Source organism: Dermochelys coriacea, chromosome 4, assembly GCF_009764565.3.
Source record: "Dermochelys coriacea isolate rDerCor1 chromosome 4, rDerCor1.pri.v4, whole genome shotgun sequence".
Taxonomy (NCBI): Eukaryota; Metazoa; Chordata; order Testudines; family Dermochelyidae; genus Dermochelys; species Dermochelys coriacea.
Window position 1 is genome coordinate 142,237,560 of NC_050071.1, and position 144,179 is coordinate 142,381,738.

The following is a 144,179-nucleotide window of genomic DNA, read 5'->3' on the forward strand; positions in this document are numbered from 1 at the left end:
TCTATAGCAGACTCCCACCATGACATCACTCTTGTTGCACACACTTCTAAACTTAATCCAGAGACACTCAGGTTTTTCCACAGTTTTGTACCGGAGCTCTGAGCAGTCATACTGCTCCCTTACATACAGTGCTACTCCCCCACCTTTTCTGCCCTGCCTGTCCTTCCTGAACAGTTTATAACCATCCATGACTGTACTCCAGTCATGTGAGTTATCCCACCAAGTCTCTGTTATTCCAATCACGTCATAATTCCTTGACATCACCAGGACCTCCAGTTCTCCCTGCTTGTTTCCAAGGCTTTGTGCATTTGTATATAAGCACTTGAGATAACCTGTTGATCGCCCCTCATTCCCAGTATGAGGCAGGAGCCCTCCCCTCACAGACCTTCCTGCCTGTGCTTCCTCCCGGTATCCCGCTTTCCCACTTACCTCAGGGCTTTGGTCTCCTTCCCCCGGTGAACCTAGTTTAAAGCCCTCCTCACTAGGTTAGCCAGCCTGCTGGCAAAGATGTTCTTCCCTCTCTTCGTAAGATGGAGCCCGTCTCTGCCCAGCACTCCTCCTTCATGGAACACCATCCCATGGTCAAAGAATCCAAAGCCTTCTCTCTGACACCACCTGCGTAGCCATTCGTTGACCTCCACGATTCGACGGTCCCTACCCAGGCCTTTTCCTTCCACGGGGAGGATGGACGAGAACACCACTTGCGCCTCCAACTCCTTTATCCTTCTTCCCAGAGCCACATAGTCCGCAGTGATCCGCTCAAGGTCATTCTTGGCAGTATCATTGGTGCCCACGTGGAGAAGCAGGAAGGGGTAGCGATCCGAGGGCTTGATGAGTCTCGGCAGTCTCTCCGTCACATCACGAATCTTAGCCCCTGGCAAGCAGCAGACTTCTCGGTTTTCCCGGTCAGGGCGGCAGATAGATGACTCAGTCCCCCGGAGGAGAGAGTCCCCGACCACCACCACCCGCCTTCTCCTCTTGGGAGTGGTGGTCGTGGAACCCCCAACCTCAGGACATCGCATCTCATGCCTCCCAACCAGCGGAGTCTCCTTCTGCTTTCTCCCCCCAGACATATCATCTGGTCCACTCTCCGCATTGGTACCTGTGGAGAGAACATGAAAGCGGTTAGTTACCTGTGTCTGTGTTACTGGAACCCGGACATTCCGCTTACCTCTTCTGGAGGTCACATGTTGCCAAGCTTCTTCACTGGCCTCTTGGCTCCTCTGTGCAACCTGCTCTATATCTTTAGAGCTTTGTGCCCCTAGAAACCTATCCTGAGTTTGGTCCAGAAAATCCTCAGTCTCTCGTATACAACGCAGGGTCGTTACCTGTTGCTCCAGACCTTCAATCTTCTCTTCCAATATGGAGACCAGCTTGCACTTTGTACAGACAAAGTCGCTTCTGTCCTGTGGAAGAAAGACAAACATGGCACATCCAGTGCAGGTCACAACAGCTGAATCCCCCCCATGGTCCTGAACCCCATGGGAACCCTCAGGTGAGAGGTCTCATGGCAGAGAAGTTGCCCATAGGTTATATCTCTTTGTGTTCCCACTTCAGGCCATGAGTTGTGGTTTTGCCCTCTTCGCTGGAGTCTGAGAACCACCAGTCCACAGTTCTCTCTTCCTCTAGGAGTGTAGGCAGTGACTCTGGGACAGGCTCCAGGGCTGACCTCCTGTGAGCTGCCAAAGTGCCACCCTTGAACTTGGCATCAACCTGTTGAAACTATGCCCACTTTAATCCCTCTTTCAGGGAAGTCTTCTAGGGCTGCAGGTCACCTCGGTGTAGATCTGACACTATTATCACTTGTACTGTAGGAATGCTCCAAGATGCAAAATGAGATCAGGGTCCCGCTGTGCTAGGCACTGTACGAACACAGTGAGAGACCATCTCTGCCCAGAAGAGTTTAGAATCAAAACGGTCATGAACAAGGGTGGGAGAGGAAACAGGTGAAGTGATGTGACAACGGCCTCACAGCAGGTCAGTGGCAGACCAAAGCTCCTGACTGCCTAGTCCAACACTCTACTACACCATGCCACCCACTGACAATAGGCTCTTAAATACCATGCAATGGCCTATACTGGGACCAAATATTTCCCAACCAAGCCCCTCCCTTCCTCAGTGTTTCTCTTCTGTTCCTGCACGCTGCTCATAATGAAGTCCAGATACAGTAACTGGGGGGTGGCAACACAGATACGATTGGCTCGCAGGCTGCAACTCGGCATGCCACGGAATACAAACAAGGGAAAGGTCACCTCTGTCTCTTCATCAAACAAGGCCAGAGAATATTTCCATGAATGGTAAAACAGCCTCCCACTCTGAGCTGATCAGCGGCTGCAGTGGTACCTCAACTCGACTGCCTCCGAATATAAACCCCTCCGCTTCTTTGTATGCCTGGCGTACAATAAACTTTGTTTGTGGAGGACATTCCTACACAGCTGGAAACAGTGCGGTCACCCGGCCTGGAGCTCTGCTGAATAAGAGACTCGCATTGTTTTCTTTCACAGTTATAGGTCTTTTGGGCTTGTCTTCTCTAACCCAGGACCAGCCCTGCCAATGGGACAGATCCAGCCCAGGTGTAAGTCAGTGGAGTTGCACCTCCTTACACCAGGGCTGGATTTGACTCAAGTAATGATTGCCAGCAATGCTACTCCACATTAGACCACACAGACCGAGGTTATTCTCATGGAAGACAAGGACAAAGCTGTCCTTGAATTCAAGGTCCCAGGTGAGGCCAAAGCTTCCAGTAGCGGGGGCTGAACTCACTGCTTGCTGGGAGCTCCCAGGGTGCACCAGGACTTGCATAAGGCATTATATAGCCCCCCTCAAACTATAACATTTGCTTGGGCTTGCATCTTCTCGTAAAAGAAGAGAAACCATTTGTGGCTGGAGCTCAGCCTCAAATGATCAGCTCTGTGATCACCTGTACATTCAATGAGGGAAAACACATTCAGTTCTGGATAAAAACTGAAGCCTGCAAGATTAGAGACTGATGGGAGAGGCGGGTGGAGTTCCGTAAGTGCAGGACTGGGCACCAGGGACTGAATTTTAAGCCTGACTTCAACAATGGCTTCCTCTGTCCTTGGCAAGTGGCTTTCCTGTCTTGTACCTCAGTTTCCCCATCTGTAAAATAGGGGATAATACTAATACCTGTCTCACAGGGGTGTCATATGAGGCTTAGTCAAAATTTTGCAAGCTGCTGTGAAGAGCAAAAGGGTTATTATTGTTAGAATGGCCAAGATGCGTGCCAAGCTCTGTTGGAATAAATTCTATTCCACCTTGCCCAGCATTCAAGACCAACATACACTGGGCAGCATCAGGAAAGCACAAGGCAGGCCTACCCTTCCCTTGCCAATCCCACAAACATGTATTCTAAAGATGAGTTAAAGGCACAGAATTAAGATCCAGATCTGAACTTTAAAATTTCTCCTTGTTTGGAGCCATTCAGATTCAGGTTACTGGGATAGATAGCAGCAGAGACGGGGGACTGGGTGTGAAACCATAATATATAGGATGGTCCAGAAAAAACAAACAAACCCTAAAGAAGAATTGTCATTTTCTATTAACTTCTACAGACCTTTTCCATAAGTTGAATGTAGTGTTGTTGTAGCTATGCCAGTCCCAGGATACTACAGAGACAAGGTGGGTGAGGGAATATCTTTTACTGGACCAACTTCTGTTGGTGAGAAAGACAAGCTTTCAAAAGATATTACCTCACCCTCTTTGTCTCTTTTCCATAAGTGACCATCTGGATCACCTGACTTTCAGCCCAGATTTGGATTGTTATCTTTAGTACTAGGACTAGGTGAACAATACATATCAAGAAACTTGTGGGCTCTGAACATAAAGCAAACTCATTTCTCTGCTTCAGGTCAGAGTGGATTACCAAGCAGTTGGTATTTTGCAGCCCCTTCTCACTGCCTGCATTGAGCTGGTAAAAGGGAGACCCAACCCAAAAAGAGGCTGTTCTTGGCATGTTAATGACATGGCTGAAACTAAGAAGTATTAACAAATCTCTTTCTGAAGCCCGTCCTTGCAATTTGTCCAGCCCAAATTCTCAAGCAAAGGGGTTTGGAATTCGGAGGCTGAAGTGAGCTGGTTGGGAATTTTTCGACTCAAAATTTTTTCTGGAGGAATTGGCTGAAACAGAACCTTTTCACAGAAATGTATCCGTTTCTGCAAAAGTTTTTCTCAGGTCTGACCCAGAGAGCGAAGTGTGGTGATTAGGGCATTCATGTAGGCAGTGAGGCAGTCAGGGTCAAGTGCCGGGTTTGCCCAGTTCAGAGCAAGGAGTGTGAACGGGGATCATCCATACATCAGGTGAGTGCTCTAATTACCAGGCTACAGAGGTGGTGCTCTCTGGTCTAATGAGTATTTCATACAAAGAAAATGAACTCTAAGAGTAGAGCGAGCAGAAATAACTGGGCCCAGTGGTTAGAACACTCACCTCACACGCAGGAAAACAGTCTGGGGATTTGAACCTGGATAGAATGAAAAACAATTGTAAAATGGAATTCTTGCTTTCCATCCATCCCTAAAGCTGAGCCAATTTTTGGTTATCATTTCATGTCCTTTGAAATAAGCCACGGCCCTGAGCTGCAAATTTTGGATCAGTTTTCCCCTCACTGCCCCCGGGTTGAAGGGAGTTTGTGACGGCTTGATCCAAATTCCATATCCAGAGATAGGGGCCCAGGTATGAAGTTTGGCTCTGCATGCAGGTATGAAGGTCCCCAGGGGTTTGGATGGGACCCATCTCTATAGGAAATGCGAGTGCTTTGACAAGGGGATTTGAACAGCTGCCTAGTTTCACTGATTCTGTCAATTACCTCTTTGCGTCCTGTGATGAAATGCTCTTTTGTAACTTCTTACAGTTCCACTCCTCAGTGAATCACAGCAGATACCTCTGGGAAAAGATGGAAAGAACAACTCTGTGTCTCTCTAGCCACTGGGGGAAGACGAGTGGAAAGATCCTGTGTTCCAGCAGGACCAACGTGCTTGCTGATCCCCACTGCAAACAAAGAGCAGATCTGGCAAGGCTCTGTTTTGGGTTCTGCCTCTGGAGATAGCACTACCATCATGCAATTCAATGCACTATCCTTGGTGTTGAGCCGGGAGCCAGGCAGATTAAAAGTCCAGGGCATAAACATAGGCATCATTTGTTCATCACCATGTACTGTAAACTTCAGTAACTTGGCGGCTGTCAATCAGCCTCTCAATGCTAGGATTGTTAGCGCAGCAAGACACCAAAAATACACCCTGCTTGAGTCACCGGGAATTAGTTACACAACTTTTTTTTTAAATGTCATTTTGATCTGCAAACAAAGAATGTGTAAACAAGCTCTTTGAATCCTGCCTGTCCCGATGATCTGAACTGATTCCATTTTAATGAGCACATTAATAGCTAGGTGAGGTTCCCCGCACAGATGTGAAGGTAGCAAGATTAATGAACCCGCAGCTGGTTTCTGCTGTTCCAGGATCCTGATTCACACTCATCGCTCATACACCAGGTGTGCCTGCCAACGCTGGGTGAAACAAACAAACCGAACAGAAAAGGGGTCATTTCCCACAATCCCCTAGCGCTGGTGAGGAAAAAAAATCATATGGTGCTAGTAACTATATACCTTAACTGAGATCCGGGCCACATTGTGCCAGGTGCTGGTCAAACACAAATAGCAAGAGATGGTCCCTGTCTCAAAGAGCTTACAGTGGAAACAGACGAGACAGACAAAGGGAGTATTAGTGGTTTACAGAAGGGGACCTGTGGCACAGAGAGATTGAGTTGATTTGCCTGAAATAACACAGGGTGCCAGTGACAATGCTGGGAATTGAGCTCAGATCACCTGGGTCCCACTCTTGGGCCTTGGCCATAAGATCAATCGTTGGTGTGAATTTTACGAGAGCTTCCTGGAGCAGCTCAGCTAAAAGCTGTAATAACGGACAGGCTTTGCTGCCCTAAATCTTTCTCTACAGCCCCTATTCCCCTCCCGTTCCCCCACAGCCTCTCTCAGGCTTTTGTCTCTCTCCCACACCAGTGAATTCTCTTCACGCTACACCCCTCTCTTTTCTCTGCCTCCGCCCAGCCCCTCCAATCCTCTTGCAACATCTCTCCCCAGGGCAGGCTCAGAACCCCGTGCCCCCCTATCCCAATGTGAACCGCTAGCATGACCAGAATGGTGCTAATGTCCTCCCCAGCTGGTCTGGGGCTCAGCATCTTTACCTCCACCTTTAAGCCTAGCCCTGCTCTGCTCCCCACCCCAGGAAGTGCTCCAGGCCCTAACAGAACCAAGAACAGCTTAGACAAGACACCAGGGAAATGATGCTGAGGGAGGTGGAGTTATAACACTGGAGAGGGACTCTGGGAAACCAAGCTTCCAGTTCCGCCTGGCCTGCTTTTTATGACCTTGGGCATGTCATATTGCTGCTCCGTGCCTCAGTTTCCCCATCTGTAGAGTGGGGATAATGATATTGTGACCCTTTTTGTACAGATGTTTGGGATCTACTGATGAAGAATGCTAGATAAGAGCTAGGGGTTACTATTAAATAGCCCTCCGTCCCCACTCTCTAGGGTTACATGCTGAACCCCCTCACTCAGGCAAAACTCCCACTGAAGGGAGTAACCAGGCCTGAATAGGGGCTTTAGCCCTTTGGTTTTGTGGTGGTCTTTGGTGTACCACAGCTTCGTGACGTGTCTTTTCTGGACCACCTGTTCTCCTGCGCCCAAGTGGTTTATTCATTGGCAGATTGATCGTACTAAACCTTTCCCTTTCAACATTACCATTACTTTGGTTGTAAAGGTCTTGCCTCTGTTTTGATAAATACCTCCAAGAAACTCACTCTGGGTAATCCCCAAGGTGATTCTGTGCTGGAGAGCTCACTCAACCAGCCTGTATCTCACGATGGCTGCATCTGATAACTTCAGAGCTTGCCTGCCTGGTCTCAGCACTCAGGGTTGGTGTTCTCCCTCTGGGTTGGTGCCAAACAACCCCTGAGAAGCTGCCAAGGAGGTGGAATACATCTCCAGGCACCGCTCTTTGCTTCTTCCCTGGGAATACAACTCCCCAGCCTGCTTCAACACCCAATCAGGACACTCCTTAGCTGCAGCTACTCTGATAACTTCTTCCCTACTCTCAAGCAAAGCCACATATAGCCTGGAGAAACTGCGATCCGCTCCCACCCTTACTAAAGCCATCCCCACCCAGCAGAAATGCCCTGAGCCACTCCTACCATCTTTCGCTCTGGGAGAGTTCGTCTAGGGAGCTGGGTGAATCTCACACGCTCTGGTGTGCAGGACCCTAATTATGCGCAGGCACTCAATTCACCTTCCTGTTCTGGGCATTCAGTGATAATTACACAAAAGAAGAAATGTAATTACACTGTAACTATGATGCTGCCATCTTGGTGGCTGCACCGGGAATTGAACCGGGGGCCTCCAAAGCTAAAAGCACAGCTTGAACTTATAGCTTGCTGGAGCGGGGGGCAACCAACTCTTACCCTGTGTGGACGGGCACAGAGAGGAACCTGTAACACACACTCATCAGTAAGTAATGATTTAGTCTTTGCATTGTGAAGTATAACCTTTAGTCCTTTCTCCTGTTAACCTGTCAGGAAGGCTTTGCTTCCTTTCCTGTCCTATTCCTATTGGTCCTTGTTCGAGGACTTCTCATGAATGAAATTCAGTGGACAGGCTTGACTGTGAACAGTCCATTGTGACTCAAAGACTCTTCTGGGTTAGCTCAGTCACACGGGTCGCTGGGAGCATTGTGGGGATGTCTACACAGCGAAGAAACAAACAAACCCATGGCAGCGAGTTTCAGAGCCTGGTTCTATAGAGCTGGGCTTGTGCTATGACACCAAAAATAGCTATGCAGCCATTCTGTCTCAGGCTGAAATCTGACTGTGAATCCCACTCCTGTCCCTGAGCATCAGAGCCCGAGCCAGAATGTCCACACGGCTAGCCCAAGGTTGAGTCTGTCCACACAGGCTCTGAGACGCGCTGCCACGGGGGTTCCTTTGCTGTGTACCCTTTGGGAGCATGACTTGTCTCCCTGGGAGTACGAGGACAGTGCCTGGCACATTGTGGCTGCTACAGAAACACAAATCAAATAGCTGCAATAGCAGCTCATCTCTATTCATTACTTCTGGTGTGCAAATGGCCCCATGTGACTGTGTCTGGATGACTGACACTGTTTAACTCGCAGGCCTTCCTGCTCCTGAACTTGTTCTTATGTGACAGATGGGTTTGTACATGAGAGGAAAGAAAAAAAGCCAACCACCACACAGCCATTTCCCAAACATGCATGAAAACAGAAACCCGTTTCCGGTATGAACAAACGTGCGTTCCAATCCTGCCGTTGGATCCATGGCATTGGGCATGGTCAAATCAAACAATCATTTAAATTGGCTGTTGACTATTCAGCCGGTTCTGCTGCCCAGTCTGGAGATCTGAATTAGGAGGAAGACTTTAACCAGATTGATTGCTATGGGCACAGTAAATTTACTCCTGCTTGGATCTTTTACAAGTGTCATAAATTGAGGCCAGTATCTTTTTTAAAATTGTTTTTGTGTATTTACCATAACAAGGACTTTATAAATGTTAATCACAACACCCTTTCCACCCCCCGGCCTCCTTTGCCTTGAATAACGAGTAGTCGAATTTACCCAATGTATATAAATATATAGCCTTGTTACATTAACAGAAGCTGATTTATTACCCAAACAAGAAATTTCATCAGTTTCAGCTGGACCTTTTTTTCAATGGGCCATAAATTCACTTTTGCCACCGGTTGTTGTTTTTTAAAATGGATTTATCAGAACGGGGACTTTGCTAATTTATTTTACAGCTTTCTGGGTATGTGGAATAGTTACAGTTATGAGTGTATCCCCCTCCTCTTTTCCACCATCCGCATTCCCTAGGGCTAATTTTCCTCTGAAAATACAGCAGATATTCTGTTCAGTTAGGTGATCCTTCATGGCCAAGATTTTCAGAGCAACTGGTGGCTTTGAGTGCCGAAATCAAGACACCTAAAAGGAGCCTGATTTTCAAACTGGAGGGGATGGTTTCTCAGCACCTTCTGGAAATCAGACTCCGACCCCTTTACGATGTCTCCAACTGGGCACCCCACGTTTGCAGCCCCCAGAATCACTCATCCTTTAAGAACATAAGAACGGCTATAGTGAGTCAGATCAAAGGTCCATCTAGCCCAGTATCCTGTCTCCTGACAGTGGCCAATGCCAGGTGCCCCAGAGGGAATGAATAGAACAGGGAATCATCAAGTGATCCATCCCCTGTCGCCCATTCCCAGCTTCTGGCAAACAGAGGCTAGGGACACCATCCCTGCCCATCTTGGCCATTGGTCAGTGAGCATTTGTTTGTCCCGTGTTGTACAGTGCCTAGCACAACGGGATTCTAGACCAAGATGAGGTCTCCTAGGTGGCACAGTAATATAAATAATAGTAAGCTGCTTAGCCCCTAAGGAGTGGAGAGGGAACCCTTAACTCATTGTCCTGACCCACCCCGGCCTCCTCACTCATAACAAGACAGCACTTTACAATATGGATGACCAAACCATGGCAGAGAATTCTTACCCACACAGTGGTTTTGGAGCCTCCGGAGAGCTTGTTGTTATTGCTGGTTTAGCCTGAAGGTTGAGCAAGCTCCGGTGAAAGAGAAGCCTGGGCTCCCAGGAATGCTCTCTGCACACAGCTTTAGATGATTTACGTAATAGGTCAGAAAGTGCAGCCAATTAGTTTACAAAGTAAAGGGCGTATCCGCAGGGCAAGCAGAGTTCATTTCAATTAAGGGCAAGGCATAGTAGACCTTGCATCAAAGTGTCAAGGGAAGAAGAATAGGCTTTGCCCTCTCAGAGCACCTTCCACGAGGGGATTTCTGAACACTTGGTGAACATTAACTAAGCCCCATAACACCCCTGGGAGGTAAAGATTGTCATCTCCATGGTACAGATGGGAAACTGAGGCAGATCCTCAAAGAGGCCTTACCCCATGGATTTCTATGGGAATCCGGCGCCTAAATATCTTTGAGGATTGGGTCAGAGAGGTCTGTTCTATTCTATATGGGTGTTTATACCACTCTCATCGCTGTCGTATCTGAGCACCTTCCACTTGTGCATGAAGCAATGTGGCTGCCCACATTGGCGAAGGCAAAGTCATTTGCCTAAGCGCATAGCAAAGGGGTGGAGCGAGGAATGCCACCCCGAGTCCTGCTTTGATCACGAAAACACACTGCTGCCCGGAGCCAGGAGCTGCTTCCCCATGTGGTCTGATGGCCAGACCCCTGCTCTGACCTCTGCACCATGCCCCCCTCAGCCACAGAGCATGCCCCGGCCTAGCACTACACAACGAATGGCCTAGCTTTGGCCTTGTGCCTTTGTTTGACACAGGGTAATAATTTTCAGAGTAGCAGGGTGATAATGTATCTTGGGCTGCCCCCAGGCCATCGTGCCTGGGGACAGAGCATGTACACCCACTGCAGCCATGCAAAGCTAATTGACTAAGAGCCGCTAAAGGTAAAGAGCTTCCTCCCCAGAATCAACAGACATAAACTCAGGCAGGCAGCCGTGGGAGTAAACACACTCAGTTGACTTTTGTCCCAATCACTGGCTAAGTGAGCTAATCTGCTAATTGTCAGCCCGGATTCAGGGGAAGAGCACCACCTGGTGAAGCATCAGAGATAACAGCACCTGCATTGTGCTCTACACTTTGGAAGCCTGTCACTTTCCATGTTCAAAGCATGGTATAAACACAATATATGGTGATTTCTATTTAACCAATGTCACATGTTGCCGGGCACCATGCTTCCAGAGGTGGCGTGTCTCAGATGCAATATAAAAACCAGGCTCTTGACCACACATTGCCCTGAAAGAACTGTTGAGCTGGCTTTTCATAAGAATAGGGGTATTTGCTCAGCTGGGTGTTCTTACCCAGTTCCACCCAGGTGTTTATACAGAGCCCATCACCATATTATCTGAACCCCTTGCCCCTGCCTAGGTCACTGGCTTCAATCCAGCACATGTCTGTGACAAACTAGTGCCATCTTACACCCCAGAGGTGGCTGCATTTCAGTAACAACTGAGGGATTTCCTACGCATATAGAGGGCTCACCTGAAGAGACCCTTACACAAACAGTTCTAGTTCATAGATTGCGGGACTGTGCTCAGACTTTGTACAAAGGGTCCTTCTGGATGGAAAGTATTACAGACAGGGGAGATCTGTAATGTGACTACCATTGTGTGGCTTGGCGAATAGTCACTTTCCCTCCGTTTCTTCAGCTGTAAACTGGGGATCATGATCCTGCCCTTCTTTGTGCAGTGTTGTGAGATCCACTGATGGAAAGCACCGAAGAGGAGCTAGGACTGTTATCACTTCTACAACATGGGTTCAGTAATGCCCACTCCAAACAGTCTCAGGACGATTAAGCCAAATCTCGCGATTTTTGGAGGCCAGAGACTAGCTTAATCATCATGAGCGTGGCTCTAATCATAATAAAAGTTGGGTCCTTCCATTTGCCTTCCAGCTTTTGAGTCTTTATGGGGCTTTTGCTTCATGTTTTCAAGCTTTTCTCTGCAACCATTAGGGCTAGAAAAGTCCATGTAAAAAAGCGAGTGACAGATCGTGATAGGAGCAGCTGGGACTTTAAGAAAAAAACCCAACACTCTTGGGACTCCTGATAAAATCCTGAGTGTTGGCACCATGGTGGGGCTTCTTCCTGAGTTCTTGCTGGGCCTCGTCACAAGTTAGTTTGTTTGCTACAGCTGCTGGCTAGGGGACTTTGGCTCAGCTCGTCAAAGGTACTTAGAATGGGAATTTGATGCCTAAATACCTTCAAGGAGCTGGCGTTTAGCTCAAGCACTAGTGGCTGATGATTTTAATGTAAGATCCCTGCTTCAATCCCTGCTAGGCCGTGTTCACAATTGCCATCAAGATATGGAGATCGGGGTCCACTTCTTCTGCCATTTTCATGATTTCTCTATAACACCATCCAATACAGGCAGACCCCGAGGTTTGATTTGACATATCCTGGCTCATGACCTCAGAGGATTATGTGAGGGAGAAAGACCCAGCGGTGCTGGGGCTCATCACTGACAAACAGCATTGTCTGGCAGGAATGTTTTCAATATGGGATCCTTGTTTATTTCAGGTTTCAAAGTAGCAGTCGTGTTAGTCTGTATTCGCAAAAAGAAAAGGAGGACTTGTGGCACCTTAGAGACTAACAAATTTATTTGAGCATAAGCTTTCGTGATGAAGTGAGCTGTAGCTCATGAAAGCTTATGCTCAAATAAATTTGTTTATTTCAGAGCATCCAGAAAGATGTTTATAGTAACAGTCTTGCACAAAATGACCTCCAAATGCTGTCTTTTGAGCAGGATGTTCTGGGAACCTTATTACCAGGGCTGATGAGGCAAGAGAATGATCTCTCTCTCTCAGGGAAATATGAAAGTAATCAGGAGTTGTTTGGATATGGAGCTGCTGCTGCTATAAACAGATGTTGCTATAAAGCGCCATGGGGCAAACCTTTCCGAATGGTGGGTTGGACGCGGGAGAAGTCAGAACAAGATGGACTCAGCCCAAGCTGAACTGATTGGAAGGTCTGTGTTGGGGATTGGGTTCCAGTAAAACACTCTGTGCTCCGTGTCAGATTCCAGCCTCGCCCCACCGATTTGTTTTTTCTGAGCAAGAAACGGAGCTTATGTGTCAAGGGGAAAAGTTTGGGTTCCACACTTTTTTGGGGAAGAGGACAGATGCAGCCATTCACTTGGCCTGTAGGAGAGCGAAAGCACCATTGGTCATCTGGACAATTGGAAAACCCTCAGTAAAGCTGCCTTCCCAATACCGACACTTGCTGACTAGGGGTTGCCCATGAGGACTATTAGTTTGTTTTATATGACAGACAGGACGGCTGGTCAAAATCCATGAATCAGGCCCTACAAAATCATGAAGCTGGCTTAAAAAAAGCCCATAAGATTTATATAAAATTAAGACATTTTGGGGTTCTTTTTCTTTGCCTTCAAGATTTTGAGCCTTCCGGGTGCACTCAGGTCACATTGTCAAGCTTTTATCAAAGCCCTTTTATCAAGGACTAGAAATGTACTTCACATACACACACACACACACACACACACACACACAGATGAAAGCTGAGATTCTCACTTAATCACAAGACTCCAGGAGCTTGGGCTTTCAGAAAAAACACCCCAAAATCATGAGAGTTGGCAATGCAGCCCTACGCAGGAATGCAGCAGCCCTGGACACACTCCTTTGTCTGGTTAGACTGCAAACTCTTTGGGACAGAGACCGTCTTTCACCAAGGATTTGTGCAGTGCCTGGCGAGACAGGGCCTGATCTCAGGCAGGGCCGCTAGGTTTTACTATCATATAAATAAAACTGCCAGCAGGAAGGAAGTGGGATTGGAACCATTTTGCTCCCCCCTCACTGACAGATCTAACCAAAAAGAAACAGCCAAATGCCGTTCAGTGGACCGAAGAGTGTCAAAAGGCCTTTAACCATCTTAAAGCGACACTCATGTCTGACCCTGCGCTAAGGGCCCCAGACTTTGACAAACTGTTCCTAGTCACCACAGATGCGTCCGAGCGTGGTGTGGGAGCCGTCTTAATGCAGGAAGGACCGGATCAAGAGTTCCATCCTGTCGTGTTTCTCAGCAAGAAGCTGTCTGAGAGGGAAAGCCACTGGTCAGTCAGTGAAAAAGAATGTTACGCCATTGTCTACGCTCTGGAAAAGCTATGCCCATATGTTTGGGGATGGCGTTTCCACCTGCAAACCGACCATGCTGCGCTACAGTGGCTTCATACCGCCATGGGAAATAACAAAAAACTTCTTCGGTGGAATTTAGCTCTCCAAGATTTTGATTTTGACATCCAACACATCTCAGGAGCTTCTAACAAAGTGGCCGATGCACTCTCCCATGAAACTTTCCCAGAATCAACTGGTCCAAATTGTCCTTAAGATGTGGGAGATATTGTTAGTCTTTATACAGTTAGTAGTATATTTAGAGGTGCATGTGTCTTATTAACTCTGTTTTATCCTAGAGGTCCAGGAAGAAATCACAGCCAGTGTTTCACCCTATCTGTGATCTGGAGGGCGTGTCATAAATATAAAGGGAAGGGTAACCACCCTTCTGTATACAGTGCTATAAAATCCCTCCTGGCCAGAGGCAACATCCTGTTACTTGTAAAGGGTTAAGAAGCTCAGCTAACCTGGCTGGCACCTGACCCAAAGGACGAATAAGGGAACAAGATACTTTCAAATCTTGGGGCAGGAAAGGCTTTTGTTGTACTCTTTGTTTACGGGTTGTTCTCTCTTGGGACTGAGATAGGCCAGACAGAAATCCATCTTCTCCAGCCCAAGTCTCCAATATTGCAACCACTATAGGTAAGGCAGGCAAGGTGGATTAGTTTATCTTTTGTTTCATGTGAATTTTCCCTGTGTTAAGAGGGAAGTTAATTCCTGTTTTCTGTATCTTTAAGGTTTTGCCCGGAAGGGGATCCTCTGTGTTTTGAAACTGAATACCCTGTGAAGTATTTTCCATCCTGATTTTACAGAGGTGATTTTTACCTTTCTTTTTTTTTTTTTTTTTAAATAAAACCCTTCTTTTAAGAACCTGACTGATTTTTTCATTGTTCCAAGATCCAGGGGTTTGGGTCTTTGATGATTTTGTAACAAATTGGTTAGGATATTATTCTCAAGCCTCTCCGGGAAAGGGGGTGCGTCAGGCTTGGGGGGATATTTTGGGGGAAGAAGTCTCAAAGTGAGCTCTTTCCATGTTCTTTGTTTAACACGCTTCATAGTGGCAGCATAGGGTTCAAGGACAAGGCAAAGTTTGTACCTTGGGGAAGTTTTTAACCTAAGCTGGTAAGAATAAGCTTAGGGGATCTTTCATGTGGGTCCCCACATCTGTACCTTAGAGTTCAGAGTGGGGAAGGAACTTTGACAGAACCATTTTGCCCTTCCCTAAATTCTAAGAAAAGGACACAACTGTGATACCACAGCAAACGAGCAAACCAGAATAGAGGGTTCCTCAGGAGAGCCAATGGGGGGAGGTCTCACAACTGCTGTAACGTCTGGGTAGCTCCATCCAGCGTCTCAGTTATGAGGTAAAGACTGTTGCCCTCTGGAAAATGCCTGGGCACTCTGCCTCACCCTCACCCTTTGCTAAGTGACTTTAGGGACACACTCTTTGTGTACAAACTCCCTGCATGTCCTCGCACCCTCCAGCATCTCTGGGTTTCTTCCTCCAATAGCCAGAATAATGCACGCTTACAATGCTGCCATTGTGACAGCCAGTCCCCAAACGCAGCTGCTTTAGCTCTGCCATGAAATCTCTTCCTCGCCTTTTACCAGAGAGGATTTTATTGCATTTGGGGGGCCACACCTTGGGGGGGGGTAGGGTGTGAGATTGCGGGGGAGGTGCTGGCTACCAAAATGAGATGGACAGTCCGCTCAGGAGAGGAACCCCAGACCTGTAAGAGCAGGCGGGGGCTGCAGGTTGGGGCTGAGGGGCATTGTTTGAGCTCTGTGTGAGTGGAGAGCCCAGGGCTGGGAGAGAATTGAGAAGGATTGGCAGACTCACGCTGGCGATAGAGTTACACACCCCAGACCACGTCAGCTGCCCCATGAATTGAAACCCCTGAGCCGCCCCCCCTCCCTTTCAAACTGCTGAAGGAAATTAAGAGAGGTCTCAAGAGGAGATGGCCTTCTACCCAGGCATGACTCCGGCTACTTTGAGTCCATCTACACTGCAGAGTAGACACTCCAGCTTGGAGTGGAGCTCAGGTCCTGATGGTGGGTCTCAGAGCCTGAGTGGGAATCTCTATACTGCTGGTTTCAGTGCCAGAGCACAAGCCCTGCGAGCCTGAGTTTGAAGACCAGGGCTCTGAGCCTCACTGCTGCAGGGTTGGTTTTTTTGCAGTGTAGACATACCCTTTGTGATCCTCAGTGCCATGATACTAGAGAAAGGCCACTCTGACAAAGGCCTCCTGGGGACATCGGGTTAAACCAGGGATGACAAATGGGATGGAATCACACCAAACCTCAGTGTCAAGCATTCTCTGTAGGCAGCCCCCAGCAAAGGAGAAAAGGATCACAGAGCGTTTAGGAATCATAGTGGGCCTGATTCAGATCTCATTTATGCTAGCGGGAATGAGCGCTAAGGGCCTGATCCAAACCCTTTGAAGTTGATGCATTGACTTCAAAGAACTTCGGATTAGGCCCCAACGCCATCATAGACACCAACAATCTAGTGTTAGTATAAGAGAGAGCACAGTCAGGCCCAGTGAAGGAAATAAAAGCAGGTGAGTTAGGGAGGGCATCTTTGCATGACTGATGTGCGTGTGATTGTTGAACTGCACCAGAAATAGCTTGAACTACCAAGATCCTGTTTCTGCTAGTGAGTTCTTCTTGCATTTGACAAATAGCTCAGGGTTTTTGGGTTGAAATGCTGTTGTTGCACCTTTTGCACGTTTTGATATTTGCAAATTTTGATTCCAGAAGATAGAGTAGTCCCGGAGGAATATTTTCAGGGAGATTATTTAACAAGCACTTTTGTACCAGGAAATCAGTGAGTTTAACCTAACAAGCAACTAACATGCCAGGGGGATGAATAAATCTAGTTCCCACCTATTAATTTTACAGCGTACATAAAGCAGTGTTGAAGTCAAAAGTATATGTGACCCAAAAAGACATTGCTCATTCTGACACATATATGGTTTACCCTTGCTTGAACCCTGGCCCTTAGCCTAAATACAGGAAGCAGACTCCCGGGATGCAGTGGATCATGGGTCTGTGTGTCAGACACGTGTTCTACCTTAAAACAAGTATGTGATTGTTTGTTAGAAAGTGGGGAGGCTGGTGGAGAACTTTGCTCCAAACAGGGACAGATTTAATATTTTGCACAGGTATGCGTATCTCTTTATTGCACTACAATGCAACTCAGTCCAATCAAGTCCATTGATGTCATCACAATATTTCCAGAGTTACAACCAGGTAAATGCTTCCTTTTTGGGGACAGTTTTAATGTTCACTGAGCAACTACATGACAAACGAAACACTTACTTCAGAAGACAGAAACTGTGAACAGGAATGATCAGTTACCTAGACTAAATTTTACTTGTCAAAAGAAAAGAGTGGGAAAAAACAAAAAGCCCAGAGTTTCCATTACACATGGAGTCTAGAAATTTAGGCAAAAAGCCCACGTTGTTAACAATGAGGGTGATCAACCATGGGGAGAAGTGGTGGATTCCCTAATGCCTGATGTCTTCAAATCAAGACTGGATGCTTTTCTGGAAAGCAGGTTTTAACCAAACGTAAGTTACTAGGCTCAGCACAGAGATAACTGGGTGAAATTTAATGGCTTGTGCTATATAGGAGATCAGACTAGATGATCTAATGGTCCCTTCGGGCCTTAAACTTTATGAAACGTAAAGCCAAGTTCTTCTTTTAGTTACAGTGAGGTAAATCTGAAGCAAGTCTACTGAACTCTTTGGAGGTTTCAGAGTAGCAGCCGTGTTAGTCTGTATTCGCAAAAAGAAAAGGAGTATCCATCTCTAAGGTGCCACGGGTACTCCTTTTCTTTTTGTGAACTCTTTGGAGGTACCCTGGATTTACTCCAGCGTGGGACTGTGGTATCCTGTCGATGATGATAGGGAAGGAAGGGGAGCAGGTGGTGCTAAACATTTGCTGCCAAATTCTAATTAAACCATTTCGGCCAGAACACATAAGCAGTAAAAAGGAAGAACTTAAAGCGTAAGATCAATCGACTCCATAATCCCAACGAAACAAGTCTTTGGCTAGAGTCTTTGGGACCCAAGAACTTTCCCTTGACTTTGGTGGGCTTTGGTTCAGGCCTCTTTGAAGACAGTCCAAACCTCCCAACATTCAGGAAGAGGTTCATTCAGCCTAGGAGAGATTCCTCAAAAGAAGCAATTCCACTCACTCAGGCAAAACTAGCCCTGCAGAGTTGGTGGTCCCATCTACCGAGAAGAATGTCCTTAGCACTCCCTGTGGCAAAAACATAATTTGCTTCGGAGCCTTGGAAATATTTTGTGTTTCACTAAGCTCAGGCACATCTCACAGAGACAGGCAGCTCATGTTGACTTTGGAACATGAAAGATTGGTCTCTATGGATATCAGTCCCTCAAGCATGACCATAGCAGGAGGATCAAAGTTACAATGGATTCTTTCAGATGTTGGGTTCCCACTATTGTCTTTCAAAGTGGATTTAGCTTTGGCTGGTAACCAACAGTAAAAATACTGGCTTAGTTTACACCAGCCAAGAATCTGGACCTTTGTATGTGTCATTCCACTCTTTCCATCATGACTTATTGTCTGAAAGTGTTCACTTATCGATCTCAGGAACTTATCTGACCCACATTGCCATAGGATCTGAGCACTTCATGATAGCTAGGGCATTTACCCTCCTAAAACCCCAGGGAAGCAGGGCAGTGCCAATACCCAAGATAGAAAATGGATAACTGAGGCCCAGGGAGCCAAATGACTGGTCTGAGGTCACACAAGGAGTCTATGCAAGAGTATGGAATCGTCCTAGACCCTCGGACTAGTACCCTTGTCAATGGACCAGTCTTCCACTGTCCACTTCCACTCATCCTCTGCTTTGACTCGCCTTAACCCGGAGGTCATGTGACCTTCTGACCAACAGCTGAGCCCCAGCAAGGACAACCACAGCAGCCATCCTGGGATTCAGGAAAGATTGCTGGACTTGTCCCCTCCTGCCGGCCTCTGGAAATTTTAAGAAATATTTTTATTTGCTTCATTTTTTCCCCATACTTTTTTTTTTTTTTTTAATTTCCTCCGGGGTGACCGAGGTGCTGCCAGAGAAGCAGAGGAGCCGGGACCTGTGGCCCAAACACTGCATGAAGAGTGGAATAACTTTAAGTGACTCAGGTTTCCCAAAATCTTTTGCCCTAAATGTGCTGAGGGCGGTGGCTTCGGCTCTTTCCACTCTGGGACACAGGATCACCACATGGATTTACAAGCTGCCTTTGCCACTAAAGAAATACATTGTAATACTTGTGGACATGGTGCTGAGCCTCCCTGGTCTTTCTAGTCTATTTAGGTGTTGACGAAGCACTATGTCACCCCGTAGATTTGCTTCTTCTGGTCCCCCCCATTCCTCAAATTCCTCTGTCAAAACTCTTCGCCCCCACCGTGGTTATCCTTCCTATTGATTAGAATGAACTCTCCCCTCAGTTACTGCAGCCTTCCTGTTCAATCAGTCCAAAATGATGCAGCTAAAGTCATCTTCCGCGCCTGGCCCTCTACTGGCTTCCTGTTTCTTATTGCATCAGAATCCCAGGTCCGCACTAGAATCCGCATCCTACTCTAGTTCTTACAATGTGCCCATTACGTCGGCGCTCGGGTTCCAGCAGTTAGAGCTGGTTGAAAAACGGCCAAGCTTTTGTGCGGGAAAGTTTGAATTTTAAGTTTCCTTTCAAAATGTTTCAGCTTTTCAAGAAAATCCTAACAACTTTTCAGTGGAGAAAAAAACCCATTTTGGGCAAAAGCATTCTATTTTTCAGGAACAGCAGCAACACGATGTTTAAAAAATGTCAACCAAGCCAAAAGCCTAACAGGGTTTCGAAAATTTTTCTGATTGGAAAAACTGGGAAATGCCAAAAGGTGGCAAAGCTTTAAAAAAAAAAATTGTTCAGGGAAAAAATTCAAATCAGCTGTATACCTAATCTTGCAGCTTTGATCTCCCTTCCCATCAGTCCCTACCATACAGTACCTCAACACCTCCTTTTCTCTGTTCATGATTTTGGCTTGTCATGTTGCCCCGTTAAACCCCCCTCTCCACTTCTCTGCACACAATTAATCCTCCTCCCCCCCAACAATTATCCAGGGTTTTGCCTTCATTGGGCTGTACGTTCTCCGGGGCCTGTTTGTATAAATCAGCAGCAAAATCTAAATATTTTGTAATAATTGGCTAGCAGATGATGCTAATCCAATTTACTGGGCCAGACTTCACTTAGTCATACTGGTGTAAACCTGGAGTAAATCCACCAGCTTCTACAGAGAGACACCAAGTCCACCCCTGTTTGGGGGAGACCAGAATGTGGCGCAGAGCATATAGATCCCCATTCTCCGATGAGCTAAACACACGAACGTTTGTGTCACTTGCTCCCATTGCAACTTGTTGCATACTAAGTGGGCTGCCACGTTCCGAGTGGCAGGATGGGTGGAGAGTATGCAAGAGGCACAAAAAAGGCGAGCAAATTCATTCCAGACCCAGAAAGACAGACAAGGAGATCCGACTCTCAAGGGCCCTCTGCTCTAACCAATGAGCCAGCTCCTTTCAGCAGATAAAAGCTGACGTCCCCATAGCCCAGATAGGTTCAGAAACATGAGGGAGCCTGCAGTACAACCGAGAAGCAAAGCATTCTGGGATTTCTGCTCTTCTCTTTCCAGCCCCTGAAGGAAATTAAAGCTATTGAATGTTTTCCTGCACCGCTCACCTCTGGGCTGGCGTGGAGCCAGCAACAACAACGAGAAAGCGTTGGAGGGGACTCCTTGGCTCATGATCCATCTCCGGACGGGGTCCTCCCCCCGCCCACATGCTTTGGATTTTTAAAAAAAATTAAGTATGTTTGCTTAAATTCAGCACACACGGAATCAAGGAACTAATAGCACCAAGTACCTTCCCCCCCATCCCATGATACCACAGAAGCATCTGTAGCCCTGACAAGCCACATCCTCCCCTGCCAGCTGCACACCTCTCCCGAGCAGGTACTGCCAACTGAGCTCATCTGAGACCAGCAAACTCTTTGTACTGATGCTCAGCATCAGAAGGGCCTGGTTTGCTGTTACCCCATGTCCCCTGGTGTCGTTGATGCTGGCGCAAAGCAGGCATGCAATGTGACATTCGGAGTCAGTAGCGCTCTGACAGCTGCGCTTTGCAAGTGACAACACCAAGCCTGGAGCAGCAGTGAATCGGGCCCCAAGTGTGATCTTTTCCAGGGAATGCACAGTGAGACTGGTTTTAAACTAGCAGCTGTGTTAGTCTGTATCCGCAAAAAGAAAAGGAGGACTTGTGGCACCTTAGAGACTAACAAATTTATTTGAGCATAAGCTTTCGTGAGCTACAGCTCACTTCATTAGATGCATTCAGTGGAAAATACAGTGTGGAGATTTATATACACAGAGAACATGAAACAATGGGTGTTACCATACACACTGTAACAAGAGTGATCAGGTAAGGTGAGCTATTACTAGAGCAGGAGAGCGGGGGGGGGGGGACCTTTTGTAGTGATAAACAAGGTGGGCCATTTCCAGCAGTTGACAAGAACGTCTGAGGAACAGTGGGGGGGAGGGGAAGGAATAAACATGGGGATATAGTTTTACTTTGTGTAATGACTCATCCACTCCCAGTCTCTATTCAAGCCTAAATCAATTGTATGCAGTTTGCAAATTAATTCCAATTCAGCAGTTTCTCGTTGGAGTCTGTTTTTGAAGTTTTTTTGTTGAAGAATTGCCACTTTTAGGTCTGTAATCGAGTGACCAAAGAGATTGAAGTGTTCTCTGACTGGTTTTTGAATGTTTTAATTCTTGATGTCTGATTTGTATCCATTTATTCTTTTACATAGAGACTGTCCAGTTTGACCACTGTACATGGCAGAGGGGCATTGCTGGCACATGATGGCCTATATCACATTGGTAGATGCGCAGGTGAACGAGCCTCTGATAGTGTGGCTGATGTGATTAGGCCCTATGATGGTATCCCCTGAATAGATATGTGGACAGAGTTGGCAACGGGCTTTGTTGCAAGGATAGGTTCCTGGGTTAGTGGTTCTGTTGTGTGGTGTGTGGTTGCTGGTGAGTATTTGCTTCAGGTTGGGGGGCTGTCTGTAAGCAAGGACTGGCCTGTCTCCCAAGATCTGTGAGAGTGATGGGTCGTTCTTCAGGATAGGTTGTAGATCCTTGATGATGCGTTGGAGAGGTTTTAGTTGGGGGCTGAAGGTGATGGCTAGTGGCGTTCTGTTATTTTCTTTGTTGGGCCTGTCCAGTAGTAGGTGACTTCTGGGTACTCTCCTGGCTCTGTCAATCTGTTTCTTCACTTCAGCAGGTGGGTATTGTAGTTGTAGGAATGCATGATAGAGATCTTGTAGGTGTTTGTCTCTGTCTGAGGGGTTGGAGCACATGCGGTTGTATCCAGTGAGACACCTTGAGCTTAATGCTGTGCCCCCCCCCCCACCCTTAGGGACTAGCAGGTCCATTTATTCTCAAGTGCATGAAGGAATAAATATCGCCTCCCTCTAAATGCTAGTTTGCAGAGTCGTGATGATGGTGGGGGTGATAATTATTATTTTTGTTGGTTCAAATGAAGCAACTAGTCAGTGACAGTTGCATTCTTCAGGCTGGAGCCTAACCCACCTTTTCTCCGATAAGATCCTATCAAGAGAGGACACAGCCGGTATTTTATCCAAATTAATGTGCGTCCTGGCTCGGGCACAGTTTATGGCTTGTAATGAGCTCAATCTTCATATGAGAACAGTGCCGAAACAATAAACAGCATTTCACATCCAACTGGGTGTCTGGATTGCCATGCACGAAAACAGTGTGGCTGCAAACGGCCAGTCTGAGGGCTGGATTATCTTTACAAAGGTCGGGTGAAATTTCACACACCAACGCGAATGGCAGTGGGACCCAGTGAGGGGGGAGGTACTCATCCCGCTGCCCTCTACAGGCTGGAAGCAGAACTACGCAACTGCACACATGGTGCTGTTCAGCGATCACTGGAGTGATCTGGCTCCAACTGATTGCGAATAAAAACCTCAGCTTCCCAGAGTGGGAAGCTCAGCCCTTAAAGGTGCAGTCCCCAAATATCACTAATGTAACCCACAGTTACAAATACTTAGCACCAAGTGTCAGAGGGGTGTAGCCCTGCTCTGCAGTGCCCCCTTGTGATAAATGAAAGGTGGGGGGGAGGTAGCTCCCTTTTATGGACACCCAGCCAGCCAGTTAGCTATAAAATCTCTCTTAGTAGTTGTTCTCTACTTGCTCTACCAGTCTCCTTGCATAGGTAAAAGGAAGGGAGTGGGCACCTGACCAAAAGAGCCAATAGGATGCCTAAAACTTTTTAAAATTGCGAAGAAAACTTCTCCTTTGTCTGTCTGTGTTGTTCTCCCAGAGAGCAGAGACAGGGCTGGAATGATGCTGTAAAAAGCTTTGGGCCAATTATGAAAAATCATCAGATCATACCTAGAAACTACTTATTTGAAACCACAGATATGTAAGTAGATCAGGAAATGTCTAGGAAGACGTGATTAGGTTTATCTCTTTTATTTCTTTATGGCTTGTGAACTCCTCTGTGCTAACCCCAAATGCTTTTGTTTTGCTTGTAGCAATTAAGCTGGACCTCAAGAAAACCATTCTTGATGCTTAATGATTGTATTTGGTCTTTTTAAATCTAGCAATAGCCAAGTTTCCAGATGTATTTTCTTTCTTTTTGTTTTTAATAAAATTTACTTTTTTAAGAACAGGATTGAATGTTTGTCTCCTATGAGGTTGTTTAATTAGCTGGTGGCAACAGCTGATTTCCTTTGTTTTCTTTCTCAGCTCTTCCCCGGAGCAGGGGGTGAAAGGTTCTTGAGGGTACCCCACAGGAAGGAATTCCCAAATACGCCTTCCTGGGTTCTCAAAGGGGTTTTTGCACTTGTGTGGTGGCAGCATCTACACATCCAAGGTCAGAGAGAAGCTGCAACCTTGGGAGTTTAATACCAGCCTGGAGTGGCCAGTATTAATTTTTAGAATCCTTAAAGTGCCAGAGTGGGGCATCAGCCTCGACACCCCTACTGTTCACCAGTGGCTCCGTGGCAACGTCACTTGGTTGCCCGCTCCCAGTGGTGCTTCAACACACCAGCAAGGCCAGGATCAGGCAACAAAACTCTCTTCTCAGGGCTGATTTATTGACACAACACAGGGCCTTTTCCCCACCTCTCAGCAGGACAAACTCAGCCTCTCCACATGGGCAGACGCTGTTCTTCTTCCCCCAAGGTCATTCAGCACTGCACGTGCTCCAGCCTCCTCAGCTATTTCCTCAGCCCTCTTCCCTCTAGAGGGGTGGGGGATTCCCAGTCTCCCCAAAGCCTTGCGAGCCTGCCCCCATTCAGAGCTCAGCCTCCCTTAACCCACCAAACCCAAAACGCCAGCCGCATTTGCCACTTCCCAGCCCTTTCCATGCTAGGAGCTTCTCAAGATCCTTCTCCTGGGCTACACTCTCACCCAGTTCCAGGCCGCTCCTCTGAGTCCTTCTTCAGGACAAACTATATATGGGAACTTCACCCACCACTGAAATGCAGCCACCTCTGAGGTGAAACATAGTAACTGTTTAAAAAAGTGCATAGGTCAGAAAGCGAGGAAGAGTACTAATATTTCAGGGAAAATTTAGGATAGCAGAATGAAATTACCCAAGCAGCAAGTTAGCAGAGACGTGAACAATAACACCCCTATTTGAGCAAGAAATGCTATATGAACTTTAGTGACTTGTCTAATGATATGTACTTGCAGTCATATTATTTTGACATCAGATGTCTCTGTGCTGTCTTGGAGAATTCCCAAAAGCTTACGGCCTCTGGTAAACAACTGTGACAAGGCTGGAACTGGAGAGTCCTGGAAAGTCTGTGTGTAACTGGTTACCATTTTGTTAGTAGTGCCCTTGTTTTTCTATGGACATCTCCCACCCAAGCCCTGCTTGGTGTGTGAGAGGATCCCAGCACAAGGTGATATCGCTGTCTGCTGTACAGTTTAGTGCAAAGACACAGCCCCCCCCCCTTCGGTGAGTGTAATATTGATGAAGTCCATAATAGTAACCATATCAGGCACTTATATCAGGCTGCATGGGGTAGATTCTCAACAATTGAATGGAGCTACACAAGTGTACAGCAGCTGGTTTGTACTTTCATAGCACTGTATAGATAGTAATTAGTTAAACTCCACAAGTGATCAGATTTTATAGATGGGGAAACTGAGGTAGAGGGATGAAGGCACTTTGCCTAAGGCTAGAGGTAGAACTAGAATCCAGGGGCATCTGACCCCAGGCCTATATTCAGTCCACTAGCCCATGATGCCTATCAGGATGAACTATATGACTAGAGACCACTCCTCTCCCCTGTGCCTACCCTCCCCACCCCCTGCAGTCCTGCAAGAAGGTAGGAACTCAGTTATTCCATAGAATCCGTCCTGCCGGGCATGTGGGGTTTTTAAACCAAAAGGACCATTTCGTGCTCCTCACATGTCCAGTCAAACTAGCAGAAATTCTGAATACTCACAGCAAAGTGCTTGTGACCAAGAATCATTCACGGTAATGACCAGGGTCCGTATGCAGTCAAACATCTCTGTTAGGTGTGATACACCCAGCTGTGAATGAGACACAGGGTGATTCTTAGGTGATTTAGGGTACGTCTACACTACAAGTGTGTAAGTGACGCAGCTACGGCGCTACAGCTGTACTGCTCACTATTCATTCCAGCCCTGTGCTCCATCCTCCCGTCAGTGTGAAATATTACAGCAAGGTCCACTTTTAATACAACAACCTTTGTTCAGTAAGGAGGTGCCCTGTGTTTAAGGCTTTGCCTTTCTAGCCTTCCAGCAGAGAATCCCGTATAGCAAGTAAACGGTAATATTATTATGGGGAAACTGAGGCATAGAGCGAGCATGTGACTTGCCCAAGGGCACTGGGCAAGTCAGTGGCAGAGCCAGGAACAAACCCCTAGGACATTCACGCATGCAGGCTGTGCGGCTGGCCCATTTATAGCCCCACTCTTTAGAGCTCCGCCCACCCTCTGATGTCACAGCCTCATTGCTGACCTTTACGCCACATAAGGGCAAGAAGGCCACTCTTGTCTAGTAGGGATTTTCTTCTAAATGCCTGTAGTGCTCCAAAATGCTGCCTCCTTGTGGTAGTGCAGAGATGTGATGTTCCCCTTCAGTCATTTCAGCGGGATTAATACTAGAAGCCACTCGGTGTCAATACAGAACCCTGCTAGTGTTTCCTGCTGGCAAGTGCAGAATGATAAAGAGAGAGCAGCCCTGCTAAATGGTTAGACGGTGGCTAATGGTAAGGTGGGTGGGAGTTCAGAGAATCATTGTCAACCCCGACTGCCCTGCTCCAGTGCTTTTCAACCATAGCTAGAATCATGGAAGTGGAGGGCTGGAAGGGGCCTCAAGACGTTACCTAGTCCATCTCCTGCAAAGAGGGAGGACTAAGCAAACCTACTATCCCTGGCAGGTGTTTCCACACCCTCCCTTGGAAGCCTGCTCCAGAACATATCTACCCTTAGATTTAGAAAGTTTTCCTAGTATCTGACCTCAATCCCCCATGCTGCAGATTAACCCCCTTACTTCTTGTCCTACCTTCAGTGGACATGGAGACCAATTGATCACCGTCCTCTTTATACCAGCCCTTCATGTTATCCGGGATGTTATCATGTCCCACCTCAGTCTTCTTCTCTCAAGACTAAACACGCCCAATATTTTTAAACCTTTCCTCCCAGGTCAGGTTTTTCTAAAACTTTCCTCATTTTTCTTGCTCTCCTCTGTACTCTCTCCAGTTTGTCCACATCTTTCTTAAAGTGAGGCACTCAGAATTGGACCTTGTGCACCAGCTGAGGCCTCACCAGTGCTGAGTAGAACAGGACAATCACCTCCCATATCTTACATATGACACTCCTGTTAATACCCCAGAATGATATTAGCCTTTTTCATAACTGCATCACATTGTTGCCTCATATTCAATTTGTGAGCCACAAATATGTATGTGGGGATTGGACTAGATGACCTCCTGAAGTCCCTTCCAACCCGGATATTCTATGATTCTATGAACCCCCAGCTTCTTTCAAGCAGCACTACAGCATAGCCAGTTATTCCCCATTTTCTAGTTGTGTGTTAGGTTTTTCCTTCCTAAGAGAAGGATGTTGCATTTGTCCTTATTGAATTTCATCTTCTTGTTTTCAATTCTCCAGGTTGTCATGGTCGTTTTGAATTTGAATCCTCTCCTCCAAAGTGCTTGCAACCCTTCCCAGCTTGGGATCATCCACAAATTTTATATGTGTACTCTCCACTCCATGATCCAAGTCACTAATGAAAATACCAAATAGCATTCAATGATCTCAAAGCACCCCGTGACAAAGGGCAGGAATCATTGTGGATGAGGCTTTCTTCTGGCAACTAACAGAAGTTACTAGATTGCAGGCCTTGATTCTCATGGGAGACTTCAATCACCCTGATATCTGCTGGGAGAGCAATACAGTGGTGAACAGACAATCCAGGAAGTTTTTGGAAAGTGTAGGGGACAATTTCCTGGTGCAAGTGCTGGAGGAACCAACTAGGGGCAGAGCTCTTCTTGACCCACTGCTCACAAACCGGGAAGAAATAGTAGGGGAAGCAAAAGTGGATGGGAACCTGGGAGGCAGTGACCATGAGATGGTCAAGTTCAGGATCCTGACACAAGGAAGAAAGGAGAGCAGCAGAATACGGACCCTGGACTTCAGAAAAGCAGACTGATTCCCTCAGGGAACCAATGGGCAGCATCCCCTGGGAGAACAACATGAGGGGGAAAGGTTTCAGAGTAGCAGCTGTGTTAGTCTGTATCCGCAAAAAGAAAAGGAGTACGTGTGACACCTTAGAGACTAACAAATTTATTTGAGCATAAGCTTTTGTGAGCTACAGCTCACTTCATCAGATGCATTCAGTGGAAAAACTGTAACGACAGTGATCAGGTAAAGGTGAGCTATTACCAGCAGGAGAGTGGGGCGGGGCGGGGGGAACCTTTCGGAGAACCATAAATTCACTGAACATTAAATCTCACCAAATGAGGGTAAATCCATCATCATCGTATCCAGTCATTATACTCCACACCTGAACATAGCCATTATATGAACAACATACCCCCATATCACAATGTCTGTACTTTGACCTATTAACCTTTTACCCCCAATCAGGGAGATTGCAGATTATGTATTCCTTACGCCACCCATTCCTAAACCGAATTTTACACCCCTTGATAATCTGTACCTTATTCCCTGATAACCAGAAATGTCTATGCTTAAACTCTGTACCATTTTCTTTTTACTTCAACATCATCTTAATAATCAAGGTGGGCTATTTCCAGCAGTTGACAAGAATGTCTGAGGAACAGTGGGGGGAGCAGGGGAGGAATAAACATGGGGAAATAGATTCACTTTTTGTAATGACCCATCCCCTCCCAGTCTTTATTCAAGCCTAAGTTAATTGTATTCAGTTTGCAAATTCATTCCAATTCAGCTGTCTCTCGTTGGAGTCTGTTTTTGAAGTTTTTTTTGTTGAAGAATTGCCACTTTTAGGTCTGTAATTGAGTGACCAAAGAGATGGAAGTGTTTGCCAACTGGTTTTTGAATGTTATAATTCTTGATGTCTGATTTGTGACCATTTATTCTTTTATGTAGAGACTGTCCAGTTTGACCAATGTACATGGCATGGGGCATTGCTGGCACATGATGGCATATATCACATTGGTAGATGTGCAGGTGAATGAGCCTCTGATGGTGTGGCTGATGTGATTAGGCCCTATGATGGTGTCCCCTGAATAGATATGTGGACAGAGTTGGCAACAGGCTTTGTTTGCAAGGATAAGTTCCTGGGTTAGTGGTTCAGTGTAACTTTGTCCTCACCCATAACTATTTCACATTTGGGGACAATGTATATCTTCAAATCAGCGGCACTGAATGGCCCCATAGTATGCCAACATTTTTATGGCTGACTTAGAACAACGCTTCCTCAGCTCTCGTCCCCTAATGCCCCTACCCTACTTGCGCTACATTGATGACATCTTCATCATTTGGACCCATGGAAAAGCAGCCCTTGAGGAATTCCACCATGATTTCAACAATTTCCATCCCACCATCAACCTCAGCCTGGACCAGTCCACACAAGAGATCCACTTCCAGGACACGACGGTGCTAATAAGTGATGGTCACATAAACACCACCCTATACCAGAAACCTACTGACCACTATGCCTACCTACATGCTTCCAGCTTTCATCCAGACCACACTACACGATCCATTGTCTACAGCCAAGCTCTACGATATAACCGCATTTGCTCCAGCCCCTCAGACAGAGACAAACACCTACAAGATCTCTATATAGCGTTCTTATAACTACAGTACCCACCTGCTGAAGTGAAGAAACAGATTGACAGAGCCAGAAGAGTACCCAGAAGTTACCTACTACAGGACAGGCCCAACAAAGAAAATAACAGAATGCCACTAGCCATCACCTTCAGCCCCCAACTAAAACCTCTCCAATGCATCATCAAGGATCTACAACCTATCCTGAAGGATGACCCATCACTCTCACAGATCTTGGGATTCAGGCCAGTACTTGCTTACAGATAGCCCCCCAACCTGAAGCAAATACTCACCAGCAACCACACACCACACAACAGAACTACTAACCCAGGAACCTATCCTTGCAACAAAGCCCGTTGCCAACTCTGTCCACATATCTATTCAGGGGACACCTTCATAGGGCCTAATCATCAATGGCTCCATGTCTAGTTGGTTTCCAGTATCAAGTGGAGTGCCCCACGGGTCCGTCCTGGGGCCGGGTTTGTTCAATATCTTCATTAATTATCTGGAGGATGGCGTGGATTGCACCCTCAGCAAGTTTGCAGATGACACTAAACTGGGAGGAGAGGTAGATATACTGGAGAGTAGGTATAGGATACAGAGGGACCTAGACAAGTTAGCAGATTGGGCCAAAAGAAATCTGATGAGGTTCAACAAGGACAAGTGCAGAGTCCTGCACTTAGGACGGAAGAATCTCATGCACCACTACAGACTAGAGACCGAATGGCTCGGCAGCAGTTCTGCAGAAAAGGACCTAGGGATGAGAATCTGGATCTGAGTCAACAGTGTGCCCTTGTTGCCAACAAGGCCAATCGCATTTTGGGCTGTATAAGTAGGGGCATTGCCAGCAGATCGAGGGAATGATCGTTCCCCTCTATTCGACATTGGTGAGGCCTCATCTGGAGAACTGTGTCCAGTTTTGGGCCCCACACTACAAGAAGAATGTGAAAAAATTGGAAAGCATCCAGCGGAGGGCACCAAAAATGATTAGGGGACTGGAACATATGACTTATGAGGAGAGGCTGAGGAAACTGGGATTGTTTAATCTGCGGAAGAGAAGAATGAGGGGGGATTTGATAGCTGCTTTCAACTTCCTGAAAGGGGGTTCCAAAGAGGATGGATCTAGACTGTTCTCAGAGGTAGCAGATGACAGAACAAGGATTAATGGTCTCAAGTTTGCCATGGGGGAGGTTTAGTTTGGATATTAGGAAAAACGTTTTCACTAGGAGGGTGGTGAAGCACTGGAATGGGTTACCTAGGGAGGTGGTGGAATCTCCTTCCTTTCAAGTTTTTAAGGTCAGGCTTGACAAAGCCCTGGCTGGGATGATTTAGTTGGGGATTGGTCCTGCTTTGAGCATGGGGTGGGACTAGATGACCTCCTGAGGTCCCTTCCAACCCTGATATTCTATGATTGTCTCTGTTGTACAGATGCTAATACTGAGGCAGAGAGGCACAGGGTTAAGGGACCTGCCCAAGAAGAGCTGGGAACAGAATCAGTTCTTAGATAGTGCTGTGCCCGGGGCTACAGAAAACCTAAGAAAGATAGAACAAAACCAGGTCCCATGATTCACTGTACTGTTGTGGACATTAGAGATGGAGAATTTTCATTAGATCATAGGTATTTAATCATCTTCTCCTGGCCAGTACAAGACAATTCTCTATGGTATAACCTCCAATGCTTTGCAATAACAGGCAAGGGGGGCATGAGGACCTTATGATTCAAGCACAAGTTAGGGAAGCAGAAAAGACTTGGGGTCCATTCCTGCCTCTACTACCTGCAACTTGTGTAGCCTTGGGCATATCACTTACCCTGTAAAAGAGGGAAAATCCCAACTTGCAAGTGGGTTCTGGGAGGTTGAGTTAACTCATGAATGCTTCAGAAGTGCTTTGCTGTCCTTTGACAGGAGATGCCATCGACATGTGAGATGTTTTCCCTTTCTAGTGTGAAATGACTTTGCATGAGGAAGTGGGGGACTTTAACACAGAGACCTCATGGCTTTGGAGCATGAGCTCCGTTACGTGGGAGCTATCCTTTTCTATGTTTGTATAGCACCAAGCACAAGGGGGCCCTGGTGCTACCCCAATCATAAAAAGAATGGACTGGAGGGGAATGGATAAGAGGCCAAGGAATGGGATTGGAGGGAAAATGGTCATGCGGAATGTATGTATATGTGGGGGTAACTGATGGATCTGGGGACGATCTGATAGATTTGGAGATGGGGGTGGGCCCACTTTGAGACTTTAAGAAGATGCATTAAAACATCAAATATAAATAATATATAAATCTACCCAGGCTTTTTGTTCCTGCTGTGTCGGCAGATCATGCAAATCCTGAGCTGATCTCCTCCTTCCCAGCCTAGCGTTGGCAGTAAGCAGGGGAGCAGGGCTGGCCGTGGGAGATGGCGCGGCGATGCCTGCTTCGAGCAGATGGCCACAATCAAATCCAGTATGGTCCTGGAGACCCCGGGGTTTGTCAGGGCCAAGGACTCAGCAAGAGCTCTTTATTTTTGACCTGGGTCGAGTAAACAGCTGGGAGCTGGGTACCTTCTTATTTTGGTTACGTGGTCGGCCGTGTCTCCCTTGCTATAGAGCTATTTCTAAAACACCACCACAGAAGAATGCGGCATTGACAAGCAGGAATTCTTTTTGGCCTGTGTCTCTTATTCCTTGGCTCCCATGTGTCGCCTCAGGTGAAATTGCACAATGTCAGGGTGCCTTGCAACAGGGACTGGCAAAGGGTGCTGGCAATCATTCAGCTGGGGGCCCGGCATGGTGCAATCTCACCTCAGGCGTCGCACGGAAGCCAGCCACAGGCCCCGGATGGAGGTGTGGGAAGAGGGGACGCTGTTAATATGCCCCTGGGCTTCAGGCAGCGTCTCCATGCCTGGCACTGTTACACCCCTTGCTAACTTGACTCCTGTGGGCCTGCGGGGATAGAAACGCCACAAAGACTAGTCGTGACCTTCGGCTCCTCAGAGGACAGGGCACTAGCACGTGACTTAAAAGACCAGGGCCCGGGGCAGAGTCAATAGAGGGCAATGGGGCAAAGACACTCGTGGGAGCCAGGGAAACATCATCTAGCAGGAAGCAGTGGGACAATGATGCACACACAGGCACATGTCTGATCCCATCCAGCAGTGGGTAGTAGGACACACACACACACACACACACACACACACACAAGCAATGTTCCCTCTAATTTTTGACAGGCTGCGTGCACAAAAAATTCCTTCTGTGCAAATTTTTGACAGGCTGTGTGTGCAAAAAATTTCTTGTCTGCAAATTGTTGTGCTTCTATGCAAATTTTTGTGCGCGCGGTGTTTCGCCGTGTGCACGGGATTTAGGATCTGTGTGCGTGCGCACACGCGCACAGCTTAAAGGGAATAGTGCACACAAGTCTGATCCCATCCAGCAGGGGACAGCAGGACACACACACACACATGTCTGATCCCATCCAGCAGGGGACAGCAGGACGGGGAGACACACACACACACACACACACACACACACACGACCGATTCCCTCCTGCCTCCAAGGAACCCTTGGAATTCAGCATGTTGTCCCAGCTAAGCCCTGCCCTGTTGCACCGTGGCAGACCCTGCAATGAACATAAGCAGTTGGAAGAATGCACTAACAGTTACCACTGGGGTCCTCACCCTGTGCTAGCTGCTGCTAAGCATAGCTGACGTTATGGCCTCCTGCCAGCATGGCAAAAGTAGCCTTCAGACTGGCAATGGGGCACTGTTCCTAAAGCCTCGTTAGCACCCCACAAAATGCTAATGTTGCCTCCAGACAGGTACCTTTGGGGCAGCCCATTCTGAGTGCTTGGAGGAGAGAAGGCCTCATGCCACTGGCCTAAAAAGGAAACAGAGATATTTTCTCCACCTAGTCCCTCTTGGTATACAATACTGAGAGAGGTTTACGTGATGCCAGCAGTGCCTCTGGTTTTAATATGTATCTTTGCCTGGATCCCTTTAAGGAGTCCCTAGCTTTTTCTGAGAACAGCCTCCTTTACCTCCAGAATTTCTGGCAAGGACACAGCATCATGCTTAATTCAGCTTCTACGCATTACCTTGGCACCAGTGTCCCCAGCAAGATGGAATCAGATCAGTTCCTCTGTAGGTCTCTGTGCCCCACACTCATCCACTGACTCAGCTGCTGAAAATGTCTGTCCATGATAATTGCTCTTCCCTTTAACTGAGTTTCACCGAGTAGTAATTTAACCAGGCCCCAAACCTCCACAGGGCCCCCAATGGAGATGAGGAATATGGTATTGAATGGTCCCACCTTTATGTCTCCAGGGTTCAGTAGCTTTTCTTTCCCATGCACTTCTAGAGTCCAGTTCAGAATGGGAGTCACCTCCATTTCATGACAGTGTAGCCGCCATGGGGAAATCTTCTCCATCGTAAAAAATAAGAATGATTCAGGCAGGAGGTTCCATCTGTATCTTGGTGGTCTGGTTACCATCTCTGCTTTTGAAGATGGTTTCCATTTACTAGGCTGGTACATTTTCTTCAACTTTCCCTGCAGTGATGATAAGGTATCTTGATTCTACTTTGGGGGACAGATTGGCAACACCACCACCAACAGCTGGGACCGAGCTCCCCTCTAGACATCAAATAAAAGGGTGGGTTTTCAGGCTCAGCCCCCAGAATCCTCCCTTGTGACATTTATGGTTAGGTTCTCTAGGAACTCAGCACAAGGACTGGTGGAACATTTCCCACAGAACCCTTTTCTTGTTCTTTTTAATGTATTTATTTTGATGGCAAATGAACAGTTTGTTGCCATGGAAATTTCTGTGCAATCTATCCGTCATCAACCCGCTTTTTTCATGTTTTTGTTTTTAAAAAAGGAAACATGATTTTTCAGCCAGAATTATTTGGTTTTGGTTGCTAGGGGGCAACCCAGCTGGAGAGCAAATTTTCATTTTTTTGAATGAATAGTCAAAAAGATACATGCAGAAAAATGTCAATGAAAATGAAAACATTTTGTTTTCACCCAAATTTTGCTTAGGGTAAAAAACAATCGTGACCAGCTCTGTGCAGAGCCCAGCACGTGGAGTATCGATTTTGGAAATGCTTCCCAATATCTTCCATGCGCTCCAACACATGTAGAATCCCTGAAGGACTTTCTCATTGGTTTTGGGTCTTGTCTGCTACCTGATGAGGCCTCTCTTCTCATCCTCTCCTGGTTGACAGGGTTCTCCTTTCACAACCTCTGGCAGTTTTGCCAGCTGCCTTCATGGCAAAGGCATAGAGGCAATGTGTGGTGGAGGCATAAGAACATGAGGACACAAGAACAGCCATACTGAGTTAGACCAAAGGTCCATCTAGCCCAGTATCCTGTCTTCTGACAGTGGCCAATGCCAGGTACCCCAGAGGGAATGAACAAAACAGGTCATTATCATGTCATCTATCCTCTGTCACTCATTCCCAGCTTCTGGCAAACAGAACCTGGGGACACCATCCCTGCCCATCCTGGCTAATAGCCACTGATGGACCTATCCTCCATTAATTTATCTAGTTCTTTATTGAACCCTGTTATAGTCTTGGCCTTCGCAACATCCTCTGGCAAGGAGTTCCACAGGTTAACTCTACAGGGTCACCTGCCCCCTCCCCCGATTTGCTGCTTGGCTTGTACTGAGCATGCTCAGTAACACAGCTAAAGCTGGCTACCTTCACTCTGCCCCCACCTCCACTACTGGCAGGCACAGGTCGTCTCTGCAAAAGCAGCATGAAGAGCCGACATTTAACTTGAATCTTTTCCTTCCAATAATCTGCCTTCAGTTCTGAAGTTCCTGCCCCCACACCCCAACCAGCCTCTCGACATTTTAGGGAAGGGAAAAATCACAGTGACTGGACAATCCCTGGAGAGCTGAGTGCATGTATTTGTCAGTCTGTTCCCTGCCCTGCTGATGAGAGGGGCTGGATTTGAGCTGCTTCCTTTTCTCACAAGGTGCAGTGTCCAAATGTTCCTCGAGGAGTGGGGTTTAAAGTGCGGGAACAGCACGTCCCTCGCTGAATCACAGGTCCTAGGTCTCCACATGGCTGGGTCAAATAGCTTCTCCCACCTGCCCTCTACCCCTCTGTCTTCCTGCATCCCCAGCTGGTGTAAATCAACAAAGTGCACTGCAATCAATGGGCCAGATCCCTAACTGGGGCAAATCAACCTCGTCCCATTGACTTCAATAGAGCTGTGTCATTTTCACCGCTCAGGATCCGATCTCCTGCAAAGTCCTGGAGGGAAAGGTAATTTTTAATGTTACAGAACCCCACCCCAACAGGTTTGGTAGCTATTCTCTCTCCATAATCTGTTGTTTAAATGCGGGGGAAGGACAAGCTAAAACAAAACGTGTTACATCTCCTGCATCAAGGAAGCCTGGGAGTCAATCCTCAGCCTTTGTGCTGGAATAGACAGGATCCAGCAATTCCATACTTCACAGTACACTCCTAGGCTTAAACGAGGACAACGAACAAGAGCGGAGATTTCCCTGCACCTCTTATGGGAACTCGTTTGGAAGTTCCTGTAAGAGCCAGGGGGAAATTTCAACTTGCAATACACACAAAAGTCAGGGAGCTTGTCCTCTTGTTAGCCTCATCATCCTGCACAGAACTTTATTTATTATTTGTATGACAATAGCACCAGGAGAGCCCAGCCAAGATCAGGGCACCATTGTGCTGGGCCCTTTACACACACACACACACACACACACGCACGCACACGCACGCACGCACACACACACACACACAGAGTCTATGTCCCAAAGAATCTAGAGAGACAAACTGTGAGGCAGCCAGGGTGCAGTCTACTTTGGTGCAAGGAACCCATCCACAATTGGTTAATTCAGTCTGTAGTCTAGGAGAGCTCTGGTTATCCAGGAAACTCCTTTCCATCCTTGTGGACACTCACCTGACCTCAGTTATCCATAGCTTCTTGTCTCCTGTCCGGCAAATAAAAACAGCAACACAGTGTAGCTGGGCATGAAGCCTGCGGCACTCCAACTTATGCAAAATGGTGCAGTGCTTCTCCTCAGCAACACAGGGTACTGCAAGCACGTCAGACCTGCCCTCCGCTCTCCACACTGGCTTACCACAGAATATCATATCCAGTTCAAGGTCTCAGTCCTTATCTTCAAAGAGCTCTGTGGTCTAGGCTAAGGTATGCAAAGAGCCTAAAGCTTTAGGATGAAGACCATGGTCAACAACTCTGCTCCTCTGGCACAATGGAACTCTACACCATAAGATGTAATGGAACTGGTCCTGGACTGCGGAATGAACTCCCCCAGGAAGTAACGGCCATCATAAACTTCCCTACCTCTTTCTCCAAGTGCCAGGCATGTTTTTTTGACCTGCCTTCCCTAACATCACCTTTATTACAACAGGTGTATTTAAAAACAAAAACCCTATGAAAACAAGACCCAGACCTGTGCCACTTCTGCCCCCGCAAGACAATGAAAATTCATGGAGATCTGGAGGAGGTCCTGGACGATTGGAAAGGGCAAATATTGGTACGTATATTTAAAAAAGGAAGAAAGAGAACCCTGGGACTAGAGACCGGTCAGCCTCACTTCAGTCCCTGGCAAAATCATGAAGCAGGTCCTCAAGGAATTCATTCTGAAGCACTTGGAGGAGAGGAACTTGATCAGGAACAGTCAACATGGATTCACCAAGGGCAAGTCATGCCTGACCAACCTGATTGCCTTCTGTGATGAGATAACTGGCTCTGTGGATATCAGGAAAGAGGTGGATGTGATGTATCTTGACTTTAGCAAAACTTTTGATACGGTCTCCCACAGTATTCTTGCAGCAGTTAAAAAAGTATGGATTGGTGAATGGATGTTAAGGTGGATAGAAAGCTGGCTAGATTGTCGAGCTCAATGGGTAGTGATCAATGGCTTAATGTCTAGCTGGCAGCCGGTATCAAGTGGAGTGCCCCAGGGGTCGGACCTACAGCAGTTTTGTTCAACATCTTTATGTTAATTCAGCACCAATGTGGACATCAGCACCAATGGGACACAAGAACAAATGGGTAATAAACTGGTCCACCAGGAAGTTTAGACTTGAAATCAGACGAAGGTTTTTAACCATCAGAGGAGTGAAGTTTTGGAATAGCCTTCCAAGGAAAGCAGTGGGGGCAAAAGATCTATCTGGCTTTTAAGATTCTCTCATAAGTTTATGGAGGAGATGTATGATGGGATAATGTGATTTTGGTAAGTAATTGATCTTTAAATATTCAGGGTAAATAGGCCAAATCCCCTGAGATTGGATATTAGATGGATGGGATCTGAGTTCTATAGAAAATTCTTTCCTGGGTATCTGGCTGGTGAATCTTGCCCTATGCTCAGGTGTTTAGTGATTGCCATATTTGGGGTCCGGGAAGGAATTTCCTCCAGGCAGATTGGAGAGGCCCTGGAGGTTTTTCGCCTTCCTCTGTAGCATGGGGCATGGTTGACTTGAGGGAGGCTTCTCTGCTCCTTGAGTCTTTGAACCATGATTTAAGGACTTCAATAGCTTCAGACATGGGGTGAGGTTTTTCATAGGAGTGGGTGGGTGAGATTCTGTGGCCTGCGCTGTGCAGGAGGTCGGACTAGATGATCAGAATGGTCCCTTCTGACCTTAGTATCTATGAATCTATGAATTAATGTTCATTAATGATCTGAAGGATGGCATGGATTACACCCTCAAATTCGCATATGACACTAAACTGGAGGGAGAGGTAGATATGCTGGAGGGTTGGGATAAGGTCTGGAGTGACCTACACAATTCGGAGGATTGGGCCAAAAGAAATCTGATGAGGTTCATCAAGGACAAGTGCAGACTCCTGCACTTATGAAGGAAGAATCCCAGAAACTGCTACAGACTGGGGACTGACTGGCTAAGTGGCAGTTCTGAAGAAAGGTCCTGGGGATTACAGTGGATAAGAAGCTGGATACGAGTCAGCAGTGTATGCCGTTGGCCTTCTTGGCAACAAGGACATTGGCTGTATTGGTAGGAGAACTGTCAGCAGATCAAGGGAAGTGATTATTCCCCTCTGTTCGGCATTGGTGAGGCCACACCTGGAGTATTGCGTCCAGTTTTGGTCCCCCCACTACAGAAGGGATGTGGACAAATTGGAGGAGTGTCCAGCGGAGGGCAATGAAAATGATTGGGGAGCTGGGACACATGACATTACAAGGAGAGACTGAGGCAATGGGATTATTTAGCCTGCAGAAGAGAAAAGAGTGAGGGGGGATTTGATAGCAGCCTTCAACTACCTGAAGGGGGGTTCCAAAGAGGATGAGCTCGCTGTCTCAGTGGTGGCAGATGACAGAACAAGGAGCAATGGTCTCAAGTTGCAGTGGGGGAGGTCTAGGTTGGATATTAGGAAAAAACTTTTCCACTAGGAGGGTGGTGAAGCACTGGAATGGGTTACCTAGGGAGGTGGTGGAATCTCCATCCTTAGAGGTTTTTAAGGCCCGGCTTGACAAAGCCCTGGCTGGCATGATTTAGTTGGTGTTGTTTCTGCTTTGAGTAGTGGATTGGACTAGATGACCTCCTGAGGTTTCTTCCAACCCTAATATTCTATGATTCTAATGAACAACACACAACAGGTTTCAATCACCTTGCTAAATGAACCACTGGAAGGTGCTCAGATACTATGGTAATGAGCATGGGATGAGAACCTATGGAGAATAGAATAGAGAAGAAAAGAAATTATGATCCCATTTTACAGATAGGGAACTTAGGCTAAGGACAAGATAAAGGGCAAAATTTTCAAAAGCATCTATGTGATTTAGGAGCTGAGGTGCCATTTTAGTTAGGAACCTAAATCCTATTGACTTTCAATGAGATTTAGGGTCCTGAGTGACTAAGTCCCAGTTGAAAATTTTACCCTAAGGGACTTGTGCAGGTTCACCCAGGGCTAGGGGAGCCTGAAATTGAACCCAGGGCTGTGCCTTAATCCCAAGGCCATACTTCCTCCCTGCTTTGGAGGGTGGTTGCAACTGGTGATGAAAAGATCCTGGAGATGCTGTGCACCTGCTCCGTGGAAAGCGCTGGGGCATTCATGGCAAACGCTTCTTGGGCAAGCTGCTGCACATGCTGGTCCCCATTTCTCCCCACACAAGCCCTGAAGTTACACCAAAGAGGAACATGTCCCTCCCCATCCAAAGCCATCCCCTAATTACATAGTATATAATCAGTTGCTCTGATACTTCTATGGTAATGAATGCAATAGCTCCTATGGTGACAAGGGTACCCAAACTATCTAGACAGCGGTCTCTCCCCTTAGCTGATTTATATCATGCTAGCATGCAGAGGCCCCAGTCAGGATCTGGGCCCCATCTATGGGTGCACATACCCGTCCCACCCCAGAAATATAGTCCCTGCCCTGAAGTGCTCAAATTCTGCGGAGATTTGGCAGGTCCACTGCAAATGTCTCATGCCGGGTGCTTCCCTGGGGAGACTGTTCCACAGGGTAGTAGGTTCAGCATGACATTTCCAGGGACGGTGCCACCTTTGTTTGCCCTAGTAGACAGATTCAAACAGCACCGTGTCAGAACGTGACCCTGAAGTCGTGAGTAACCCATTAGATCTTTCAGTCCATCTCCCTGTCAATTCCCATCAGACATTTTCGGGGTAAGGTTCAGGTTTAAGAGTGTCCTGTGAGACTGTCATGTGGCAACAACAATACGCCACACCCCATATCGGGCATTGGCTTTGAACACTCTCTTGGGGTCCCCCTGCATCTGCTAGGGATGCTCAACACACGCATCAGAATCAGGCCAGTCCCAGAAATATCAGACTAATCTCCACTGTTCTACCATTGCGTTGTGGCTACCCTGACAGCTGGGAATGAATGGGGTGAGCCGTGTATTTCATTTCCAGCAACGGCTTGGACAACAGATTTTCATACAAGTGTGCATCAAAATGTCTCCTTTTTGGGTCAAACTTCAACATTTCTAAGTCAGTCAAAATGTCTTTTATTTTTCCTTCATTTTAGTTGAGGTAAAACAACAATGTTTAGTTTGTGTTCAATTTTGGGCGGTTTTGTTAAAAACAACAAATAATAAAATTCAGTTTCAAAAACCAAAAACTGTTTTTGAAAGATGTTCAGATTTTTCTTAGGAAAACTGAAAACTTTAGGCAAAAATGGAAAATTCTCATGACGGTTTCCAGTTAATAATAATAATAATATAATAAAAACGGATTCTTTTGGCCAAAAAACCCCCAAAACCAAAAACCAGTATTGACATCTCAATAAAAAACTATCAAAATTTGGAAAAAACGTTGACACGTTCTATCAAATGTAATCTCATTGCCTCATGTGTCTTGGGCCTCTTGTGGCTGTCCTCATGCAAAATGGGTGGACTTGCCATAAATCCTTAACATAGGATAGGTTGATCATTAACATTGAATGGGGGGGCTGCAGGAAGCAAGCTGTGAGAGGGACTCAGGCAACTGAGGCTGGGGCATTGTTTCTCTAGCACAAGGAGACAATAACAGGGTTAATTCTCAGAAAAGAGAGACATGAATCCCATCATGTCTAAGAGCAGATACCCACCTCCTGGAAAGCTTTGAAAAGCACCAGGCCTACTTCTCTTCATCTGTCCCTAGCTGGAGGAACGGGCAACACAATAGTTGTTTAAATTCAGTGTTGACAAAAGCAAAGTAACATCAATTGGATGGAATATTTTTTAATTCCCTGCACACCTTACAGGGTTCTAAATCAACATGATCGGCCCAGGAAAGGGATCGGAGTGTCACTGTAGACAGCGCAATGGTGGTCTGTGCTCATTGTGCAGTTGTGGTCAAAAGAACAAACAAGATGTTAGGATGCAAAGGCTATTGCAGAACTAGATGGAGTTCAGGACAGGTATGAAAGATGATGTGATGCTAGAGGCGGGAGGACTAGCAAGAACCCTTAGGAGATGATCCCAAGTTGCATTAGGTCTTGACTCATTGGGATTAGCCCCAGTTCAGCCAATCAAGGGCCAGCGACTGGTGCCAGTCCTGGCCGTAGGCAAAGAAAAGTGGCGATTTAGACTCGTTGAGCTCAAACCCAGTGTTGAACAAGGTGTGAAACATCCCTTCCTCATTTACACTCAGGGGGCAGCTACACCCGTTGTGATCAGCCATCGCTGTCCAAAGCGAGTCCAATCTACGTCAAGTGATTTAGGAGCCTAAGTTCCATTTTCAAAATTGACTCAGGCACTTAGGAGTCTGATCCCAACTGACTTTCTGGGAGACTGAGGTCCCTTTGGGGTGAGTAAGTCCCTTTTGGAAGTTTTACCCTCAGTGACGCATCCAAGATGTCAAAAGGAATCCATGTCAGAGCTGGAAATGGAACCCAGGGCTCCAGCAGCCACGTCCACAGCCTTCACCAAAAGACCACGTTCTGCCTGCTCTGGACGGGGGTCGCCCTGGTGCTGAAGGGACCTGGGAGGTGCTGTGTTTCTGTTCTGGGGAAAGCAATGGGGCTGGGGAGTTCTTCCAAATGCTTCCTGAATGACCCTCTGCATATCCTGGTCCCCCATCTCTCCTCAGACAAGCCCCGATGTTACACCAAAGAGGAATGTGTCTCTCTGCATCCAAAGCCACCCTCTAATTACACAGGATATTGATCAGTTACTCTGATACCACTGTGGTCATGAAGACCATATCTCCTATGGCAATGAGGGAACTCAAGTATCTAGGCAGCTGGTCTCTCCATGTAGCTGATGCAGCTCTGCTCCCTATAGGTTTATATCCTGGGGGGGGCAGGATGAGATGAGAGGCAGGAGCTCAGCACCAGGAAAATGGCCCCGCACCTTCTCCCTTTCTCTTGATTTGTTTCACCCCTTCCTTCTAACCACTGCAAGACACACCTTCTCTTTCCCCCAATGCTCCCTGATTCAGCCTCTTTGAATGTGTCATTGGAAGAGCAGAGAGAGTCCCCTGGATAAACCTCAGCGAGTGTATTTATAGCCATGGCACTGCGCTACCGGATGGCCTCCATGGCTTGAGTGTTATGGTTCTGATTACACTGCGGGGACTTTTGTTTTCAAAAACACAGAGCAAATATCTGTGGCCCACATGGCAGCCCTCGCTCCGCTCAGAGCCACTCCAAACCAGGCCAAAAGCTACGTTTTTTTTGCTGTTTCCTGAACAAAAAGTTCACTTTTTTTTCTCCCACTCTCTCTCTCCAATTTTGATTGCTTCCTTTACACATTCATTTCATGACAAGCCTGTTTGTTGCTTTTGGCTACTGGGTCAGTGTCGGTGTGTAGAGGGGTTTACAATGGAGTCTCTGTTCCCACACTGGTTGTAACGTTGCCTTAAACAAGTGCCAGGTACAATCCAAATCTGTTCATCTCGCTTGTATTTCTATACACAAATGCATTAAAAAGCTGACGGGCTGATAATTGTTCTTGAGGTTCATTTGACATTCAAGGTTTCCTCAAACAGAACAAGCCTGGAGCCTTCCAGTTGAAAGATTTTAATATATATGTGTTTGGTTGGTTGGCAAAACCATTGCCAGACAACATTCCAACTAGAGTCCACAGTGTGGTCCCTCAGACTCGAGCTCTGCAAGGCTGGAAGGGTCTCTCTCTTCCTATCAAATTAAGTTGGTTTCGCTACCTGGGATAACCCAGTTTGGTTTTAACATGCCTGTCTGGCCCACCCAAACACTGGCACATCTCTCTGCTGGAAAACCGCTCTCACTGGGATCTGCGGAAGATGATGTTCTCAGAGACGGTGGATAAGAATCAGACCTGACAGCAGGCTGACCCCAAACTCAAGATCAGACTCCCCTCACAGCTGGGCTGGGATCAGTATCTGGACCAAGTCTGGGAGCTGGCCCCTTCCATCTCTAGAATGGGCCAAACCAAATCCCCAGACTGAACGCCTCCACACTTTTGTGGTGTCCAAAATTTCAAGCTGGATCTCAGTTTTGTGGCTGGGCCTCCGTCTCTGTTTCTCTCCTTTCTTCCCAATCCCTGGTTTCACAGCCTTGGGGAGGCTGATCCAAGAGTTGTCCCAGCCTTGCACACTCCATCTGGTAGGACTTAGCAGCATTGGTGGGTTCCACCTATAGAATTTCTCAGCCCCAGTGACAGCTCCGCCACAGGGATCTTGCCCTATGGAATTCATCAGAGTTGTGAGAGCCTGGCCCATAGAACTCATTGCCCTCTGAGACCCCATGGTGTAGTGCTCTCAGCCATGAAGGTACTCAGTGTAGAGCCTTTCAGTCTTGGTAGAGTACCCCTGTGGGCCTCTTTAGTCTTATTATCTGTATTACAGAAGCACCCAGATGTCCTAACTGAGATCACAGCCTCTTTGTGCTAGGTGCAGGACAGACCCAGAGTAAGAGATGGGGCCTGCCCTAAGGAGCTAACAGGCTAGAACAACTGGTGGGAGAAAGGGAGAAGTATTATGGCCATATTGTAAAAACAAAGAACGATGAAGCGACTTGCCTGAGGTCGGGCAGGGAGTCCAGAGGGCCGAGCCAGAAATTGAACCCGGATCTCCCCATGTCCCAAACTGGTGCTTTAGCCATAAGACTTTCTATTCCCAACCTTGAAAGATTCCCTCCTCCATTTGTGATGTCCACTATTTTGGCCAGTGCACTGGGGATTGAACTGGTGACTCCACAGTTAAGAAGCAAAAGCCACTACAAGCAAAGCCACCTGGCTGATGCCACAATAGACTCACATCCTGTGTGGCCCTGGCACAATGTGGGACACAACACACACTGGCCCCCACTTTTCTGTACAGAATTACCCTACAGTATGCTGGCATTTTCCTGCCAACTCGGCGGCGAGAGGCAGGGGTATGTCACCATACAATGACTGTAGCTGGTCTGAAAGTTTCCTCAGCAGAGGTGGAGTGTCAGCATATCCCAATGGGTAGCCTCAGAACTCCTGAGTCAAGTTCACACAGCTCTATCTCTACCTCCCATGTCTGTCCATGTGGGTTCAGGGCCCCTGAGTTCTGGAGCCAAAGGAAACCGAAAGCAAAGGTAATTCCCACTGGAAAAACCCACTTTCCCTTCAGCCAGGTTCCAAGAGTGAGGGTGGGCTTTCCCCAGCCAAAAGCAAAGCGAGATAAGCCGGAGTCCTTCAACCAAGGCCAAAGTCAACAGAGGTTTTCCCTGGCTAAGTCCCTACACATGATGAAGCAAGTCCCTGACTCACATCCTGAGTGGTGCAGCACTTCTGGCCAGGTTGCAGTTTCCAGGAATGCTCCTCTGAAAATGCTCTCTGCCTGGGGAAAAGAGGTTTTGTTTGTCGCCACTACTAAAACTGCCAACCCAGAGCTCCCTTCTCCCTCTCGGCTTGTTCTACTGCCTTTGAAGTCAGCGAAAAAACTCCCTTTGACTTCAATGGACTTTGGACCAGGCCCCACTATTTCTTCCCCTTAATAAGCCCCACCTGGAGGACTCCCATTCCAGTTCAATAGCAGTGGTAACTTCTCCTCTCCTTCATGCCCTCTGGGAGCCATTGTCCCTTTCTTGGCCAGGCTGGGCGTGTACACCCAATCCACTGCTACCCTGTTGTTTCTTTCATCCAGCCGCTGTGTCTTGTCTGACATGTACATGGCAAGCTCTCTGGAGCATAGTCTGTCTTCTTTGTTATTCATCTGTGCAGTGCCTGGCACCTTTGGGCCCTGATCAATTTGATTGGGATTCTCACAATAAACAAATAAGAGAGATCATCATAAGACTAAACACGCTCTCCAGCTAAACGGAAAGAGAAAAAAAGGATGTTTTCAAATGAAAGCCTTAATACTTTACTTGCAAATGCTTTGATTGTTTTCTCTGCTTTTCTTTATCTTTAATAGAAGGTTAAAAGGATTTTTAATGGTGTGTTTGCCATGGTACTAAGCAGGCTGCCATGTCCCCCGAACTTTGTTTAACCCTGCTTAAGGCTGCACACTGCCTGGGTTACATTAACACCTTTGGCACATATAGTCCATCTAAATGAATACAACAGGGTACCCTGGCCGGGCAAGAAAGGAACACTTGCACAGCTTTTTCGCGCATGGCTCTTGGCTCAGGCCGGCGCCAATAGGAACATTATGCTTGCCCACAAATGAAAGAAACGAAGACAAACGATGGGAAAGAAGAAAACTAGTGCCAGTTCTGCCAAGTGCCCCGAGCCAACGGGATTGTTTTATGGACTAAGCAGGGTATGACTGATTGGATTTCCCATCGCTATTTTTCAGTGCCGAAGTGTGAGAGCCCCCGGGAAAGATAACTTTCCTGCAACCTAACCCTTGAATGATGAAACCTGGGGATTAACAGCAATTAGTCTCCATGCCGCTAACGGTGACTGCACCTCCCAGTTCCGTTCAGTCGGTTGTGTCCCCATTGACCCAGCAACCACGGAAATAATCCTTTGTTTCCAAAGCCAGTGTAAATCTGTCCATGCGGCGTGAATTATATGAAGCGGATCCGTGATGAGAACTCTTGGGCGCTGGGAGGCCCCTCCACCTGCAGTATGTTACTTAGATTCACGGCGACTGGCTGCACTGGGAAAAGCAGGTACTTTATGGACTTCTGTGTTCAGTCATTATTGAGGTTTTACGATCTGAGAGGTTAACTGAGGACCAGACACACGCACTTAATCTAGATACCAACTGAGAATGCAATTATCAAATGGAGAATAAAAAAATAAAAATCCTGTCCACTTAGGGCTCAGGAACATGCGGTGTCTGGGGAAACTTCCCCTGCTTAAAAAGTCAGAACAGTGCGGATCAGAGCGGCAGGTTAAGGGATATCTGAACATTAATATACAGATTCCAGAAACTATTAGAGAATCCAGGGGAGATTGGTCCTTGGCCATACACAGCATCCCTGGCCCAAAGAGTTTGGAGACAAAGGAAGCACCTGTATCCCACAGTGCAGGGCCTTAACAACAGGACTAGAGCTGGGCAAAAGTTTTCCACTGGAAATACATTTTTTTCCACTGGAAAATGCAGAGGTGAGTTGACGGAAACATTTCATGAATCCGTTGCAGTTTCAATACATTGTTTCAGTCGAAATCAAATCAAGAAAATCCTCCCAAATGCCAATGCTTCAAGTTTGCAACTTGAAACAAATTTTCATTTAGAATTTTACTTCAGTTTTATTTTTTAAAATATGTAACCCCCCCCAAAAAAACAACAAAAAACCAAAACTAAACATGTGGTTTGAGCCAAAACAATTTTCCTTTCTTTCAATTTTTGGGTTTAGCCAGCAAACCGAAAAACTTCACAGATCTTCATAGGCTTTAGCTTCCATTCTAAGGCTGTCCCCTACTGTAACATTATTTAATACTGGTCCACCCAATGTTGGTGCACAGATGTTCGTACATTTCAGTTATTCTTAACATTTAAAAGTTTCTATAAGCTTAGAGGAAACAATTTTTTTTATTTGCTTGTGTATGGTGTGAATAAATACAGATTTACAGATCCTAGCGTAACACTACTGCTGCGAAGTTCTGAGTGGTGCCCCTGGCGTGTAGCAGAGTTATAACCATGAAGATCTTAGGTGGCTGCAGATTTGCTTCAATAACTTTTAGAAGGTAAATCAAAAGCTCCCCATGGCGCATGGAGACACAAAGCCTGAGGAGGCTGGCAAACCTGGGTGTGATTTGCCCATGCTGATGGGGGCGGATGAATTCCTCCTCTCTCAGCGAGGGGAAGAGAGAGTTAACTGCCTCTCTGCCAAGAGAAGGAAAAGCCCTGCCTCACCCAGAGGGCTGTGTGGAAGCTGTTGGGCATGGAGGAAAGAAGGAAAAGGAGGAGTATGGCTGTGCCCAGGGAGAATCTCACTTGGTTGGAGACAAGATGTTTTCAGGGCCCAGTCAGCTAGAGCAATGTGGCAATGCCCGACAATACATTTCTTTCTCAGCCCCATGGGTGGAGTGGGTTAAACTCACATTGATGTTACTGGGTTTACATATTAGCACCTATGTTATAATCTTACCAAGCTCGTGGAAGAGAAAGTGCCAGACTCTGCTACCCCTGCCCACATGGAGTTGCCATCAGTCTGGTGATACCTCTCCATTCTCTGATGCGCATAACTTTGCCAAGGAGTACTAATGGAGGAAGGTGCTAAGGGTGGCAAACTCTGCCCCTAAGCTTTTTACATCAAGCAAGTCAAGTGACTTGCTTCCATTTCCAGATTATGAGTTGGAGACTGTGGCATCTCCTTTGTTGTACAGAAGAGATGGCACTCCTTGTTAATAAATATAAAGGGGATTCCTTATTGAGGCTGCTGGACACAGCCAGACCCTGTGGTTCTTTCTGGCTCTTCGGCTGTCCCACTGACTGCACACAGCTTGTGCTGTTTAGTGTTATCGCCCTAAATTTTGGTATGGATTAGAGTGTCACAGAATGGACGGGTTTCAGAGTAGCAGCCGTGTTAGTCTGTATTCGCAAAAAGAAAAGGAGTACTTGTGGCACCTTAGAGACTAACAATTTTATTAGAGCATAAGCTTTCGTGAGCTACAGCTCACTTCATCGGATGCATTTGGTGGAAAAAACAGAGGGGAGATTTATATACACACACACACAGAGAACATGAAACAATGGGTTTATCATACACACTGTAAGGAGAGTGATCACTTAAGATGAGACATCACCAGCAGCAGGGGGGGGGAAAGGAGGAAAACCAGCAGTTAACAAGAATATCAGAGGAACAGTGGGGGGTGGGGTGGGGGGGGAGAAATACCATGGGGAAATAGTTTTACTTTGTGTAATGACTCATCCATTCCCAGTCTCTATTCAAGCCTAAGTTAATTGTATCCAGTTTGCAAATTAATTCCAATTCAGCAGTCTCTCGTTGAAGTCTGTTTTTGAAGTTTTTTTGTTAAAGGATAGCCACCCTCAGGTCTGTAAGCGAGTGACCGGAGAGATTGAAGTGTTCTCCAACTGGTTTTTGAATGTTATAATTCTTGACGTCTGATTTGTGTCCATTCATTCTTTTACGTAGAGACTGTCCAGTTTGGCCAATGTACATGGCAGAGGGGCATTGCTGGCACATGATGGCCTATATCATAGAATCATAGAATCATAGAATATCAGGGTTGGAAGGGACCCCAGAAGGTCATCTAGTCCAACCCCCTGCTCAAAGCAGGACCAAGTCCCAGTTAAATCATCCCAGCCAGGGCTTTGTCAAGCCTGACCTTAAAAACTTCTAAGGAAGGAGATTCTACCACCTCCCTAGGTAACGCATTCCAGTGTTTCACCACCCTCTTAGTGAAAAAGTTTTTCCTAATATCCAATCTAAACCTCCCCCATTGCAACTTGAGACCATTACTCCTCGTTCTGTCATCTGCTACCATTGAGAACAGTCTAGAGCCATCCTCTTTGAAACCCCCTTTCAGGTAGTTGAAAGCAGCTATCAAATCCCCCCTCATTCTTCTCTTCTGCAGACTAAACAATCCCAGCTCCCTCAGCCTCTCCTCATAAGTCATGTGCTCTAGACCCCTAATCATTTTCGTTGCCCTTCGTTGTACTCTTTCCAATTTATCCACATCCTTCCTGTAGTGTGGGGCCCAAAACTGGACACAGTACTCCAGATGAGGCCTCACCAGTGTCGAATAGAGGGGAACGATCACGTCCCTCGATCTGCTCGCTATGCCCCTACTTATACATCCCAAAATGCCATTGGCCTTCTTGGCAACAAGGGCACACTGCTGACTCATATCCAGCTTCTCGTCCACTGTCACCCCTAGGTCCTTTTCCGCAGAACTGCTGCCGAGCCATTCGGTCCCTAGTCTGTAGCGGTGCATTGGATTCTTCCATCCTAAGTGCAGGACCCTGCACTTATCCTTATTGAACCTCATTAGATTTCTTTTGGCCCAATCCTCCAATTTGTCTAGGTCCTTCTGTATCCTATCCCTCCCCTCCAGCGTATCTACCACTCCTCCCAGTTTAGTATCATCCGCAAATTTGCTGAGAGTGCAATCCACACCATCCTCCAGATCATTTATGAAGATATTGAACAAAACGGGCCCCAGGACCGACCCCTGGGGCACTCCACTTGACACCGGCTGCCAACTAGACATGGAGCCATTGATCACTACCCGTTGAGCCCAACAATCTAGCCAGCTTTCTACCCACCTTATAGTGCATTCATCCAGCCCATACTTCCTTAACTTGCTGACAAGAATGCTGTGGGAGACCGTGTCAAAAGCTTTGCTAAAGTCAAGAAACAATACATCCACTGCTTTCCCTTCATCCACAGAACCAGTAATCTCATCATAAAAGGCGATTAGATTAGTCAGGCATGACCTTCCCTTGGTGAATCCATGCTGACTGTTCCTGATCACTTTCCTCTCCTCTAAGTGCTTCAGGATTGATTCTTTGAGGTATCAATAAGGTACCAATATCACATTGGTAGATGCGCAGGTGAACGAGCCTCTGATAGTGTGGCTGATGTGATTAGGCCCTATGATCGTGTCCCCTGAATAGATGTGTGGACAGAGTTGGCAACGGGCTTTGTTGCAAGGATAGGTTCCTGGGTTAGTGGTTCTGTTGTGTGGTGTGTGGTTGCTGGTGAGTATTTGCTTCAGGTTGGGGGGCTGTCTGTAAGCAAGGACTGGCCTGTCTCCCAAGATCTGTGAGAGTGATGGGTCGTCCTTCAGGATAGGTTGTAGATCCTTGATGATGCGTTGGCGAGGTTTTAGTTGGGGGCTGAAGGTGATGGCTAGTGGCGTTCTGTTATTTTCTTTGTTGGGCCTGTCCTGTAGTAGGTGACTTCTGGGTACTCTTCTGGCTCTGTCAATCTGTTTCTTCACTTCAGCAGGTGGGTATTGTAGTTGTAGGAATGCATGATAGAGATCTTGTAGGTGTTTGTCTCTGTCTGAGGGGTTGGAGCAAATGCGGTTATATCGTAGAGCTTGGCTGTAGACAATGGATCGTGTGGTGTGATCTGGATGAAAGCTAGAGGCATGTAGGTAGGAATAGCAGTCAGTAGGTTTCCGATATAGGGTGGTGTTTATGTGACCATCGCTTATTAGCACCGTAGTGTCCAGGAAGTGGATCTGTTGTGTGGACTGGTCTAGGCTGAGGTTGATGGTGGGATGGAAATTGTTGAAATCACATAAACACCACCCTATATCGGAAACCTACTGACCGCTATTCCTACCTACATGGCTCTAGCTTTCATCCAGATCATACTTGCTTACAGACAGCCCCCCAACCTGAAGCAAATACTCACCAGCAACCACACACCACACAACAGAACCACTAACCCAGGAACCTATCCTTGCAACAAAGCCCGTTGCCAACTCTGTCCACATATCTATTCAGGGGATACCATCATAGGGCCTAATCACATCAGCCACACTATCAGAGGCTCGTTCACCTGCGCATCTACCAATGTGATATAGGCCATCATGTGCCAGCAATGCCCCTCTGCCATGTACATTGGCCAAACTGGACAGTCTCTACGTAAAAGAATGAATGGACACAAATCAGACGTCAAGAATTATAACGTTCAAAAACCAGTTGGAGAACACTTCAATCTCTCTGGTCACTCGATCACAGACCTAAGAGTGGCTATCCTTCAACAAAAAAGCTTCAAAAACAGACTCCAACGAGAGACTGCTGAATTGGAATTAATTTGCAAACTGGATACAATTAACTTAGGCTTGAATAGAGACTGGGAATGGATGAGTCATTACACAAAGTAAAACTATTTCCCCATGGTATTTCTCCCCCCCACCCCACCCCCCACTGTTCCTCTGATATTCTTGTTAACTGCTGGAATTAGCCTACCTTGCTTGTCACCATGAAAGGTTTTCCTCCCTCCCCCCCCCCCGCTGCTGGTGATGGCTTATCTTAAGTGATCACTCTCCTTACAGTGTGTATGATAAACCCATTGTTTCATGTTCTCTGTGTGCGTATATAAATCTCTCCTCTGTTTTTTCCACCAAATGCATCCGATGAAGTGAGCTGTAGCTCACGAAAGCTTATGCTCTAATAAATTTGTTAGTCTCTAAGGTGCCACAAGTACTCCTTTTCTTTTTACAGAATGGACGGTTGCCCATACTACAGATGCTTCCGTTTACACACACACACACACACACACACACACACACACACACAATGGGAAGTGAATCTGTGGTGCAGTGAGAATTGTGGTTGTGATCAGAGAGTCAGTCAATGGAGATACCCTAAAGTATAATGGAGATCAGGACTTGGTTTTGGCTCTGTAGCAGGGAATGTCGCGTGTTTTCATAGCTTCATGGAGTTTGAAGGCCAGAATGGACCATAATGATCATCTAGCCCGACCTCCTGCGTAACACAGGCCAGTTGTTTTGAATGGTCTCTTGTTTATCTGCGACCGTTAAAAAACCCAAGAATATTTTGTCAGTTCCCTTTTTCCTTCCCATTCAGGCCTTCATGGCAGAGCACATTTGCAAATTGGGTGCTGTGATTAATGAGGATTATAAAGACCTCTCCTTTTTTCTTTCTGCTTTCTCTCCTGAGAAAGAAGATGATTAACTGGTAGAGAGATAGAGGGCCTCATTGGATTTGATTAATATGTGCATTTCCTCAGATGGCGTTCAGCTGCCCCTAAAGCACGTACACCAGCATCTAGGTCATTATGAGTTCCAATAAATGCTGAAGGGGTATCTACCCCAGGCTCATAAGTGACTATAGAGCAATTTTATGGTGTGAAACAATCTGCTTTCAAAGGGTGGATTAGCTGACTCTGCATTAAAGCCAAATCCCCAAAGCCTGGGGGTTGGAGAATGGGAGCTCTTCTTGCACATTGCATCTATTGTTAGGATTCAAACACGCCCATATCCGTTTGCAAAACACTTCTGCAGGGACTGCATGGCTCAAGGAACAGGTAGTGGGATACGGAGCCTCTGGCTTGAATCCAGCCACGGGGCCCAATTCCAGTTTCAGGGGCAGCAGTATGACTCTGAAGGTACCCCACTGAAAATGGCAGCAACCTAAGGTATCCCTAACAGCTTGGCTGTTTTGTGACTTCCCTGTGAAATGAATTGCTTGTCTCAGTCCACAGTGGGCTCATCATAAAATCCAGTATATTAAGTTGACATTGACTGTCACCCCCGCAGAGTGGTCAGGGCTGGTGGGTATGGACAGGTCCTGATCACTCGTGGCTGTTAAAGCTCCTGCAACTTTTTTGTCGGTGTTGTTGTTGCTGCAAGCAAAGATGTCTTAAATTGAGCATCTTTTCATTTCAGTTTGAATACTTACCCCCTGCCTGGCTGCAAGTTCTATGGGACTAAGCATGGTATAAATAGCTAAACAGATGGATTGATTCATTTCGATATAGTAGCTTTTGTCCCAAGTGATTGGGACAAAAAAATCAAGGTACCAAGCCATGATTGTGAGGTGTATAAACCATGAGCTCTGTTGATCGCGTCTTCCTGCATGAGGATTCACCCACCACTGACTAAACTCCTGTTCCAGCATGCATTGGGGTCAGTGTAAAAATTGGTAATGCATCTCCTGAGCACCAGTCTTTTCTTTGGTCATTCCCACATCCTGTCCAGGAATCTGGAAGAGATTTGTCAGCCCAATTATTACTGTACCCTTCCTCTCGTTGAGCCCCATTGCTGAGGGAAACAGTTTTTGCAGAGAGCAAAAGCACTAGTGAAGCTTGTATAATGGTTTCATTGTAAGGCCCAAATGAATCATTGGGATCATCTAGTCTGATCTCCCGCATAGCACAGGCCAGAGAATCTTGCTCAGCGATTCCTGCATGAAGCCCCAAACTTGTAGTTGCATTAGAGCCCTTGCTCCTTGATACCTCTCCTTTTTCTGAAGCTTGGAACTTTCTGAAAACTTTGCTTTTGGGGTAAACTTTCCTTGCTTTGTCTCAGCCACAAGGCACTTTCTTTGCATTTGTGCATGCGGAAAATTTGAGGAAATTCCATTCCACTGAAATTTGAGGAAATTCCATTCCATTCCATTTCGAGTTTAGCCAATTTAGAAAAATTCTAAGCTCCCTTTCTGAGAATAAGGCTTCAGCAGAAATACCTTAACTCTGAAATGTTTCATTCTCCCGCCTCCCCACCTCGTCGGATGGCACAAATAGGGGGGAGCTTCACATATGATGCTCACTGAGCAGGCTCAGAACCATCACACAGCTGTTTGGAGTTTTAATTCCTTTCCCATCAAATCTCGGATGAAGTTTCCCTGTTAAGGATCATTTTACGTGCAAAGTTTCATATTCTCTGTGCTCAGCTCTATGAGCCTACGGGGATGCAGCAGGGACAATATGCAGTGAGACCATGTGTGTCTTGGGATTCCAAACGCTCCTGGCCATAGAAGAAGAAGAGAGGCACTTTCCACTTTCCCCCTCTCATTACAAGAAATCTGACCCAGGAGTTGTTCCACTGAAATCAGTGAGTCTACTTGTAAGACTAAGGCAAGAAGGATTTGGTCCAATAGCAGCAGAACTTGCCTTATTTGCCTTCATGAGCTGTGAACTTGAAAGCTTAATTGTGCCTATTTCAAAGCTAACGTTATTAAACCCAAACAATTTCCCTTATAAAAAAGGACAATTAAATGCAGCCCCCATGTTAGTGCTTAGCATCAGCCTAATGGAGCTTTCCACAGGGGCTAAGCACTGACCTTTGCTGCAGTGATCCTACGAGGTACCAGTGACATTTGGGAACAGCAGCCACTAAGAACTCCACAGTAATAGGAGATGAACTAATGTTGATCGCTTCTGAAGGTCCAATGATCTGCCTTAAGGTCACTGCTGAAATCTGGGGCTCCTTCATCCATTTGCGTTGCAATTATTTTGTCAGTTGCTCCTAACGATCTGCTGCAAATGGGGAAACTTGAAAAACATGCAATTTTAAGGGAAAAAAAATCTTGCTTACACATCATTTAAGTTATTTCTTCATTCTTCCCCGTTTCTTTTATGATCAAGCCTGGAGTCCTCAGTCATTTGCTTCTTGAGCAAAAGTCCCATAGATCAGAGTGAGCAAAACTTCCAGATGTGACTCACGGAACTTGAGATTCTGCAACAATGTTTGCAAAACCATCAGCAGATCTGCAGCTGGGCCCAGCAAGGTTCTGGAGCTCATGCTTAACTTTAAGCACCTGAAGAGTTCCATTGACTTCACTGGCACCCCTCCCATGCTTAGAGGCATGGGCCCTGTATTCAAAGTCACAACCCCTCACCTTAGTGAGAGAAGTATGTTTTCCCCCACTGTCAGCTCTGCAGAGTTAGCCCAGCACTGGAAGAGTGAAGTGGATCCATCTCTGGCCTGTCATCAGTAGGACGATTATATCTGGAACCCCATCTGGCCAATTTTGTTGTCATCCACCGCTACGTGTGCTTACACCCTGCCCGACTGAAGGTGCTGAGGGCCAGACTTTTAAAAGTGTGTAGGCATCTAACTCTCATTGAAATCAGTGGGCGTTAGGTGCCTAAATATCTTTCCAATCTGCCCTAGGGCCCTGATCCTGCTGTCATGTGGGGACTTAGGTAACCAAGGGCACCAGGATGGCACAGATGCTCCATGAGGCCTGCAGGGGTCAATCGGCCTCTTTATTAATGGGAATGATGCTGGAGGTGGAAAGAAAACAGACTGGCTCTCAGGTCCCAGGTTGAGTTTTCAGGGCCAGCGAAGAATCACAAAGCCCCCTTTCCTCTCACTAATCCGACCTGGACTCAGTGAGCGGGGAGGGACCCCATCCTGCACTTTGTACGAGTTTGCTTTCCTGGTTGATCCCCGAGAGCAAAGGATGTGACTCTGCATGAACAATACCAACCTCCTGTAGAATGCTCTGGATCTGTAGATCTCAAAATGCCTCAAAAAGGTAGCTGAATATTGTCACCTCGATTTCGTCGAGGGGGAAACTAAGGCACAGAGAGGGTCAGGCTTGGACTCCGAGGCCAGTGCCCTACTCCATTGCTCACCCTGCCTTTCTTGTGATTTGCCTCGTTCTCCCCTTCTGCTTTGTTATTTCAGAGTATTTGTATTTGTTCTTCCCTTTGCCCTTTCTTTGTTCTATTTTCCCCTTGATTTTATTCATTTTTTCCTTCGATGGCCTTTGCTCCTTTTTTTCGCACTCCTTCCTAAACCCCAATAAGGTGAAAGTTACAGGCTAACTTTTGAATGCACAGAGAGGAAGCATAACTCAGTGTTTAGGGCACTGGTCTGGAGCTCTTGAAAACCATACCACAGTTCCCTGCTTTGCCATGGAGACAGTGTGTGGCCTTGTGAGTCTCTCTGTGTCCCGGTTCCTCATCTGTAACAGTAATAGTACTGCCCTCCCTCACAGGGGTATGGTGAGCATAAATACATAACAGAGTGTGAGGTGAGCAGATACTGTGGTAATGGGGCCAGGTAAGTATCTCAGGTAAACAGCAACGGGTTTCATCTTCATCACTTGTCATACTTGGAAACAAGATCTTTGTTAAGAGTTAATCTAAGGTGAGACCACACCCAGAATAACGGGTGTAGTAGAGAGAGAGAGAGTGTGTGTGTGTGTGTGTGTGTGTGTGTGTGTGTGTGTGTGTGTCAGAGAAGAACCAATGCAGGTGGTTAAAGGGCTGATGGGATTGCTTTATGAGGAAAGACTAAAATGACCAAATAGTCACATGGCTGAGATTTTCAAAGCAGCCATTAAAATGGATGGGAACTCTGTGTCTAGCCTCCATGTCTGAATGTTAACCGGTGTGTAGAGAAGGATTGTCATGTCTGTGCCAAACCAGCACCAGAAACCTCCTAGATCTGCCGAATCCCATCTCAGACCCCGGCTTGTCTATTTTAGCGGCCCATGCTGGTTTCTTTCAGACCAGGCCTGAGACTCCAAACCCAGGGCATGATAGCTCATTTGTACAACTGTTTTCTGGGACATGCACTGCCAATGCCAGGGGTAACGCATGACATATCAACAGCCACTTTCTTGTAGAAGCGGAATCATATATAGAAGCTACTGGGGGATGTATCTCACAGGCACTCCTCACAGTCTAGGCAGTATTTGCTACAGAGTTGAGATTTCAACTAGACAGAACACTCCAAATTCTACTCTCAGTGACGCTGGAGTATCTCCAAGGATCGTAGACCGCATGGCCCAATGGCCTGCACCAGCACCATAGCCAAGACAGGAGATTCCCCCACCACTTTCCTGACAGCGCACGCACCATGCTGGCTTTAAAGTCTGATACTGCCCTCCTATGATCTTTGTCAGCCCTGCTCTGAGCAGCCTGCCTCTCCAGTCAGATTTGCTGTCTAGCCTCACCTACTGCTGCAAGCCACACCTACACCATTAACACACATTATTGTTATCATTATTTGGATCAGAGTAGCCCCTAGAGGCTCCAGCTGAGATCAGTGCCCCATAGCACTAGATGCTGTACATATACCTAGTGAGAGACAGTCCCCGCCCTGCAGAGCTTACAATCTAAATAGACAAAGGGTGGGAGGGGAAACAGAGGCACAGAGCACTGAATGGCTTGCTCAGAGTCACACAGCTGGTTAGTGGCAGAGATAGGAACATAATGCAGATCTTCTAACTCACAGCCCAGAGTCCTGTCCACTGGAGCACACGGTCTTTCTAATATCCTACTCTAGGATACCACTTCCAGCTGATGGGCCTGAGACCCCCTGCAGTGTAACCCATACCAATTTTGCATATGATTTTCAGAAGGTGAGGGCCCGAATCTCCTCTCACACCAGCGCAAACCAAGAGCCATTGATATCTATGGAGCTGCACCGGGCATATATCTGTTGCCTCTCCTGGCATTTTAAGTGAGAATCAGTGGCTCCCCAAATGATTGTTCTGCTGTGCTCTGAAAACTCCTTCTACAAATAGGCACTCAGCTGGGATGTGATAAGACACCTATCGCATATTCAGAAATGATTATTAAAAGCAGATTTATTAAGGATTAACCTGGGCAGCGTGGGAAGCAATAAAGCACTTGCAAATGCCTGGGTCGGTCTGTTTGTGATACTCATCTGGTATTTTAAATAACGCAAAGAGAATTCCCTGTCTTATAAATCTGATTCTAGCTTTAATGCGACAGTTATCATATGTTTAGATCAGGGATGATTATTAGAAACATACTCACGGAAAATTAACCGTGTAATAGATCGGTATCTGCGACACTGCAAGTTGAAATAAAGACACATGGTTTCACAACCAGTTCATAGTCCACTTGAAACGATACCACGTTTTGTTTTGTTAAATCATTCTAGGATATATTTATTTGCTTCCCATTCCTGAAATAGCCCACATAGTTTTCGTTCCTAGGCAGTGTATTCTTAGGCAGCATACGATCATAATAATAATACATCTTATTTTTATGGCACCCACCGGCCATAGCTGTCTGGCTGCTTTGCAAACAACAGTACGAATGCCCAGAGAGCACGAAAAGAAACATGCGGCAAATAAAAACAAGACTCAAAATAAAAATCCGCCTGTGTGATTAAAACAAAACAACGATGAGCGAGTGAGATTAAAAGGTCTCCAGGGCTCTTTTAAAAAAAGGGAATTGGGTAGGGTCGTCTGGCGGGGACAGACAGGGATAATGGAGTGAAATTCAGCAGAGCGACAGTTAGGCTGAATATCTGGAAACATTTGCCTACTATACACAGGTGGTTCTCTGTATCTGGAAGCCTTACAGACATTAACGTATCACGGCTCGCATCCCCTCTGTGAGGTAGAGCAGTGCTATTATTCTTGCGGTACAAAGAGGGAAATGAGACAGAGGGCAATGAAATAACTTGCCCAAAGTCACACAGGGAGTTTGTGGAAGAGCAGGGAATTGAACTCCTGGATCCTAGCCCAGCGTTTTAACCACAAACCAGTCTTCCTCCGCATGGCCTAGGAGCAAGACCTGCTAGGTTGATAGGGCCCTCCCAAAGGAAAAAGTGGCTATCCCATTGCTTAAGCTATTTAAAACAGTATTGAAGGCTAGATGGTGTGGCCTGCAGGATTGCTCGGGAAAGCACAGGACTGGACTCAGTGACCCAGGAGGTCCCTGCCAGTCTTATGTCCCTGGGCGCTAATGTGCGTTAGCTGGCATCAGTCCCCAAGGGACCACATGCCAGCTGGGGATAACCGGAGCACAGCAGGCTCCAGCCACACCATCTCCCTATCCCTACAGGCTTCCAACCTGCCCCTTCTCCACCCTGTGCCGGAGACTGAAGAAAGGGAGGTGCAGGAACCAGTGACCCTGCCTGCATTTGCTGGGGAATCCCCAGCAGGGGAACTGCAGGCGGTTTCTGCTTCCTTTGCACTACCCAAGTGGCCCGAAGGGGTGCGGAAGAGGGCCAAAAATCTAAAGAACCCGAGTCACCGCGTTATCTAGAGCGGCCAGCTAGCGTCTCGCCTTCCTCCTACTGGTGCTATGAGGCTTAACTAATGTTTGCAAAGCACCTGCCCTGGTGCTACAGAAGGTATTATTCTCAGCCAGTCAGTAATCCTTTGGGACACCCCCTTTTTGCTTTCAGTGACCAGAGGAAGTGATACCCAGCAGATGTGGCCATGAAAACCTTTCCTCTCTCTTCCTTGGCTGCTCACTGGGAAGCCAGATCTCTGCTGTCGGCACCGCCCACATCTGTGGTTCGTCCTACTTTTGAGGCAGGGCTGGATTTGACCCAAGGGATCGAGGTGGCACAGCTGAAGGGAACCACACCAACTAGCTCCTTCAGGACACCTAAGTAGTCTGACGATGGGCACCCTGAGAGGAGCTAAGGTTGCAGAGGAAGACGAAGGAGGGGCTTGTAGAGAAGCCCCTGCACTAGGACTCAGGAGACTGGGATTCTAATTATTGCTCTACACAGGATCCTTATGTGACGCTGGGCAAGTCCTTAATCTCCCCGGTGCCATAGTTCCCCATCTGGGATATTAATAGTCTGTCTACTCACATTGTAACCTCTTGGGGCAGGGACTGTCGTCCATAGGAGCGCAGAGATTGCCAGACAGGATCAGATCCGAGGCCCATCTAGCCCAGTATCCACTCTCTGGCAGCGGCCAGTACCAGATGCTTCAGAGGAAGTTGCACGAACCCCATAGTAGCGGATGTGGGATAATCTGCCTCCCATGAAGCCCCTTTAACAGTTGTCCTAACTGGTTTAGGCTGTGCAGCATGAGTTTCTTATCCCTTTCAAAGCACTGTTTTTGCATTACCTCTGGATATTCTTGTTCTCCACATTAATGTCCTGTGTGTCTTGCAATCCCACTCAACAACACCCCGTGGCAGTGAGCTCTGCCGTTTAACTCTACACTGAGCGAAAAAGTGTTTCCTTTCGTCAGTTGTGCATTTCCCACCTTTCAACTTCATTGACCATCCCCCGTTCTTGCACGGTGAGATGAGAAAACCTCCCACTCTCCCTTCTCTGAATCACTCCTTATTTTAGTTACCTTAAATCACAACCCTTTTTGTCTCCTCTCTCAGGTAACAATCCCAGTCTTTTCAATCTCTCTCCCTGGGAGAGTTTTTCTAGGTCCTTGATCATTCCCCTGGTCCTTCTTGGAACCCCCTCTAGTTCTGCACTGTCCTTTAGGAGATGGGATGCCCATCCTGCATACAGGATCCAGATGAGGCCACACCGGTGACTTGGCATTGTCACATATTCTGTATTACATCCCCATCCATCCCTTACACATCTGAACATCTGACTTGCTTTTTGACCACAGCAGCAAATTGAGCAGAGGTCTCCACTGAGCTGCCCACAAAGATGCCCAGGTCCATTTCCTGAGTGGACACAGTTAATCTAGAACCCAATACCATGTACAAGCAGTTCCAATTTTACCTGCCAATGTGCATTAGTTTGCATTTATCAAACACAGAATTTCATTCACCGGTACATCGCCCATTCACCGGGCTGGGTTAGGTCTCTCTGAAGTGTCTCATAGTCCTCTCTGGATCTGACTAACTTGAATAACTTTGTGTCATCTGGAAATTTTGCTATCTCACTGCTCACCTGTGGCCCCCCACCTTTCCAGTTCATTGATAAATGTATTAAAAACACTGGGCCTAGAACAGCACCCTGCGTTCCTGTTGTTAACCTTTTGCCATGATGAAAACTCAGCATTTATTCCTACTGTTGATTTGCTGTCTCAAACACTTTTTCATCCATGACAATATTTTGCATCTCAGCCCATGAGTTAAGAGTTTCTCACTGCGTGTAACCCATGCCTGCTGGGTATGGTGCTCTGTCCCCTTCTATTGACACCTAGATCACTTAGAGATTAATGAGTCTGCTACATCCTTAGGTAACAACAAGGTGGCTTTTAGCTCATGCAGTAGAGGCTCATACACTAAGCTTCAGAGATCCCAGGTCTGTTGGCAGTACATATGGACAACGCCTACCGCAACGGGCCTCTGATCTCAGCTGGGGCTTCAAGGCATAAGTGTACATGTAATAATAATAATTTCTCCCTGATGTGTATTTGCCAGATGCATCTCATAGCTTAATCCTCAGGAACGGTCAACTCAGCTTCAGTCTGGCTGGTGGCAGTGACCAGCACAACATCCCCAGGGCAAACCAAAACACAGTGTGAGCTTCCACCAGTATAATTCAACCTTAACTGGAGGGACCTCTCTTAAGGGTTTACTCTCCATTCCCCAGCCAATACTTAGGCTCTCTGCCGAGGTTGGCAACAATAGTCATTATAAAGATAAAAATAATAAATGAGGATTCCCTTGGACTGAAAGTGGCTGCATTGCAGCAACTAAACCAGTTATTCATATCTATCTATCTATCCATCCATCCGTAATGATGTGGCCTTTGGCGGGACACAACTGAGAGTATCAATTCAGGGCAAATTGCTTAGAGCAGGGCAGTCACAGCCCATGGCTGGCGGTTCTTCAATACTAAGACACACCAAACCAGCCAAACAAAGAGGACTTTGGTCTCACCCTACTGGCTAACCAGAAGTCACACAAGCAATTCTCTCAGACACTCCAGTTCCCCAGTATCACCACCAGCACTGCTCCTTATGGAGACGAATGGTTATGAAAACCAGTACCCCCGTAAAAGAAAAAGGTTCTCCCGATCCCAAAGGACCAAGCCCCAGACCCAGGTCAATACACCAGTCAGATCTTACCCACAAATCACGCTGTTGCCAATCCTTTAGAATCTAAAATCGAAAGGTTTATTCATAAAAAGAAAGAAATATAGATGAGAGCTAAAACTGGTTAAAAGAATCAATTACATACAGTAATGGCAAAGTTCTTGGTTCAGGCTTGTAGCAGTGATGGAATTAACTGCAGACTCAAACCAAGTCTCTGGAGTACATCCACAGCTGGGATGGGTCATTCAGTCCTTTGTTCAAAGCTTTAGTGTAGCAAAGTTCCTCCAGAGGTAAGAAGCAGGATTGAAGACAAAATGGAGGGGTTTTCAGGGCCTTTTATATCCTCTGCCATGTGCAAGGACACCCCTTTGTTCTTATTGTGGAAAATTACAGCAGCAAGATGGATTTGGAGTCACTTGGGCAAGTCACATGTCCATGCATGACTCAGTTCTTTTACAGGTAGAGCAGCCATTACTCACATGCTACCTTGAACGTTCCCAGGAAGACTTCTCATGTGGATTGAAGTCTCCCAAGGTCCCTTGTCAGTTATGTGTTTCTTGATTGGGCACTTAAACTGCAAATTCCTTTCTCAAGGAGCTGACCAAACACTTCACTAATGCTACTTAGAATCAAACACACTGAGATACAAGTACATAGCCAATATTCATAAGTTCAACTACAAAATTGATACACACATACAGATAGCATAATCATAACGAGCAAATCATAATCTCTTCATAGACACCTCACGCAACAACCTTTGGACAATGTTTGATGCAAATATATAACAGTGGTTGCAACAATGATCTATATGGTCACAGTTCACGTCAATAACATCACACCATCCTTCCTTCAATCCATAGTATCTTTAGACTGTAGCCTTTTATAAAATTTAAATTGAATTCAGTGATTTTGTATTAAACCAGGCATATATAACTCCTTCAAAAACCCACACAATGACTAAGACTGTAGTCAGACTCTCATCCCCAAAGATATTCTAGGGTCTGATGGATCTCTCAAAAGATAATTGTTGATAAAGGTGCCTGCTGGGGTTTCCCATGAGTCATCCCTTGGGGTCTTCCTACTTTTACCCAACCAGGGAACCTCTTTTATATTGTTATTCTGACCACGCCTAACACCTTATGCACATGCTTAAGGGTTTCAATCCTCTTCTCCTTATCTGAACTTCCATGCCCCATGAATATAGGGGTGCCCTGTTTTCATAGGTTATTGTCTTAATTCCCATTATTCTCATTAGCATCTCAGGACAACATGTGTCCATGGTAACCTGTGCTCAGAACAGAACCTTCTGTTATGTTACAAACAGGTGTTTTGTGGGCTATCGCAGTCTGTAACATCACCTATTGGCACATTATTTCCAGTAATCTTGTAACCTCACTGGTGTAGGGTTATTCCTAGATCACCCAGTCATATCAAAAAGAAAAGGAGTACTTGTGGCACCTTAGAGACTAATAAATTTATGATGTCCATCTGTTTGCATTTGGAGAGGAAGATGATGTCTGTCTGTATCTGTACGAGTTTTTTCATGAAGTTGATGGATTTACTCTCCATACGGCTAAATTCAGTGTCTTGCATAATGACAGGTTTCAGAGTAGCAGCTGTGTTAGTCTGTATTCGCAAAAAGAAAAGGAGTACTTGTGGGTACAAATGTGTTAGTCTCTACGGTGCCACAAGTACTCCTTTTCTTTTTGCGAATACAGACTAACATGGCTGCTACTCTGAAACCAGTTATGTCAAGCATTCTTAAGCCTATGGCCTACTATGGCAAAGCTAAAATCTTACAGATCTCCTGTAGGCCTTGCATTCCAGCCATGCTTTACTTTACTTAATACACACTCATTATTCCTAAATACTTGCCAGTCTTATACTTCTATAATCCTACAATTTAAATCTATGTAGCATAGTGATTATATGTAAAATAGCTTATGAATTGACCATAACTCTAAATAACGCAATGATAAAATGGATGACAGAATGAACTAATTGGCTATAATTACCACAGAATCGTAGAAAGGTAGGGCTGGAAGGGACCTAGAGAAGTCATCAAGTCCAGCCCCCTGCACTGAGGCAGGACCAAGTAAATCTAGATCATCCCTGATGGGTGTTTGTCCAACCTGTTCTTAAAATCCTTCCATGTTGGGGATTCCACAGCCTCCTGTGGAAGCCTGTTCCAGAGCTTATTTACTCAGAGTTAGAAAGCTTTTCCTAATATCCAACCCTGAATCTCCCTTGCTGCAGATTAAGCCCATGACTTCTTGTACTACCTTCAGTGGACGTGGAGGACAGTTGATCTCCATCCTCTTTATAACAGCCCTTAGGACATATGAAGACTTTTGTCAGATCCCCCTCAGTCTTCTTTTGTCAAGACTAAACAAGATCAGGGTTTTTTTTAGCCTTTCCTCATAGGTCAGGTTTCTAATAATCTTTATATTGGAGAGAGTCCAGAGGAGAGTAAAAAAAAAAAAAAAAAAAAGATCCACCTCTTTCCTAAAGCGTGGTGCCCAGAACTGAACACAGGACCCCAGCTGAAGCTTCACCAGCGTCAGATAGCGCAAGGACAATGACCTTTCATGTCTTACATACGACATAACCCCCAGAATGCTATCAGTTTATTTCACAACTGCATCACATTGTTGCCTCAGATTCAATTTATGATCCACTATAACCCCCAGCTTCTTTTCAGCAGCACTTCCTCTTAGCCACTTATTCCCCAGTCTGCAGTTGTGCATTTGATTTTTCTTTCCTAAGTGTAGTACTTCTCGATCTAACCATCCATCTACCCATCCTTCCTTCCACCCATTGTATCATCCATCCATCCCACGGCACCATAATATCTAAAATTTGCCACTGTTCTCTCTGTATCTCCTTTCCCTGGCATCTAGAAGCAGGATCCCCTGTTTATCTGCCCATCCTGACCGAGGAAGAGGATGATAAGTACACCACTACTCACTTCCCAAAACCTTTGTGCAAGGATGCTGACCCCTGCACAGGAGCTGGGACAGTTGAGGTATTTACACTGTGCATGGTAGGGCACATACCTGCTCAACGGTGGAGACTGGATCTCATTCCAAACTCATTTACGGGCACAAAAAGCAAATGAAAAAAGTCTCTGGCAAGCTGTTGAGTGACAGCCTAGGAGGAGGAGAACTCAGACAATTAGCAGATTAGCAATAAACCCAGACCAATCAGCTGGCATCAGGTCAGCATTCTCTGCCCTTGTCACACACATTATTCCCTTCCCCAGAGGTGTCAGGAGGGAGAGAACTCATAGCAATTAATAACTCATCCGGTGCATTTCACAATGAGAAGCCCAGATTGCAGGGCAGTGCAGGGAGGGACAGGGAAAGGGGAGGGGGAGGGGATTTACATGGCTCCAGATTGAGCAGCACCTGCTCACAGACCCACAACAGGGATCCTGAGTTGGGAGGGGTTGATTTATGCAGGGGAACAAAGAGAGTTAGTTATGTCCAGATTAGCTGGGTTAGGACTCCGATGTAAGAACCTACGTATATCTGAAGGATATAAAGTACCCAGGACAGGGAGCCCAGAGGGGGCGATAAGAATGCCGAAGAAAATGGTTTGTCAACATGAACATTCGGCACAGATACCTGCTATTCTCAGGCTAGAGGAATACTGCTGTGATCTCAGACACCAGGGCAGAGTGACTGGAAGCAAATCTATCTACTTATACAGCCCCCATTGCTATGGTATGTAAGCATCTCCCCTACATTAGTGAATGTATGCTCCCAACAGCCCTGGGAATGCTGGTATCCCTGTTTTTCATGTGGGGAACCGCCGCCCAGAGGCCCAGATCCTCAAAAGGGTTTAAGCTCCTGACTTCCTTTGAAATCAAAGGGAATTAGGAGCCTGAGTACCTTTGTGGACTTGCTCAAGATCACCCAAGGATAATTTTATTAATAGGATAATAATTCCTAATTCCTTTCATCAGTCAATTCCACAGCACTTTGCCAAGTAGGTCAATATCATTATCCCCATTTTACAGAAAGGGAAACTAAGGCACAGAGTTGTGAATTGAGTGGCCAGGCAGTGGCAGGGCCAGGAATAGAAATCAGCTCTCCTGGGCCCCAGGCAGCTGCTTTAACCCCTAGCTCATCCTTCCTCTCAAAAGCTGACTTTCCAATGTCAAACATGGTAGAGTGAAAGCTGCTGGAATGCATTTGGTTTAGCGAGGTGCGTGGCATTAGAACGAGGAGCTATAGGTTGGAATTAAAGAAAGGGAAAATGTAGAGGGAACAGCAGGAAAATGGCCATGCTGGGGAGATGTGTGAGGGGGTGGAATAGTCTCTGTAAGGGAGCTGCCTCCCTTGGAACTTTTAAACTGGGAGTGGACAAAATATGAAGCACTGTCCTGTAGGGAACAATGCAGCCCTGGCCAGAAAATGGCCTCGCTAGTGTGCTAGGCCTTTCCTAGCTGTCAGTGGGTGACCAGAGAGTTTCCATCTGCAGAACTGTTAATTTGGAACCACTCACCACCACTGGAAGTCAAATCGCTTTGCAGAGGAAATACTGGTCCCACGGAAGCCAGTAGCAATGGCTTCACTGAGCATTCAGTGAGAAAGAATTTGGTTCAGATTCTGGAAGGTCAAGTTCATTCACACAAGCCAGCCCATAACGTGCAGCAGCGAGGCACTGTCCAGAAAATAGCTTCCGGCAAAAGGATTCACGTTCACCGTTGCTGCTCACAAGTTCATGTGGGGGATTACCCGGCTGGACGCTGGGTTTTTGGCTGTAGACACAACAGCACTGACTGCCCAGGGTCAGATTGCCTGGAAAGCGCTATGGAAATCAGTGGAGCTGCACTGATTGACACCACCGGAGGGGTGAGAGGTTGAGCTTGCCTTGCCGGGGGAGCCTGTTGCTGTACTTACAAGGTCGTGCAAGGAGTCAGCATGGATTTGGCGAGGGTGGATCTCGGGTTTCCTTCCCTATTAAGTTAAATTCTCTGATAGAGGTGGGAATAGGGTAATAATTCCCAGTTAATTCCATCAATCAATCTCAATGCGCTTTACCAAGTAGGTCAGTATCATAATCTCTATTTTACAGATGGGGAAACTGAGGCACAGAGACATGAACTGACCAGCCAGGCAGTGGCAGAGCCAGGAATAGAAATCTGCCCTCCTTTGCCCCAGGCCGCTGCTTTAACCCCAGTCTCCAAGGAAGGAGACTGGTGCATTCTTGCCCACCTGCTGGAAGACTTTCAGGCTAGTGGCAGGTGTGCCAGACAGGAATGTGTAATGCAGGTCAGACAGAAGTTAGGGATCCACCCTTGCACCACAGAAGAGGAAAGTCTTAGAATCACAAGAGTATTTAAGTACTGCTGCAGCGTGTGGAGGCCCCAGCTAAGGTGATCGTGCTGGGTAATGTACAGTTATAGAGTAACAGACAGCCCCCACCCCAAAGGGTTTACAATGGGACTAGAGAAAGGTGGGGAGAAAGGAACATTATAGAGAATCGAGGCACAGAGCGATTAAGTGATATGCCCAAGGTCACACAGAATCTGTGGCAGATCAAGAACTGAACTCCAAGTCCAGCAACTTAGCTACAGGGCCATCCTTCCTCCCTCTCTGCAGACTGCTTTCTATCAGCCATTCTCAGCCTCCTGACACTGCTCATGCAGCTCTCTCTTTCCCTCTGAGCCGACACCTGAGAATAATGTGTTATGATAAATGTCCCGAGTGTCGTCACTGCATGAAGCATAAGAGCGTGCTTGAATGGATGGTGTCAAGCAGAAAGTGCTATTGTAAGCAAGGAAAGTTCACACCCTGCTCAGAAGAGCACACACATACACTGTGTTTCAGAGTAGCAGCCGTGTTAGTCTGTATTCGCAAAAAGAAAAGGAGTACTTGTGGCACCTTAGAGACTAACAAATTTATTAGTACAATCCAAGTGTACTCCCTTCCTGGGACTGGCTGCATTGGCAATACAATCACAACAGCCACCAGACACAGACCAAGATTTTAAACAGTGGTGTGGAGACCCAATTTTCAGATCACCCACCCTCTAAAAAACCAGGCCCTTTTGCAGTGTCTCAAGTTCAAATTCTTAGCTATAAACCTTACCCTAATTTTCCGCACCCTGCTTGATTGTGCCTAGGGATTTCCCTGCAGGCTCTCTCTTCCAAGATCCTAGTTTCCTCTGTGACTAGAGCTACCTCAAGCCCTCTTATATCCTGGCTGGAGGTAAGATTCACCTGCTATTAGGTCTCAGCAGCGAAGCCGTGCAGGGTTCCACTACCACCGATTAATCAGAGCGGGCCCTGGAGTCACTCAACAATTCTATCGAATTTTACCCGGCCAGCGCTGCATGGATTGCCAGGAAGTGCTGAGACTGGTGTGAGAGGAGAGGTGGTCTAGTAGACAGGGACTCAGGAGACTGGGGTTTTCATCCTGGCTGTGACTTTGGATAAGCCTCTGTGCCTGCGTTCCCCTTCCCACCCTTTGTCTCTTTCTGTGGGGGGCTCTGTGGCACAGGGTGCTGTCTCACGCTATGTATCTTTACAGTGACTAGCTCAATAAGACCCTGATCTCAGCCTGGTGTTGCTGTGATGAAAATAATGCACTTGGTTCCAGAACTCTTCCTCCATTAGGTCTGGCACCATCCCTCCTTTCAATGGGGATCGGGGGGATGGGGGAGCCTTCAGTCCTGAGTCCCTAAAGCCAGCTCTGCTATCAATTCATGGGTGAAACTCAGACATCAGACCCATCCAGGCAGAAAGATACTGAAACAACCCAGCTCGCATTAAACAAGTGCCTGGCTGTTTGGCACAATGTGTCACTCTCATACAGAGGGAGCATTTGTGCTGCCCTAATACAAACCAAATGCTAAATTCTCAAGAAGCGGAAGCACACTGCTGTTTCCAAATCTGATTCAGAGCCCCTTGTGGTGAAAGAGCTTGTGGTGAAAGAGCAAGTTCTGGGCTCCTATTGCAGGGCGCAGAGCACTTGACTTTGCCACTGACTCAGTTTTTGGTCACGGGCAAGTCACTTCCCCTCCCTGTGCTTCCCAGGCTATAAAATTAAGACAAGAATGCTTTCTCAAGCCATTTATCTGTGTGTCATAGGTCTAATCCTGCTAACCACTGATGGACAATAGCCCAGGTAGGGTCTGGGGTTTTGGAGCATGGAGATTTCGGTCCCAACCCTACTGCTGCCATGAATTTCCAAGTGACCGTGCAGTGCAGCAGGGTCACGACTACGAAGGCCTAACTGGCCACAGGTACGTTGTGGTGGCATTGCGAGGCTTAAATAAATAATGCCTGTGATGTACATGGAGATCTGTAAATGGACGGTGCGATGGCTGAGGGGGAGTCACTGGAAAGGAAAGGTCCTACAGGGGAATGAAGTATCATTGTATCCCAAGAAGCGAAGTCCCCCTGGATCATCCCTATTGTGCACAGTGAATGAGCAGCGTGTGCTAGGGAAGGGCGCAGGCTGTCACCAGTCTGTAGCACGGCTCTGTGGACTGCAGGATTTACCATGTATGTTCTGAGGGAGCGGCTCTAGTTCCAAATGAATCAGACCAGCAGGGAGCCTTGCGGGTTTGGAGACACTCTGCTGAGGTCTCTAACAACTTTTGCTTGGTGTGCTCAGATGCGGGCTTTGAACTCCCTCCCCGCAATGACCCACTTGGGACACCACTCAGGCTCTGGCGTGTGAAGCACACCTAGGTCTTCATGTTTTTCTCTCTGTTCCTAGGGATAGCTAAAGATACAGAGGGCCTGATTTCAACATTTCCTCTATCGCCCCGCCCCTGCCCCGCTCTGAGTGTTAGCTGAGAGATTAGAGGTGGAAAGAACACCTCTGAGCTCATCTCTTCCATCCCCTGAGAAGCAACACAAGATTGTTCCTCTGTGTGCTATTACCTAGCACTCTGTCCAATTCAGCACTAACATGACTCAAGCCATGACTCTTCCCACTACTTCCCTGGGGAAGAACTGTTCCTCAGCTCTTATTTCTCACTGCCAGGAAACATTTCCTGATATTCAGCCTAAAGTTTCCTTTCCTTAATTTCATTCCATAGCACCTTGTCAGACCCCACCCTGAACCACCTCTGTTCCTTTTTGGAGTTTGCTCTTTTGTCTAAGCCTGGCAATTATAAACTTAGTTCTATTTATTGATATGGTTCCCATTATAGAATCTTAGGACTGGAAGGGACCTTGAGAGGTCATCTAGTCATAAGAACATAGAAATGGCCCTACTGGGTCAGACCAAAGGTCCATCTAGCCCAGTCTCCTGTCTTCTGACAGTGGCCAGTGCCAGGTGCCCCAGAGGAAATGAACAGAACAGGTAATCAATCATCATCATCATGAGTACATCCCATCCCCTGCACTCATGGCAGGACTAGGTATTATCTAGACCATCCCTGACAGGTGTTTGTCTAACCTGCTCTTAAAAATCTCCAATGATGGAGTTCATAGAATCATAGAATATCAGGGTTGGAAGGGACCTCAGGAGGTCATCTAGTTCAACCCCCTGCTCAAAGCAGGACCAATCCCCAACTAAATCATCCCAGCCAGGGCTTTGTCAAGCCTGACCTTATAAATCTCTAAAGAAGGAGATTCCACCACCTCCCCAGGTGTTTCACCACCCTCCTAGTGAAAAAGATTTTCCTAATATCCAACCTAAACCTCCCGCACTGCAACTTGAGACCATTGCTCCTCATTCTGTCATCTGCTACCACTGAGAACAGTCTAGATCCATCCTCTTGGAAACCCCCTTTTAGGTAGTTGAAAGCAGCTATCAAATCCCCCCTCATTCTTCTCTTCCACAGACTAAACAATCCCAGTTCCCTCAGCCTCTCCTCATAAGTCATGTGTTCCAGCCCCCTAATCATTTTTGTTGCCCTTTGCTGGACTCTTTCCAATTTTTCCACATCCTTCTTGTAGTGTGGGGCCCCAAACTGGACACAGTACTCCAGATGAGGCCTCACCAACGCCGAATAGAGGGGAACGATCGTGTCCCCTGATCGGCTGGCAACGCTCCTACTAATACAGCCCAATATGCCGTTAGCCTTCTTGGCAACGAGGAAACACTGCTGACTCATATCCAGCTTCTCGTTCACTGTAATCCCCAGGTCCTTTTCTGCAGAACTGCTGCCTAACCACTTGGTCCCTAATCTGTAGCGGTGCATGGGATTCTTCCGTCCTAAGTGCAGGACTCTGCACTTGTCCTTGTTGAACCTCATCAGATTTCTTTTGGCCCAATCCTCTAATTAGTCTAGGTCCCTCTGTATCCTATCCCTACCCTCCAGTGTATCTACCTCTCCTCCCACTTTAGTGTCATCTGCAAACTTGCTGAGGGTGCAATCCACACCATCCTCCAGATCATTAATGAAGATATTGAACAAAACCAGCCCAAGAACCGACCCTTGGGGGCACTCCACTTGATAACGGCTGTCAACTAGACATGGAGCCATTGATCACTACCCGTTGAGCCCAACAATCTAGCCAGCTTTCTGTCCACCTTATAGTCTATTCATCCAATCCGTACTTCTTTAACTTGCTGGCAAGAATACTGTGGGAGACTTTATCCGAAGCTTTGCTAAAGTCAAGGAATAACACGTCCAGTGCTTTCCCCACATCCATAGAGCCAGTTACCTCATCATAGAAGGCAATTAGGTTAGTTAGGCATGGCTTGCCCTTGGTGAATCCATGCTGACTGTTCCTGATCATTTTCTTCTCCTCTAAGTGCTTCAAAATTGATTCCTTGAGGACCTGCTCCATGATTTTTCCAGGGACTGAAGTGAGGCTGACTGGCCTGTAGTTCCCCAGATCCTCCCCCTTCCCTTTTTTAAAGATGGGCACTACATTAGCCTTTTTCCAGTTGTCTGGAACCTCCCCCATTTGCCATGAGTTTTCAAAGATAATGGCCAATGGCTCTGCAATCACATCTGCCAACTCCTTTAGCACTCTCGGATGCAGTGCATCCGGCCCCACGGACTTGTGCTCGTCCAGCTTTTCTAAATAGTCCCGAATCACTTCTTTCTCTACAGAGGGCTGGTCACCTCCTCCCTATGCTGTGCTGCCCAGTGCAGCAGTCTGGGAGCTGACTTTGTTCGTGAAGACAGAGGCAAAAAAAGCATTGAGTACATTAGCTTTTTCCACATCCTCCATGGGCAATTTATTCTAATGCATAATAGGGTGACCAGGTGTCCGGTATTTGACTGGAATACCCAGTTGAAAAGGGATCCTGGCCGCTCTGGTCAGCACCGCTGACCAGGCCATTGTCGGCTCCCAGGAAGCAGCCGGCATGTCCCGCATCCGACTCCTGCGCGTAGGACAGGGGTGGGGAACCTATGGCCTGGGCCAGATTCGGCTCTGTGGTTAATTTCATCTGGTCCGCAACGTCCCCCTGTGGGGCAGGAGCCACGAATGCTGGCTCACCCGTTGCAGGGGGGAAGCCTTGGGTCTCGGCCTGCCCGCGGGGCTGGAGCCACTGTGTAGGCTCCTCCCGCTGTGAGGGGAAGCCCTGAGCCTCCACGCCCCCCGGTGGGTGAGTGGCCCATGATGGATTTTTTTCCTGTGGGTCAATGGCCCGTGCACGGGCATCCATAGTTCCCAGTGAACGCAATGAATCTTGATGGGGCTCAGCACCTCCCAAGACTGGTCTTCGGTCATCTTTCTGCTGACTGTTCTGGCTGTCATAGAATCATAGAATATCAGGGTTGGAAGGGACCCCAGAAGGTCATCTAGTCCAACCCCCTGCTCAAAGCAGGACCAAGTCCCAGTTAAATCATCCCAGCCAGGGCTTTGTCAAGCCTGACCTTAAAAACCTCTAAGGAAGGAGATTCTACCACCTCCCTAGGTAACGCATTCCAGTGTTTCACCACCCTCTTAGTGAAAAAGTTTTTCCTAATATCCAATCTAAACCTCCCCCATTGCAACTTGAGACCATTACTCCTCGTTCTGTCATCTGCTACCATTGAGAACAGTCTAGAGCCATCCTCTTTGAAACCCCCTTTCAGGTAGTTGAAAGCAGCTATCAAATCCCCCCTCATTCTTCTCTTCTGCAGACTAAACAATCCCAGCTCCCTCAGCCTCTCCTCATAAGTCATGTGCTCTAGACCCCTAATCATTTTCGTTGCCCTTCGTTGTACTCTTTCCAATTTATCCACATCCTTCCTGTAGTGTGGGGCCCAAAACTGGACACAGTACTCCAGATGAGGCCTCACCAGTGTCGAATAGAGGGGAACGATCACGTCCCTCGATCTGCTCGCTATGCCCCTACTTATACATCCCAAAATGCCATTGGCCTTCTTGGCAACAAGGGCACACTGCTGACTCATATCCAGCTTCTCGTCCACTGTCACCCCTAGGTCCTTTTCCGCAGAACTGCTGCCGAGCCATTCGGTCCCTAGTCTGTAGCGGTGCATTGGATTCTTCCATCCTAAGTGCAGGACCCTGCACTTATCCTTATTGAACCTCATTAGATTTCTTTTGGCCCAATCCTCCAATTTGTCTAGGTCCTTCTGTATCCTATCCCTCCCCTCCAGCGTATCTACCACTCCTCCCAGTTTAGTATCATCCGCAAATTTGCTGAGAGTGCAATCCACACCATCCTCCAGATCATTTATGAAGATATTGAACAAAACGGGCCCCAGGACCGACCCCTGGGGCACTCCACTTGACACCGGCTGCCAACTAGACATGGAGCCATTGATCACTACCCGTTGAGCCCGACAATCTAGCCAGCTTTCTACCCACCTTATAGTGCATTCATCCAGCCCATACTTCCTTAACTTGCTGACAAGAATGCTGTGGGAAACCGTGTCAAAAGCTTTGCTAAAGTCAAGAAACAATACATCCACTGCTTTCCCTTCATCCACAGAACCAGTAATCTCATCATAAAAGGCGATTAGATTAGTCAGGCATGACCTTCCCTTGGTGAATCCATGCTGAGTGTTCCTGATCACTTTCCTCTCCTCTAAGTGCTTCAGGATTGATTCTTTGAGGACCTGCTCCATGATTTTTCCAGGGACTGAGGTGAGGCTGACCGGCCTGTAGTTCCCAGGATCCTCCTTCTTCCCTTTTTTAAAGATGGGCACTACATTAGCCTTTTTCCAGTCATCCGGGACTTCCCCCGTTCGCCACGAGTTTTCAAAGATAATGGCCAAGGGCTCTGCAATCACAGCCGCCAATTCCCTCAGCACTCTCGGATGCAATTCGTCCGGCCCCATGGACTTGTGCACGTCCAGCTTTTCTAAATAGTCCCTAACCACCTCTATCTCTACAGAGGGCTGGCCATCTCTTCCCCATTTTGTGTTGCCCAGCACAGCAGTCTGGGAGCTGACCTTGTTAGTGAAAACAGAGGCAAAAAAAGCATTGAGTACATTAGCTTTTTCCACATCCTCTGTCACTAGCTTGCCTCCCTCATTCAGTAAGGGGCCCACACTTTCCTTGGCTTTCTTCTTGTTGCCAACATACCTGAAGAAACCCTTCTTGTTACTCTTGACATCTCTTGCTAGCTGCAGCTCCAGGTGCGATTTGGCCCTCCTGATATCTTTCCTACATGCCCGAGCAATATTTTTATACTCTTCCCTGGTCATATGTCCAACCTTCCACTTCTTGTAAGCTTCTTTTTTATGTTTAAGATCCGCTAGGATTTCACCATTAAGCCAAGCTGGTCGCCTGCCATATTTACTATTCTTTCGACTCATCGGGATGGTTTGTCCCTGTAACCTCAACAGGGATTCCTTGAAATACAGCCAGCTCTCCTGGACTCCCTTCCCTTTCATGTTAGTCCCCCAGGGGATCCTGGCCATCTGTTCCCTGAGGGAGTCAAAGTCTGCTTTCCTGAAGTCCAGGGTCCATATCCTGCTGCTTACCTTTCTTCCCTGTGTCAGGATCCTGAACTCAACCAACTCATGGTCACTGCCTCCCAGATTCCCATCCACTTTTGCTTCCCCCACTAATTCTACCCGGTTTGTGAGCAGCAGGTCAAGAAAAGCGCTCCCCCTAGTTGGCTCCCCTAGCACTTGCACCAGGAAATTGTCCCCTACGCTTTCCAAAAACTTCCTGGATTGTCTATGCACCGCTGTATTGCTCTCCCAGCAGATATCAGGAAAATTAAAGTCACCCATGAGAATCAGGGCATGCGATCTAGTAGCTTCCGTGAGTTGCCGGAAGAAAGCCTCATCCACTTCATCCCCCTGGTCCGGTGGTCTATAGCAGACTCCCACCATGACATCACTCTTGTTGCACACACTTCTAAACTTAATCCAGAGACACTCAGGTTTTTCCACAGTTTCGTACCGGAGCTCTGAGCAGTCATACTGCTCCCTTACATACAGTGCTACTCCCCCACCTTTTCTGCCCTGTCGCTGCACCCAATGAGCCATCAGCAAGAGCAAGCTTTTGTGTGCGAAAAGAACTAGGCTTTTTGACCAACCGCTGCCCTCTCCACAGAGGGGAAAGTGGGCTGGTACCACATACTGGTAAGAAGTGGCTGCCGGTACCGGCCTGTACACAGCCGATGTTAAAGCACTGCCAGGGCAGCGCTTTAATGTCGTTGCCCCGTTTGCCCCCCTGCCCCATTGGCGGGGGGTGAAAGGGACAGATGCCCTGGGGCCCAGCAATTTAAAAGGGCCCGGGGCTCCTGGCTGCTGCTGCTGCGAGGCAACGCAGATGGGCTAGCTGCGGAAGGCTGACTCCACAGCCCCGCCCCTTCTACCCAAGGCTCCACCCCTTCTGGGGGCCCAGAGCCAGGCCCCCGTATCGGTAAGTCCTCTGTGCTACTTTCACCCCTGCTTCTCCCAATCGCCCCAAACATTCAGGGCTGGTGTCTTCAATTACAAGGCTTTCTTGCCTCTGATCTCCTCGTGCATTAGAACCGCACAAGATTTTGATACGCTTAGACCGACCCTGATCAGCTGGCCGAGCTGCCTCTGAAACTCTGCAGCTTGCAACTTGACTCCGAGTCAAAACAGTTAATGAAGCATTGTAATAAAACTTTGGGTGACCTTTACGGAGACCCCGTGCTACAAGTGCTCCGATGTAAACCACGCTGCTGAGGGACTCTTAGCTGGTTGTTTGCTGAAGTTCCTCCAGAGTGGAGCTCCTCTGCTAGACATGGTCTTAGTCCAGTTCTGCTGTTGCCATTTCTGTGTGTCTCCAGCTGGCCACAAACTGAGGCCTGTTGTGTCTCCAGGTTACCACTGGAGTCTTTTCATTCTGTCCCTAGTTGGTTCATATTTCTTCTTGATGTTGGCTTTGCCGATTGACTCAATTATGGCATTTTGGGGTATAAGTGGGAATTGCTCAAAGTGTTTGTGGACTCACAGGCAATTAACCTGATTGCTCCATTTAAGACAGAGACAGTTTCTCTCACTGTAGCCCAATGGTCAAAATAGCGAGGAAGACAGAGAGACAGAGGGGCAGGGAAGGTGGGCGGGAGAGGGACAAGAGTGATGGTGTGAGAGCAGGGATGCAGAGAGAGGGAGTGGAAGAGGCGTCTGCTAAATCCCCTGGCAACAAAGGCAAAACCAATACAAAGGCTGATCCCAATGCCATGTGACCAATTACAGTCAAGCATCCCAGTTCGAAAATCCCAGATGATAACATGTGTTGGCCATGAAATCTTGCCAGTTGCACTAAGCATGAAAAAAAATATGTAGCATGAAGCTCTTTAATATTTTTAAATGGATCCAAAAATAAAAGTAAAAGAAAATTGACCAAGAGCCTATGAGTTCTCAGAGGCTTTGGTTTTCATTTTAAAGGCAAATTTTGACCAAAAAAATTTATATTTTGTACTAAGCAGGGGCTGCCTAGGACTTGATGGTTGTCATTCTGCTGCATGTTGGGAATTTCTCAGCAAGGGGGGGACAGAATTAAAATATTCCTGCTCCAATAATTGAGAGGAGTATAGGTCTTATGACACACACACAATTCTGATTCTACCCAGTAGAGGGCAGAAAGAGACACACACTCAGGTCAGTTTGCTACTATATTTTCTCAGGGGGATGTTGTACCCAGTTCCGTGGGGGCTGCAGTTTCTAGTTACTGAATCTTTTCAAGGCGCTCTCTTCTCTGTTTAGAGGAACCGCTAAGGAAGTGCTGCACATGCGCACTGGTGAGAACACAGCATGGCCTGAAGACTGGCTTCTATTTCCTTGTGGTTTTAGTGAGACGGGTCCCTTCCAACCCTGATATTCTATGATTCTATGAAATTCCTCCTTCTCGGAGGGATATATGGGCCCCAGCTGGAGACTATGCAAAAAGGGTCAGTTTCTCACATTCTCCACCAAGTTTCCTGAATTGCCCTTGGAGTTTTCCAGAAACCTGGTGGCTGGAATGGCTGAGTAACACACCACATGCCTTCCCATGGCTCAGAGGATGAAAAGAAAGTTACCCAGCATCTCAAAGAAGCAACGTGACTTGCTTCCAACAGTTCCCAGAAAGACGACATCTCTGCCAGTGAATAAGGCTAGAAGGAAGGGAACATGAGTACTAAACTGAGCATGGGGGTGATGTGACTAAGGGGCCTATTTGTCAATTAAGTAAGTGTCCCATGGGATTCTGGCTAACAGCTCCTTTGATGCTATGGGTAAGTGACTGCTTAACGGCTGTGGGGATGGTAGGCATATGCTCATCTGCTGTGGAAGTGACAAGGAAGGGAATGACCACTTAACAGCATGTGCAGTGCCAGCAAAAACCACCATGAGAAAGAAGTGGTGTTCATTCACTCAGTTCTGGGTGCAACAAGGGGTAGGGAAACACCAAATGGGTAAGGAAAAGGACTGCAAAGAGAGGAGAAATGAACTGCACTGGCTCACAAAGCCAGGAAGACTTTAGCAAAAATGGCCTACGGAGAAGTCCAGCAGGTTCAGTGATAGGATTTGTACCGTCCATACGCCGAGGGCTGGGTTTGATTCCTGGCCAATGCAGGAGGGAGAATTATCTTTCTGGAGGAAAGGAGGGGTTTGTGGCTAAGATACTAAAGTGGGATCCAATAGACATAAATCCAGTTCCTGGTTGTGCTCTGAATTCCCTGTGTGACATAGGGAAAGCTATGGCAGAATGTCTCTGTGCCTCAGAATGACACTATTGCCCTACCTCCCATAAAATCTGGGGGCGTGCTCCAATCCTGAGGTGCTTATATTTCACTGGAAGTCAATGGGATTCAGGCTTCTATATCAAGGCACTTTAGAAAATGTTATCCTTAATGAACGGGGTTAATAATACTTACCCCACATGCAGAGGTATTTTGAATATTAATGTTCTCTACAAAATCTGCTCTGGGGATTATTTTGGGGCAGTTCTCCTGCCTGTGTTACACAAGAGGTCAGGCTAGATGGTCACAGTGGTCCCTTCTGGCCTTGAAATCTGTGCATTAACATTTATAAAAACAAATTAATAAGGGGGATGAATGTGGGTGAAGGAAGATTCTATTTAGGACTTTCACAAAGGGATTTTTCTTCCTGTTCACCCAGGTGCTAGAGACTCTAATATCAAACAGCCACAATCAATATATGACAAACACAAGTCCTGGCTCTAAAGGGATGGACAGATCCATCAACGTTCTATCAGCTCTACTGATTTATCACAGAGAAGCAGATTACCTTTATTAGATCATATTCGTTAAGAGCTCATTTGTGGCCTTTCCCCATAACAGGTTTCCAGCATCCAAATGGACCTGAATAATCCAGGCTATTTTGTGTATGGACTGTAAACTCCTTAAGGTTTTACCCCTTAATTGATGTAACAGCCAGCATTGTTTCTCTCTCTCCTTTTGTAGTTCATGGATCACATAGGAATTCAGTAGTTGGGAAGAGGGTATTATTATAGACATTAGACAGTGGTTGCCAATAAACAGTCAACATTTGTCAACACACAACATAGTTATGATGGTTTTCTGAATGTAGGTCAAAACTGTAGTTTCTATACTATAGTGAGATTAAGAGTTGGTATTAGGGCTGGTCGGAAAAATTCTGATGAAACATTTTTCATCGGTATTTATCAAGTCAGCGAAATCCAAATGTTTTTACAGAGACAGTTCAATTTTGCTGAAGTTCCAATGGAACCCAGGCAGACTTCCTATGGAAACCTGCCTGATTTCCTGCTAGTTCACCCACCTGGCAGGCTAATGGGAGAATGGGCTTTCAGGGTATGTGGCTCCAAGGTAGTTTGCCAGGTGAGTTTCCCCAGAGCCAGGGCTCCACTGTATTTCACAGAGAATATTAGAAAATGTTTGTTCTGAATCAGAGCAAAACCATAGAAGGATGGACTCATCACTGGAGCATCCCCTTGCTGCTTGACACATAATAACTGGATCTCCTCTTGGAGCATCTGCTGCTGACAGTTGCTCTGGTCCCACCATGGTCTGCCTCTTTTCGTGGCCATCTCATGTTTAGATCCACTCCTTCTGGGGTAACAGAAAGTAGAACAAAAACAGATGTCCAAACCCTCGGTCTGCTCTGTTGTTCTTGACTCTGGGCCCCATGGTCCATATACCCATTCATTCAGGGATCTCTAAGTCATGCTTATCCACTTCTTGGGGGCTTCACCCCACCTTCCCAATGGTTGGTAGGGAAACCCAGGCCCTCCCACTATCATAGAATCATAGAATATCAGGGTTGGAAGGGACCCCAGAAGGTCATCTAGTCCAACCCCCTGCTCAAAGCAGGACCAAGTCCCAGTTAAATCATCCTAGCCAGGGCTTTGTCAAGCCTGACCTTAAAAACCTCTAAGGAAGGAGATTCTACCACCTCCCTAGGTAACGCATTCCAGTGTTTCACCACCCTCTTAGTGAAAAAGTTTTTCCTAATATCCAATCTAAACCTCCCCCATTGCAACTTGAGACCATTACTCCTCGTTCTGTCATCTGCTACCATTGAGAACAGTCTAGAGCCATCCTCTTTGAAACCCCCTTTCAGGTAGTTGAAAGCAGCTATCAAATCCCCCCTCATTCTTCTCTTCTGCAGACTAAACAATCCCAGCTCCCTCAGCCTCTCCTCATAAGTCATGTGCTCTAGACCCCTAATCATTTTTGTTGCCCTTCGCTGTACTCTTTCCAATTTATCCACATCCTTCTTGTGGTGTGGGGCCCAAAACTGGACACAGTACTCCAGATGAGGCCTCACCAGTGTCGAATAGAGGGGAACGATCACGTCCCTCGATCTGCTCGCTATGCCCCTACTTATACATCCCAAAATGCCATTGGCCTTCTTGGCAACAAGGGCACACTGCTGACTCATATCCAGGGCTGACTCATATCCTGATTCATATCCACTATACGGGGCTCCAGTCCAGGGATGCTATAAGTAGCAGCCAAGGTCTGTTCCATCAGACTCCTTGCTGTTGCCTCCCTGGACTTCTTACCATAGCCTGTCAGCAGGCCTCTTCCAGTTCACCCTTCTCTAAGGGCCGGGAGCTACAGAGCTTCCCCTTGTAATCAGCCTGTAAATCGCAAACCAAAAATACCAGCTTTGCCCAATTTCTGCCCCCCTTGGTCTCCACCTTTCTTCCCTCTTACTTTTCCCTTACTGAGTTCCTGAAAATCTCCTGGGGCTCTCTTCCTGGAAATAATGATCATGCCCTTTTATCAGGGCTCCTCAGCACTGGAGCCTGCTCTCCTGGCCTCATGCCAGATGTCTCTGCTCAGGAGAAGATCCCAAAGCCAACTCTCCCCATGGGCTTCCTCCTTGACACTCCTGGTCTCTCTACTCCCAGACAGTGACTGCAGAGGTTCTCCCTGTAGCCCTCTTCTGCTTCAGCCTTCCTGTCTTTATGGTCATCACCCAGTTCCTTCCCCAGCTGGGCTTCATCCTTAATTAGGCCTGGCTCACCCTCCAGGTGCCGCTAGATGGGTTAATTGGCCTGTCCTGCCCACATTAACCCATTCAGAGACACGATGGGATGTATGTACACCGCAGGATGGAAACCAAATGTCAAAATATCAAAATCCTCCATGAAATGGAATTACCTTTCTCCACTCAACTCCAATTGATATAACCCACTGGTTCAGCATGTTTTAGATGTCGTCTCATCATAGTGGTAGGTCCACAAGAGGGGATAAGAGCCTACTACTGCTACCAGGTAATCACAGAGTCATAGAGTTTATGGCCAGAAGAGACCACTACATTATCTATTCTGATCTCCTGTCTATCACAGGCCATCAACATCACCTAGCACCTGCACACCAACCCAGCAACTGAAATGAGACCAAAGTATTACAGCCCACCAGAAACTAGACTAAACAGTGGGCCATGCTTTTAGTGCTGAAGTTCTTGGATTCAGTCCCTGCTACCAACCCATGGTGATGGATCATCAGATTAGCAAATGCTGGTTATCGAAGGTAACCACTGCAGACAACACCTATTTCTAGTTCTTGCCTTCAACGACCAGTGTGGGACCATTGCCTACTGTACATTCCTGCGTTCGACCCAGCATGAAGTGATTCAAATGACTGGGTTACCAAGACTCCTTCCCCCAAGAGACTATTTGACCCTGCCCGATGTTTCTCAATTGAGAAACATTTCCTGACAATCCTGCTGAAAACTTCCTTTGCTTAATTCCAGCCCATTCCTCCTAGATAACGATCTTACATTTATATATAGTGCTGGGGTGTTGACTTCCCACCTGGCCTGTTAAGGGGGTTTTGAACAACATGGAATTCCTGTACAAAAGACCCTCCCTTCCGGCAACACCAGAAGAATTTTAGGGCTCCCAGGACTGTTGCCCCCTTTTATCCAGCAAGGTAAATCACTTTAGAACATGGATTTATTTATAGCGGCTTTGCTTTTGCCCACTACAGCCGTGCAGCAGCTGTTCTCCAAGTGCACATGGCAAACCAATGCAGACGTCTAGGGTAGGAAGCGAAACAGACCATTATCCTACTGAGACTTCTGGGGGAAGATGCGGAAGAATGAAGCACTGATTTTGAAGGAAGAGGGCATCCGTAATGAGCCCACTTCCTGTGGCAGGCAGGGTATTTCCTCTCCCGAGATTTCCCAACGGACAGGCCAGCTCTGGCCCACACCCCAGCTCCTACGTGCCATTGCAGCAGCATCAAGCAGCTGAAACTAGCTGGGAGAGAATTCCTCCCCCTGCCCCCCCCCATCCTCTCCCCCCCACACAGGTGCAGCATAGGGCCAAGGTGAGTGAACATATACTGCCCCTGCATGGCAGGCCCTGGGATAAGGGGCATGTTGGCAGTGGGTTTAGGGGAAGGGAGGTATGGCAGGGCGTGTGCCTGTAGCTCTTGGTGCTATGGGGATTCTGGGTTACAGAGTCACAGGGAGGCTGCTATAAATTAGAGCAGCCCTGGGGTTGCTTTAACTTAAATCGGGGGCATCTTCCCCTCAGCTGTCCTCTCAGGGGGCAGAGCACAGCATATGCCCTGTAAATACATGCCCCTCATGGCATCTGCTGAGCGTACAATCCGAGGTGACCTGACTGCAGGTTGTTCCATTATATTACCCATAACAATCCTTCTCCCTACTTGCTACGCCCACCCACTGCTTGCAGAGAGGCATCTGGTCTCCCTTAGTCATTTAGTGAAGTGGTAGGGCTTTCATTCTTTTAATTTAATTCTTATTAGTCATTTCCTCCAACCTTTCATCTTTCTTGGGCACTTCCCCCCGGATTCCCTCCAATTACTCATCTTCTTTCTGGTATTGATTATGGATGTGTTTTTGTGACACTTGTACTGCTTTGGTCACAATGAACCATGTTTGGTTTATATTCAGAGGACCACAAAACAGCAGCAAACATATGTCACCAACCCCTCAAAATTCAAAAATAGTTTAAAAATCTCAGGATTTTTAAAATGTTGCATTAAGTTGAGGTGGTTTTTTGTTTGTTTCTTGGTTTGCCTATTTACCTTCCAGGGCAAGCCACCCCTTATAGGAGTCTTCCCCCTGGTTGAGGTGATACAGTGCATCATGGGACTTACGTTACCAGGGTGCATGGTGGGAAATGTAGTCTGGCTAAGAAGTCCAATTTATAGAGGAGAATGAAGGCAGGAGGCACCTGAATGACAACTCCCATGAGACACTGCAGCAGCTCTGTGGGCCACAGCTTAATGCCAAAGGAAACTGAAAAGAAATGTTTCCATTCAGTGCAGCAAATCAAAACCAAATTGCCTGGTTAGTGAATACTGAAAACACTTTGTTTCTATTAAAAATATTTCTGAACCAAAATTTTTCTGAACTTCTCATTCCTTGAACAATTTCCATATTCCTATCCTGATGAGGCACAGAAACAATTTTTTAAATGTTGGAATTTCCCATGGGATGCAAATTACAGTTTTCAGTCAGCTCTAGTGAAAACTTAAGGCACCCCTCATGAGGTAGGTAACTTCATCTCCATTTTATAGTCAGGGAAACTGAGACACACAGGTGCTGTGACTTGCCCAGTGTCACACACCAGAATCTCCTTGGGGCAGGTAATTGTCTTTTACTTCTTTGTACAGCACCCAGCACAGTGGGGCCCTGGTCTAATACTGTGGCCCCCTAGGCGCTACTGCAATCCAAATAAATGAATAATAAAAGTCAAGAACAGATCCCAGGAGTTTTCATTCACAGGCACCTGCTCAACCACTGTCTCGGCCTGCTTCATGGCCCTGATGTCTGGCTCTCCAGGTCAGCAGGACCTGGGAATGCTTGGACAACTCCGGGGGGCAGATGAGAGTGTTTTGAATTGCTCAACAATTGAGGAGTGGTATTAATGGGGGAAGGTCTAATGGAAGTCCCACCCACACCTCTTTGGCCAGAATTCAAATCCTTGAAGATAGAGGCTGAAATATGGACAAAACTGGGGTGGTTCTCAGGGCTCCAGCAAAGATATGGAGGGACCAGGGGAGATATAATCAGTAGACCAGAATAAACTACTAAGGTTTGACTTTGGCACCTGGTTTCCATATTACGTTTAGAAGGATTCGTGGGCTCCTCCTTGCCTGGCACTAAGGTTGTGGCCTGGTTGAGTCTACACATTGCAGGAATGCCACGAAGGGCACCTGGCTGTTGCCAGTAGCCACCCTGGACGCTTTCAAAGTCAAAGCTGGCTCAGTGCCTGGGGCTGAATGAAATACATGCTGTGCCGGGCACAGCCAAGTCCTGAGAGGACACCACTCCTAACACAAGAGTGAACCCGTGAGCTCATCCCACATCAGTCCCCTCCCGTTTCTGGGGGGTCAGCTCACTGCCTCCCTTATGTACTGTCCTCCATCAACCCAGAGGTCAATTCAGTTTTGCCCTGAGACTTCCCACCCTCTTAGCACCCTTGGGAGGAGTTAAATCACGGGTTCAGGGAATTGTGACCTGGAGATAACCTCCTCACCCCTAATTTTCCATGCCTACCACAACACATCATAACAACAATCATTTGCACTTTATGTCATCTTTAATTTGAGGATCTCAAGCCACTTTAAACTCACAGACTCAGACCTTAAGGCCAGAAGGGACTGTCGGGATTATCTAGTCTGACCTTCTGCACACCGCAGGCCACAGAACCTCACCCAGCCACTCTGGCAACAGGCCCATAGCCTCTGGCTGAGTTACTGACGTCCTTTAAACCATGATTTGAGACTTAAGGTTACATAGAATCCACCATTTACTCTAGTCAAACCAGCAGGGGACCCGTGCCCCATGCTGCAGAGGAAGGCAACTCCCCCTCCCATTATTCCTACTGCTGTAACTGCTATTTCAGCCGTATTCTTGCTCTCCATAGGACAGTAGTTAAAAGCTGTGTATCAGCTATTACTGAGCAGCTAATGGCTGCTTTGGGCTTAAGGTTAATGAACTCTCAGCAATGAATTTATTGCTTAGTAGAGCAGGTCAGACAATGCCAAATAGATTTCAGGAAAATTTCTGAAAGAAACAAAAATATTTCTTTTTCTCTGAAATGTTTCATGAAAATGTTCTGGCTTTTCAAAGAATGAATGAAAACCAAACTATTTCTGATTTTGGAACAAACAGAACATAACATTAAAAAAAGTGAAAACCAAAAAGAACACCATCTGCAATCCACCTCAAGCCCAAAATTTGGAGGGGGGGGGCACTGCTGGTTAAAAATAAACTTTTTTCATTAAAAAATTTTTTAGAAAATTTTGAACGAAACTAAAAATTTCCACAAGCTTTTTGGTTCTTTTATTTATTTTTTTTTAAAAAGGCAAATTTTCATTAGAAAAAAAAATCAAGGAAATATTTTTAACCAGGTCTATCACTCATAAAAAGTTTTGACGTTCAGGAAGCCCAAAAGACACCATATAAAGCTAGATTCTCTTCTGATCCCTCTATGTTGATTGCCTGCAACTCTCTAACCTATCAACCCATATACAGTCAAGGCTACCTGACTTTAAAAGTGGTGCTTGAGAAAGTTTCTGATCTATCAGACAAACCATCTCCTTTTCAGCCACAGAACAGGTGCACCCAAAATCCCCCAGTCCTGACATGGATGTTGGTATGACAAGTTTTGTGTGTCTGTTCTTGGTGCTATGGTAGCTGGCAGTTGAACTATGTGGCACAGTGTGGTCCTAGAGATCCATCTGTCTTGAAGGAGATGGTGTCATACCAATGACATAAGATCAGGAAATGGAAAGGATTTCCTTTCTGACATACTTTCTGTTGCATATTTTCTGCCACATTCAGGAGAAGAGAGGAGAAAATGTAACAACGATGTACAATACGCTGCACACACTTGAAAAACCATGACAGTCTCATTGGACCTGCAGTAGGCCTTATAGCCCAGTGTTTCTCAATGACTGGTCCATGGACCGGTGCTGGTCCCTAAGATCTCCCTGATACAGTTTAGGAAGGCAGCAAACCAGTCCCTGGTATCAAAAAGGTTGAAAAACACTATAGTAGTCTACCTATCATTTGTTCTACAGATTGCAATTGCACCAGGAAAAGTACAGACTGCAGGGCTAGCAGGCTGGTGTGGGATGGAGGTACAGGACAAGGAACTCCATCTTCCAGGTTTACCAAGATGTTACCAAGAGCATGTAGCACAAACACTGCATGTGTTCCAGTGAGGCCAATGGGTTAAGAAGAGGAGTGGCATAGAGGCCCAGTACAGGGCACAGAACCAGGGAATTCTGAGCTCTTATTCTCCCCACTTTGGCCTTAGGCACATTGCTTATGGTGTCTCCATTCAGTTTCCCCCATCTGTAGAGAAAGAATGAAAATCCTTATCCCCCATGAAGGATAGAACACTTAGGGTGAAATCCAAATGCCACTGAAGTCAAAGGCAAACCTCCTGTTGACTTTCATAGGACCAGGATTTCAGCTTGTATGTTTTTAAAGAGATAAAGTGTTATTGGGATTTTGCATTTTAAATGAAAACGCTGCTTTTGGGTGTTCTAGCTGCCACCTGAGATACAATACCACTGAAAAGCATTCATGCATCTGTCCAGTCAGCTCTGAATCTACCAGTATCTCTATAGTAACCTACTGTGTCTTTCTTGTTCCTATTAGAGATGGACCTGAACCAAACCCCCAAAGCAGTGGGGCATGCCTGAAATATTAGGGCTCTTCAAGATCTGAACTTGAACTTGTACCTGAATTTTGAAAACAGCCTTTATCTTTATAATAATATAATAATCTTTACAATATGGGCCAAACCAACCCTCCCAATCTGAACAAATTTGGGGTGTCTGAGGGCCTAAATAACCTAACCTAACCCAATCCATTTTCCTGTAGACATGCTCTTCTGTCTCTCATCTTCATATGTATGTATGGATCTACCACTTAGACCCTCACTTTGTGTCATTGGTTTATGTTTTAGATATTTGTCAATTTCTCTAGCTTTCCCTGAACCCGTCTTGTCTGTGGACATAGAGTATCACCCGGTGGTAGAAAACAGACTGGTTAGAAGGCTGTTGATGATATTTTCTACATCTGTTAAAATGGCCTATGCCAGATACTACTTTAGCAATTTAGTTGGGTAACTGGAACCCTCAAAGACTGTACGTCTGTATCTCTCTCTGCCTTGAGCAGCTAGTAAAAAAGTGGGGATGGGAAGAGGGGAATGAGAAGGAAATTTTGCCCTTGACCTCCCTTGCCCTTAGAATTTCCAGCCTTAGGAATTTCTACAGCTCACTTCCATATGCTGCTTTTTTTTTTTTTTGCAGCCACACACTTTTGTGTTATGTTGTGTAATAAATGGGACAGGTCAAGCAGGGGGATATTTTGGTAGCTGGGGATACATGACAAGTTCCAACAAGCCCATCCACATGTGTTAAGATTAGATGCAGACATCAGCCGTGACTCAACAGGATATGCTGGGCTGATGCCAGGATCAGAATTCTGTTACTGGCCTTCTGAATCACTAGTGGGGAAAAAAATCCCTCAGTCGCCAGCATTCTCCATCTGTTTTTAACTTGGTGATGTCTTTGGAAGGTAGGTGCAGTATTTGGTTTGTTTTAATTACACAAACAGCTTGGCAGGCCGGTGTCCATGTCATGAGTGCACACAACGCGTGCAGCGCTCTGCCAATGGGAAAGCCGGGACTGATCTGCAATTTCTGTTGTTAGCCAAAACTTCTTGGGGATTAAGCCAGGCACTGAAAGGCAGGGACCCACTTACAGCTTAGGAGAGGAGGGGACTGGACAGCAGGCTGGAGCAAACTGCTCGATAGTGACCGGAGTCTAAATGGGGAAATATTTTCCCGAACATTAAATAGGATCTTGAGCTGTTGGCTGGTTCAGGCTCAGTTTGCAAGCGATAAGATGCTCTTGCAAACTCACACTGGGATGTAGGAGTCAAACTGGGTCAATCCCTTCTCACGTGTCATCACCAGCAATGACATTTAAGCAGGGCAAATTTGGCTTTCAGTGACCGTCAGGCATTCCCATAGATTTCACAGGAATAACGGATTGTAATTTATTGATCACATCAGAGAAGAAAGAAGCTCCCTCTCTCTTGCTTAACTTTTGTAGTCTCTGCCAGGCTAACGGGAGTAAAAACCACACATGACTTCTATTTACTTTGATAGTAAGTGAATCTGACTCACATAGTAAAATGGTGCCATTTTACATGATTGTTGTTTGAGAACAAAACCACACTTTAAATGGTGTTGTGTAGAATACTTTGTCCAGTTCTGGTGTCCACATTTTCAAAAGGATGTTGAAAGAGTGGAAGGGCGCAGAAAAGAGCCACAAAAATGATTCAGGGGCTAGAGAAAATGCCTTGCAGTGAGACTTCAAAGGGCTCGAGTGGTTTAGCGTATCAAAAACAAGATTGAGATGTGAACACAGAACATAAGAACCGCCAGACTGGGTCAGACCAAAAGGTCCATCTAGCCCAGTATCCTGTGTTCCAACAGTAGCCAATATCAGGTGCTTCAGACGGAATGAGTGGAACAGGTAATCATTGAGCGATCCATCCCCTGTTGCTCATTCCCAGATTTGGGCAAACAGAGGCTAGGTGACTTGATTAGTGTATAGGTATCTTCATGGGGAGAAAGTGCTGGGTATTAAAGGGCTCTCTAATCTAGTGGCAAAAGCCATAACAAGGACCAATGGTTGGAAGCTGAAGCCACACAAATTCCAATGGGAAATAAGGCACAATTATTTAACAGTGAGGGTGATTTACCATTGGAACAAACTACCAAAGGAAGCGGTGGAGTCTCCATCTTTTGATGTCTTCAAAGCAGGACTAGATGTCCTTCTGGATACTCCATACTTTAGTCAAACACAAGTTATAGGGCACAATTCAGGAGTAGCGGCATGAAATTTAAGGACCTGTACCATACAGGGGATGAGATGAGTGGATTTAATGGTTCCTTCAAATCTATGGATTTGGCACAGGTGGAAGTGGGTATCCCTGCAGAATGAAGCCCTTTGTTATGTACAAAGACCCCAAAGTGGAAGCTGTCCCTGCATGATCCAATGTGCCTCAAACACGATCTATAAGGATAATATCTCGTGGACAGAGGCTGGCTCATTCTCTGTGGCCCATTCAGTCCATGGCATCTCTGGTGGGAATGCCAACGCAGGAGACAATTAGCATCATAGTAATTTTTTTTCCATTAGGACCTGGACTAAACCAACCACCAACCAATTTCACCCACCTTGATGACTGGGACCTAGTTCCACATTCCTCTGAAGCCCTGAGCTGGGATCATGCATTGGTATCAGGCAGTGATGTGTGACTAGGCAGTTTTTCCATCCTGATCCATATTTTGTTCCAGTTTTGGAATCATTGGTGCTTTGAATCAAGCTTTGTTTACTCAGGGCCTCCCAGCAGATGCACTTATATATTGAATCCAAATAGGCTCCCTGCCCCAAATCCACAGAGAGGCGTTGTCTCTGGCACATAGTGTGAGGCATGGCCATTAAAGTTTCCCCAGACTGACCAATCTGCCACATTTGTTCCTCTCCTGCTCCTGATTTGTTACATCATAACATAGCCTATTGTGGCCATGCTCTTTGTTCTGCTTAGTAGAAAGTGCTCACAGGAAACTAGCTGTTTACTAGTGGTGGGTGGAATGTACTGGAGAAAGTGGAAGCATCATTGTGTTGATGTTTTTGTGGCCATCTGGAGACGCTGAAAGCAAACATGGTTACTGTGGTTCTAATAAGCCTGTAATATCAGCCCTTGGGACGGGTTAGGTCCATGGGCTGTTTTTGACGCACAATGGTTTTCCAAAGAGAGGCCAGTGAACCCGTGAGTATCCACGTGTTACAGGAGTAACTCAAAACAGTTCTGCCTTTCCTGATTCAAGCAGGAAAGTCATGGCCAGATATTAGAATTGGGACCCCAAAGAGAAAGGCAGTAAAAGATGGGACAAGCTGACATATGGGAGGGTTTATGTACAGCAAAAGGGAAGAGGAATCATTTTGAATAGAAATAAGTCACTTGGTGAAAACGAGCATGGAAAATTTAGCCTAGCTAGCAGGAAAGCCGTCCTAAGAGTGGAACAATCTCCCAAGCCAGTGGCATGTAAAATCATACAGGACAAAGCCCCAGAGACTATGTGTTAGGGAACAGTCCTGCCCTGGCCAAGGGTGGGTAGACAAGATGATCTAATAGGTCTTTTCCAGCTCTTCTTTTTCTGACTCCATGGCACGTCTTGATGAGGGCAGTGGGATTTGGGCTGGCTAAGGGAGGCCAAGCCAAACATTACAAACCACCACGTGACCATTACAGCCAGAATTGAAAGCTATTGACATGGAGATGCACAGTACATGGGCTGTTGTTTCTCAGGCTAAGTAAGCCCCGGAAATGCTGCTCATTGTTGATGAATGGTAATCGTGGAATGAGTTGGAGGAATAGTTCCTGCTGCTTCTCTGTACATCATAGGAAACATAGGAATTGCCACACTGGATCGGACTAGTGGTCCAACTGGTCCAGTACTGTATTACCAACAGTAGCCAGAGCCAGCTGCTTCAGAGGAAGGAGCAAGAAACCCTGCAGTTATGGGATAACCTGTTCCCAAGAAAAGTTTGTCTTAACCCTCAGTAGTTAGAGGTTGACTTATAACTGGAGAACTCTGACAAGCAACTGCTCTTGTGCTTCACCATTTCTGGTTTCAGTGCCAGATGAAACCAGAATGTGCAGTGGTAACATTGTATATGTATCAGTAATTAACACGGTCAAATATAATACTTGAAACCCAAAGCAACTAATTAAATGCAATAATGGATAATTAATAACCACGTCAAACTTTTCCATGCCTCAGCACAAAAGCAGCTGGGTACATATTGTCTTGATATTTGTGCAGGGGATTCAGATCAGTTCTCATTATTCATAGTTTCACAGATTCATGGATTTTAAGGCTAGAAGTGAGAAAGACATCCACGTTTGATTGAAAGATTCCAACTGATGAAGGATTTAAAGGTAACAAACACTGAATGGACTTAAAGGAGAGGATAGTAAAGGCAGGGTTTCAGCCAGCCCTCATCATTGCCAGGGAAGATGGAAATATCATAGCTTAGACAATATAAGATTCTTGCATGGACTTTGCAGGGTTGTTTCTGCACCTATTTATTTTTTTCATGTGAATTTTAAACCATAATGCCAACCCTGGAGACCAAAGTCTGCCTGATTCAGAGAGGGGACTTGACCGTGGGTCACCCACCTCCCCACTGAGTACCCTGAACACTATGCTATAGAATCAGCTCCTTTTGCACAACCTCTCCTGTTGCAGCTGTTCTACTTTGTATAACAATTCACTGGGCCAGTGAGAAAAATCAGGCAGATCCTGGACTTGAACTTGGCTTTCACCCACTGGACTACCAACTATTCTGGGTGGACGGGTCTTGCTCTCTTGTGTTCTTTTGGGGGAACATTTTGGAAAAGTGTCATTTTCATAAAATGGAATTCTTGTTTTCCGAGCAGCCCCCCCCATGGAGCACAAGTCTTATCGACTTCCACCCCATACCCCTATATGACTTAAGCACTTTCCTAAGTCACAGCCTACAGGGTCAAATTTGTGTCCACAGTGAAACTGACAGAAATGTCTGGTGTTGCCACAATAGCAGAGAGAAAAATCTGTGGTGAAAAATCTGTCATGTTTCCCAATGCAAACCTTCTTCTTTGTTTCCCAAATGAAAACTGCCTCCTTTCTTCGTGGCCATCCCATGACCTCACACAACAGAGTTAAAGAACTGCTGTTTTCTTCCTGAAGTTTCAGGCTCGTGAAAGCTGCCAGAATGACTGAACTGGAGATTGAATTACTCCGTGTGTCCATAGGCCAGATACAGTGCAGGCTTTCCTTTTAGCTCCTTGCCAAATGGTTTCTGTCGTAACTTGGCAGAATCAACAATAAAGGGGAGAGGGTAATTTATCCTGCATGTCTCTTCAGCATCTGTGGGCATGTCTACATTGCAATATAAGTCCTGGGTTTGAACCCAGGATCAAGCTTAACCCCGCGTCTGTCTACACACAAATCACACTAATCCAGGGTTCAGATGCAAGGTCTCATGACCGCAATGGGGGTGAAGGGTCTGAGATTGAGTCAAGCCGGGACCCAGGCTTCAAGCTCTTTTGCTTCACAGTGTGAATGCAACACCACTGCACTCGTGCTATCAGTGTCCATCAAAAATATGCAACAATCCCTTGGGTGGACCTTCTTTGTTCTCTAGACTGCCAAGTGTGGTGGACAGTCAAGTTTTCCCGCACCACAAACAAAGGGCTAGAGTGGCCACATTTGGGGAAGGTGTTAGGAAGTCTGGGAGATGAGTGGTTGGACTCAGGCCCATATAATTCAGTATAGATACTGGAGCCCAGGTTGGGACCCAGGGTTCAACAACTCCTAACCTAGGGTTACAAATGAGGGTAGATGCTCAAGATCTAGGATTACAAACATACAGTCTGCTAACTTGAGTTCTAATAATCCGGGGTTTACATTGCAATTTAAACATACCCTGTGAGACCAGGAAGCAAGTCATCAATTAGTGCTAGCTGATAGGATGGTTCTTAAGTTGCAGTGCTGGGACTTCCTATCATTAAAGCAAAAAACATTTTTTAATTTGCTCCAAATAAGTTCCTTACGCACGCACGCACTTTTTCTTCCTTACACAGAGACAAACAAACCAGCCTATAAAATAATTACACTTGGGACATGATCAGATAATACAGTGATGGGCAATGTATACAAAAGTAGGTTCTTGGGTAATGAAGCATTGTTATGTTCTATTTAGGTTAAGGATAGATAGATACATACATACATACAGGGGGTGTATGGGGATGGATAGATAGATCGATCCCAACTGTATTAGTCCCTTTTCAAACATATGGGCAGTCCCCGCCCTGAATGGCTCACACTCCAGTCTGCTCACTCTGGGAGCAGTGCAGCTCTGAGCTGCCAAATTGCAAACTCACAGCCTAGTCCAAAGTGACCAGGGTGATGATAGGCACATGCCAGGCCGATCCAGTCTTTTAAAATTATTATTAAGTAAATTTCGCCCAGCTGCCTACAGCTCCGCTGTAGTTAGGTCTTTGTTTATTTTTATTACTGGAAACTATCCCCAGCTACCAACTTACTTCTGCACGTGGTCCCTCTCTGCATGTTCCTTATTACTAACCAATATCAAAGCACCTCTGCTTGCTCCCCCCATGTCTTCTCACTCCCCAGTCATGCTCCCTTCCTTGCCATGGATCTAAGGCTGAGAATATAAACAGTCAATTACAGGGGACCTGAGAGTTCCAAATGTCCAAAGGTCTCTGCTCTGGATTGCAGCCGCTGGCTTCTCCTGCTCCCTTCCCCAGTCCTGAAGTGGCCCCGTGGTCCCTGCTGCTTCCTTCCCCCTGTTGGGAACGCAAGCTGAGGCAAGGTCTCTGCTGTGATGAGACACTAGGGAAAGCCAGCCTCCAGCAGAGCTCTCCTCGTTAGCATTCTCCATGTGAGAGAACATCCATCAGGGGCTCCAGTCTTTGAGGAAGTGTCTACAGCAGGCTCTGCGGCGGGGCACTTGGAGAGGTGATGACTCACGGTCCCAGGGTGTGTGTGCACGTGTGAGCACGTGTGGTTGTGTAAGGAGGATGAACCAGCCACCACACAGCTCCAGATGGTTGGCAGGGAAGCTGCGGTCAGCGTCAGTTCACAGAGGAAAGGGAGAAAGGTATGGAACATCGGCTGACTCAACCTGGGTGGGAACCCAGAAGGGAAATACACGTGCTTGGAGGTTGTTTGTGTTTGGGGGCGTCTGTGTGTGTGCGCGCCCTCCTTCATCTGCAAAAAGCACCATCTCCAGTCTTTCCCTGGGCTCAGCAGACCTAGCAAGCTTCCTGAAGACGCAAGCCCTGGTGCTGTGACATAGAATGTCAAGTTTGCTGGTAATAGGACCCAAGGGAAGTACTGATCCGGAACAGCGACTTATGTTTCCCATTATATTGAGGTTGTTCTCTCTTTTTTTTCCACATGGGCTAAGTTTGTTCAGGGTGGGGCAGATTTGGTCATGTTTCCTGAACTTGCTCATGCTCAGCACTTGCAAAAGTCAATGAGGCATGATTTATGGAGTGTACATTAATAAACTGGGATGCCAGGTTCTGCAATGATTTAGTGTTGCCTCCATTGCCCTGTATGGCTGCTACCTGTGTATCCATCACTGTAGTTTTCTCCTTTTGGAAGGGGCACGGGGCATTAGCATCTGCCTATAATGGGGATCCAGCTATTCCATGTGCATCCGATTCCCTCGTCTGCTGTAATGCAGCTGGCGTTGCACTGACAGCAAAGAGAGAGGAGGCTGGTGAGGATGGCTGCCTGGAGAGACGAGCAGCCCAGATGGGGACTTTAATATCTCAGTGAAACAAGAGTGGGGCCGTAAATCATTAATCCAGACCCCAGGGGAGTTTGCTAAAATGACTCCATTCATTCATGAGAGGTGAAAGCCCCCCACCTTTTTAAAATCATTATTTTAAAGTCTCCTTCGCACTGGACTAGCAAATGACTCCAGAGTTAAAGGGGGAGGGGTCAGAAAACTTTGCAAAGAGTCTAACCTCCTCTTCTAAAGATGATGCACAACATACATACATCTCTGCTGACAAAGAGGGTGTGGCCCAATTACCAGTGCAGCTATTTCTTCCTCTCTCGCCCTCTGGAAAGGTGAGGGACTCGCAATCCCACAACCCGTGCTCCTTTTTGTGTGCAAAGTCAACAGGACAGCTCATGACTTCTCGACGCAGTTTGCCAACTCTCATGCTGAAGTGGGCGTCGTACACCCCATGATGTGCCTTGGATGATGGCATAGGCACTGTGAGTTCCTTCTCAGCTCAGAAGTTACTAAACGCTTACTTGTCCTTATGGCAATACCTGCTGGCTAGAAGATGGGACCAGGGTACCAGTATAACACCTAAGCTATCCAGTGCCAGGACTGTTTTTAATCTGCCTAAGCAGCTATCTACGTGTTTCTATCACACCTCCTCATGGTTGTATCTGAGTGCCTTCAGAGCCTCAGAGATGACCCTTCACCCTCAAAACAGAGTCAGAGGCAAGATAATCTATGACCTGCGTTAGGCAGGAGGTCAAATTAGATGATCACAATGGTCCCTTCTGGCCTTATAATGTCTGTGAACACCTTCCATCCTGAAGGCAAGTGGCAACTCCCAGGGATGTGAAGACCTGCCATGGATTGTAGAAGAGCTAGAGATGGAAGAGACGTATGATTAAGTCATCTGCTCCACCTTGGTCAGCTCAGGACTATTTCCCATAGGAGTGTTTCCCAAACAGTGGGTCCTGACCCACCAGTGGGTCTCAGGAAGGTTCTAGATGGGTTGCCCACATATACTTCTCCTGGCCTGCTGTGGAGGGGAGAGGAAACCCTGTGGGTGGAAGGACTTTGGAGACTGAGCCTGCCCTGCTTTCACCCCTCAGTGGTGGCTCCTGTCCCAAGGGGCAGGCTACCTGCTCCGGGCGTTATGACCTGAGGTTTGGCTCGGCCACCCATGGCAGAGGGGAGGCCGGGCCAAACCTCAGTGGCATTGTGAGCCCATGTGCCAAGTTGCAACATCACCCCCTCAGATTTGGCCCAGCCACCCCTCTGGCATGAATGAAGGGCGGCGGGGCCAAATCTGAGCGGGTGGCACTGTGACCCCATGCACCAGAATGCAATGCTCATAAGCAGGGAGCTGGGTCCAGCCCTACAGGTCAAAAGCTACTGCTGCTGGGACCCGCTCTCCAACCCTCCCTCCCCCCAGGCTCCTCCTCTGCACTGCGCATGGCTCAGGGTTATGGTGCCAGGGTGCCTGTATGTAATGGCGAGTTGCAATAACAGACATATTGCAGCTGGCAGGTTCCATTCCTAGAAAGTTTGGGAACCACTTCCTGATAGTACATTTTCTGGTGCTTTCCACAGCTCAGTCTTCAAGGACTGTTCCTCAGACCTCACCTTTAGCAAGCTATTCCCTGGTAATCAGCCTGCTTACATTTTCACTTATTTCATGTCATCCAATTACTATGTCTTGGGCCAACCTATTTAATTCTTCCATCAGCCCTAGTTAGATTCTCCAATACTGGGAGGTCATCTGGAATGGCCAGCCTTGTGTGACTTTCTCCATGAAGCTGTTAGTGAGTGCTGGGGGAGTGAGAATCATTTGATATTTATCCATGCCTTTCACAAGGACATTGGGGCTATGATAGCAGGGTGCTGGAGGCCATCATAGAATCACAGGACTGGAAGGGACCTCGAGAGGTCATCTAGTCCAGTCCCCTGAACTCATGGCAGGACTAAGTATTATCTAGACCAACCCTGACAGGTGTTTGTCTAACCTGTTCTTAAAAAATCTTCATGATAGAGATTCCACAACCTCCCTGAGCAATTTATTCCAGTGCTTAAATACCCTGAAGTTAAGAAGTTTTTCCTAGTGTCCCACCTAAACCGCCCTTGCTGCAATTTAAGCCCCTTGCTTCTTGTCCTATTCTCAGAGGTTAAGGAGAATAATTTTTCTTCCTCCTCCTTGTAACAACCTTTTACGTACTTGAAAACCATTGTCATGTCCCCTTTCAGTTTTCTCTTCTCCAAACAAAACCAAACCAAATTTTTTTCAATCTTCCCTCAGAGGTCATGTTTTCTAGACCTTTAATCATTTTCATTGCTTTTCTCTGGACTTTCTCCAGTTTGCCCACATCTTTCCTGAAATGTGGTGCCCAGTTGAGGCCTAATCAGGGTGTAGTAGAGTGAAGAATTGCTTCTCGTGTCTTCTATACAACTCTCCTGCTAATACATCCCAGAATGATGTTTGCTTTTTTTGCAACAGCGTTACACTTTGACTCATATTTAGCTTGTGATCCACTATGACCCTCAGATCCCTTTCTGCAGTACTCCTTACTATGTAGTCATTTCCCATTTTGTATGTGTGCAACTGATTGTTCCTTCCCAAGTGGAGTACTTTGCATTTGTCCTTATTGAATTTCATCCTACTGCAGTATCCTAGCCCTTGTGCATCCGCTGAGCTAGCCCGACTTCTAGCAGACCGGTTCCATTGCACTGTCAAGGGAAAAGACGCCTGTCTGTAGTCCCTCAGATGCTATGAAGGTGCCCAGATTAGAGCTAGTCAAAAATTTGACAAAATTTTCCGTCAAAAACCTCAGGGTTTGTTGAAAGTGAAATGTTTCGTGGAAACATCACTTTCAATGATATGTTCTCAGCTCTGGTCGAGAGAGAGAACCCCAGTGCCAGAATATCCTGGTGGTTAGGGCCCTTACCTGAGGGGAGGGCCAGAGGACATATAAGATGCAGTTTGTGACCCTTTGGGGAAGCCTCCAGCACCGAGCAGATTTTTGGAAAGTGCAGGGAACTGTCTCATTGTGTAGTTTGGCCTGAATGTGATGAGATATGTTGGCAAAAAGAACAGCAGAAATGCAGCACTTGCTGACATGTTTTTGGTGGCACCTTGCAGCCATGTGGTCACACACGCCCAAGCTTGGCAGCCAATGGGGAGTAAAGGCCATGCTGGGCCAAGTCGCCAAGAACTCCTGGTAGGAACGTGCAGTCACTGGGAATGGGCGGAGCCAAGCCCTGAGCTATAAAACCTCTGCCAGGTAGTGAGGTTTCACGGGGCTGCACGCTCCAAGATATCCTGGGCGGAGCCATGGTTTGCCTGGCTGGTCAGTTCAGAAATAAGGCTGCCAGCCCCATTGCTTCTCCTATTACCGCCCACAAGTATGAGGTACTGTTGCTCTTCTCTGCCCTCATCCACTCATTCTGGCATCCCTGCTGTGACCCCTTCCTTCACCATGCCTACGCTGCCCGCTCTGTCTTCTCTTCTCCTTTCTCCCAAGCTGCTCACCCAGCCTGGGCCTCCCTGTGCCTCTTAAACCCCAGCCCAACTGGCTCCACAATGCACTCACTGTGCCGGCTGTTGCCTGGATCCGCAATATTTCAACCCCTGGTATCCCAGCTGCATTTCCTTAGCCTCCAGATCGTCCCACTTGTGCTGCTCTCCCCCAATTCCTTCTGTCTCCTAACTCATTCAAGAGGAACACTCTGGAACCCCCCGAAAGGTGTTGGTAGCAGCAACAAGGGCTGGGTTCAATATCTAGGGGTTGCTCTTAAAATTATAAAAGAGGCCTCGAGGCCTCACGTAGAAACCTGGGAAAAACTTAATCCCTCCCGTGTGTGGCCCGATCTCTTGGTGAAATATTATTTAGATTTCCCAGTTTAACTTTCCATGGTTTGGCAGGGTTCATTTGCTCTAGATCAGCGACAGCATTACAGTTCGTTTGGGAGCAAGGACCCCGGCATACGCGGGAGACACACTCACGCTTCAGACAGACCTTTTGAATTTGCAATTTGTTTTATTGGCACAATCAGCAACATCCCAACCCACTACAATGTAACTATGCAGAAAGAGATAATACAAGCATTCAGAGCTTGCATACGTACACCCCGTAATAAGAAAGATGACCCAGGTGCGGTCCTTGGCCTGACAGGAAGTCTCCCGGGAGTGCATGGGGTGATTGCTACCTTTTATCACAGGTTATGCTACTGCCCACTTTGCCTAATGCTTGTTTGGTAGGAGTTTCAGGCCCTTTTACTTATTTCCTCACCCTACTAACGTTGGGGTGTCCTTCTACCTTTTACTTCAAGCTTATTAGCAGGTTCAGAAATTAGGAACCATGCTACTCTTGTGGTCAGACACCTGCTGAGCTCCCTAACTTAAAATACCTAAAACTGGTAAAACCTGGCATCTTGCAGTTACCTCTCAGCAGTTTAGCAACCCTTGCGTATAACCACACTTTAGCTTGTGACATCTTATGATACAGGGTCACTTGTGGTTAGTTGCTTATGTCAAGTCTTTAGGCCTTAGCCTTAGTTAGTTTGGCTAAGCTACTGTCTTACAGCTTTAGCATTCCTGCCTGAAGCCACACCTACATCTTATCTAGCAGATGGCCATATAGCGATAGCAAAATAGCTGGCTACACCTAATAGGAAATACCTCTCCACTTACAAACCACTAAGTCTGCATGTGAAACAAGGAAAACTTTTATTAAGAGAGAGCAGGAACCCAGCATTAATTTGGGGGGACACACCAGCAACGAATCAACAATATGTGAGTAGTAGGTAAACTCCGCATCCCACATCATCTGTGGCAGCATCCTTCCTTTCAGTTTCCCCAGCTGCTGCGGTGACAGTCCAGTGAACACAAATCCCTTTAACCCTCTGCTCCCCCCCTTCCCTCCACCGCACCCTACTCACGGTTTGTTGTCAGAGGTTAGTGAAGTCTCAGATTCCAGGGGTGCATTCAGGTGCTGTCTGACTTGCGTAAAGAGAGGCTTTGCTGCCTGTCTCTCTTCTTGCCACTTGGCCACCTCCATGCTATCTCCTCTCACTTTGCCTGTGCGGTGTGGTCATGCAGTGCCATTACTACTGCCACCATGTCCAGCTATTAGTGACTACAGCTCTAGGAATAGTGAGCAGCAGGTACCTTATCATTGCTACTTCTTCTGTATCATCTCTCAGCACCCTGCTGTCTTCAGCCATGATACCAGCTCTGGGTTCTGAGATCCCACTGCCTAGGCCAGCTATTAGTGATCTCAGCAATCAGCAATTCCACAGGGTGGGGGGAGCCTCTTCTCTTCATCACATCTCTCACTACAACACCATCTACATTCCGACTCTGAGGCTTTGCCACCTAGCCCAGCTCTTAGAGCTCTGGTAGCTACTAGGCAAAGAGCCTCTTCAGCTCTGTTTGTGTAGTCCATATTCCCAGCAAGAAGCCAAAAGGAAAAGACCTCAAAGAGTATCTAAAACCCACATCTCCAAATAAAGGACTTATTCTTACCCTCTCTCTTGGCTTGCTGGCTTACTACCCAGTGCTTTGCAAGTGAAGTATAGCTGAGGGTGACCCTTCACTCACGGCATATTAGGTATTGCCCTGCTTACCCATTATTCACTCAGTAAGGATCCTAACATTTTATTACCCCATCCTCCAAGACTTCAGTGAACTTTAACCCAAATGGCCAAAAATGGTCACCCTGCCACAGGGGGTGTTGCCTATGCAAATGAGGTCTGCTCTCCTTCTGTAGAGGAGAGGGCTTCTTCTCTCTAAAGCCTGGCTTACAATTATAACCATGCTCCCAGAAGCCTGTTTGCCTCTAATACATGTAAAGCCATGGAAGTGCAGTGCTGACATCAAATAGGAGCTGGAATTTATAGTCTGGCTATTACATTATATTTGAACAATCAAACCCTCCTGCCTTAAGCGCTCATTAACACCCAAGCCTCCAGCTCTCCATAATTAGCCACATTCTCCTGTGGATGGCTTTGCACCACCTACCTAACCCCTTGCATAGACATCCCTGAATGCTAGTGTAATTCACTGACTAGGGTGTTTTCTGGACCAGCCACTATCACTAGCATCTAAAGGTACCACGACACCTTAAGCTCAACCAGCCGAGAGCTTGTGCTTTGAGTTTGGGGGGTTTTGAGTTCAAACCCTGCTGAGGAATAAAGATGGCAGTTACTACAAGAGGATTTTTCATTTGCATGGATGGTGTCAGAGTCAGTGTCTGTCTGGAGGCTGAGGGTAAGGGAAGACTATAACTGTGACACACGAGAAGGAACTCGGAGCCTTGATTTGCCCACCCCCGGCTGTCCTTACAACTAAATTATCAGGCTTTCTGCAACCACCCTGTCTTGTCCTATGATCTCCAGTGGTATAAGCTAAGCAGCATCGCCATAGCTGGGGGAATCATTCAGGATCACCATTCAGTAGTAGGTACTCTTCTTACAGACTCAATGCTGAGCTGATGCCCAAGGGCAGAGTCAGGCCATGTTATGCTGCTAGAGGTGCACTCTTCCAGAGGAGACTTAAAACTGAAGGTTTGAGCTCTGGTGGCCATTAGAGATCCTTTCATCCTTTCCCCATGGATGTGATACAGTAATAATAATAGTTGGCACTTACAAGATCATTTCAAGATCTCAAAGCACTTTGCAAACATAAATTTAGCCTTGCAGCCCTCTGTGAGGTAGGTGAGTACCTTCATCCCCATTTTGCTGATGGGAAACTGAGGCACAAAGTGGTGAAGTGACTTGCTTGACTCTACAGAGCAAGTCAATGGCAGAATGGGCAGTCATCTGCTCTAGCTATTGTATACATTCTCGCTCCAGAGAGCAGAGGGGTCAGCCTTACTCTCCTGCTCTTGAATAATTACATTCTGCCTCCCTAAATTCCATTTTCTTCCTCCCTGCCTTCCCCAAAGTGTGACTGTTAATCAGCTGCTGTGTTCTGCACCAGAGGTGGCTGCATTTCACGGGGGAGTGAAGTCCCTTGCCCGGCCAACCCTTATCCAAACCATAATCCTAACTGACCATTCCTGCGTTTGGCCCATTGCTGTTTCTAGCACTGGGCGAGGGTGATCCTCATAGGATATTTGTCATTTCTTTCCATTCACATCCCCTCTCACTGGGATTTCCAGAGCGGTGTGGCTCTGGCTATGGAAAATGTTGCAGCGAGGAGCTGAGTTGTTTAGGCAGAACCTTCTGCCTCCCCTTGAGTCACTAGCAATTTCCTCGTGCTCCCCACGGTACAGCCCTGACTGGCTGCAGCCTCTCAAGTGAAGCAAAATATAATAGTTTCCCATATTCAGACAGAGAAGGAGAAATTCCCCCAGTGGGTGTCAGGTTATGTGCTGAAAAACAAACAGCAAAGGAGCATGTCTCTCTCATGGAATGGGCTCTGCCCTTCTCGTGAATCCTTTCTGGATAATCTTTCTCAGGCTGAGTGCCCGGGGCAGCTCTGTGAACATGGAGCTGTGAGGAGGACCATGGGAAATGATGGTGTGAACACAGCGGGCTTCAGAAGTGGCTCTGTCCCGTAGCAGCAAGGTGCACAGAAAGAGCTCCTGCTGCAAAGGGCTCCCTACCCACAGGTGATGGGCGATTCTCAGGAAACTAAGAGTTTTATTTCAAGGTATCACCCAAAGGATAGGACACAGGTTGGGGAGTCAGGACTCCTGGGTTCTGTTCCTGCCACTGCTGCTGAATGACCTTGGTCAAGTCCCTTCACCCCTCTGTGCTTCAGTTTCCCTGCCTATTCAATGGAACTGTAACAAACCCATGCCTTTTTAGGAGCTCATGGTGGTCACTCTGCTACGTACCCCAGTGACTTTGAATTTGATGACAACAACAGAGCTGGCACCCAAGGTCACCTGCATCAAAAGTATAGGTGGGCTAATAGCTGAGCTCAGGGATGCTCTTCGCCAGGGGAATAGAAGCAGAGGGCCTATGACATACCATTGGGATGTGCTGATTCTGTCCACAGTAGCCAGTTCACCAGGGTCAGGCTGGTGTTAGGGGGAGGTGGTGACCATTCCAAGCTCTGCCCACAAAATATGCTCCGCCCTGTGCATCATCCATATCAGACAATGCTTACCATAGATGGTACCGATATTCAGAACATGACCATGAGGCCACTTAGCTCGCCCACCACAGAGCTTGAACATGCTCATGGCTTCCGCTCAATTGTTTCATTCCCAGAGAGCAACGTTGAACATGTGGAACTTTATTAAATTCTATGTGTTGCTCTGTCCATGTGGCTGAGTTGCTTCCTGCCTAATTCCCCCATTCCCTCTCAATGACAGACCGTCCAGGGAACATGGCCCTCTGACTCCAGATCCTCCAGAATAAATAGGGGGGTGACATCTTCTTAATGTCATCCACTTGTGGCACCAAATGAAATATCTGTCACAGTACATAGTGCAGAATGGTGACCCTCTCTCTCCTTTTTTATGCGAGGGATGAAACAGTGAACAATGCTGACATTTAAATTACCATCATTGGGCATCCCCCGCTGAAATGAATGGGGCAGTTCACACCTCTGCGAGCTATTATTCCAGGGTCTCTGCAGACTCACTGCCACTTTGGTTACACTTGGTTCCCATTTTTTGAAGTTTACATTTTGCGATTGTAACAGCTGTAGACCTGTTTTCGGTAACAATGAAAGTTAAGATGACCGAGAACAGGACCACAACTATGGCATATTGGTGTGTCCCAGCTGTTTCTGAGCCCTGCAGTTCATTATAGTAGTGTTATATAAACATAGAACTGGAAGGGAAACTCGAGAGGGCATCTAGTCCAGTCCCCTGCACTCGTGGCAGGACTAAGTATTATCTAGACCCTCCCTGACAGGTATTCGTCTAACCTGCTCTTAAAAATCCCCAACAATGGAGATTCCACAACCTTCCTAGGCAGTTTAGTGCTTAACCACCCTGACAGTTAGGAAGTTTTTCCCTAATGTCCAAACTAAACCTCCCTTGCTGCAATTTAAGCCCAGTGCTTCTTGTGGTACCTCAGAGATTAAGAAGAACAATTTTTCTCCCTCCTCTTTGTCACAACCTTTGACGTATTTGAAAACTGTTATCATGTCCCCTCTCAGTCTTCTCTTCTCCAGACTAAACAAACCCAGTTTTTTCAATCTTCCCTCTTAGGTCATGTTTTCTAGACCTTTAATCATTTTCATTGCTCTTCTCTGGAGCTTCTCCAATTTGTCCACATCTTTCCTGAAATATGGCACCCAGAACTGGACATAGTACTCCAGTTCAGGCCTAATCAGCATGGAGTAGAGCAGAAGAATTACTACTCACGTGTTGCTCACAACACTCCTGCTAATACATCCCACAATGATGTTTGCTTTTTTTGGACCAGTGTTACACTATTGACTCATATTTAGCTTGAGATCCACAATGACCCCCCAGATCCCTTTCTGCAGTACTCCTTCCTAGGCATTCAAATGACTTTAGTATGATCTATTTTCAACAGACCTGCATCTAAAGCATGGAAAACATGCCTTAGAGTGATAGACTCCAGGAGTTCAATTTGTTTAGTTTAACCATGAGAGGGTTAAGGGGAGACATGACCACAGTCTGGATGTACCTACACAGAACTAGAGTTTGATAATGGACTCTTCAAGCTAGAAAACAAAGATACAAACAGGCCAATGGCTGGAACTGAAGCTAGACAAATTCAGATTGGCAATAAGGAGCACATTTTTAACTGTGATGGTAATTCCAGAGTTGTGGTGGATTCTCTATCACTGGAAACTTTTAAATCAATACTGGATGTTTTTCTAAAAGATCTGCTCTAGGGCAAACCGGAATCAATTCAGGAGAGTCCTATGGTTTGGGCCATGCAGGTGGCCAGTCTAGATGATGACAATGGTCCTTTCTGGCCTTTTAATATATGAATTTATTACTGAAGAGGGTACAGAGGCAGCTCCCCTCCAGCAGCAGCTGGGGCTAAGCAACAATTTTGCTTCCTCTGCAAGGCAGGAAGTATGTACACAGAGAGACACACATATCCAAGAAGACCCACTCACCCAGCCAGAACAGTAACTCTGTTACAATATGATGCTCGCAGTTTGCCCGATTAATCAATCAGCCCAGACTGCAGTGACTTGTATTTCTAATGAGGTTGGGGGGTATAAGCAGAGGGATGGGACACCTACTAAAAAGAATGCCTTCGTGGCGTAAGGGACTTGGTGGGTACCAGCCAGCAGAGCTTTCAGGCCAAGACTTGAGGGCCCATATGCCTGGCTATAGCAGCTGGTGGAATTTCTGCAGTAAGCACCAGGAAATTTAAGACTTGTCTACATGAGAAAGCTGCACTGGTTTAATTTAAGGTATGAATTTAAACTTATTTAATTAAACTGGTGCAACCCCCTGTGTGAACATTCTCATTGCAGTTTAAGAATGGCTTACTGCAGTTTAGTTTCAGTCAGTAGGGTGTAGTTTTAAGCTACACTGAAATAAGCCACTCTTAGGCCCAGTTTACACACCAAATTGTACTGTGATTTTATACTGATTTGATTAAACTGGTGCAACTTTGTGTGTGAACACTTATACATCTGTTTAAGCCTGGAGTATAGCAGTTCAGCTTGCATAGGTAAACTGACAGACACAAGCTAAACCAGTTTGAAACCCATATAAGACAGTCCACACATGAAAGTTTCACCAGTTTACACCAATTAAAGTCAAACCAATGCAAATCTGTGCTTAGACAAGCCTTTCAATTCAAATCACAGCATCCACATAAGGGTTTGCACTGGTTTAACTAAATTGGTTTAAAAACATATTTAAGCTAAACTGGTGCCACTCTTGCATGTAGACAAGGCCTTGAGAAAAGTGAGAATTGGTTCAGAAGCATCTGCTGCTGGCAAAAGTAGCAGCCTATGGGAATGCTGGAAGTCCAAGCAATTTAAATCTGGCCTGGACACAGCATCAGAGACTATGCTGTGGGGAAGACTCTTGCATTGGTCTGGTATGGGATGGATAAAATGACCTCACAGGAGTTCTCACCTTTGCTTCCTAGGATTCATTTATGCTGGGTGCTAGCTACTTCTCTGAGCTCAGGTTTAGGAATAAGGGTCATTCATGCAACGTAGCAGCGCCACCAGATTGTTATTGCAGGGTGTCTCCTGAGTGCTGTGTTGTCATTCTAGGGCTTCACATAAGAGATGGGCTGCAGGCCTGTTGCTTGGTTGTTCAGCGTTCCCAGAAGCACTAACCAGTCTGCTTAGGCAGTTTTGCAGAGGTTCTGTCATTCATTCGTTTGTTTGCTGGCCAAAAAGCTGGTCAGACATTTTCTTGATAAACAGTTTCCTCCACCCCAGAAAATGCTGACTCACAGAAACTACAGCTTTTTTGCAGAAACGGATCCGTTTTGCCCCAACGTTTCTCAGGTTCAGGATGGAATTTCTGGTGAGTACCAGAGAGTGATCCACCCACCCAAGAACAGCCGTTAGCCATTCACCTGGCCTGTGGGAGACCCAGTTTGAGGTCCCCAATTCAAAGCAGGGACACAGGTAAAAAGTTTACATTGATTTCACAAACGTGTCAATGGGGAAAGACCAGGAGATCCGAACGTAACCACCCTGAGCTGGTGATGTGGACTTACTACCAGGTGAGATTCAGGAGGAAGGAGCAGCTGGTTTTAACTTAAATCTTTCAATTGGGGCTTGATTCTACAAGGTGCTAAGGACTTTAGCCCCAGTCCAGCAAAGCATTTAAGCATGTAAGCCAGTCCCGTCAGCTTTCATGGATCACTCACATGCTTACAGTTAGTCATGAGCTTAAGTGCTTTGTTGGATTGGGGCCAGAATGCTCAGGACTTTATAAAATCGAGCCCTCAAACAGCAAAGAAGCCCAACCATTGACTCTTACCAGCTCAAATGGGTGCCATCAAATAATATTAATACTTTTCTTTTAAATATCACCCCTCATAGAATCAAAGAACTGGAAGGGACCTCGAGAGGTCATCTAGTCCAGTCCCCTGCACTCAAGGCAGGACTAAATATTATCTAGACCATCCCTGACAGGTGTTTGTCCAGCCTGCTCTTAAAAATCCCCAGTGATGGAGACTTCACAACCTCCCTAGGCAATTTATTCCAGTGCTTCACCACCCTGACAGTTAGGAAGTTTTTCCTAATGTCCAACCTAAACTGCCGCTGCTGCAATTTACGCCCATTGCTTCTTGTCCTGTCCTCAGAGGTTAAGAAGAACAATTCTTCTCCCTCCTCCTTGTAACAATCTTTTATGCACTTGAAAACTGTTATCATGTGATGATCTAAAGCACAGCCTGCACATTAATGACTTAAGTAGGTTAATATTATAAATCCCCACTATAAAGTGGAGAAACTGAGTCACAGAGAGGCAGTGACTTGCCCAAGGCCACATGACAAAAATAGAACCCAGGAGTCCTGACTTGCCACAGGCCATCCAGTGAGTCAGCGGCAGAGCTCAGAATAAGAGTCCCAACTCCCTGTTTTCTCCAGTAGCTGCCAGGCCAGACTCCCAGTCAATGATATTCGATCCCAACCCGGTACATAAAGCAGGGAGAACACAGCGAGTGTTTAGATTGTAAGCTCTTTGTACAGCACCTAGAACTATGTGCCGCAGATGAAGGCCCTTAGGTCCTACGGCAGTGTAAAGGTTCATCAGTAATAGTCCTCTTTGATCAATATAGGCCATGGAGTTTAATACTGAAGTTACTGATTATGATGCCAGGAAGGTGAAATAGAACAGGCTAACAGCAGGAAAGCTTTCCACAGATTCTTCAGCCCTAGGGCGCCCAAGGCAATTCACTGCATTCCTGATCTACCCGTGGTACAAGTCTTTGGCTGCCTAAGATGCTTATATGGCTCCCACTGTGGTAGTAATGGAGTGCCTTGCAATCATCAATGGATTTATCTAACTACACCCCTATGCAGCAGAGCAGCGCTATTAGCCCCACAGTACGGATGGCAAACCGAAGCACAGAGAGACTAAGGGATTTCCCCAAAGTTACGCAGTGCGTAACCCCGGTCTCCCAAGCCCCGGGCTAGCACCCTAACCACTGGACCATATTTTCTCTCCTTCCCTAGCATCTCCTACACTGAGCCTATAGCTCAACCAATGTACCTCACTCTGGGCAGGCAGATGAGAACAGAAGGCGAAGGGACCTCAGTAAGGCAAAGCGGCCAGATAATCCCAGAGAGGCTCTGTCATCCACCAGCCACACACACAAGAGAAGGTTAAGTCCGTTGGGCAGCTCTCATCCCAAGAGACAGGGCTACTCCTGTTTCCCTTTGGAATCTATTGCACAGACTCATAGACTTCACTGATGGGGAATGTTTCCTGATTTTAGTTCGGCCTATAGTTTTCTTCCTTAATTTCACCTCCACTCCTAACTCTACCCCCTTGGACCAATCCATCTCTTGCGCTGGTTAAACCCTTCAAATTCTTGTGGACAATTAGCATATCCCCATCACCACCATCTGAACCACTCCTCAGATCGGCACAGACCTCCGCAATCAAAGCCCATCCCAGTAGAATGGTCATGCCTCACTCTGGCCTCCTCAGAAACCCGAGCCCTCCGTAAACACAGAACAAATGAGGTAATTAGGAAAATGTAAACAGGACGGAGGAGGCCTTGCTCCCCGTGAGAGCGGGACTGCGTGAAATTAGCGTGAGTTTAGATTTACACGGCATAGAGACATAGATACCCCAGTCCCCATGTAAACCTAAACTCCTCATCTAATTACATTATGAAATAATCTCCTCTGTCAGAAATAGAGGCCCACCACCAGGCTGTTCCTGGAAAGCATCAAGCCGTGCTGGATGACAATGACTGGGATTCCAGAGCTGTCCCAATTTGTTGCACTGTGGATGAGCTTTGTAATGTAAAACACACAGACATGGGAGGCTAGACTGGCAGCCCTTTGCTGTCAGAGGCATAGCATACTGTGTGCAGTAGGCTTATTTCTTGAACTGTAGCTCCAAAGATGTGTTATGGAGTATAGAATCACAGGACTGAAAGGGATCTCGAGAGGTCATCTAGTCCAGTCCCCTGCACTCATGGCAGGACTAAGTATTATCTAGACCCTCCTTGACAAGTGTTTGTCTAACCTGCTCTTAAACATCTCCAGTGATGGAGATTTCACAACCTCCCTAGGCAATTTAATCCACTGCTTAACCACCCTGACAGTTAGGAAGTTTTTCCTAATATCCAACCTAAACCTCCCTTGCTGCAATTTAAGCCCATTGCTTCTTGTCCTATCCTCAGAGGTTAAGAAGAACAATTTTTCTCCCTCCTTCTTGGAACAACCTTTATTGTACTTGTAAACTGTTATCATGTCCCCCCTCAGTCTTCTCTTCTCCAGACTAAACAAACCCAACTTTTTCAATATTCCCTCATCGGTCATATTTTCTAGATGTCTAATAATTTTTGTTGCTCTTCTTTGGACTTTCTCCAGTTTGTCCACATCTTTCCAGAAAGATGTGTGTCCTGAGGGACTAAAATAATATTGCCCTTTTTTCTGACAACAGCGTCCAACTGCTGACACCAATGTTGCCCCTTGGCTAAGAGGTTGCAGAATTCTGGGAGCTTGCAGATTGGCTTTCCAGGAGAGGAAATATAATTATGAATGATATGAAGTCTTGTTATATTCTAAGTGTAATTTGCTTTATTTACACACACTCACCAGTCCTGGAACAGAAGTGGTCCAAAACAGCACTAGACACACCCTCTTCCAGAAATCTCAGCCCATGTGCTAGTGCCTCGTTGCCAAGAAACTACTCTGTCCCAGTTATTGCCTGCAAATATAGAGACTAAAGCAGAGAGCAAACTTTCTGCTGTCTGCCGCAGATTCTGTCAAAGGATTGCCACACAACAAAACCAACGCAGCATTTCTTCAAGACTAAAAAAATTGCCTCTCAGGCTAAGAAAAGTATCTTGTAAGAGTATGTGTAAGAGCACCAGCTGTGACTACTGCCATAACGATAATTAGCAATTCTGAACTTCCTAGCACTTTTAATACAACCATATCAAGGCACTTTACTACGATGGTTCAGTATGGAGAACCCACCTTACAAGAGATTTAAGGAGCTTGACTTGTTTAGTGTAATACAATGAGGGCTGAGGGGAGATATGATTGAATGAATATGAATGTGTTTTGAATATGAATGTGTCAGAGGAATAAACAACAGGAAGGGAGAGGAGTTATTTAAGATGAGGGCCAGTGTTGGCATAAGAACAAATAGATATAAACTGGCCCTCAACAATTTTATTCTTGAAAGTAGATGAAGGTTTCTAATCATCAGAGGACTGAAGTTCTGGAACAGCCTTCCAAGGGGAGGCTTTCAGGTAGTTGAAAGCAGCTATCAAATCACCCCTCACTCTTCTCTTCCGCAGACTAAACAATCCCAGTTCCCTCAGCCTCTCCTCATAAGTCATGTGTTCCAGCCCCCTAATCATTTTTGTTGCCCTCCACTGGACTCTTTCCAATTTGTCCACATCCTTCTTGAAGTGTGGGGCCCCAAACTGGACACAGTACTCCAGATGAGGCCTCACCAATGTCGAATAGAGGGGAACGATCACGTCCCTCAATCTGCTGGCAATGCCCCTACTTATAGATCTCAAAATGCCATTGGCCTTCTTGGCAACAAGGGCGCATTGTTGACTCATATCCAGCTTCTTGTCCACTGTAACCACTAGGCCCTTTTCTGCAGAACTGCTGCCTATCCACTCGGTCCCTAGTCTGTAGCGGTGCATGGGATTCTTCCATCCTAAGTGCAGGACTCTGCACTTGTCCTTGTTGAACCTCATCAGATTTCTTTTGGCCCAATCCTTTAATTTGTCTAGGTCCCTCTGTATCCTATCCCTACCCTCCAGCATATCTACCTCTCCTCCCACCTTAGTGTCATCTGCAAACTTGCTGAAGGTGCAATCCATGCCATCCTCCGGATCGTTAATGAAGATATTGAACCAAACCGGGCCCAGGACTGACCCTTGGGGCACTCTGCTTGATACTGGCTGCCAACTAGACATGGAGCCATTGATTATTACCAATTGAGCCCAATGATCTAGCCAGCTTTCTATCCACCTTATAGTCCATTCGTCCAGCCCATACTTTAACTTGCTGGCAAGAATACTGTGGGAGACCGTGTCAAAAGCTTTGCTAAAGTCAAGGAATAACACGTCCACTGCTTTCCCCTCATCCACAGAGCCAGTAATCTCATCATTGAAGGCAATTAGATTAGTCAGGCATGACTTGCGCTTGGTGAATCCATGCTGACTGTTCCTGATCACTTTCTTCTCCTCTAAGTGCTTCAAAATTGATTCCTTGAGGACCTGCTCCATGATTTTTCCAGGACTGGCCTGTAGTTCCCAGGATCCTCCTTCTTCCCTTTTTTAAAGATGGGCACTATATTAGCTTTTTTCCAGTCGTCTGGGACCTCCCCCAATCGCCATGAGTTTTCAAAGATAATGGCCAATGGCTCTGCAATCACATCCGCCAACTCCTTTAGCACTCTCAGATGCAGCACATCCGGACCCATGGACTTGTGCTGGTTCAGCTTTTGTAAATAGTCCCAAACCATTTCTTTCTCCACAGAGAGCTGGTCACCTCCTCCCCATTCTGTGCTGCCCAGTGCAGTAGTCTGGGAGCTGACCTTGTTCGTGAAGACAGAGGCAAAAAAAGTATTGAGTACATTAGCTTTTTCCACATCCTCTCTTACTGTGTTGCCTCCCTCATTCAGTAATGGGCCCACACTTTCCTTGACTTTCTTCTTGTTGCTAACATACCTGAAGAAACCCTTCTTGTCACTCTTAACATCTCTTGCTAGCTGCAATTCCAGGTGTGATTAGGCCTTCCTGATTTCACTTCTGCATGCCCGAGCAATATTTTTATACTCTTCCCTGGTCATTTGTCCAATCTTCCACTTCTTGTAACCTTCTTTTTTGTTTTTAAGATCAGCAAGGATTTCACTGTTAAGCCAAGCTGGTCACCTGCCATATTTACTATTCTTTCTACACATCGGGATGGTTTGTCCCTGTAACCTCAATTAGGATTCTTTAAAATACAGCCAGCTCTCCTGGACTCCTTTCCCCCTCATGTTATTCTCCCAGGGGATCCTGCCCATCAGTTCCCTGAGGGAGTCAAAGTCTGCTTTTCTAAAGTCCAGGTTACGTATTCTGCTGCTCTCCTTTCTTCCCTGTGTCAGGATCCTGAACTTGACCATCTCATGGTCACTGCCTCCCAGGTTCCCATCCACTTTTGCTTCCCCTACTAATTCTTCCCGGTTTGTGAGCAGCAGGTCAAGAAGAGCTCTGCCCCAGTTGGTTCCTCGAGCACTTGCACCAGGAAATTGTTCCCTACACTTTCCAAAAACTTCCTGGATTGTCTATGCACTGCTGTATTGCTCTCCCAGCAGATATCAGGGTGATTAAAGTCTCCCATGAGAACCAGGGCCTGCGATCTAGTAAGTTCCATTAGTTGCTGGAAGAAAGCCTCGTCCACCTCATCCCCCTGGTCCTATGGTCTATAGCAGACTCCCACCACGACATCACCCTTGTTGTTCACACTTCTAAACTTAATCCAGAGACTCTCAGGTTTTTCTGCAGTTTCATACCGGAGCTCTGAGCAGTCATACTGCTCTCTGACATACAATGCAACTCCCCCACCTTTTCTGCCCTGCCTGTCCTTCCTGAACAGTTTATATCCATCCATGACAGTACTCCAGTCATGTGAGTTATCCCACCAAGTCTCTGTTATTCCAATCACATCATAATTCCTTGACTGTGCCAGGACTTCCAGTTCTCCCTGCTTGTTTCCCAAGCTTCTTGCATTTGTGTATAGGCACTTGAGATAACTTGCTGATCGTCCCGCTTTCTCATTATGAGGCAGGAGACCTCCCCTCTCGTGCTCTCCTGCTCGTGCTTCCTCCCAGTATCCCACGTCCCCACTTACCTCAGGGCTTTGGTCTCCTTCCAGTAGTGGGGACAGAAAACCTAACTTGTTTTAAGGCTGAGCTTGGTAAGTTTATGAAGGGGGTGGCATGAGGAGATTGTTTACAGTGGCACATGGACCATCTGCAACTGCTAGCAAACATCTTCAATGGCCAGAGATGGGACACTAGATGGGGAGGACTCTGAGTTACTACAGAAAATTTTTTCCCAGGTGTCTGGCTGGTGGGTCTCACCCACATGCTCAGGGTCTAAGTGATCACCATGTATGGGGTCAGGAAGGGATTTTTCCCCAGGTCAGATTGGCAGAGACCCTGGGGGCTTTCTGCCTTCCTCTGCAGCATGGTACACAGGTCACTTGCTGGTTTGTATTATAGTAAATAGTGGATTCTCTGTGACTTGAAGTCTTTAAATCAAGATTTTAAGACTTCAGTGACTCAGCCAGAGGTTATGAGCTATTACATGTGGGGGTGGTTATGAGCTATTACATGTTTCTCCATGTCTTTGAATCTGTAGTCTGCAAAACTTGAGCAAGTCACTGAAGCCAAAATTTTCATACACAGTGTCTTAAAATTAGGTTCCGAAGTCCGTATTCAGTTGCCTAAATGAGAGCACTCACTTTACAGCAGGGCTGAGCACTCAACATTGCATGCAATGGGAGGTGCTGGTTCCTCCACACTTATGAAAATCAAGCCATGTATTGGATTTAGGAGCTTAATTTTAAGCACCTGTTTTAGAAAATCTTGGCCTTAATCTTACCAGAGTTCCCCAAAGGAGATAATAATACTCATACACTTTAAGGCCAGAAGGGACCATTATGATCATCTAGTCTGACATCTTGCACATCACAGGCCACAGAACTTCGCAGACTTGGTGAGGAGCTGAGCCCCAAACTCCAATTTTCTGAGCAGAGTTAGGTCTCATATGCAGAATCTAGATTGGAATTGCAAATCTGCACAGTACAGGGGCATCCGCACGCAAGGATAGGATTCAAGCTCATGTCTGTTCTGCTTTGGAGGTTCACCCTCCCTTACTGAAAGCATCTCTGCTCCCCTTTGCCAGTTCCTCTTAATTTTTCTCCCAGTCTGATAATATTTCTCATACAACTGCCTGAGTTTGGACGGCAAAGCACACTGGGATGCAGCTGGTATGAAGACACAAAGCCAAATAAAACTCAATTGCAAATAAAGTCGCACTGTAGTCTCCTCTCCTGTGGATGGACTCTGCTCAGCGTTTATTGTCCCTTCCAAAACATTCGAGCTCTCACTCCTCAATCTTCCCTGACAACAACAAGCAGGCCCTTGCCGCAGCTTTCAGCCCAGATGGGCTGGGGACAGTTAATAAAAGCATGTGAATTTTACTGGAATAACTTTAGCAGCATCACACATACGTGGAGAATGCCACATTCCTGCTTCCTGCAGTCATAGCACTGGAGAGGTCTCACATTGTTTCCATCCCTGCCCATTCTTTCCAGAACAGGTAGTTCATGTCCAATCCTATTTGTGCTTGGTGCGCCATTCCTTCTTGGATGAGATTGGCAGTACTTGTCGTGATGTGCCACCTGCCAAGAATGTAACTTAGACTTGGGTTATCTTTGGATCGGCCTTGAAATCCAAGTATTAGTAAACAGCTTGCATTCTGCTCTGAACCGCCTCACTCCAGCTGGAATAACTCTGTACTTAAATAGCTGCTTTCTCAAACATGCTTAGCAAACAGGAATTAATTCTCAAGTCCCCAACAAGGGAGTAGGTATAACTTGGCTCCATTACAGATGGATGCACTGACATGCAAAGAGCGTAAGTGACTTGTTCAAGTGCCCATAGGATGAAATTCACACATTATCCAGTGTCTATACATCACTAGGTGTCGTAGCCTTCGACACACTGTCTTGCAGCCACAGCAGTCAGTGGAAAATCCAGGAACAGAACCAACTTTCTAGCTCCCAAGTGTGCTGCTGTAATCACTAGACAAAAATTCCTCTAGACTGCACAGCCCTGCTATCCCACCTTCCAGTTAGGATGAGAATGGGCCAATGGGACAAGAGAATAAACTTGGGAAAACCAGCAATTAATAAATCAACAAAGTCCATGAGGTAGGATGCCCATCCACCAAGGTGCCTTACCCACAGTCCCAACCTCAGCCCTCTGGGCAATGGTGAGTGGCTGGGGCATTTAGACACTTCTTTCCTTCCCACTCACACTTAGCTGTCCTGAGCTGGAGAAGTCTAAGTATGCTGGCAGGCCAGTGCTGCCTCAGCTGCTCCCACTTGGCGGAGCGGAGTTGATTTCAGCCTTATTTGCTGGGCAACAAGGCCCACCACAGAATCTCTTAGATAAACGGCTGCTGCTACTGCCTTCTAGCTCCCTCTGCTCTGCTCCAGCTGCCACCACTCTCCATCTTCCATCCTCTCAGAGCTGCTGCTTCCCTGCAATCTTGGCTCTGCTCTCAGAGCGGGACCAGTGGTATCTGGGGATTCACCACTAAAGAAGCATTCACAGCTGCAAACAGTAACTTTTCCCCTCTCTTTGGCTGCCTGGGCTCCCTCACCCAACAGTGCTTGACAGCGGTCTCTGTCAGGGTGGCCTCTGGCACATTCAATGCCGACGTCTGTCCTTGTCTCTCCCAACAAGGTCACTTGTGTTTTAGGGTCCCCAAACTCAAAATTTAACTGTGCTTCAACCCAAATACCCCAAACAGTCATGTAACTAAAAGGGAAATGAGGCGTGGCCCATTCAGTCATGTTCTCCTGGTTCTCAGTCACCTGTCCATGCTTTCCAAATGTGCCGGCAGACAGCTCCGTCACCAGCACAATCATAGAATCATAGAAGATTAGGGTTGGAAGAGACCTCAGGAGGTCATCTAGTCCAATCCCCTGCTCAAAACAGGACCAACCACAAGTAAATCATCCCAGACAGGGCTTTGTCAAGCCTGATCTTAAAAACCTCTAAGGAAGGAGATTCCACCACCTCCCTAGGTAACCCATTCGACTGCTTCACCATCCTCCTAGTGAAATAGTGTTTCCTAATATCCAACCTAGACCTCCCCCACTTGCAGCTTGAGACCATCGCTCCTTGTTCTGTCATCTGCCACCACTGAGAACAGTCTAGATCCATCCTCTTTGGAACCCCCCTTCAGGTAGTTGAATGCTGCTATCAAATCCCCCCTCACTCTTCTCTTCTGCAGAATAAATAACCCCAGTTCCCCCAGCCTCTCCTTATAAGTCATGTGCCCCAGCCCCCAATCATTTTTGTTGCCCTCCGCTGGACTCTCTCCGATTTGTCCACATCCCTTCTGTAATGGGGGGACCAAAATTGGACACAATGCTTCAGATGTGGCCTCACCAGTGCTGAATAGAGGGGAATAATCACTTCCCTCCATCTGCTGGCAATGCTTCTACTAATACTGCCCAATATGCCGTTAGCCTTCTTGGCAACAAGAGCACACTGCTGACTCATATCCAGCTTCTCATCCACTGTAATCCCCAGGTCCTTTTCTGCAGAACTGCTGCCTAGCCACTCGGTCCCCAACCTGTAGCGGTGCATGGGATTCTTCCGTCCTAAGTGCAGGACTCTGCACTTGTCCTTATTGAACCTTATCAGATTTCTTTTGGCCCAATCCTCCAATTTGTCTAGGTCCCACTGTATCCTATCCCTACCCTCCAGCATATCTACCTCTCCCTCCAGTTTAGTGTCATCTGCAAACTTGCTGAGGGTGCAATCCATCCCATCATCCAGATCATTAATAAAGATGTTGAACAAAACCGGCCCCAGGACCAACCCATGGGGCACTCTGCTTGATACTGGCTGCCAACTAGACATTGAGCCATTGAGCCACTATCCGTTGAGCCCGACGATCTAGCCAGCTTTCTATCCACCTTATAGTCCATTCATCCAGCCCATACTTCTTTAACTTGCTGACAAGAATAAGTGAGCTATAGCTCACGAAAGCTTATGCTCTAATAAATTTGTTAGTCTCTAAGGTGCCACAAGTAGAATACTACTCACCTAGAATACTCACCTAGAATACTGTGTGCAGTTCTGGTCTCCCATGTTTAAAAAGGATGAATTCAAACTGGAGCAGGTACAGAGAAGGGCTACTAGGATGATCCGAGGAATGGAAAACTTGTCTTATGAAAGGAGACTTAAGGAGCTTGGCTTGTTTAGCCTAACTAAAAGAAGGTTGAGGGGAGATATGATTGCTCTCTATAAATATATCAGAGGGATAAATACAGGAGAGGGAGAGGAATTATTTAAGCTCAGCACCAATGTGGACACAAGAACAAATGGGTATAAACTGGCCACCAGGAAGTTTAGACTTGAAATCAGATGAAGGTTTTTAACCATCAGAGGAGTGAAGTTTTGGAATAGCCTTCCAAGGGAAGCAGTGGGGGCAAAAGATCTATCTGGCTTTAAGATTCTACTCGATAAGTTTATGGAGGAGATGGTATGATGGGATAATGGGATTTTGGTAAGTAATTGATCTTTAAATATTCAGGGTAAATAGGCCAAATCCCCTGAGATGGGATATTAGATGGATGGGATCTGAGTTACTATAGAAAATTCTTTCCTGGGTATCTGGCTGATGAATCTTGCCCATATGCTCAGGGTTTAGCTGATTGCCATATTTGGGGTCGAGAAGGAATTTTCCTCCAGGGCAGATTGGAGAGGCCCTGGAGGTTTTTCGCCTTCCTCTGTAGCATGGGGCATGGTTGACTTGAGGGAGGCTTCTCTGCTCCTTGAAGTCTTTGAACCATGATTTAAGGACTTCAATAGCTCAGACATGGGTGAGGTTTTTCATAGGAGTGGGTGGGTGAGATTCTGTGGCCTGCGCTGTGCAGGAGGTCGGACTAGATGATCAGAATGGTCCCTTCTGACCTTAGTATCTATGAATCTATGAATCTAAGTACTCCTTTTCTTTTTGTGGAAGACTGTATCAAAAGCTTTGCTAAAGTCAAGATATATCACATCCACCGCTTTCCCTATATCCACAGTGACAGTTATCTCATCATAGAAGGCAATCAGGTTGGTCAAGCATGACTTGCCCTTGGTGAATCCATGTTGATTGTTCCTGCTCATGTGTGCGTCTCAAGCCACTCTGGGATGCTCTTCTCCTGGATCACCAACAGGCAACCGCACTGAGCTCCCTCCTCGTTCTGGACACAGGCCTTAGACACACTTGCCTGAAAATGCTGCATGTAGGAGTGTCCTGTACTGGAGGGAGCATGGAGGATTGGGGGAAAAACACTTTATTTGCTCATGTTTTAAATAGATATAAGCGAGATTGGAGCTGGAGGAAGGGATGGGTGTGACAGAGCTGGGGACTGATGTCCTTTATCTGACTGGTAGAGTGAAGCTACCAAACTTTCCCCAACACTGCCCTGCCAGATGCATCTAAACTTCTCTTCTGTTCTCCTCCCCTCTCAGGGACACACCAGCCACCCCTGCAGGCAGCTCCAGCCACCAGGAGCTTCCACCAGAAGCCACAGAGGAGCCAGAGCACTCTTAAGAGGCTGGGTCCCTATTCTCTAGCTCTCTCTCTACCCCTATTCCTTTCCCATGGTGAAATCACAGTGAAATTCTCGCATCTGTGTTATGCACAGGGTCACACTAGATGGTCCCTAGCAGGCAAAGGTATAATGAGACCCAACGGTTGGAATCTGAAGCTCAATAAATTCAGGCTAAAAATAAGACACATTTTTAACAGTGAGGGCAATTAACCACCAGATCAACCTATTTATGGCTGTGGTGGGTTCTCCATCCTTTGGAGTCTTTAAACCAAGATTGGGTGTCTTGCTCAAAGATCTGCTGTAGCTCAACCGGAAGTTATGGGCTTGATGCAGGAATCTTTGCGGGGGAATTGTCTTATGCAGGTAAGGCTAAGATGGTAATGTTCCCCTCTGGCCTTGAACTCTATTAATTTTCCCCCCATGACGAACTTTAGCTCTAAGCCAGAAGGGGGAAGTTTGGAGTGAATATTATTAGGGGAAATTCTTAGTTTCAACTGGGATTCCTGTAAAAGGAAGATGTTGAAACAGCAGGGGAATTTTCCTCACAAAGAACTGGGCATGAGGTAATTTTCCTCATTCAAGTAAAGGGTGACTGGGAGTTCACTCCTACTTAAACACAGCTAATGAGCAGGGAAAGTTAAAGCAGTTTGCTAAAGGGAGTTTGCCATGGCTTCCAGATTCGATGGGGGCGGGGGGAGAAAAGCTTGGGGCTATTGCTCTGGGGCTGGGAAGGGAAGATTGATATGGGGTAGAGGCACTGAGTCTATTCCATCTTCCTTTCCCAAGGGCTGAAAAAGGCCTTCAGAAAATGCAGGCATCCAGTGGGGAGCCTGGAACAAGGACAAGCAGCTATGACCAATCTCATGAAAAGCTCCCCATAAAGTCAAACCGTTATTACAAATACATGGAGCAAGACTGAGAGCCAATGCATGGGAAAAAAGCCTTTGTCAAGGGAGTAAGGCCCCGGACCCTCTAAAGTATTTAGGCTCTTAACTTCCATTGATTTTAGTAGAAGTTAGATGCCTAAATACTTTTGGAAGATTTAATTAAGGAAGCCTAAGTACTTAGCTGGGAAGATTTAATTAAGAGGCAAAATGTACTTCCACTTTTTAGACTGCTAAGCACAGTTGCTAGCTTTCATGAGGTAAATAAGCACCCAACTTTCACAATACGCCAAAATTCAAACTAATCCCATTTCAAAACAAGGCCAAAACAAACCAATCCCCAAGAACCCCAACACTCTGTGTGATTAGATTCCCCCCCCCCGGCCCCAGCATGCAGTCTGGGACAGTGGTGGGCCTGCTGTGCACCCCTGACTCTCTCTTGCCCTTGTCTCTGCTTGTCCCCCCTTGCCCCTGCTTGCTGGGAACCGATCAAAAAAAAAGAAGCAACAAGCTACAAGCCAAACAAGCAAAAAACTACAAGCCTAAAATGAGCCAACAAGCAACTTGCAAGCCAATTAAGCCAAAAACAAGCCCAATTTCTGCATTTTTTTCACAGGTTTGGCATGTCTGCTGCTAAGGTCTATGATCTGCATTGCATCTGGGGTTTTTCAAGGCACCTTCTTCCTGTGTGTTATTTATATTATCCTAGCCGTAGTCACGGACCAGGACATCATTGTGCTTTGCACTGGACACAGAACAAAAAGATGGGTCCTGCTCCAAAGAAGCGACAGATGGATACAGATGAACAGACCGGGGAGCCCAAGGAAATGATGCGACAATATTGGTTGGCAGGATGGGCAGCGGTCTTTGCATGGCGGCCGCCTAGCCCTTGTCAAGTTTTTTTGTAGGCATTCCAACAAAGGAGAGTTTTGAGGAGGGATTTGAAGGAGGACAGTGGGGTCATTTTGCAGATGTTCACTGTGAGCTCCTCCCAAACTTGTTTGAAAATGTAACACGTGGGCAACGGAGGCTGACATCGTGGGCTTGTCCCACCCTTCTCGAGGTTCACGCCACTTTACCGGTGGGGGAACCCCGGGCCCACCCAGTGCTCCGGGTTCCAGCACAGGGACACCATAAACAGCAGCCCCATACAGCTCCATTCAATTGACTGCTGCTACTTTCCTGGGCCCCTTCCCAGCTGGCCCCCTTATCTTCTCCCTTAACTCGGGCCATGACTCTTAGGTCCGTCTCTCCCTGCAAAGCCAGCTATGCCAGTGCAGCCAGAGATAAACCCCATCAGGCGGCTTTGGCCAGAAGGGAGCACCTCTCCCTGCCCCTCTGCTCCCAGCCAGGGACTGCCCTGCTAGGGACTTGCTGTGCCTTTTAGCTGAGCCTGCTGGGCTCTGACTGGCTGTTGCTCACCCTTGGAGAACCAGTTTCCTGTAGTTTCCAAGATGGCAGCCTGAAAGACCCACCTTCGCTGCGCTGTTCCTCTCACATCGTTGCTCCTTGGGGCAGGGTGCAGTATGGCTGTGCGACAACCACAGGCTTTGCTCACACCACAACCTTTCTGAAGGACAAGAGGGGGGCTCAGTCTCAACTTTTTAGTTAGGCCTTGGCCTCTTCCCCAATGTAGGCATCTGCCTACCTAGAACTGGGCTTTGAACAGCTACGTGAGGGAAATGATTGGCTGTGCAGAAGACAAACCCGCCTGAATGTGGTGCGTACACAGCACAGCTAAGACGTGTCTCCACGGCCCGAGCTGCCATGTCTACGCTGCTGTTTATACTCATATTAGCTCACTGAGAGCTAGGGGTATGTGAACAGAAGCAGGAGCATCAAACCCCAACCTCATAGTGGAGTCCAAATCCCCCAAGCCAGGGTATTTCAACTCACATCCATGTCCCTCGTGTTACAGAGTAGACCTTTAGTCAATGCATTGTGGGGAGGCCCTGGCAGACCAGAAGATACTTCAGGTCCGCTCCTCTCCAAACTCAGGTGACATGGCAGCCCTCTTACATACAGCATAGGCTGTTTCACGCTGTCTCATGCATCTCTACGTCGGTCACTGAGCTGAGCAGACACGATACTCAAAGATGATTCAGTCTCAGGTGGAGCCATCCGGAGTCCTTAAGCCTGGCAAACCGTCTGACCTGGTGTTTGCTTGGTGTTTGACGGTATCCCTAGCTTCTGTTTGCCAGAAGTTGGGAATGAGCGACAGGGGATGGATCACTTGATGATTCCCTGTTCTATTCATTCCCTCTGGGGCACCTGGCATTGGCCACTGTCGGAGGACAGGATACTGGGCTAGATGGATCTTTGGTCTGACCTCTATGGCTGTTCTTACATTCTTATGCTTCATAGATAAGTGATTTGCATTAGTAGGGAATGGGAGTGGGGGCAGAGACAAAAGGGAGCTGAGTTAAAAAAAACCAACAACCCCAAAAACACCAGCCTTGAGGAGCCACAGAGAGATATGCAGCGTCCAAGAGCAATAAAAATGTGGTTTTCCTCTATAGGCAGCTAAATATAAAAATCCCACAGAGAACAATAAGTTCCTAATAAATATTATTGAACTACTGGAGAAAGGTTGGCAAACTAGATCTAAGAAAACACTCCAGCAGCAGCAGCTAAGCTGAGAGCAGAGCAGGGTCAGGGAAACTTCTATTTATTAGGTTTCAGAGTAGCAGCCGTGTTAGTCTGTATTCGCAAAAAGAAAAGGAGTACTTGTGGCACCTTAGAGACTAACAAATTTAATTTGTTAGTCTCTAAGGTGCCACAAGTACTCCTTTTCTTCTATTTATTAGGTGTATTTTAAGTTTCTACCGAGCTGCGGGATTTGTGACCCAAGTCAGCAGAGGGAATGAATGGGCTGGAGACCTTTTCTCATGCGTACATGCAGCGATACGGTGTGTCAGACACAGCCCGGAGCAAGGTGCGGTGTATAGCCCCAGGGCAGTGCTGTGCCTCAGAGACACATCTCTGCCCCGCCCCACCTTTTCCAAGGGGTAGTCATGTGCTGCTGGCCTATGCCAGGTGCAAATTATGACACCCTTTGTGCCAGTTCAGCTGTTGGCCAGTGAGTGGTGGGGGTGGAGCCCAGGTTCTGCCCACCCCTGCAACAAAGGGGGACGGGGGTAAATGATTATGACATATCTGCTTACTCCTGCGTGCCTGGACTATGCAGGTTTGCATCGTCTTCAGAACAGCATGAGGAGGTATCTTTCCTCTTGGGTGAGCATGTAGTCCCACTCCTGATCTAGCATTTAGATTTTCAGTCCGTTTACTTCCTGTAGTTTTCAAGGAATTTGACTGTGCCAGAAAGTGCCAGAAAGCCATCTGGGAGTCTTCATTCCGTTCCCCTGGAAATAGGTGTGCACACTGCCAAAGCCAGTCTGGCGCTCTCCATCCCAGCAGAGAGGCTGAGGTCTGAATGACCAGTGAACTGCCCTAGAGGTATTGCTTCCAGAATGGGGATGGGATGGGATGGTGGAAGTGTGTGCCACCAGGGCCCATGCTGGACCTATGCGATAAGAGAGGAGCCTACGGTTGGCTGTATATGTCACACTATATAAAGATGACGAGAGGAGGGATGGCTGGTTCAAACCTTTTTCCATGAAGCCTTGCAATGCTCAAGCCAAAAAAATACATAAAGCAGGGAAAATGCACGGTGGGGAAGGCTGAGCAGCAGGAGCCAGGCTGTTGCCAAAGCACTTAGGATAGCACCCCTTCTCTCCTGCCCCCTTCTGCCATCAGTGGGGCTTGTGCAGGGAGGTTATACCCAAGGAAGATAATGGGTCAGGCTTTTGTGTTATCCAGCCTGGCTGGAGAGTTATGGAGATTTTCCCCATTCCCATCTCTGGGACTTTCCTATGTGGCTAAGCTCTACTGCTGAAGTCAGGCTTCATCTGTCCTCTAGCACTTGAGTGGAAATGCTCCCTCAAGCTTTCTCCAACTTGATTTTTTGTCTTACCTATTGCTCCCAAATAGCCTTGTTTTTCCTAAGCAGGCGAATTACATGGGAAGCAGAGTTTTCGTTTTGCAGGAAGTTCTGCGAGGTCAAAACCAAGCTCATGAAAACATTTCATTTCAGGTCAATGGGAATGTTCCGGTTCAGTAAGATTAAAACATTTTATTCCAATTTTGATTGCATTTCATATGATAATGTTCAATGTCACATATGTTTAGAAACAATGTTAGTTTGAAATGGAAGGCCTGCTAAGGTCAAAGTGTCTTGGTCTGATATTTTTGCGGAACAAAATCTCATTGAAATGGACTCAGGCCCGCAGAAAGTTTTGATTTGACAAAATGGCATTTTCTCAGCTGAAAAACCTTCCATCTGAAAATTTCCAATTGGTTCTACTAAACAGGCTTCTGAGCAGCAAGAAATTGCTTCTCTGGGGACCACTTCTGCAACCCCTGCCTTGTGTGAATTGTAGATCAGCTTTGAAGACAAATGTGATCATAGTCCATCTACGTGCTAGAGCGGCTTCGTCCCAAAGGCCCCCAAACACTTCATCAGATAATACACAGGAATCCCTTGGTTCACCCTGAACTGCAGCTGTCTCTTGGGTGGGGTATAGCAGCCCCCTAGCAATGCACAGCTGAACCTCACTACAGTGTGTGACTGAAACTACAGGGTGAATTTAGGGACACAGAAAGGATGTGCCTAGGAGACCATTTCTCTCTACTCCTGTGAACAGTGCAACGGTATCTTCAATGATCACAAGGGGTTCCGACTTTAATTTTACATCTCCTGGATAAAGCACAGCCTAGTGTCACATTGGGACATAAGTCAGTATTGCCTGAAAAACCCACTGAGTTAGTCACTAGCACTACTACCTATCCTGACAAAGCATGGGCCTTGGACTCCTAAAATCTGGGCTCCATTCTTAGCTCTGCCCCTGGATTGTTGGGTTACCTAGGGTGAGACACTCTGTGACTTGGTTTCCCTGTTTGTAAAATGGGGATTATGATACTGACCTCTTTGTCAGGTTTCAGAGTAGCAGCCATGTTAGTCTGTATTCGCAAAAAGAAAAGGAGTACTTGTGGCACCTTAGAGACTAACAAATCTATTAGAGCATAAGCTTTCGTGAGCTACAGCTCACTTCATCAGATGCATTTGGTGGAAAATACAGAGGGGAGATTTATATACACACACACAGAGAACATGAAACAATGGGTTTATCATACACACTGTAAGGAGAGTGATCACTTAAGATAAGCCATCACCAGCAGCGGGGGGGGGGGGGGGGAGGAAAACCTTTCATGGTGACAAGCAAGGTAGGCTATTTCCAGCAGTTAACAAGAATATTGAGGAACAGTGGGGGGTGGGGTGGGGGGGAGAAATAACATGGGGAAATAGTTTTACTTTGTGTAATGACTCATCCATTCCCAGTCTCTATTCAAGCCTAAGTTAATTGTATCCAGTTTGCAAATTAATTCCAATTCAGCAGTCTCTCCTTGGAGTCTGTTTTTGAAGCTTTTCTGTTGAAGGATAGCCACTCTCAGGTCTGTAATCGAGTGAATTACAGAGAGATTGAAGTGTTCTCCAATTGGTTTTTGAATGTTATAATTCTTGACGTCTGATTTGTGTCCATTTATTCTTTTACGTAGAGACTGTCCAGTTTGATCAATGTGCATGGCAGAGGGGCATTGCTGGCATATGATGGCCTATATCACATTGGTAGATGCGCAGGTGAACGAGTCTCTGATAGTGTGGCTGATGTGATTAGGCCCTATGATGGTGCCCCCCTGAATAGATATGTGGACAGAGTTGGCAACAGGCTTTATTGCAAGGATAGGTTCCTGGGTTAGTGGTTCTGTTGTGTGGTGTGTGGTTGCTGGTGAGTATTTGCTTCAGATTGGGGGGCTGTCTGTAAGCAAGGACTGGCCTGTCTCCCAAGATCTGTGAGAGTGATGGGTCGTCCTTCAGGATAGGTTGTAGATCCTTGATGATGCGTTGGAGAGGTTTTAGTTGGGGGCTGAAGGTGATGGCTAGACTCCCTCCTCAGGCCCTTACCAGCACTCCCAGCTATCTTCGAGACACCATTGACTTCCTGAGGAAACTACAATCCATTGGTGATCTTCCTAAAAACACCATCCTAGCCACTATGGATGTAGAAACCTCTACACCAACATTCCACACAAAGATGGACTACAAGCCGTCAGGAACAGTATCCCCGATAATGTCACGGCTAACCAGGTGGCTGAACTTTGTGACTTTGTCCTGACCCATAACTATTTCACATTTGGGGACAATGTATACCTTCAAATCAGTGGCACTGCGATGGGTAGCCGCATGGCCCCACAGTATGCCAACATTTTTATGGCTGACTTAGAACAACGCTTCCTCAGCTCTCGTCTCCTAATGCCCCTACTCTATTTGCGCTTCATTGATGACATCTTCATCATCTGGACCCATGGAAAAGAAGCCCTTGAGGAATTCCACCAAGATTTCAACAATTTCCATCCCACCATCAACCTCAGCCTGGACCAGTCCACACAAGAGATCCACTTCCTGGACACTATGGTGCTAATAAGCAATGGTCACATAAACACCACCCTGTATCGGAAACCTACTGACCGCTATTCCTACCTACATGTCTCTAGCTTTCATCCAGATCATACCACACGATCCATTGTCTACAGCCAAGCTCTACGATATAACCACATTTGCTCCAACCCCTCAGACAGAGACAAACACCTACAAGATCTCTATCATGCATTCCTACAACTACAATACCCACCTGCTGAAGTGAAGAAACAGATTGACAGAGCCAGAAGAGTACCCAGAAGTCACCTCTACAGGACAGGCCCAACAAAGAAAATAACAGAACGCCACTAGCCATCACCTTCAGCCCCCAACTAAAACCTCTCCAACGCATCATCAAGGATCTACAACCTACCCTGAAGGACGACCCATCACTCTCTAAGATCTTGGGAGACAGGCCAGTCCTTGCTTACAGACAGCCCCCCAACCTGAAGCAAATACTCACCAGCAACCACACACCACACAACAGAACCACTAACCCAGGAACCTATCCTTGCAACAAAGCCCGTTGCCAACTCTGTCCACATATCTATTCAGGGGACACCATCACAGGGCCTAATCACATCAGCCACACTATCAGAGACTCGTTCACCTGCGCATCTACCAATGTGATATATGCCATCATGTGCCAGCAATGCCCCTCTGCCATGTACATTGGTCAAACTGGACAGTCTCTACGTAAAAGAATGAATGGACACAAATCAGACGTCAAGAATTATAACATTCAAAAACCAGTTGGAGAACACTTCAATCTCTCTGTAATTCACTCGATTACAGACCTGAGAGTGGCTATCCTTCAACAGAAAAGCTTCAAAAACAGACTCCAAGGAGAGACTGCTGAATTGGAATTAATTTGCAAACTGGATACAATTAACTTAGGCTTGAATAGAGACTGGGAATGGATGAGTCATTACACAAAGTAAAACTATTTCCCCATGTTATTTCTCCCCCCCACCCCACCCCACCCCCCACTGTTCCTCAGATATTCTTGTTAACTTCTGGAAATAGCCTACCTTGCTTGTCACCATGAAAAGTTTTCCTCCTTCCCACCCCTGCTGCTGGTGATGGCTTATCTTAAGTGATCACTCTCCTTACAGTGTGTATGATAAACCCATTGTTTCATGTTCTCTGTGTGTGTGTATATCAATCTCCCCTCTGTTTTTTCCACCAAATGCATCCGATGAAGTGAGCTGTAGCTCATGAAAGTTTATGCTCTAATAAATTTGTTAGTCTCTAAGGTGCCACAAGTACTCCTTTTCTTTTGACCTCTTTGTAAAGCACTTTGAGATCTACCAGTGTAAAGAACTGTCTTAGGGTTTATTGTTATGGCAGCTAGGTTTTCCCTGGAGGTTTCTATTGTATTCTATATAGGTTTTTATACCATGCTCCTCTCGGTAGTATCTGCATGCCTTCCAGTAGTTCATTAAGCAACATGACTTTTTGTGCTGGCCTGAGTATAATTATCGACACAGCTGCTGTTGTTGTTCTCCCATGGGTTTGGAGGAGGGGAGTGGGGGAGATATCATCATTGGTTCCTTTGCGCTGTAAGCTAAGATCATGTCTGAGAGCTCATGAAACTCATATTTCCCTCGTTAATTATAGCACTGATGCGAAGAGTGCCGGCTTCTACTGACGTCCGTCACTCTGACTGCACTCTTACTGCTGGTCTCTTTCTAGCCGGGATAATTATACCAGCTACTAAGGATGTCTCAGAAAAATAAGAGACTCTCCTATTTGCTCCCGCTATGTTTCTTCTCCTCTTCTCTCTCCTGGGGGGCGGGGGAGTGCTTTGAGATGGCTCCATCTCTTGCCAGTTGTCAGTGATCCATCACAGGCTTTGGAAGGCATCTCAGCAATGCAGATCCATTAGCCAGTGACTTAGCAAGCAGTTAGCATGGCTCTTATTGGAGTGGAAACACAGCCCTGCCCGAGACACGCAAAACGCCAGAATGCTGATGCCTCGCCCTGGTAGCCTGAGCCAGGGCGGGGTGGGATAGCGGGGACAGCAACAGTTCCAGGAAGCGAGCAGCCTTTGGATGTTTGTGACCTGACCTTCAGCTTGAAGGGAGACGCACCGCTGGTCCTGTCTGTCCTTGCCCATTAAACAAGGGCAGATGCCAGTGAATGAGGCTAAGAGACCGAGGGCCCAATTCTGCTACGGGCCTCCCACGCCCAGGCCTTGACAAGGTGTCTGTGGTGAGAATGCTGGGAGAGGCAGCGTGGTCTAATGGACAGGGCCTAGTCTGGAGACCTGGGACCTAACCCAGTTCTGTCACTGACCGGCTGTGAGTCTGTTTCCCCTCCAACCCCTTGTTTATTTAGATTAAACTCAAGGCCAGGGACCTTCTCTGACTATGCATATGCCCTGATCTCTGTGGGACCTTTAGGGGCTGCTGTACAAATCATTAATAGCAATAATGACAAGAAATGACCTCTCACCTCACGACATGGTCACTCCAGGAGACAGTTAAGGCAGATTAGCAGAGAAGCGAGGAGACATTTGCCCTGCGGTTGCTTGTGGTGTACTTGCTCTGGAGATATTCAGTCACATGCGGAGATGGGGTTGTCACTCTGCTGTTTTTAACTAGCACTGAATTAATTTGAAAAAAAAAATTAAAAATTTTGGGAAAGGAAATATTTTAAAAAGCAACCACCATTTGTGGAACTCACTGCTGCAAGGCATCACTGGGACAGATCGCGCAGCCAGACCCAAAGCGAGGATGACTCAGTTCTATGAGCGAGAGCTAGCGTCTGGGGTTGCATTAGTTGGGCTACAAGTCACAGGGGGACACAGCTGGCACTAACTGGGCCCTGTCCTGGCTGGCTCAGCAAAGAGGCTAAAGATTTGGGGGCTTAGTGAAAACTCACGGAAGATGATGGAAAGGCTCTGATTGCCTTTATTCAGGCTTTGGACTGGGCCCGAGGCGGGGACTAGAATCTGATCCACAACATGCCCGCACGCACTCAGGAACAGGGCTGAGGCAGCTTAGTGTCACAGAGTATGAAGAAAGCTTTGACCTGTCTGGAGGATGAGAATTTGAGTCTCCAGAATCCAGCATCTCTAACAACCTGAGGTGATGCAGGCAGCGGATCCTAAAGTTTCAGGGAATTGCCTGACCATGAGAGGGGCCAGAATCTGACATAGCATTTGACACAGGGGCACCAGAATAGCGGGGACCAGGGGGCCATGGTCCATCCACTTTTCCCCATGGGCCCCACCCTTGCCCCTCCTCTCCCTCGTGAGGCCCTACCCCCCAGCCAGGCAGGCAGCTGGAGCCCACCCGGGCAGCTGTGTGGAGCCACAGACCCTCCACCTGCCATGGACGGTGGGCCCAGGGGGCGGGGACATGGGCCGGGGGCTTCTCTCAGGCTCCCCACTCTGGACAGGTGGAGGGGCACGGGCTCTCTGGTCGGGCTTCAGCTGCCGGCTTGGATGGGGACAGGGCCTTCTGGGAAAGAGGAGGGGCAGGGGCAGGGCCACAGAGGGGGCAGAGGGCCCTGACCCCCCACTTTTAGGAAGGCTCCACTGCCCCTGATTTGACATTTAGGCGCCATGTGCACTACAACAATAACTGAGTCAGGGGGCCCAGCTACAACCTGATTGCCTCTTCCTGGGCTGGTGGGAAAACTGGCCTGTAGCCAGGACCTAACCATGGCCCAGTGGAGTTGCTCAGATGCTGTGTTTTGGAGGGCCATATAAATGTCAAGGTTCACAATTAAGTCCCATCTAGGCAACTTGTAACCATGTTGTAGCTGGATAAGACGACAGCTGTATTGCAAGCAGGCCCCCAGACTCAGACAGAGTTGTAAATAAGATGTTTTTTCTCTCCTTCTTCAAGGGCATCTTGTAGTGACCATGCAGGAGACAAGACATGGCACTTGGGGGACCACCACTGTGCTGTGGTACAGCAATTCTCACGTTCCAAACTTAGGTGTCAAAGACTAGCAATGGACCAGAACCTCAGCAAGTGCCGAGTGTCACAGTTCAGGGCAACTGCATCTGTATTCCTCCTCTATGATCCAGCAAGCTTCTGGATTTCCAGATGTGCTCTGTCCCTCTCCAGCTGCAGCATCTCCTGCTCCAGATTTGGCAATGGGTGGGGAGCCAGAAGCTTAGAGTGTGTGGCCTTGCTGGACCACAGAGGGGAAATGCAGGCATACTTGCCCTGAACAATGACACCGAGCTTCCCGTTGGATCACTATACAAAAGCTGGGATGTACTCTTATTTGAATCTAAAGACTTAAAATCTTGAGCCTGAACTTTCTGGACTTGAGAGAAATCCAAATCTGGATCCAAATTTCGGCCTTTAATGTTGTAAATCAGAACCCTGGATGCAAACAGCCCTGACCATTGGATTTTATGGATTGAGAACTGCAGCTGAACTGTGCAGCATCTAGGTTCTTCTGATATTATGATTAACATCACTTCTTTTTCACACAGCAGCCGCTAGTCAAAGTTTGGGCCCTGGGGATGTTCCAGTTGGGAGTAGAATTGATGACGGTGTCTGGTATTTTCTTTGATGCAGTCGTTTATCTACAAGGAATGTACAAAGTCCTTCTGAAGACACAAGGAACCAAAACCAGAAGATAGCTTCTTTACCCAAGCCTCTAACCAGCACCAGATCCAAAAACTCAGTCTAAGCTTCTCCCAGGGCCATGCCACGCTTACAGGCTGCTGCTTGGATTTCTGCTCTGCATCTCTCTCAGCTTCTTGTCTTTCTCACGCACACACACATCCCCATCCACCCACCGTCTCTGTCCCTCCCCCACCTGGTCAGAACGATACCACTCGAACCCTCTGCCCATCTGGTGCAGTTTCTGGGTGCCGTTTCGGTGTGGCCCTTTAACTGTCTCTCAGAGCAATCTTAATTAAAGGGCCGTTCATACATCAATTTCAACGCTGTTTAAACTCATCCCATAACATGGTTTAACCTGGCTCATCACATTATTCCTTTTATTCTAGCACTTACAGACCCAGCCTGAGATCGGGGCTCCCTGGTGCTAGGTTCTGTACAAATACAGTAAGATATAATCTCTGCTCCAAATAACCAACCGCCGACATACTAGACAGACAAGGTGGGGGAGGAACTGGCAGCTGAAGTGACTTGTTCAAAGTCATACAGCAGTTATGCCATGCCCATCACCATGATATCTGAGCTCCTTTCAGCTGTGCATGAAACAATGTAACCAACATCCATCAGGTGCGGTGATGGCTTACAGACCCTGTTGCTCTGAAATTCAGATGGATTCAGAGAAGTCTCTTGGTTCCAGAGATTGGTGCCATTCTTATGATATTTCTGTATTTCTGCTTTTAATATCAGTCAGGACCCAGAGTGCACAGCCAGGGAGACATCAAAAAAAAAGTTGTTTTGACTAAATTAATTGAAATGTTTGAATTTCTGCATTCTGTCTGCCTAAAATCCTACCTCTTGCATCAGCTAGTGCAATTAAGAAACACCTGCTGCTGGTAGGAAATGATTCAGTGTTCCACCCCAGAGATGGTTGCATTTCAGTGGTGGCAAATGATCACTCCACATGATCCTGCTCCCTCCTGCCATCCCTCTGACAGCCCGTGTGTGCAACACATTAATATCGCAGGGAGAAGTCGCTGGCAATTCTGAGCTCTGCCGCGTTCCCTGTCGAATGCTTTGCTGCTAAGCTAATAATCTGCAAAGGCCTTCAATGCCGACAGTAACCATTTTCTCATTCAGTGGAAATTGGGAGATGGAGAAGCGAATGCAAGAGCTTCTCCCCTCCCCCTGCATTGCTTTTCAGCTTTCAAAATGAGGCCCGGAAGCCAGGAACTCCTGAGTTCTAATCCCAGCTCTGCCCCAGTGTGCCACATGGCCTCGAGCAAATCATCGAGCTACAGTTTCCCCCTTGTAAAATGGGACTTAATAAGACTTCCCTGCCTCACAGAATATATATTATTATATATATGATGGTATACTCCTGCTGGAATTCTGGGTCACTGAGCAATGCAGAATTTGTGCAGAATTAATGTTGCGCACAGAATTTTATTTTTTCATGCAGAATTTGTGATTTCTGTGTGGAAAAATTAATGGCAGCCCATCTGTGCAGGGAACAGTAATGGCAGGCCAACCATACTCCTGCTGTTAGCCCCATGGTGACTGGGACCTCTGCTGATTATATTGTGTTATTCTGACAAATAAAAGATGCAGAAGTTTAAAATACTGTGCGCAGAATTTTTAATTTTTTGGTGCAGAATTCTCCCAGGAGTAATGGTAGCACCTAGAGGCCCCCATCGAGAATGAGTCCCTGTTTTGTTAGGTGCTGTACAAACACCTGGTTATAGACAGTCCTTGCCCCAAAGAGGTTACAATCTAACTAGCTCAGACAAAGGATGGGAGGAGGGAAGTATTACTATCCCTGAGACACAGGGACATTGAGTGATTTGCCCAAGGTCACACTGTGGCAGAGCTGGAAACTACACCCAAATCTCTTGGCTCAGTGCTCTGGCTCATGGTCCCACCAGAACAATTAAACCACAAGTGGGGATACATGCAGAATGCAGGAAATATATGAGACAAGAATCAGGCCCACAGTATCTCATTTACACCCGGGTAACTGTGAGCACAATCAATGCTCATAGGTGGAGAGCACTTTCTAAAGAGAAGATTTTCTGGTACCTCCCGAAAGACACAGCTGGCCCTTTAACAACTTTCTGATTGACGAGATTAAGATGGCTCAAGCTCTCTGTCCCCGTCTAGTGGCCAGTCCAGGTATAGAGGCTGATGAATCTGCTACTCAGGAGCTTGGCTATTTAACTGAGGCAGCCAGAGACTTTTAGAGCTAGAGGTCATGAGTTCAGTCCCCAACAAGCTCTCTAGAGGTATTGTATTACAGTAATGATGTTTCACAGAGGAAGTGTCAGATGCTCGCCATGTCATGTGATCAAGATTTGACCTGTGTTTAGTAACTCAAAGCTGGATTGTGCCTCAACTGGCTTTCAGCACTTCAGAGACAAGCCTTTCAGCTAGTTTTTACTAACATCCCCAGTCACCTTTTACTGATATCCCCAGCCACCATTGCAAAAGAGACCCCATCTAGCTTCTGAGAGATGGGACCGACTTAGAAGAGAAAAATACAAAAGCTTTTGTTTTGTTTTTAAACTAATGTCTGGGGGTAAAGTCTGCCTGGATATTATATTTTTATTACAAAACATTCATTTATTTTGGTTTTGCCCAGTTCCCTCCAAGGGAAGATTGTCCCTCGCTTTTCTTTCTTTTCGGTTTCTTCCTTTCCAGCTTTTTTACTATCACTTTTCCTTGCTCTCCTCTCATTTCCTCTTCCAAACAGAAAGAGAATTTAAATTGGAACTGGTCGCAGATGTGGAACGGGCGAGAGCGTGCTCCAAAGACACACTTTTTATTGGGTTCATCCAAAGGTCAAAGAGGTTGGCTGTGGGACAAGACAGAGCCGACTGTGTCATCATCGCTGTACTTGGCAGTGAGCGGGACATGACCGGCGAGGTGGAGAAATGCTACTCTGGAGCAGAGGTTACACATGAGCAGGGCCAGGCTAACAAACAGGCCCCTGAAGTCTAGGTCTAGGCCTCAGTGCCTGCGTGGGTGCCATTTGGAGAGACAAGCAGGAGGGCTGGTGGAGGGAACGGCCAGGGTGGCAGGGAGTGCGGATGGAGGAGAAGCCAGCTGCTGTCTGACACGTGTTCGACAGCTGCAGCTGTGCAGTCCAGCTTAGGGGAGGAGGTACAGCTGTTGGGTGGGTTATGCACTGGGGATGAGTAGTGTGCCAGTTGATGGGTGGGAGAGTGAAGAAGCAGGCCTGGATGGGGAAAGTGAGTAAGAGAAGCTTCGCTCTCTGACCGGTGCACCGGGATGAGGAAGAGATGTGGGTTCTAATCTCCTCTCCACCACTGACAGATTGTACTGCCTCAGTGGGGTCACTTGATTGCTCTGGGTCCGTTGGAAGAACCGTGGTAATCCCACATGCTCCTCACGGCGGTCCCAAGAGCTGTATCTGAGACTGAGCTGCCGCTGCATGTCCAATGGCATGAAGGTACAGGCGTTGTATTTGCAGCCCTGCATGGAGGCTGTAACCAGAGTCTATTGTAAAGAGGTGGTGGTTTCTGGTCCATAATCCTCGTGGAGGGACCCTCAGAGTACCCTATAAATGCCTATGATAATAGACAGTGAATCTACCCTGGCACTGAGCTCCCATGTGGAGCGAGCATGTTGCGCTGTCTCCCCAGGCTTAAGAGAAACCAATGGTGATACCCCCAGATTTCCGCAGGGCTTTCCTTTCAGCCTCCTCTGACACAGCAAAGTGTGATTGTGAGGCTGGGATGCTAAACAGAGGAGCAGAACTCCGCTCAGCAGGCCCCGGCCTCGGCTTCTTGTTACTAGTTCACAGGACTGTAGAAATGAGGAGATGGAAAAACCTATCACCTCGTTATGTTCGTTCTCCCAGCCCAGCTGGTGACTGTTCCCTTGCTCTGGAATAATGGTGTATGGTGCTTTTTCCAACCTGGTTTTAAATGGGTTCAAGGGCTGGGCCTTCCACGGCTTCCCTTGGGGAGACTTGCTTACAAGCTAGCAGCATTCACTGTTAGGACAGTTTTCCCCCTGATATTCAGCTCTGATATTTTTCTCTTGCTCAAATTCATCCCATTACTACTAGCTGTACCCCCGAATCAGCTGAGTGGTCAGCTGAACATGAGCTCCTAGGGTGGCCAAAACAGCTTATGCGATTCTGGGCTATGGAAACAGGGGAATCTTGAGTAGGAGAAGAGAAGTTATTTAACCTCTATATCTGGCACAGGTACAACCGCTGCTGGAATCCTGTGTCCAGTTCGGGTGCCCACAATTCAAGAAGGAAGCTGATAAATTGGGGAGGGTTCTGAGAAGAACCACAGGAATGATTACATGATTAGAAAACCTGCCTTTCAGGAATTGAGCTCCAGGAAAGAGCTTCACAAAGAGAAGGTGAAGGGGGGACTTGATCACAGTTTATAAGTACCTACAAGGGGAACAAATATTTAATAATTGGCTCTTCTATCTAGCAAGGAAAAGCACCACGTGACCCAATGGCTGGATGTTGAAGCTAGACAAGTTCAGAGTAGAAATAAGGGGTACATTTTGAACAGAGAGAGTAATCAACCAAGAATGTACCAAGGGTCATTGTGGATTCTCCAACTCTGATGATTTTTAAACCAAGATTGGATTTTTTTCCAAAAGCTCTGCTCTGGGAATTATTGTGGGCCAGGTCTCTGCCCTGTGCTATGCAGGAGGTCAGACTATATGATCACAATGTTCCCTTCTGACCTCGGAATCTATAAAAAACATCTCAGCTATTTCTTCTTCTCCTTGGGCTTTATGCTTTTCTGATTCAGGCAGGCCACCCTGTCCCTGTCCTCAGCCAAGTTATTCCTAGGGCCATGAGCCTGCAAACCCTTAAGCACATACACAGCTTTATTCAAGAGTATGATCCCATTAGAGTCAGTGGAGTAGCTCACATGAGTGAAGTTACTCACAGGCATGAAGCATTTGTAGGCACGTGGACCTAGACTGCAAGTGTAACCTTTGGGTGGGCTAAAGTTTACTTCGCTGCCCTTCTCCAGTGCCTAAAAAGCCCCATTCCCACAGAAAAGCACGTGGAGACCCAGAATTCAGCCACTGAGGATTTTTGCAAGGATTGCACAGGTTCAAGCTCCATGCATTCAAGTCCCCAAAAGAACAAAAGGAATTAATTTAATTCTTAAGTATCAACTTTATAAAATCTTATAATGATAAAGAAATATAATAGGAATAACTTAATTTCAGCAACATACTAAGGATACTTCATAATCCACATACATTAGCTTCACAGGTATACATAAAAATAAAGAAAGAAGACAAATTAAATCTAAACAGGTCAGTCCCCACAGAAAGAGAGTGAGAGGTAACTCAGAGTTCCCAAAAGCTCAGGTTGAGGTCACCTGAGTGTTAGCTACAGCCTTTGATCACCAAAATGTATAGTCTGCTGAGTTAAAAGCACTGCAACAATATCTTCTCTCCTCTTGCTTGAGGAAACCTTCAGCTGCAATTCATGCAGACTGTTCCTCCTTCTTTGCGGAAATAACTCAGTTAATTAACTAATTACCCAATCACACAGATTAAAAAACCCTGTTACAAGAAACGTACAAACGGATAATAGCAAAATATTATCCTTCCCCATCATCTCAGTTAAATAAGAGAAAAGTTGGTGAATCATACTAGTTGAGGCAATTAAACTGAAACAGTTGAGCTAAAATCAAATAACATTCAAGTATGTAATTAAAATAAAAGAAATTAGTTTTCCCTCCCAGTTGCCCCTCTGTGTAATTCTCACTGCTAGGGCTTCCCTGTTGGAGGGTTACCAATATTACTAACCTGCTGCAAAATGCTGCAAAGGCTGGAGAAAACAGCCAGCTTTCTGTTCCTGTAGCTCAGCTTCTCCCAGCCCACACACGGCACATGGCCTTTTGTACTACTTGCCCTCCATGTATGGTGATCCGGTGTCCAGTTTTTGACCGGAACACCTGGTTGAAAAGGGACCCTGGCGGCTTTGATCAGCACCGCCGATCGGGCCATTAAAAGTCTGGTTGGCGGTGCTGCAGAGCTAAGGCAGGCTAGTCCCTACCTATCCTGGCTCCATGCTGCACCCCGGAAGCAGCCAGCAGGTCCAGCTCATAGGCTTGATGGCCAAAGGGCTCTGCCCCCGCTCCGAGCACCAGCTCCATACTCCCATTGGCTGGGAACCGCGGCCAATGGGAGCTGCGGGGGCAGTGCCTGCGGCCGAGAGCAGCGTGCAGAGCCATCTGCCACACCTCCGCCTAGGAGCTAGACCTGCTGGCCGCTTCCAGTGTGCAGCGCGGAGTCAGCACAGGCCGGGAGCCTGCCTTAGCCCCCCCGCTGCGCCACTGACTGGGAGCCGCCAGTTGTAAGCCCATGCCCCAACCCCTTGCCCCAGCCCTGAGCTCCCCTCAACCCAGAGCCCCCTCCTGCACCCCAAGCCCCTCATCCCCAGCCACACCCCAGAGTCTGCACCCCCAGATGGAGCCCTCACCCCCTGCACCCCAACCCCTGTTCCAGGCCAGAGCCCCCTCCTGTACCCTGAACCCCTCATTTCTGGCCTCACCCCAGAGACTGCCCCCCCCAGTTAGAGCCCTCACCCCCTCCCCAACTCAGCCTCCTGCCCCAGCCCAGTGAAAATGAGTGAGGGTTAGGAAGAGAGATCCAAGGGGGGGGATGTAGTGAGCAGGAGGGCAGGGCCTCGGGGAAGGGGCCGTGCAGAGGCTGTGCAGGGGTGTGTTCTCAGGGAAGGGGCAGTGCTAGGGTGTTCAGTTTTCTGCAATTGGAAAGTTGGCAACCCTACCTCCATGGAGTCTGAGTCCAGCTACAGGGAAACTATTGGGCATGCCCAAGTCTGCCACAACCAATTCTAGAAACTTCTAGGAGTGGAGTGCTAATGGTGCATCTGCCTTGCAACAATGACCCAGACACAGCTCATTCCTATTCCCCCACCCCTTCTCCATAGATCTCTTTAAGAGATAGCTCCCTATTAGGTACATCGGTTACACAAGCCTTTGGGGGCAAGGACAGACTTTTCTGTGTCTGTATAGTGCCCACATCCTGCTGGTGGCTTCTAGGCATGTCTACCATATAAACAGTAAAGGAGAAACGTCCCTCTTGGAAACTGTAATAATTAGAACTGGGAGGAAGTTTTTGATTTTCAAAAAGTGTCATTGATATTTCAAAAATTTTCAAGTCAATAAAAATAAGATTTTTTTTTAACTTTGGTTTGGCCAGACTAAAGAGCTGGTTAGAATTTTTCAGTTTTCGAAAAATGTCAAAAATAAAGTAAAAAATTTCAGAAGGTTTTTCTTTTTTTGGTGAGATTTTGTACCTTTTTTTTTACTTGCTCTGATATTTGTATTCCATTTCCTCTGTCTGAATGTAACAACTTTATACTGTAGTGTGTCTTTCACACAAAAGAATGGCTCCCAGGCTTGGAGACGGGTCTTGCCAGTGGTCTACCTGGAGGTCTGTAGAACAAAACCAAGCAGTTAGGAACTGGAGGTTGAGAGACAACACGGCCAACATGGAGATGTGTCTCATTCACAGAATGAACCTGTCTGGGGAGCCATTGTTTGAACAAGTTAAAAATGCACACCAGAAGGAAGTTACTGGCGCAGGGAATGGAAAATCTCTGTGCAAGGTGAGCATTCTGTGATCTCAGGCCACTAACAAAGACAGAAATTAAGAGGCTCAGGAGAAGGAAGAAGAGGTGCCTTTAAAGAGAAGGATGAGAACCTAGGAATAGCCAGGCAGGATCAGACCCAAGGTCCATCTGTGACCATGGCCAGCAACAGGTGCTTCAGAGGAACATGCAAGAACCCCCCCAGGAGGCAGATGTAATTGTGACCCAAGAACCTTGTCATGCCAACTAGCAAGGGGGGTGCGGAGGGGTTATAGAGGACTCCTGGGTCTGGCATGTTCTTTCTAGTTTAACAAAGAGTGTCATGTGACGTCCCAAACAAAAGCTGCTGTCACAGCTGGTCATCAATATCCTTGCACAATGCATGTATGGACGTTGCGTAAGGCGTTATGTAGAGATACTGAAAATTATGTTCTTAAAATCTGAGTCTAGGAACTGGTCATAAGCAAAGGGGAAAACACGGTTTCTGTCAGATAAGAAAGGTTTCTCAATCTGGCTGTTAACATGTAAATTCAGGACTGTCTGGTTCACAGTGGGGTTCCTCACCATCTGAACTGAATGCTAATGAAGGATTGTAAGAACTTCTGAGCCAAAAATGTAACAGGATGAGGTAAACAGCCAGGGGAGGGAACCCTATCTTGAGGTACACCTCAAAAGTTTGCTCTACTATATTTGGAGGACAAAGATGACATCCTGCCATCCTTCACCGGAGGCAGTAAATGGACAGGACGTTTACTTCATGGAAGAGGGATCTCAGTCAGGCTTGGCTGAAAACGCTGGAGGGAACTTTGGATGAGACAAGCTTCCTTAATCAGGAGGAGAAGTTGTTAATTAAGATTAATCTTTAGAAAGCGTGTTACAGTTTTGTTTCCTTGTTGCTCGACCCTCTCCACATTCCCTCCACCCCTCAGCTGGGCTCCCTCTGCTCCGGGGCTGAGAAGGGAGCTTCAGTCTGCTGCGGCGCCTGCTGCTTACCTGCTCATGAGATGCAGATAAGAGGCGGCCCCAGCTGAGCAAAGGCTGGTGCAGGTTAATGACCCGGCGCCTTACCCCATCGCCCCCCCACCACCCATGGTAACCAGACTTTTGGTGTCAAGTCAGTACATCTGACTGGACACTGCCAGGTCCCCTTTTTGACTGGAATTTCTGGCTGAAGACTAGACACCTGGCAACCATACATAGGGAGGTCGAGCCACCCTTCCCTGCCTACTCCAATAATCCCCTACCCTCCAGCAATAGCACCACCTACTGAAGTCCCCAGTGCCTAGATATGCAGAGGGGCTTTCTAACTCCACTGAATCCTAACTGGGTACCGCCTGCCCCTTGCAAAGCAAGATGTGAGGGGTGACTCCTGGTCTCTGCTGCGTTGCCTGGTGTCCATCCCCATGGCTGCTGTGCTGGTCAGGGCTCCTCTGATATGTTGGGCTGATCTCCTGGCCCCAGGTCCAGGCTGTATTTGGGCCCCCTCCCCCTTCCAACAGTGCTGTTGCCTAAGCGGTGCAGTTCCTCCCCTGTGCCAGCCGACGAGCCCAAGTGAGCTGCAGCCAATCCCCTGCCCCAGGGCTGAGTTCCCACTCTGGTATGGCATTGAGAGGCAGGCTGTGAGCAGGGCCTCAGGGATGGGATTTCCTACTGGTCCTCCAGCCAACCCCTGGTCAATCAGGCTGGTGATGGTGCGAACGGCCCTTCTACACTGCAGCCATGTGCAAAACTGTTGAGTTGGGGTTCCATGGGGTTAATTACCTGGAGGGAGGGGGTTCTGAGTTGGGGGGGTGTCAGCTGGGAGCAGATTCTGCGCTTGGGTGTCAGGTGGGAGCGGGTTCTGAGCTGGGGTCTGTTGGGGGTTCTGTGCAGGGGTGTCAAGTGGGAGGGGGTTCTGAGCTGGGGTCTCTTGGGGGTTCTGTGCAGGGTGTCAGGTGGGAGCGGGTTCTGAGCTGGGGTCTCTTGGGGGTTCTGTGCAGGGTGTCAGGTGGGAGGGGGTTGTGAGCTGGGGTCTCTTGGGGGTTCTGTGCAGGGTGTCAGGTGGGAGCGGGTTCTGAGCTGGGGTCTGTTGGGGTTCTGTGCAGGGGTGTCAGGTGGGAGCGGGTTCTGAGCTGGGGTCTCTTGGGGGTTCTGTGCCGGGGTGTCAGGTGGGAGTGGGTTCTGAGCTGGGGTCTCTTGAGGGTTCTGTGCAGGGTGTCAGGTGGGAGCGGGTTCTGAGCTGGGGTCTCTTGGGGGCTCTGTGCAGGGGTGTCAGGTGGGAGGGGGTTCTGAGCTGGGGTCTCTTGGGGGTTCTGTGCAGGGTGTCAGGTGGGAGCGGGTTCTGAGCTGGGGTCTCTTGGGGGCTCTGTGCAGGGGTGTCAGGTGGGAGTGGGTTCTGAGCTGGGGTCTCTTGAGGGTTCTGTGCAGGGTGTCAGGTGGGAGCGGGTTCTGAGCTGGGGTCTCTTGGGGGCTCTGTGCAGGGGTGTCAGGTGGGAGGGGGTTCTGAGCTGGGGTCTCTTGGGGGTTCTGTGCAGGGGTGTCAGGTGGGAGCGGGTTCTGAGCTGGGGTCTGTTGGGGGTTCTGTGCAGGGTGTCAGGTGGGAGGGGGTTGTGAGCTGGGGTCTGTTGGGGGTTCTGTGCAGGGTGTCAGGTGGGAGCGGGTTCTGAGCTGGGGTCTGTTGTGGCTCTGTGCAGGGGTGTCAGGTGGGAGGGGGTTCTGAGCTGGGGTCTCTTGGGGATTCTGTGCAGGGGTGTCAGGTGGGAGCAGGTTCAGAGCTGGGGGTGTTAGAGGGATGGGATTCTGAGATAAGAGATAAGAGATAAGAGTTTGGGGTATGAGGGGGGTTCTGAGCTGGGGGTATCCCACCTCCTCCTCCACCAAACGGCCCTCGAGTGCTGGTTTAAGGGCACAGTGGTTATTGTCACAGGCGGGTAAGTGTACTTGTCACTGAGATGTTTGCAAGTGGTGACCCACACTACCACATGCATGGGAACAGGGGAGACAGTGTGTATGATAAAACCCATTGTTTCATGTTCTCTGTGTGTGTATATAAATCTCCCCACTGTATTTTCCACCAAATGCATCCAATGAAGTGAGCTGTAGCTCACGAAAGCTTATGCTCAAATAAATTTGTTAGTCTCTAAGGTGCCACAAGTACTCCTTTTCTTTTTGCGAATACAGACTAACATGGCTGCTACTCTGAAACCAGGAGTTACATTGTGCCAGATTCCTCCACTTCTCCTAATCCCCGTTTCAGGAGCTGATGAGTATTTATAGAATAAATATTCCAAATCTTCTCTCTTCCCACATTCCCTGCCCTGACAAAATACAGTGACAGATGGATGTGGATGTGTCTGGCAAGGGGACTTGCTCTTCACAGCTCTTGATGCCGTAGAGAAATGGAGAGGGGGACTGGAGGGGGCGCAGAATAGAGATAATTTATACCCTTCAGATGTGCACAGCAGTAAAAAGCCATAATGCTGAGCAGAGGGCTGCAGCCATACAGAAACCTGCCGTTCCTTGACAGCATTGTCAAGAGCAGAGACGTCTGGTTGCATGTGCTGCTGTGTCAATGGGCCAAAGATAGGGGAGGGATGGAAAAGGCATCCTCTGTGAAATGAAGGAAAAATCCCATTGAATTATTTCCCAGTCCAAAGGGCAAATGAATGAACATGGGGGATTTTTTTTTTTTACAAAGTGCAAATGTAAAGGAGTCAGGAGTGTCGCTCTCCAAGACTAACTGATGGGAGTTCCAGTCTGTTCCCCTTCCACCTCCTCCTTTCTCTGTGCAGGAGAAACCCAGAAATGAGCACAGAATGCCAGATCCTCCCACCCTATTATCTTCCTTCCTCACTGCACAACAAAGATTCGTGATGTGACAGAGAGACTGCCGAGACTCATCAAGCCCTCGGATCGCTACCCCTTCCTGCTTCTCCACGTGGGCACCAATGATACTGCCAAGAATGACCTTGAGCGGATCACTGCGGACTACGTGGCTCTGGGAAGAAGGATAAAGGAGTTGGAGGCGCAAGTGGTGTTCTCGTCCATCCTCCCCGTGGAAGGAAAAGGCCTGGGTAGGGACCGTCGAATCGTGGAGGTCAACGAATGGCTACGCAGGTGGTGTCGGAGAGAAGGCTTTGGATTCTTTGACCATGGGATGGTGTTCCATGAAGGAGGAGTGCTGGGCAGAGACGGGCTCCATCTTACGAAGAGAGGGAAGAACATCTTTGCCAGCAGGCTGGCTAACCTAGTGAGGAGGGCTTTAAACTAGGTTCACCGGGGGAAGGAGACCAAAGCCCTGAGGTAAGTGGGAAAGCGGGATACCGGGAGGAAGCACAGGCAGGAATGTCTGTGAGGGGAGGGCTCCTGCCTCATACTGGGAATGAGGGGCGATCAACAGGTTATCTCAAGTGCTTATATACAAATGCACAAAGCCTTGGAAACAAGCAGGGAGAACTGGAGGTCCTGGTGATGTCAAGGAATTATGACGTGATTGGAATAACAGAGACTTGGTGGGATAACTCACATGACTGGAGTACAGTCATGGATGGTTATAAACTGTTCAGGAAGGACAGGCAGGGCAGAAAAGGTGGGGGAGTAGCACTGTATGTAAGGGAGCAGTATGACTGCTCAGAGCTCCGGTACGAAACTGTGGAAAAACCTGAGTGTCTCTGGATTAAGTTTAGAAGTGTGTGCAACAAGAGTGATGTCATGGTGGGAGTCTGCTATAGACCACCGGACCAGGGGGATGAGGTGGATGAGGCTTTCTTCCGGCAACTCACGGAAGCTACTAGATCGCATGCCCTGATTCTCATGGGTGACTTTAATTTTCCTGATATCTGCTGGGAGAGCAATACAGCGGTGCATAGACAATCCAGGAAGTTTTTGGAAAGCGTAGGGGACAATTTCCTGGTGCAAGTGCTAGGGGAGCCAACTAGGGGGAGCGCTTTTCTCGACCTGCTGCTCACAAACCGGGTAGAATTAGTGGGGGAAGCAAAAGTGGATGGGAATCTGGGAGGCAGTGACCATGAGTTGGTTGAGTTCAGGATCCTGACGCAGGGAAGAAAGGTAAGCAGCAGGATACGGACCCTGGACTTCAGGAAAGCAGACTTTGACTCCCTCAGGGAACAGATGGCCAGGATCCCCTGGGGGACTAACATGAAAGGGAAGGGAGTCCAGGAGAGCTGGCTGTATTTCAAGGAATCCCTGTTGAGGTTACAGGGACAAACCATCCCGATGAGTCGAAAGAATAGTAAATATGGCAGGCGACCAGCTTGGCTTAATGGTGAAATCCTAGCGGATCTTAAACATAAAAAAGAAGCTTACAAGAAGTGGAAGGTTGGACATATGACCAGGGAAGAGTATAAAAATATTGCTCGGGCATGTAGGAAAGATATCAGGAGGGCCAAATCGCACCTGGAGCTGCAGCTAGCAAGAGATGTCAAGAGTAACAAGAAGGGTTTCTTCAGGTATGTTGGCAACAAGAAGAAAGCCAAGGAAAGTGTGGGCCCCTTACTGAATGAGGGAGGCAAGCTAGTGACAGAGGATGTGGAAAAAGCTAATGTACTCAATGCTTTTTTTGCCTCTGTTTTCACTAACAAGGTCAGCTCCCAGACTGCTGTGCTGGGCAACACAAAATGGGGAAGAGATGGCCAGCCCTCTGTAGAGATAGAGGTGGTTAGGGACTATTTAGAAAAGCTGGACGTGCACAAGTCCATGGGGCCGGACGAATTGCATCCGAGAGTGCTGAAGGAATTGGCGGCTGTGATTGCAGAGCCCTTGGCCATTATCTTTGAAAACTCGTGGCGAACGGGGGAAGTCCCGGATGACTGGAAAAAGGCTAATGTAGTGCCCATCTTTAAAAAAGGGAAGAAGGAGGATCCTGGGAACTACAGGCCAGTCAGCCTCACCTCAGTCCCTGGAAAAATCATGGAGCAGGTCCTCAAAGAATCAATCCTGAAGCACTTAGAGGAGAGGAAAGTGATCAGGAACAGTCAGCATGGATTCACCAAGGGAAGGTCATGCCTGACTAATCTAATCGCCTTTTATGATGAGATTACTGGTTCTGTGGATGAAGGGAAAGCAGTGGATGTATTGTTTCTTGACTTTAGCAAAGCTTTTGACACGGTCTCCCACAGCATTCTTGTCAGCAAGTTAAGGAAGTATGGGCTGGATGAATGCACTATAAGGTGGGTAGAAAGCTGGCTAGATTGTCGGGCTCAACGGGTAGTGATCAATGGCTCCATGTCTAGTTGGCAGCCGGTGTCAAGTGGAGTGCCCCAGGGGTCGGTCCTGGGGCCCGTTTTGTTCAATATCTTCATAAATGATCTGGAGGATGGTGTGGATTGCACTCTCAGCAAATTTGCGGATGATACTAAACTGGGAGGAGTGGTAGATACGCTGGAGGGGAGGGATAGGATACAGAAGGACCTAGACAAATTGGAGGATTGGGCCAAAAGAAATCTAATGAGGTTCAATAAGGATAAATGCAGGGTCCTGCACTTAGGATGGAAGAATCCAATGCACCGCTACAGACTAGGGACCGAATGGCTCGGCAGCAGTTCTGCGGAAAAGGACCTAGGGGTGACAGTGGACGAGAAGCTGGATATGAGTCAGCAGTGTGCCCTTGTTGCCAAGAAGGCCAATGGCATTTTGGGATGTATAAGTAGGGGCATAGCGAGCAGATCGAGGGACGTGATCGTTCCCCTCTATTCGACACTGGTGAGGCCTCATCTGGAGTACTGTGTCCAGTTTTGGGCCCCACACTACAGGAAGGATGTGGATAAATTGGAAAGAGTACAACGAAGGGCAACGAAAATGATTAGGGGTCTAGAGCACATGACTTATGAGGAGAGGCTGAGGGAGCTGGGATTGTTTAGTCTGCAGAAGAGAAGAATGAGGGGGGATTTGATAGCTGCTTTCAACTACCTGAAAGGGGGTTTCAAAGAGGATGACTCTAGACTGTTCTCAATGGTAGCAGATGACAGAACGAGGAGTAATGGTCTCAAGTTGCTATGGGGGAGGTTTAGATTGGATATTAGGAAAAACTTTTTCACTAAGAGGGTGGTGAAACACTGGAATGCGTTACCTAGGGAGGTGGTAGAATCTCCTTCCTTAGAGGTTTTTAAGGTCAGGCTTGACAAAGCCCTGGCTGGGATGATTTAACTGGGACTTGGTCCTGCTTTGAGCAGGGGGTTGGACTAGATGACCTTCTGGGGTCCCTTCCAACCCTGATATTCTATGATTCTATGATTCTAAGATACTCCTTAGCTCTCAGACACATCTGCAGATGGGTATTGTTCTCTCCATTTTACAAAAAAAGGGGACGGCGTCACAGAGGAGCAAAGTAGCTTATCCTAGGTCTCTGGCAGAGCTGGGAATAGAGCTGAGTAATCATTACTCTCAGTCCAGCATGGCTTAGTGCTTTTGTTTGAGGGTTCCCACTTTGAGCTATGACCTTTTCTCCTCCTCTCATATGTTAAGCAGGATTGGGCCTTGGTCACTGTTGGGCTGGGACACTACAAACATAACCCATGGTTTTCCTATTCTCTGCTACCTGAAATTCCCCAGCCATTCCCCCACTTCATTATTTGGCAGAGGAGTGTGGGGTCAGCACTGGAAAAAGAAAAAAGTTAGCTTTGAGAAAGGCTTTGAAGGCGGAGATTAAGGATGCATGGTGAAGAGGACCAGAGAGATCATGCAAGGCATTATCAGCATCAGATAACACTGGAAAGGGAGTGTAAATGGAAACAGAACGGGGGAAGGCATGGACTGTTTGGAAGACTGGAACTCCTCT